The sequence below is a fragment of the Prionailurus viverrinus genome, chromosome D2 (genome assembly GCF_022837055.1).
Source record: "Prionailurus viverrinus isolate Anna chromosome D2, UM_Priviv_1.0, whole genome shotgun sequence".
NCBI lineage: Eukaryota > Metazoa > Chordata > Mammalia > Carnivora > Felidae > Prionailurus > Prionailurus viverrinus.
Window position 1 is genome coordinate 71,399,937 of NC_062571.1, and position 103,864 is coordinate 71,503,800.

Genomic DNA, 103,864 nt, shown 5'->3' on the forward strand with positions numbered 1-103,864 from the left:
GCTGAGGCTGCCCTTAAATAACATGCCTGGATTTTCAAGGTAAAGCCTTCAAAATCATGAAAAGTCTTTTTACCAAGGGGAAAAAAAATCACAATTCTAAGGAAAAAACCTCATTACTCAAATAATAAATTAAAATGACCATAAGCAACGTGACCATCTCCCTATAATAAAAAGGCCTGTATTTGTGGGCTAGACTAAGTTTTTCTAACTCTTAATAACTAATGAAAAGTTTCAAACATCAAGCCCAAACAAGCTAAAATATTTTAAATGTGTAATTGAAGTCAACTGAGAACATTAAACTGGATTTATTACCACTGTGCCCCTAAAAGCTTTTCCTCCCTTAAATGTGATCTGTATAATCCTTACCTCCAAAGCAATGTAAAACCCAAGCTTGTGAAAATAAAGTTCATGGAGAACACTATCCTTCTGGTGACTGAAATCATTACTGGAAATAATTTTCCATGAAAACCTTTATTAAGAAATCCCCCGGGGCGCCTGGGTGGCTCAGTTGGTTAAGCATCCCGACTTCAGCTCAGGTCATGATCTCATGGTTCGTGGGTTTGAGCCTCGCGTCGGGCTCTGTGCTGACAGCTGGGAGGCTGGAGCCTGCTTCAGTTTCTGTGTCCCTCTCTTTCTCTACCCCTCCCCCACATGTGTTATGTCCCTTTCTCTCAAAAATAAATAAACGTTAAAAAAATTTTTTTTTTAAATCTCCCAAATAATTTCACTGCTAGAGGTAATGCAAGAATACACATACACACACATGCATGTGTTCATTATACTTGCCGTTTTCTTATTTTTAAAACATTTTTAACCCAAAAACATTTTTAACATGAATTGGCCTGCCCCAAATTTTCATATTGGATCAACTACTTAGTCTGTGTTGGACAGATCAGGATTCATAAATAAATTATATAATGTCATTTAAAAAAAAACCAAACGCTGCAATCTGAATTTCTAGTAATCTAATGTCTTTAGTAAATAGTTCGGATAAACATCTATTCATGCATTCTTTTCGCCACCCTTTATTGGGTGACTACCTAGGCTCTTTGGATCATCTTCTTTAGTCACATGGTGAATTATTTTCATTGAAATTTTACAAAATTGTATGAATATCACAGTTACAAATCCTAAAAACCAACAGACACCATGGCAAATTTAAGATTTTTTATTTAAGTATACATACCACATAAAAGTTATCTCATAAAAATATGCTCCATATTAAATAATTTTAAAAATACAAAATGACAGGTATATAATGCTTTCGATCTCATTTATCCATTATCATCATGAATCCTTTGGTCCCTCAGGCTGCCTTTGTTGCCTCTCCTGAGGCTGGATGCAGCAGGATGTACCTGCTTCGGTGGGAGGAGCAAGAATCAAGGGTACTTGGGAGACCAGTCTCCATCATTACTGAGGATGCAGAGACACTCGGCACCATGAACGTGCTGTTCAAATGTAAATGAGGAAACAATTTATCTGAGCAGCCTTCACGAAGCCTTTCGTATAAAGTGTGTTGCATATCACTTAAGATTTAACTAGTAATGAGCTCTACGGAAGTTACCTAACTAGTTCTGAGTCCTTTCAGGTAACATCAATATCCAGCTTCCAATTTCCACTCTTTAAAATATTTCTCCATTGTGCTCCTAGACTTCAAAGTGCCAACATTCACGGTAGGTATGATTTTCTGGGGCTTCAGCCACTGAACAAAACGTTTCATTTCTAGGTAGCTGCTGTGTTCACTATAAGGGATTCCTGCAACACAAAAGAAAAGGTATCGCCTATGAAAAATCAAATTACTAAAACAAAACCCCACACAAGCTCAAAATAAAAAGGTAAAGCAATCCACAGTATTTTTGTCAGAAACTCCTTGGTGCTTTATTACTGATAAAAAAAATTGTGGTTTTTTTTTTTGTTGTTGTTGTTTTTTTTTAAATTTTTTTTTTTCAACGTTTATTTATTTTTGGGACAGAGAGAGACAGAGCATGAACGGGGGAGGAGCAGAGAGAGAGGGAGACACAGAATCGGAAACAGGCTCCAGGCTCTGAGCCATCAGCCCAGAGCCTGATGCGGGGCTCGAACTCACAGACCGCAAGATCATGACCTGGCTGAAGTCGGACGCTTAACCGACTGCGCCACCCAGGCGCCCCAAAAAAAATTGTTAATAACTTTTATGGAGAATAAAGATTAAAATGATACAGGAACTTTGAACATTAAAAAATTCTATTGCGTTTCTATGTAGACTTTTTTTCTTTTTTTTTAAAGTGGGAAGGGGAAGAAAGGGTCAGTTTTTTTAATGTTTATTTATTTATTTTTGAGAGAGACAGAGAATGCGAGCAGGGGAGGAACAGAGAGAGGGAGACATAGAATCTGAAGCAGGCTCTAAGCTCTGAGCTGTCAGCACAGAGCCCCACATGGGGCTCGAACTCACAAACCGTGAGATCGTGACCTGAACTGAAATCAGATGCTTAACCGACTGAGCCACCCAGGTGCCCCTCTATGTAGACTCTTAATATGTACCTCTCTAGATTCTTATTTTGAATTAGGTTTTCTTTTAAAATAATTCTTCTCCTTGTTTCCGATTCTGTGTCTCCCTCTCTCTCTGCCCCTCCCCCGTTCATGCTCTGTCTCTCTCTGTCCCAAAAATAAATAAACGTTGAAAAAAAAATTTTTTTTTTTTTAAAAAATAAAATAATTCTTCTCCTTAAACACTTCATTCAGCCACGTGTTTCAGGAAAATCCCGGAAAAAAATGAATAAAATTTGAAAAGTGTCAAGCAAGAAGTCTCTTGGTTTCTGGAGCAAGTAAGCAGATTCCAGCCACCCAAGCTTCTCACACATGAAAAATAAGCAACAAAATAAAAATGAAATCTTAAAAATCCTTTTATCTTTACTGAAGATGAAGAACCACAGAGAAAGGGAGGGAGAAAGGGTCCTGCCGTGAGTTAACTAGGGTCTTTAGGGCCTGAAATTAAGTCACTAGGCTAGTGACACAGCAAAAATGTTTCCATCACCCACTCTTCCAATAAGCGATTTCTGAGGACAACGGTAACGCCCCTCCAAGAAATGGGAGAAGTGAGTCAAATCTGTACCTCTTGCTGTCACGGCGTCTAATCCAGTCTTCCTGCTGACAGCCTGACGATGGCACCTGAATGTCCAGGATACAACTGACTGCCCCCCCCCCTCCTCCCAAGCAGTTCTACGGTTTCGTCCACACAGCACTGATCAGGCAAACGGAACGATGTGTGTTAGCCAATGCCCATTTAGTTACTCCTGCCACACTCCTTTCTTTCAGTTTACGACGCACTAAAGATACAGCTGTAGAGAACGCAGAGGAATTCGAAACTCGAATGTTAAAGATTCCTTGGTGTCTGTTTTTCTCGGATCTTATTTTCACAGCTCTTTTTAAAAATGTAATAACAGACGTTAAAAGTGAAAAAAAAAATGTAATAACTATACCGTATATTGAAATGTTTCCTTTGGTCTGGGGAATAATGTCTGCTATACCAGTTAACTTGTTAGAATGTGTCCATCCTGTAGGTCGAAAAGCCAAAATCTGATCATATTTTCCACCGAACTTCTTCAAATGACTCTGTAAAGCCTGTTAAATAAAAATAGGATACTTATTTAATGGTCCGTGAAGGTGGGTTATGCGGAAGAAAACAGAATGATCACGCTGGCATAATCTCAGCGAGCTGGCACCTGGTGAACATTAATTTGCAATAACCTAGAGCCATACTTCCAAAAAAAAAAAAAAGTCAAAATCACTGAAAAAAAAAAAAAAAACAAAACCCTTTTCCCCTTATCTAAAGTTAAACAAGCTTAAGTCCAGTCTGAAAATAAGATGAGGCACATTTAAACATAAGAATTATGTATTTAAAGATGACCTACCAGCTACCAAAAAAAAGAATGGAAAAAAACAAAAAACAAACTCCAAGTCCTACTACTATGAGGATACTGAATACATGGCTAGGATGTTAGGGATAATAATAGTATGTAAGAGTATCCCTGTTAGAGATACTAATACTGACACGGGTAAACAGAGAGCCAAACATATCCACGTGCATATGTCCAACGGAGGACCGATGGATGGATAGAAAGTGGAAGCAATGCTTCAGACTCAACACGCACGCTTCCAAGACACGCACTGGCACTCTTCTTGGGGGCTCACTCCTTTTCACTCTTCAAACACGAACTAGAATACTTTCAACACTTTTCATGCTGCTACCATTGGAAGTACTGGGCTTCCCTAAGAAATCTTGAGCAGAATTTTCCAAACTAAAGTCATCATAAGTGCTGACATTTGATGAAATGTGACAGTGACCCAGGTTCAATCTTTGAACGATGAGAAAAATCCAAATAAAAAGAGTCACGGGACAAGAGATACCAAAAGTCTAATACTTTTGGTCGTAAGACAAAACCCACGGTGTCAAGGGCTTAGTGTAAATTTATAATAAAATTCTAGTTTTATGTAAAATAATAAAAAATCTAAACTGCACATGGTGTCATCTTGGATTTCTGAAGCTCTTTTCTTTCTTAATCATACATGCTCTGAACTATTTAGTATTATAAAAGATGCTGGTAGAAAGTTCTGAAGAAAACAAAGACCAATCCATTCATCCATCTACTTAGTCCCTCATCTAATAAACATCTGCTCCAGTATTAGGCCATGTCATGGGGTCAGAGTGCTGGGTAAGAGACACAGCCTTCACATTCTGGAAACTTATAGCCCGGCAGGGAGATGGTCAATAAAACCCACTGTGTGGATCTTTTTTAGAAATGGAAACCATAGGCCCTGTCTTAACTTTTTCTACTTCTGATCATGTATGACACCATCAATAACTGGAAGCCTTACAGATTGATCTTTTCACAAAGGATTCATTTTAAATTTTTTTTAAAGAAACAGTTGTCTTTTCTTTTTTTAAAATTTATTATTTTAAGAGAAAGAGAGAGAAACCATGGACGGGGAAGGGCAGAGAGAGGGACACAGAATCCAAGGCAGGTTCTGCAAGCACAGAGCCCGATGCGGGGTTCGAACCCATGAGATCACGACTTGAGCCAAAACCAAGAGTTAGATGCTCAACTGAGCCACCCAGGTGCCCCTTTAAATTTTTTGTTAATGTTTATTTACTTTCCAGAGAGAGAGAGAGAGAGAGAGAGAGAGAGAGAGAGACACTAAGCACGAGTAGGGAAAGGGCAGAGAGAGAGGGAGACACAGAACCCAAAGCAGGCTCCAGGCTCTGATCTGTCAGCACAGAGCCCGACGCGGAGCTTGAACCCACAAACCGTGAGATCATGACCTGAGCCAAAGTCAAACGCTTAACTGACTGAGCCACCCAGGCGCCCCCACAAAGGACTCCTTTTTTAGAAGAAATTCCTAGAAATTGTTGAGTAAAAAGATTTACCCCACTTTCCACTACTATCCAAGTGGATAAGAGTGCTAATTTCTCTATATCATGGCATAGGAATATTACTTTCTTAAAAAGTATGCCAATTTGGTAGAAGACAAACATATCCTTGTTTTGTTTTGTTTTTTACTTTTATGTTTGATCACTAGGTAGAGGCTAAACATTTGACTGTGTTTATCAGACGTTTATATTTCACTGCTGAATTAATAACAATCTTTTGACTTCTCACTTGTATCAATGATTTCTCATTAAATCCCTACCATTAAACAGTCATATTTCTTACCAATTACTGCCTCTCCACAAAAAAGTTTAGGTTATGGACAGATAGCTAAGTTTTCATTATAATCCCTGCCTCTGCAAACTTTTGGGGGTTTTGTCTTGCTTAGTCTAGATCTAGGTAAGCGTAGTACTATTTGCTTATGTACAAACTCTCTTCCCCCTGTGCTCACAAAGAAAAGGAAATAATACAAAACAAAAGCAATTATATGTACAATATCGTAAAGTGAGAGTCCAGCTCTTAATGTAAGTCATGAAACACATCCATTCCTATTTGCTCTGCAAAAACACTCAGTAGAATTAAGTGAGAATTTCCACTTTTCATGAAACAAACCGAAGTTACCACAAAAACATCATCAACCCGCGCCACAAACAAAAACCGAGGATACTATCGTCCAAGCCAAACATACAGGAAAGACTGCCAACAGCCACTAGTCATTCATTAGCCGCAACTGAAGAACTACTACCATCTTAGGAATTTTATCAACAATGATCTGGGGCGCCTGGGTGGCTCAGTTGGTTCAAGATCCAACTCTTGATTTCGGCTCAGGTCACGGTCTCGAGATTTGTGTGTTTGAGCCCCGTGTCGGGCTCCACGCTGACGGTGTGGAGTCGACTTGGGATTCTCTCTCTCTCCCTCTTCCCTACTCACGCTCTCTCACTCTCGAAATAAAAATAAATAAACTTAAAAAAAAAAAAAAAAAGGAATGATCTAGTCAATATAAGTCTCTGATCCGTGACTTGTGTCTGTTTATTGGTAACTAGTTTGTGATAAAACTGCTTTCACTGTATGCAACCGGAATTGGTTTTCAGTGTGTAATCATCTATAACGTTACTGTTGTAATATTTGATCACAGTCAATCGGGTAACTGGAGGTGGTAATTAACTGTATACCACATATATGGACTTGGGATACTGAACTAGATAGCATGAATGGTTTTATAGGGTTTCTAGGGCTTTCAAGCCTGCCTAACAAACCCTGAAAATTGTGTATTTACCTTTTCACAATCATTAGCTCTGATGCAACAGAACTATTTTTGGCTGGCAAAAAAGTTGGCTTTACTCCCTCTTTCTGTCCCTCCCCGGCTCATACTGACTCTGTCTCTCAAAAATGAATATGAGTTAAAACAATTTTTTTAAAAATTAAAAAAACTGGCTTGAGGTACAAACTAAAATACAGCCCCATGGTAACCATCAGCTTCCACTCCACCTGTGTTTTGTAGATAAGTAATTTCCAAAAATGTCATCAATAACTTTCATGGAGGAAGGGGAAGGGCTACTGAAGGCAATACCAACAATAGATAATACAGAAAAAGACAATGATTTAAGATATTCTTTTTTTTTCTTGTCTTCAAGACAGACAACTGCTAGCATTTATTTTCCCCAAAGTGCACAGTTCAGTGGTTGTTAGCATATTCATAAAGCTTCATGACCATCATCACTATCTAATTCTAGAACATTCTCATCACCCCAAAGAGAGACACTACCCATTAGCAGTCACTCCTCATTCCCTCTCTTTCAAGCCCTGGCAACCACTAATCTAGTTACTGTGTCTAAGGTTTACCTCCTGAGAACATTTCCCATAAATGGAATCACATAATACGTAGCCTTTTGTACCTGACTTCTTTCACGTGGCATCACGTTGTCAAGGCTCATTCACACTGTAGCGTGTACTATTAATTCATTCCTTTTTATAGCTGGATAACATTCCTACTTTATAGATATGGTACATTTTGTCTATCCATTCATCATTTGATGGATATTTGAGTTGTTTCCACTTCTTTGCTATTACGAATAACGTGGCTGTGAACATTTGTGTCGACGTTTTTGTGTGGACCTATGTCTCCAATTCTCTTGGGCATACGCCTAAGATTAGCTGGTCATATAGTCACTCCATGTTTAACATTTTCAGAATTATCGAACTGTTTACCAAAGCAGCTGCGCCATTAATCATCTCACGAGCAACAAATAGGGTTCCAGTTTCTCCATATTCTCACTAACAAATGACATCGTCTGTCTCTTTATTATCACTATCCCAGTGAGTGTAAAATGGCAGCTCACTGTGGTTTTGATTTATGGTTTCCTGATGACTAACAATGTTGATCCTCTTTTTTCATGTTTTTTAGGCCATTTGTTTACCTTCTCATTCACTTGGCCATTTATACCTTCTCATTCCCTCCTCAGCCCTCTACCACTTGGCCTCCTCCAATATCGCTTCAAACAGTTCTTGTCACCCAACATGTTCTAATTGCCAAACTGCCGTTCTTTGCTTACGTGACCTCCGTGCAGCACAAGGTACCTTTAAAAACTCTTCCATGAAAAGTTCTACTCCCTCATTTCTACAAAACTCTGACTCTTCCACCCCTGTTATCCTCCTAAATGGGTCATTTGTTCAAAGGGAACAAACTAAGTTAGTAGGAAATAAAACTTTAAGATAAAAATCATAAAAACATGCCATACTGTCCTCAAGATATCAATGTTCGTTTTATGAATAATCAACATCTCATTAACCTCCACACAAATCAGATGACTCCCAAATTAAAAGTACTTTTCCAAAGATGGCTTTAGAGGGACAAAACTCTGACTTGATTATCCCTGAATTTTTTTATGAATTATATACTCAGGAAAATAGACCACAAAAATTTTGCCTTTATCTCATGAACAAAGGAATAGTTACACCAGATACAATTTCTTTATTCCAGGGGCTAGAACTAAAATAACTCATTTTCTTTTTTTTTAAAGCTATCTCAAAAAGCTCCATAAATGTTATTTCATGAACATCTTAACAAAAGTGAAAATACATTTTGTGTGTGTGTACATTATGTTCTGATCTATTCTTAATACACAGTTCTGATGTATTCCATTGCTAGGTGTTCAAATGTTAGTAAATGGAATGAATCTTAGTATAGGAGTAAACCTGACAAATAAGGGCCCCAAATCAGAGTGAGGTCATATCTTCTGTCTCTTAACCTCTGCCTCAGAACTAACACTAGAACACCCTTTTTGAAGGCACTCCCGCTGTTGCACTTAATCCTCACAGCCCGTAAATTTCCAACATGTATCAGTATTATAGGGGCTTACAATTAATACAGAATAGACCTTAACACAAGTAAGAACTCTTAGAATTCTCCATTCATTGCTCTACTCACTGGAAAGGAATGGAAGACAATCTTCAAAACATAAGGTGTGAATGATCAGATAGTTGCATACTTTGCTACTTTTGTTTCTTTTATGATAGTTCTCTAGTTCCCAGGACACGTGAATTACTCTATACAGCTGTTCACACGCACACGTGTGCGCGCACACACACACACATACACACACACACACACAAAATAAAAGCACTGTAAATTTCACTTCAAAGACCTTCTAGGGCAAAGTTTACTAAGACTCCACTCTAATTCCTCCAGGTTAAACTCAAGTAAAATGGGATTCCAGTTTATAATCATTGCATTACCTTTTCTAGTTCATGCTAAAAAGACATCTCATGAATGCTTACCTTAAAGTTAATTTGCATCATTGGGAGAAGGTGAACCAGTGAATTGCACATATCTGTAGTGATGAGGGAATCAAGTTCTGGGATGTTGAGGCACTGTAAGGTTTTATATTTTTCTTGGGACATGCCCACTTTTGAACCTAAAACGTCAGCGATGGCTATAGGCAAAGGAAAAGGTTGAAAATAGTAAAATCACAGTTTATAAAAAAAAAAATTAAGTTACAACTTAATCAAAATTTAAAATAAGAATTCCCCCCCCCAAAAAAAATTCAAAACGTTCACACTTTTAATATTTCAAAAACACTGAGTACTTTTGTTGGTTAACTATATGAAGTAAGAACTGTGAGAAATACAAAGAACTTATTTTTAAGACCTAGTATTTAAAAATCGCAAAAGATGTATAGACAGGGGTAGAGGAAAGGAAGGAACCAAAGTTGGAGGAGTTAAAACTCTGGCTTTATCACTTCATATCTTAATGTTTGCCACGATGCGACCATAATCAGGAAGAAATGCCAAGTATTCTGTAAAATAGTCTAATGCCATCTGGACAAGCTACAATTGCATATCCAGAAATCATTTATGTACAAAAATTAAAACTGTTCTCTAAAGTAATTAATTGATGGTTATCCTCAAAGAATGCGGAGACACAATTACGCATTAGTAAATTTTCCAAGTTCACCGAAATACTAACGTAGCACGGACATTTGCTCTAGAAACACTGTATAGACGCATAGGCAATGGCACACGCACTTACCAGGCATTTCCATTAAGTTAAGCCTTTCAAAGTTTAAAGGAACCCAACGCTATCAATTTTTCTTCAAAGGTAATATTGCACCATTTCAGGAAAGAAGTATCAAGTGCAAGCATCCAGACTGAAAGGGCTTTATGCAAAAGAGAATCTGATCTTTATAATATATTAATGTAAATTAGATACAGCCACCACCCACCTAGGAAGACTTTCTCTTTTCCAATAGAATAGGTGCCACAGACAACAAGAACACGTGGGTTTAGAGTTACTGCCTCAAAGGCAGTGTTGATGGCAAACTGGATAACCTCTTGCTGCGACGGGAAGGAGTATTCTGGGCTGCAGTATCTGTAATATGTTAAAAACGGTACTTATTAAATGAGCAACAAGAAAGCCATAGCAATAGGCTGGACGTTGTTCTAGAAAACAAGCTTTAGCAAGCGTACATATAGCAACAGTGTGATGTATTAACACCACTCTGGTTATGGACTGCCTACGGTTAAAGTATTTGTGACAGGCCAGGGGTAATTTCTGATGGAATTCTGCATCTTCAATGTATCTTTTTCATATTTCTTTTATCACCCTCATATAAAGAAACTGCCCCTTTTTCTTAAAGGACTGTTCTAGCCGGCCAGCTACTTTAGCTGTGAATTACAAACCTCAGCAGCTTTTTTGTTTTAACCCCAATCACTATCAAAGAAAATACTAGTGACAGGGATTATCTCTGAACTAAAGAATTCCGATTTCGTTTAAAAATTAAAATGATGTGGGGCGCCTGGGTGGCTCAGCCAGTTAAGCGTCCGACTTCAGCTCAGGTCATGATCTCGCGGTTTGTGAGTTCGAGCCCTGCGTCCGGCTCTGTGCTGACAGCTCAGAGCCTGGAGCTTGCTTCGGACTCTGTGTTTCTCCCTCTCTCCGCCCCTCCCATGCTCGTGCTTTGTTTCTCTGTCTCTCAATAATAAATAAACATTAGAAAAAAAATATTTTTAAATAAATAAATAAAAAAGTGATGAAATCAAATTTGAATGTACTGAAGTAGCTTTAAATCAAACAGTGAACATTCACATGGTTATCTGCTCTTCTGAGGAGGTACAGAAATATGGACAATATTACAGGAATACTACAGATCCAGTTGGGGTCTACCTTAATACAATAACACCAAATGGAAAATTAACCCTAAGACTACTAGCTACCTGTCTCCACTTGGGATGAAAATCAAGCATTTTTTTTTTTACTTAAAAAAACGTCACAAAGTAAAAATATCAAAGAAACATATTTTTCCCCATTTTCAAAATTGTTTTTGCTGGTCAGCCATAATAATAGAGAAGACACTTAGTTAGGTCTTTTCTCTGATAAAAAACCCACAAAGAAATTCAGAATTCTATGTTGAGCAAAACTAAGTAACAAAAAAAAGGTGTTTTGGGTTTTTTTTTTTCTTTTTACTTATTATTTTCTTCATTTACCTAGTATTTAAAGTACATATTAAAAAATGGAAAAATTAGCTATAGTGTTAGAAAACTGGATGTGGAAAGGCCATTTTTTTATTAAAATATGCCATCCAAACTCACTTCTTAAAACAGGTTGAAATAGTTGGTATAATTAAATTCTAACAAAATGATGACGTATTTTAATATATAATAAAAAATGGCTGGTGCCATTATGTTTATATAACATGTAGGAATTCAAAGTTGTCACTTAAAAATTACACTTGGAGAAACGAACAAAGAATTTTGAATATTCTGAAGCAGAATTGCATTTTGGCTTCTGTTTCTTCTCCACAATTACACTTAATAGTTACACAAGTACTTTGAAAAAATAACTTAAAAGGGTGTTTCCTAAAGTTCCGCCCCCCCCCCCCCCCCCACCGCCCCGCGTTTTTCCTTCCTTGTTTCAGTAACAGGATTCTCACAGAAACCACATTTTCAAAAGGAAATTACAAAAAAGAAAAAACTGAGTCATAGCTGGTTAGGACTATGTCCTCTCAAATTTGTTCTTAAGCAAGTAGGTAGTTTTTCAAACAGCATTTCTCTAATAGTCTTAAGATGGTAATTGGTAATCAGCCATCATTTTGATTACCTAAGCACCTGTGCACATTATTCATGATCTACGGGGCAAATATTGTCAGCGGGAAAAGGAAGCATACAAACAAAGCCTCTCTTACGTCGTATCTAAGTAAAGCGTGTGGACTTTCTGGCCTGCGAGAAGAGAACGTTCCATGGAGGGGTGTGCTCGGAAGTCTCCGGTGTGTAACAGGACTTTACCATTAGGAAGATAGAACAGGATCATGACAGCACCTGGACAGCTGAACACAAAGGAATATTCTTAACACGCGCAAGGAAGCCAAAGGAAGAGAACTTATTCAGTTTCAGGAGGTGAAGACACTCTAGGAGCTGATGGCAGGACACAGCACTGCATACAGAGAGGAAATGGAGCATTTTTACTTTAGAAAGTTTACTTACATCATAAAAAAAAAAAAAATCCAGGCGCAGGAAAGGATTAATTCAACAGGCCAGGTTTGTTCAAACTCCACACTTCCCCACCTAAAACGTGTCTTTAGGACTAGTCCTTGGCCGGCCCTTGAGAGAGGAGTTCTGAGCCCTTGGAATCTTCGGCCCCGTAAGAGTGCTTTGTGCGCCTGACGCCTGGGGCCACGTGTTACTCACTTGATGTGAGAGTTTATGCTAATGGAGTTTCCTATGGTGAATATCTGGTTTTGCTCTCTGGGCCCTGGAGTCTGAGTAGCTAAGGCAAGTCACGTGGGTGCTGCACGTGCACATGACTGACGTCCCCGCTGGACTCAAGGCTCCATGAGCTTCCCAGCTTGGCCAGGCTTTGCATGTGTGGTGACACATGGCTACTGGGAGAACTAAGTGCATCCGTGCCACTCATTAGAAGGGTACCTGGAAACCCGGGCCTGGTTTCTCCTGGACTTTGCCCCCATTTGCCTTTTCCCTTTGCTGATTTTAATCTGAATCCTTTCGCTGTCACCATGAGTAGGACAACTTTTCTGAGTCCCCTGGGTCTTCCTAGGGAACCACTGGGCCTCACGGTAGACTTGGGGACTCTCTACCATATTGGGGCTTGGAAATTACTGCCAAAACACAGGAAACTTTAATTTTGCATTTTAGGAAAAAATATGACATAATTACTCTTGTAATTAAAAATTACCCCTTAGCTTCCTGCCCCCAAACTTCAGATGAATGACTGAAGTGGGAAAGAAATAATACCAACGTTACCAATAATAATGATACCAAGACTGGGGAAGAAATACCAATATACACAACATCTTTCAGAAAATAGAGGAGGAGGGAATATTTCATGAGGCCAGCATTACCCTAATGTCAAAACCAGACAAAAGCATTATTAAAAAAACCAAAAAACTACAGACCAACATCCATTATGAAAACCAGATAACAGAAGTCTTTAACAAAATATCTGGCATATGAAATCCAGCAATATATATTTTTAAAAGGATAATCCATGAAGATTAAGTGGGGTTTATCCCAGCAATGCAAGGCTGGTTTAACATTCAGAAAACCCATCATGATTATTTACCCTGTTAACATTTATAAAGGAGAAAAGTTATATGATATTCTCAGTAGGCGAAGGAACATGTGACAAAATTCAATATCCATTCATGATTACAAACTCTGTAGACCAGGAAGAGAGGGCATCTTCCTCAACCTAATAAAAGGCATTTATGAAAAACCCATTGCCAACATCAAGCTTAATGAGAAAGGCTGAAAGCTTTCTTCTTAGGGTCAGGACCAAGGCAGTATCTCTGCTCTCACCACTGAGAGGTTGAGCCAGGACCAAAAACAAGAGGGGAAAAAAAGCACTCTGAATGGAAAGAAGTAAAACAAAACTGTCTATACTTACGGATGACATGATCATACATGTAGAAGATTTCTAAGACATCTATAAAAAACCTACTACAACTACTGTGCAAGTTTAGCAAGGTCTCAGGATATAAGGTCAATAAACAAATATCAGTTGTCCATCAAGAGGTGAATAAAGATATTGTAGTGTGCCCATACAACTGATACTATTCAGCAGTAACAAGGAACAAACCACTGATATACACATCAGCTTGGATGAATCTCAAAAACATGGACAGAAGCTGGATGCAAAAGAGTAGATACTATGCGATTTCATTTAGCTGAATCCCTAGGATTCAGGAAACGAACCACAAACCTAATCCATGGTGATAGGAAACAGATCAATGGTTCCCTGGGCCAGAGTCAGCGCGGGATTGACTGGGAAGGAGCATCGGGAAACCTTTTGGGGTGGGGAAAATTTCCGATATAATTTTTTACTATGGTGGGAATTACATGGGTGTGTATTTTTGTCAAAATTCAGCAAACACTTAAAATGGGTCGATTTTATTTATGTAAATTATGCCTAATAAAGTTGGCTTAAAAAATATCAGAACTTGAGTTGTCATCATTGGTGATTAAAAAAAGAAACAGAAGTTAGCAGACAGAAAGTTAAAGGCAACCTGAAGACAGAGCATGGGTCTGGATTTCTGGAGACCTAGTCTTAATTTTAATTCTCTACACATCTGTGATCTCTAAGGTACACAAGGCTAAAATTGTATGAAAAGTAGGAAGAAGTGCAGTTGAGAATTACACTTTGGCAATAAGATACTGACAGTGCTTTACATTTAAAAAGAAAAAAAAAGGGGCGCCTGGGTGGCGCAGTCGGTTAAGCGTCCGACTTCAGCCAGGTCACGATCTCGCGGTCCGTGAGTTCGAGCCCCGCGTCGGGCTCTGGGCTGATGGCTCAGAGCCTGGAGCCTGTTTCCGATGCTGTGTCTCCCTCTCTCTCTGCCCCTCCCCCGTTCATGCTCTGTCTCTCTCTGTCCCAAAAATAAATAAACGTTGAAAAAAAAAAATTTTAAAAGAAAAAAAAAGAGGGAAAAAGGGAAACCATTTTCAAGAAAAAAAAATTCCAAGACTTTAGTGTTAAAAGCTTGAAGAATTTCTTAAAAGGAAACAAAAATCCGCTGGTATCTGAATGGAGTACAATCTGTTAACTTATATAAGTGGTATTAAAGAAAATGGCCAAAACTAAAAAAAATAAAGAAAATGGCAGGGGCACCTCGGTGGCTCAGTCGGTTAGGTTTCTGACTTTGGGTCAGGTAGTGATCTCGTGGTTTGTGAGTTCGAGCCCCGCATCCGGCTCGGTACTGCCAGCTCGGAGCCTGGAGCCTGCTTCCGATTCTGTGTTTCCCTCTCTCTGCCCCTCCCATGCTCATGCTGTCTCTCTGTCTCTCAATAACAAACAAAATTATTGTTTTTTAATTTAACAAGAAAAAAGAAAATGGCAAAAGGTTATGTCTTCAAAACAGTGACACGTTAAAATGTTTTTTTTTTTTAAATAAGAGGGATGTCGTATGTTAAACATAGTAATTTAAACTGCATCAAAATGGGTTAGATAATATTTAAAGGATCCCATTATATTTAATCACTGATTCTGTAATCGGGCACATTTTTTTTTTCAAAAGGAGAAACACATGTGAGAGTTTTTAAAAATTTTTAAAAATTAGGAATTTTTTAAAATAGGAATTTTTTTAAATATAGGAATAATGGTTTCAATAAGACAGTTCTTAAATAGATAAACTTATTTTTGTTAATATTTTAAAAAATAGGCCAGCCTTAATACAACTTTAATACTTACTGGTTGGCATCAAGCAAAATGACTTTTACACCATTTACTATACATTCAGTGTCCATTGGTAGTGGATGGACATATTGCTTTTGCATGTGAAGTTTGCTCTTCAACAAATTGCCGGTTATCTGCAAAACAGAACGCACTTGTTGCTGATACAGCGAAACACTAAGTCTCCTATTTCAGATCTAGTTTAGAACCAAGCATCTTAGTCTACCTGTTCTCCCACTGATATTCATGGAAATCCTCTCGAATACCAGAAAAAAAAAACTTCCTAAAATGACTGTCACAATTCTGCTTAAACACTGTCGCTGGCTCTCCCTATCTATGCAAAGTCCCTCATCTCCAGATGACAACCAAAACCCCGCATGAGCCGGCCCCTGCTCATTTCTGCGGGTTTATCTTCTGTTATTCCCTATCTCTTGGTTAGCCATTCTGAATTATCCGAAGTGCCTGGGATGGGTCGATTTCTAAGGGGTGTGTGCGCTTATACAAACTCTACTCTCTACCTAGAATGTCCTCTCCTCTCTCTTCCACCTGGTTCTGGAATCGGACAGACCTGTGTTCAAATTCTGGCTCTGCCATTATTAGCTCTATGACTTGGGGCATGTTATTTAACCCCTTTCCCAGCCTCAGTTGCCTCATTAATAAAGAGGTTAGGGGCACACAGGTGGCTCAGTTGGTTTAGTGTCCGACTTTGGCTCAGGACATGACCTCACACTTCCTAAGTTTGAGCTCCATGTCGGGCTCACTGCTGTCAGCGCAGAGCCTGCTTCAGATCCTCTGTCCCTCTCTCTCTCTGCCCCACCCCCACTCACGTTCTCTCTTTCTCTCTAAAATAAATTTTTAAAAAATTAAAAAAAAAAGAGGTGAATTCAAGAATTCAAGAATGCTTGAGGATTAAATCAAATTCTAGCCAAATCCCTTAGTAGTAGGCATTAAAATAGTCATTTCTTTTCTATTTTTTTTAGAGAGAGAGAGAAAGAGAATACACAAACAGAAGGAGAGAGAATCTTAAACAGTCTCCATGCCCTGCGTGAAGCCTGACACCGGGCTCGATCTCACAACCCTGAGATCATGATTTGAACTGAAATCAGGAGTCCGATGCTTAGCCGACTGAGCCACCCAGGCACCCTTAAAATAGTCACCTTTTAATAATTAATTCAAGGTATCTCTTTCACCAGGAAACTTTCTCTGACCTTGGCCTAGGACAGTGTAAAGCACTTTCTCCTACTTGCTGGCATTCTGCTCAGTTTTCTAGCACAATACCAACCCCATCACCGTGTACTTGGAAAAGTATCACCTGAAGGCTGTGAGTGCCTTGAAGTTAGGTATTTTGCCTTGAATGTCTTTTAAGGTACTCAATAGATGTTTACTGGATGAAACTTAGGCGTTTTAGTGCACCATGAAGTGCATGAAGTAGTTTACGGTTTCCATATAATAAAGCATTAAAAAAAATCCTAGGGGCGCCTGGGTGACTCAGTTAGTTGAATGTCCGACTTCAGCTCGGGTCATGATCTCACAGTCTGTGAGTTCGAGCCCTGCGTCGGGCTCTGTGCTGACAGCTCAGAGCCTGGAGCCTGCTTCGGATTCTGTGTCTCCCTCTCTCTCTGGCCCTCCCCGACTCATGCTCTGTCTCTGTCTCAGAAATAAACAAACGTAAAAGAAAATTTTTTTTTAAATCCTATTGTAACTATTGACAATAGCTCATTTAATTTTAGAATCTTAATGTGGAATCTATTTTCTCATAGCTTTTCTAGTAGGATGACAGATCTTACAACGTTACTCTTTTTCAACCACACTGCTTAGAAATTCGCTGCATTCCATACATTTAGAGTTTAGAATACTGAAACTTACCTCACTACAATAAACTGGAAATGTGAAGTTTTTAGACAATCCAGCGTAATGATCAGAATGAAAATGTGTGAGAAAATAGGCTGTGCAACCTTCCACCAGTCCGTACTGGAAGGCATCAACTGTAAAGCCAGTCCCTGTCACGGAAAGAGCACACAGCTGCTTGAGTGATAGCTAACAGGGTGGAAGATGCTCAGTTCGAATGTAAACAGATCCTACCGTCTATACATCTCGATTCCAACTGAGCTTTATACCCTAAAACCTTATTCCACATAAATGCAGCAAAATCGGATACTAGAAATGAAAAGAAGTCTTGTGAGTTTCTAGTAAATATCCCACTATTGCCTTTGCTTTTTCAATGAATAACTGTACCAAAAGAAATTAAAATGCTAAGCTACAAACCAATTACTTCTTTGTTTTCCTGACTTAAATCCTTCACTTCTACAAAACAGCAAAAGGAAAATGCTATATTTCTTCTTATTTTATTCTATTTTGGCAATGCACACTGGGGGCAGACATGGTTGAAGGCCCAAGTAATCTTACAAATTACAGCGGCTGAGGGTCTCCAAAGGGTCACAGTACGATAACAGATGAACAGCATATGCAGTATTCGAATTTCACGGTGCGGGATGGGAGGAAGTAAGAAAACAAATTCTGGGGTGCCTGCTGGCTCCGTCAGCAGAGCACGCAACTCTTGATCTCGAGGTTGTGAGTTCGAGCCCCACAATCTCTAAGTAATAGAGATTACTTAAAAATAAAATCTTTTTAAAAAAATGCCCAAAAAAGGCTACCTAGAGGAGTTATAAGAAAAAAAAAAATGGTTGAGGTGTTCTGAAAAATGTTCATGAAAGAAACAGCCAAGGGTGTGGATTGTGATGAGACAGTAAACAGGCATATTTCACAATCCCACTGAGGCTTATCCACACACAGCATACCAGTCTCTGGCTCACTTAAAATACAGAAAACTCATCACAGGAATCATTAACAACAAAACTGGAGCTCTGATGTACATAAATGCTATTCCCTACATAAACATTTTGGATTCTAGATCGGGAATATCAAAGCACTTTAAAAAGTCTTTCTGAAACCGGGTATATTTTGGCAGCTTTATATTCTCTTCAGAAGAAGAGTTACTGGTTTCTTCAATAATAAAATTCATTTTACTATGCATTTTTGTAATTCACTTATGAAGGCACTGGGAATTATAAAATATGAAAAGGCTGAGAAACTAAGTTATGATGTGCATTAAAACTATTTGACATTTATTATGACCTATGCAATTTGTTAGTTTTCCTTCTTTGAAGCTATTTAGCACTCAGTATTTCTCTTAAGGGCATAGGGACTGTTTTTATTATAACTACTTACAGAGAGCCTTTCCTCCTTCCATATTAAGCTGACCTTTACTCAACTGTGTCAAATCTGTAATATCTACCTACTAGTATAGGATCTCGTACACAGAACATATTTAATAAAAGTTTGCTGCATTGAATAGGGCAAAAACATTCAAATAGGCCAAAAAAAAATCTGTTACAGGTCAATGAATTATAAAAAACAAAGGAAATACATATAAAAATTGTTTTATACAAACACAGACACATAACATGGGGAATGAACATGAAATTTTAAGTTGATTCTTTGTAGGTATATTAAACATTGGCATTTAGACTTACCAGGTATTTTCTTATAGAATGGGCATGTCTTTTTTCTTAATTGTCCTGCATTAGATGACTCTGGGATGTTTGTGTTCCCTCTCTGCAGCCTGCCACAAGCTGATTTTACGAAGACTTTGTCTTTCCTTAAATTGAGGGTTTCGGATTCTGTCCTATCAATAAGGCGATGTGACCTCTTCTGATGTGCTCCTGCCTGTAGTGAATCTGACTTTCTCAGTCGCTTTCTTTGATGCTGTGACCTCTCACTGGAAAATCCCACAGAGGGCTGAGTCTCACTTAAATTCTTTGCATCAAATTCTAAATCACTTAATGATTTTTCTGCTTTCCTCTTGCGCTGCCGGGACCTCTTTTCCTTAGGACTTACAGCTGGATTGAAGTTCAGCCCTTCTACTGCACTTCCCTCCAGCAATTTCTCTTCTTTTCTTTTGGGTGGCAAACCAAAATAAACACCTATATCCGTTTGTCTCATTACCTTGGAAGAAGACTGTGTCGCAGGACAGCTTGGACCAGATGGCGGTATTTTCAGAGACTCGGCCGCAGTAGACGCACTAGATTTCTCTGTATTTGGAATTGTAACTTTACTGCCTTGTACACCACCTAATGCCTTTCCGCAGACACATGTGGAGTTAGTACTGTTCTTAGCACTGAAGTTCCTATTTGATGCTTTCCTAATTTTACTTTGGGTTGGATGGAAAGAAAGATCCCCTTCTCCCCGGCTTCCAAAAGCTTTTGGCATTTCACGATTAAGTGATGGAAGGGAAACCTGATTGCCAACAGCTGATTCTTCAAGTACCTGTTTCTGTTTATTTGCCCGACATTCTGGCTTGCCAGGTTTTGCTGTGACAGCTTGATAACTAGAAGGAAGCCCCTCTGCGAATGCCGATGGCAACGGCACGAAATCATCACCGGTATGCGCCCCATCATCACGTGAAGTGATGCTCTTATTCTGGAAAAGAGGCCGAGACGAACCGGTTAGCGTGCTGTATTTATACAATACTTCATCGTGTTGATCCTGAGTTAAGGAGCCGTGCACGTGGGGGCCGCGCTCCTGCTGGTCCCTCAGGGAGGAGCCACGGAGTTGGTGAAACAAAGAAGAGCTGGTGTCATCTTCTCCCAGGCTGCCATCTTTAGAGCTTTCTGTAAACAGCAGTTCCTGCTGTGAATCACCTAGCTTTTCATCTATCTCGTCAGTCTCTTCATCACTTTGAAGTGGAGAGTAAGAGATTTCGTAGCTGCGAAAGTCATTTTCTGGCAGTGGCGAGAGTGCGCGTTCTGAGTTGTTTTGGCTGTCTAATTCTTCAGCGAGAGGCAAACCAACTCCTACTGGTTTGTCATTATTAACACATCCTGCAAGTCGTGGGGTGGATTGGGATGTTTGGAGATTTGTCAAAGAAGATATCTTGGTATTGGTTTGAGCAGGAGACTGAGATTTCTTTAGACACGGTGTCACTGATGAGGGCGTAGGTGAAACGGTTTTGAAGTTTTCCGTCTGTTTCTGATGCAGAGACCATCTTTCCTCAAGGCTACAGAGGAAGCCTGAATTAGTCTCACCGAAACAACCCCCTGGCCCATGTGGTGAGCTGCCGAGAGGCTGGTTGCTGGCTCTGCTCTGAGCCAGCAGGAGGTGAGTGTATCTCTTGAAATGGGAAGGAATTGTTGAGGTACACACAAGACCATCAGGACACTCTGAAAATTTTAACAAAGAAAAAAAGTAATAGAGGATCAAAACACAGACAGAGTCAACATGTAAGTGAAAAGTCACCAGTCCTACTTTGAAGCCTTAGGACTGTGGCTATCTTTATGCAATCAAAAGATCCAGCATAAAATAACAATAATCCAGTATGGTTTTGCAAGGTGCTCATTATGAGTTTTAAATCAAATACTTCTTAAAGTCTCTTTGCAGATAATCTTTTTTCAAAACAATTTTTAGGGCTAATACCTTCCCCCCCTTCCCCAAGTAACTCTCATAAATACGAGCTCCTTCAAAATGCAGTTCATGCTTACATGAAGTATTTACAGGTGCTCACTAGTCCAGATTTGCTCGGGCAATAAAGAGTGAAAAAGACTAGGGGTGCCTGGGTGGCGCAGTCGGTTAAGCGTCCGACTTCAGCCAGGTCACGATCTCGCGGTCCGTGAGTTCGAGCCCCGCGTCGGGCTCTGGGCTGATGGCTCAGAGCCTGGAGCCTGTTTCCGATTCTGTGTCTCCCTCTCTCTCTGCCCCTCCCCCGTTCATGCTCTGTCTCTCTCTGTCCCAAAAATAAATAAACGTTGAAGAAAAAAAATTTTTCAAAAGAGTGAAAAAGACTAGTGTGTCTGTCAGAGAACTAAAGTTCTACCCCAATTTTTATCTTATCAAGCAGTATGGATTTGTGACGATTAAAGTACCCAATTAGGGTCCTTTTTTTTTTTTTTAATATTCACACTGCATAGGATAACAGTAATAGTCTAATTAGTAATAGCTGTTCATACACTGAATATTTTAGATTCTAAGATTTGAAATTCAATTTGATAAACTGGTTAATAATAAGGCTTTAATAATAATCTGCAAACTACTCCCCATCACGCTATTATGATTGAGGACCATTCCGGAAACCATCTTGGCAAATCCCCTTGTACGTTAATTCCCAGGTTTATAAAAAAATAAAAATAAAAAAAATGACCCCTCTTCCTCTCCAAAAAATGTTACATTAAACTAGAAGACCTCACTGCTTAACTTAAAACCACCCCATCAAAGTATTTGTTACGGAACCGAATTCAATTCCAGAAGAGTCTGTCTGAGATTCTATTCCTAAGGTTAGGCAATGAAAAACCTAAAGAAAAACCTCTTTCAGGTGGTTTCATCCTAAGACATGTCACCCTGAGGTGCTCCCCACGGGAGTCCAACTTCCATTTCTGATTTTCGAGCCACTTAAGAGCAAAAATACTCGCATTTGATGAGGCTTTCGTTTTATAAAAGGAGCTAACGCCAATTTTTTTTAAAGTTCTTTTGCATCTTCGTGCAGTACTTTAAAATAACTAGAGGTTAATAATAAAAATGTCTTCTGAATCATACATAACATATAAGCCATACTGAGTAGTATTTTTATTTTGCTGAATTTTAATTCTTTGAGATTTAGAAATCTATATATGGTATATATGATATCTCTGAAATACACAAATCATAACAACCCATTCTTCATATACTCCAAGTAGGACTTCCTACGTTAAACATGACATTATAGATCTTAAAAGATAATAAAAGCATAGCATTACTTCATTTATCATTTGGCACATTTTAAATTAGAATCTTAAAAACCCAAGATTCCTTCCCAGTTCTTCTTTCTGTACAATACCACGACAGATCCAACACAATCACATTTAGAAGACTTGACTATAGGGACACCTGGGTGGCTCAGTCAGATGAGCATCCCAACTCTTGATTTTGGCTCAGGTCATGCTCTCATGGCTCGTGAGTTCAAGCCCCATGTGGGCTCTGCACTGACAGCCTGCTTGGGATGCTCTCCCTCTCCCTTTCTCTCTGCCTCTCCTCTGCTTGTGTGTGCGCTCTCTCAAAATAAATATATTGAAAGAAAAAAAAAAAAGACTTGACTATATGCATAATTCTTTAAATTTCTGTTTCACAAAAGAGAACAAAATGGGCAGTTTAACATTCAAGAGTGCGGCTCTATCGGTGTGCCTGGGCATGCGACTCTGATCTTGGGGTCGTGCATTCAAGCCCCACCATGGGGCATAGAGATTACTTAAAATAAGTAAAACTCTAAAAAGAATGCTCATCTATAAAAGGTCAGTACCACCTACCTTTTGGGGTCATTGTGAGAGTCAAGTAAGTAAACAGAATTAAAGTACCTAGCACAGTATGTGCTCAATTAACAGACAAAAAAAAATAATGGAGATGTTTAGGAACCTTCATCAAATAATAAAATGCATTTCGACTGTTTTCAAGTTTGCAACATTCTCTACAAACATACCATTGACTGTTATCCTTTTACCCTTAAGAAGGGTTTCTTTGTTTGCTTCTAGGGTTAAGTCATTTATACTTTGATACTTCAGCGCCTCCCCTCCCTTTCAGTTTCCTGCTTGCCTTGCTTGTTCCACTGGACTGATTCCTCTGTCTAATGCAGATCTTTTAGGCTATTTAAAAACTACTACCTTTTTTGCAGTCTTACCTGTTTCAGAGACCGGTGGCGAATCCAAACACTCGAAAACATGCCATCGAGGTGTCTGACCTAGCAATGAGGAAAAAGGCATCTGGCAGTTTGGACAGTATCCATCATAAACTGGACGTATCTTTGGAGATACGTGTTTGTTTTTGCGAGTCCTACAGTGCTTTCCTGGAGTGGCCTCCTGATCTTGGGACTGCTGAATACCATCCTCACAACTAGAATTCTGACTAGAAGCTACAGAAGTCTGACTCTCTGTTTCTCCAAGGCAAATTTCGGGGTCCTTTGTCTTTTCTTTAGCTTCTACCGTTCTTTTTTTATTTCTGTTTCGTTTTGACTGGTATTTTCCATCTGTTGCTTTTTCAACAGATTTTGGAGTATTCTCAGAGCAATTATTTGTATGTACCGGCTTTGGTTTTCTTTTAGATTTATATTCCCAGATGTCTTCTTCCAAAAAAGCATCCTCTAACATGGCAAAATGATTTTTAAGAAAATTGAGAATCTATTTGTTACAAAATTTTTAAGTGGAAAGATTTTGCTGCCCAAAAAAACAAACAAACAAACAAACAAACAAAACCCAAACCCACTAACTCAATGGGAATCTAAAGCTTTGGTAATGGATGTATTGGCAAACGACAAACCTTATACCTGAGAACATATGCTATTCCATTTATACCACAATAAAATTAAGAGAACCTACCACAGGGGTAGCATCCTGCTATTTCATTCAAGTGACTTGGCGTTTCCAAGGACTTGATTCATAAAAATAAGAATCAGTAATACTTTGAAAATTAAACACTAATGGGAAGTATACATTCAACAGCTTAATCTCAGGGTGAGCTTTGTAAAATTGTTATAAAGCTCCTGTCTGTTCCTTTCCAACTGGACAATTGTCCAAATAATTCACAAATGGAACACAGTCTCTGGGCAACAGGCTTAGCAGGTTTTCCAAACATTAAATGGCTACCTCCGCTTGCGAGTACCACCCTAATCACATCATCATCAAAGAGGTGTGTGATTCAGGGGGTAAAAATTGCCCTTATCTGTGACTCTTGGATATTCAGCCACATCAGCTTCCTGGGTCAGTTCAGTATCTTCCTCCAGCTGCAACGGACACACACTGCACAGTGAACAAACAAAATTCAAATATGTGAAATTGTGCTTGCACTGAGGCCACCCACACTCCGAACTCCAGACCGCAGAAGTGGTCTGCCCTAGGGGTGGCCAGCTTTCTCTCCCTCCACCAGCCTCAAAACCCACGTTCATCGGCCTGATGCCTCCCACCTGCTCTACCTTCTCTTTGAACTTAGGAGGCTGCAAGGCCAGTGAGTGGGGCCTATCACCTCCCAGGCAGGGAGAGGGTGAGCTGCTAGCACAGCCGGCTCTATAAAAGCCATCAGAGCCCTCCACTTCTGAAGTCGGAAGCTCGGCCCACCCGGATCCTCGCGGCAGCCCACCTGCCACCCGCACACCCTCGGGAGCAGCTCCAGCTGCGTCCGCTCCGCTAGGCGCCCCCCTCCCGCCCCTCGCTCCGCTCCGCTGACAATCTGTTCACGCTCGCACTTTCAGCACAGCAGGGCGACAAAATACTGTATTTGTGTATAAGCCAAAGCCATTGCCAGTCACTCCCAACTTTAAGAAAATCTCTCCCGCGAGGACATCCTTCCCACCCCCCACCCCCCCACCCCGTTACCTCTCGTGTCTTGGCGGGAACAGCGTCCCCTTGCCACTGCTGTGTCGAATCGGCTGACCCCGGTCTAAGGGCGGGACTTCTAAAAAGTTTGTGTCCTTTCAAGTCCTACGGATTTCTTTTATCTTATTTTTGGTCTAACCCCCTCTCATTTCCAAAGTGAAGTGTGTGTGTGCGTGGCGGGGGGAGGGAATGGTTCTCTTAGAGCTTCTGGAACGCTGACCCACAGGCTTTCTCCATGCTGAATCTGGCGCTCCGAATGTCCAGGCTCAGCTGTGCCCAGGGGCTCTGGAAGGGGCGGGGTGGCTTGGGCCGGTGGCTAGATTACGGGCCCGGGAATTGCAACACTTGGTACCTTAGCATCGGAATGCATGATTACAAAAGAAACGGTGTCGTTTGCGTGCAGTGGGGGCTAGGGGAGCGTGAAGCGAATGTGCCGTTTTGAAACCAAAGGACCGTAAGCGCTTCCTCTCTCCCTGCACGAGACCCTCCCGCGGGCCCGGCTGCCGCCTCTGGACTGTCCGGAGAGAACATGGCGGCCCCCGGCGCCCGGGGCTCCAGCCTCGCGGGCCTGCTCCCGGCTCAGACATCTCTGGAGTACGCCCTGCTCGACGCCGTCACCCAGGAGGAGAAGGACAGCTTGGTCTACCAGTATCTGCAGAAGGTGGACGGCTGGGAGCAGGACTTGTCAGTGCCCGAGTTTCCGGAAGGTGAGGGGCAGGCTTCGGGGTGGGGACCCCTCCCGGAACCTCCCCTTCCTCGGGGACTGCGCCCTCCCCTGCAGCGGGGGGCGAGGCAGGGTAGTGCGGCCGCGCGGGGGCGGTTCGCCCGCTGTGCCGCTTCTCCCGGGCCGGAAGCGGCGGCAGAGGGTGGTTTTCTGGAGCGCGGGGACGTGCACTTTCGTCACTGTGTCCCGAGCCCTTGCCCGGGCCTTGTGTTAACTTAGACATTCCACGAATGCTTCGTGGGTCCGGTTGGCGACGATTGAAATGTCCATGCCACCCTGTCGTTGCAGTCTGGTTGCCCAGCGTCGTCATTGCCATCCTCTGTGCATCATCCTGACACTTAGCACGTCTGTGCCACCCACCGTTGTGAACACTCAGGGGACTAATTAACCTTCTCTACAACCCGCCGAGGCTTCTTAACAGACTTATTTTATAGTTGAGGAAACTGAGGCACGGGAAGGCTAAGTAACTTCCTTAAGGCTTCACAGCTAATAATAATCGCCAAAGTCAGACTCTGCAGACCCCGGGTTGGCAAGTATCTTAGCTGTGCCACACTTCTCCGTTCAAAGTCGTGACATTTGTCATTCTTAAAATCTGAATCAATTATGGCCAGTCAACAGGGTGTGAATCCCAGTTCTTTGAGTGCTTGGAACACCAGGGAAATGATACCCGCAGTAGTGCTATTTGGGAAGCACATCTTGCTATGATAAACGAAACCGTACTTTCCCTTCTTTGGTTGGGACTGGCATTGTTTTGTTGGTGTTGGCGTGTCTCCTGGCATGACACTGAAACCACATGTATAGTTAATCGGTTGGATATGGCAGGGTTCAGTATCTCCTGGGAGGTATATCGGAACCTCGCCTCTGACAACAGAGTCTCACGTGTCTTTCCAAGCCTTTTGCTCCTAGCTTCAAAAATGTTTTTTTTTTTTTTTTCCTGTTGCTAATCCTAGGCTGGATTTGAAATATTGTGGAATTATTACAAGAGAATTGGGTGCGTGACTGCTTAACCCATCAAAGAAATTAAAGAGATTATATACATATGTGCATGTTTATTAAAAAAAAAAAAACTTTGTAAGAAATTACATAGTACAGTGTTACAAACTAGTCACCAGTGAGGTTTGGGGGCAATGTTTTTGTTTTCTAGTCTTGTTTATAGTTACACTGGGTGTATTTTATTACCATGAGATTTGACCTTCGTGATTCATAAATAATATAACAAAATATTCAGGCTTCGTATTTGACGTAATCAGATTTTCTGCTGGAGCTGATTATTGAGCTCAGAGTATTAGGTAAGAGTTTTTCTTTGGTTTCTTTATCAGTGAACTATAATCGAGAAGTCATAAACCTAACGCAAACAGTATGCTTTGTTCATTTCTTAAAAGACGTAAGTGTTTATGGGAAACTGTGGTGTAATGGATGGATTCAGACAGATTTGGGGTTAAGTCCTAGTTATTTCATTTGTTAGCTGCATGACTTTGAGCAAGTTACTTGATTTCTCCAAGCCTTACTTTACTACCTTATAAAATAAACCTAGTATTTACCTTTCAGGTTAATTATGTGGGTTAGAGGTAATATATCTAAAGTTCTTAGTTCATAGGAGATCTCAATAAATGTTGGCAGCTTATTTTAAAATTTGAGAGGGACAGAGACACCACGTGGATAAGGGGCAGAGAGAGAGAATCCCAAACAGTTCTGCACTGTCCCCACAGAGCCTGATGTGAGGCTCGAACTCACCAATGGTGAGATCATGACCTGAGCGAAAACAAGAGTTCAAAGCTCAACTGACTGAGCCACCCAGGTGTCCCAAATGTTGGCAGCTTTTAAAAATTATATTCATTGTTACTGTAAAATTGATTAAGCATGGTAAGAAAATAACAGATATTTAATAATAGTTTCCTTACCCCCCAATCTAAGTCACTCGACTACAGAAAATAAATTTAAAAGACAGATTCATAAATATTTTGCCATTAAGATATGAAATATACATTAGTTTGAGGTTTTATGTGATTACTTGATCTGGTATGCAATTAACACTTTAGAAAAATGCGTAATTAAGAGCTCACTCTCACCTAAAACCTCACTAAGTTGGACTATTAAAGCAGAAATACTGGTTTGATTTCAATTTTTTTTTTTTTTTTAGAATTTTGTTTAAATTGAGTAACTCTGGTTACTGCTATCAGGCGTTAGCTGTTATTATACACTTCTTCCACCTAACTTTGGCTTTCAATTTCTATAAAATATTTCCAGATACCTGCTCCGAGGTACAATTAACGGTTTTAGTGGCTGCATTTACTTATAAACCACAAACTCATTATCTTTGTTTTTCTAAATTGGTTAGCTGTGCTTTTAATATTTAACAAAATCTTTTAATTATTAACAAAATTGTAAGTCCTACTCAAGCAATTATATATTCTGATTTTAAAAAGTACAGATTAATGAGATTCCATTTTTCTTTGGAGGGAGGCAAACCCGTTCTTCATCAGTGTTAATACTGCCTCCATGAAATCTGTGATAGTGTATTTTGCTTAACTTTGCATTTGAAATATTTTGTGGTTAAGGCCTCCTTCAAATCCAGAGCATTTTAGTTCTTAGGAAATTAGACATTTTGTATGTTTATCTTTGTATTTTAACACTTTGTTCCTTTTTGAATTTAGTCCTGTCTTGCTGTTCTTAAGATTGAGCTTCTTTCTAAAAAGCTCCTTTGAACCTGATTGTGTACTTAGGTCCTCTTAATATTTGATATTGACTCTTGTTTTTACCTACATGCGTTGATCTTGTTTTCTTTCACACACAGACTATTTTATTTCTGAAAGAATTTAGTAGCTTTTTCTTACTACGTTTGCATATTGCCCCATAATAGCGTCTTTCCCATCTTGCCCCACTGCCCTATCCCCTCCTTGAAATAATAATGGTTTATGTTTTAATGGAAAGTTTTAGATAAATTATCTTTGCCTTTTCTTTTTATCGTAATTTATTTTGTAAATTTCAGGATTAGAATGGCTGAACACTGAAGAACCTATTTCTGTCTACAAGGATCTGTGTGGAAAAGTAGTCATCCTTGATTTCTTCACCTACTGCTGCATAAACTGCATTCATCTACTGCCTGATCTTCATGCATTAGAGCACACATACCCTGATAAAGGTACCTGCCCTTTAATTGGTTTCTAACAGACTGTCCCGGTGTGGGCACTGGAGTAGTGGCTGACTCATTTGCTTATAGGAGAAGGAACATTTGGCACGACTTCAACGATTGCAGAAGTAATTTCTAATCTATGATTTAAGGACTCCATGCACTTTTTCGTGAAGAGTTACGCTTAAAGATAATGGTTTGCCTTCCTCGAGAACCAGACTTAATCTATGTTTCTTCTCTGAGGTTAGGTCATGATTTACTCTTTTATGATCAAGTATTTTTAAAAGTTTGTCTTGTATATTTAGACTGAACCGAAATTTGTTCTATGAACAAATGAAACTTGTGTTTCTAATCTTACACTCTTCGCACTAAGATATAAAGATAAAAGTTCTTATTAGAAAATGTGATTCGACTTCCTTTCATTTCAAATGCATACAGTGGAATGCAAAATATTATAGCAGATACCTTTTCTTTGACCCTATTTTATTAAAAAATGACTTATAAAGGTTAATGTTTTCCAAAGCACACTAGGAAATCCTCTTTTATGGTATTATAAATTCTGAAGATGTAAGAGATTATACTTAGTATTTGCTTTAGAACTGAAATTTTTTCAGATCTTTTTCTTCTTGTTTACTTTTTTCTGAAAAAGAGAGCATATGGGGTGAATGAAACTAATTAAAGGTTCCATTTAATTAGGCTTAAATTAATGGAAGCTTCACACTTGGAGTGATTAAAAAGGAGAGAGGGTCAATGATCTTAGAGTAAAAATCAGAATAGAGTATACATGCACAGAATTGAAAGATATCTTGGTTTTAAAAAGGGAGTGATTAAAAAAAAAAAAGGGACTGATAGGTTAAAATCTTCAGTGCAAGTAAAACCTCCGATGCTTACAAATTGTAATATATTGTATCTTGAAATTGCCAGTCACTGAGATTTATCAAGAACTCCAGTATTCCTGGGAACTAATTTATGTTTTCAAAATTTCATCTGTATTGATTTAAGAAATAAGAGCGCCTCGTTATCTACTAGTTTGGGGTGCCTGTGTGTCTTGGCCAAACTCCTATAAATAAATATATTTATTGAGCATGTAGTATGTGCAGGGTACTCTGCTAACTGAGGAAATATGCAACAGAGTTGAATAAAAAGCATTATGGAACCTGAGGAAAGGCGTAACTCACTTTGCCTAGAAGCATTGGAAAAGATTTCTCAGGAGGAGACAGGCTGGAACTTGAAAAATGAGCAGGCAGGCGTACAGCTGCAAATGAAAAAGGAGCAGGAGGAAGCAACAGATAGACAAGCAGGGAGACATGGAAAAGTAGGTTTCTTGGGGAGAGGTAAATGATAGTTCAGTGGGGCAAGATTGTAGGGGCTCCTGGGAAAGACAAAAGGAGAGGAAGGTACATTAGGTGCAGACAGTTGTGAAGGGTCTTGTTATTAAGAATGAATAGCTTGGACTTTGTCTTCCAGTGAAGATACTGAGGTGTTTCAGGTTGCTTTTGGTTTGTTGGTTTGTTGGTTTGTTGGTTTAATAAGAGGATGACAGTAAGATTTGTGTTTTAGAAAGGCGCTGCAGATCTGGGTTAAGAATCCCAGTGAACTGTTTCCATCCTTAAGACCATCCCTAAAAGACTGTATTTGGTAACTTAATTGGTTAATTCCACACCCGAAGCAAATTCAAACTTCTTGGAATGGATCCTTGTAACCTTTTTACCAGTTTACTGGAAGCATCATTCTTATAGCACATCGTGACAAAAAATAAAAACTAGTTTTGCATCCACATATACTTGTGAAAAGTAAAATACTTGAAGTGGTCCCAACAATGTAATTTCAAGGACGTGTTCAATAATATGCTACTTTATGAAAATGCTAGTAACTTAGAAATGTTTTTATATTGCTGAAAAGATATATTCAATTCATATTCACAAAAGCAGGCATACCCAGAGATTATCACCTGAAAGTTCAATAAGCTGTCACTAAATTAATATGCTTTCTTACAGCGATGTGTCTTGTCTCGTTACTATCTGCTCTGTTTCTGAACATGTTTGCAGCAATGCTAATAGTTCTTGAAGTGACATTCAGCAGCCTATTTTAAATTCCATGGAGTATTCAGTTCATTTTATCAGTAAGCAAGAAATGCTCAGCTAAGTGAGGGAAGTGCTTATTAATTCAAAAACAGCCTGAAAGGGGTCCAAATTAGGACCCAGTTCCTTCTGCTCTAAAACAGCTTTTAAAATCAAGTTTGTAACGGTGACCAGCATCATTTTCCTAATAGCATGAGACATTATAAATGCCAGAGTCTAAAGTAAAAAGATATTTAATAGTAATGAATGGCTCTTATCTTCAAAGATTTAAGAATGTAACTGCCCTAAGCTTGTAATTAATGCATAGTAATTCAGCACATGTTTACATTAGACTGACAGGTACCTTAGGTGGTTTTTGTTTCTGTTTTTTTTCTGTTTCTACTTGAGAGTTTATAAACATGTTTTTGCCTTTTATGCTGGGTACCTTAATGGCATGTTATTATATAATATCCACATGTAGCCCAATGGCTATTGAGGACAAGTACTCTTGTTTTATAAGAAAACATTTATTAGAGAAACTATTTTCCCTATAGGGAAACTATATTCCCTAATATTTGACATATTTTAAAATGTGACTCCTAGGTGTATGCTAATGTATAATTAAATCAGAATTAACGTAAACACCAGAGTACCACCAGGTAAATGCTTGCATTCTCACTATGGGGGAGATGCTATTTTTCTGTTTTATACTTTATTAAAAATTAGAAGAATGCAGTTCTAATTTCATAATGAAACTAAACCTTTCTATGAGTCAGTATGTAATTTGATTGTGCATCAGAGTTCCCCAGACCTTCCCTGGGTTCGGTAATTCTTTAGGAGAACTCACTGTTGTAATTTATTAACAGCTAAAGGATACAGAGTGGAGGCAGCAAAGGAAAAGGTGCTCATGAGAGAAGTCCAGGGGAGACCAAACACAAGACCTCCACTCCTAGTGGAGTCCTACAAGACCACTTAATTCCCAGCAAAGAGTTGTTAGAGCACATTTGAGATGTTACCAGGGACTCTTATTAAAGACTCAGCAATCGGGGTTTTTACTGGGGGCTGGCCAAATAGGCAGCTTCTGCCTGGTGGCATGTATGAAGATTCTAGAGTCCCAGAAGGAAAGCAAGGGTTCAGCATAAACCATATTATTTGTACCAACAGTTTAGGCATAGTGAGACACTCTTCTCCATCCTGAGAATCTCAGGAACCCTCCTGAAATCCAGGCAAGGGCCAGCCTTATAAGCAGACCTTGGAAGAATACCAGGCAGGCATGCCATGTTAACTCGTGTCTGCACACTCTATTTTCGTTTTGCAGCAGTACCTATATTATTCTGTTTTTAAAATAGTTAAAGTAAGGGGCGCCTGGGTGGCTCAGTCGGTTAAGCGTCCGGCTTCGGCTCAGGTCATGATCTCACAGTTCCTGGGTTCGAGCCCCACCTCGGGCTCTGTGCTGACGGCTCAGAACCTGGAGCCTGTTTCAGATTCTGTGTCTCCCTCTGTCTCTGGCCCTCCCCTGTTCATGCTCTGTCTCTGTCTCAAAAATAAAATAAAAACATTAAAATAGTTAAAATATGAAAATATTGGTCAGTTTAGGATGTTTCAGGAGAGATGCAGGGTAATGCAGGGTCAGTTTTTGAAATTCTAAAAAAAAATTTCAAATGCTTTGGCTTTGTGCTTTAGTGTTCAGTGATTTTGATCTTTTCACATCATGGTTGCATCTCTCAGTATGAGACCTAAAATCCTGCTTCTCCACACCCTTCTCTCCCCTCAGGGTGTTCTGGCCTCCCGGGTTCCTCAGTGTCCCTGTTTCTCTTGCCTTAAGGCCCTGACACTTAGCATTCATTCTGCTTGGAATAATGTTATCCTTTCTTGCCCAGTAAAGTGTCATGCTTGTCTTTTAGATCTCAAAATGTCTCCATCTACAATTTTGTAACCTGTAAAACTCAACCGTTTTCAATCTTCCATTTAAGTAGGTTATTACAATGTTTATGATTAACTATACACTCTAGTATATAGTGTATAAAATACAATGTTGTACATATTACTGTATATAATTATAATCTAGTACAATTCTGTATATCTATATCTCTGAAAAACAAGACCTTTGAAGATTTCAAAGTGAGTTTTTGAAGTTATTTTATTACTGATATTTTAGAAGCAGTTATTCTTTTTATACAGCTTGTCTTTCCCTCCCTTCCTCCCTCTCTTCTCTCCTCCTTCCTTCTCCGTCTCTTCCTTTCCTTCTATAATTTATTTTAAATGGAGTGTTTTGATCCCTGTGCTCTCAAAATATTCATAAAGTGAAGAATCTTTGACATTCTATTTTTATTGTGTACAATTAACATAAAAAGCAAAATAGCTTGAGAAAAATCTCCATACTTTAAGGTTATTGACACTGAAAAAATGGGAGGCATTGTTACTTGGCAATTGTCTTTGTAGATTAATATAGATATTCTATTTAGACAATATAATATGGTTTATATATTGTATAGATATATAAATTTCTTCAGTATTTATGCCCTGTCTATTCATCATTTTATTTTCTACTAAGTACTGTGCTAGTGAATAATAAAACATGCATGGTCCCTAAATAATTAATAGGAATTACAGTCTAACAAGGGCAAGACTTATAATCAGATACTCACAAATATTTTTATAATTTCTGATTAGTACTAAGAAGAAAAATGACAGGTGCTATGAAAACAAATAATGGAGTTTAATCTGGAGGAATTAAAGAAAGCTTTCTTAAGAGTGAAAATTAAGCTTGAGATGTAAAAGGAAAGTATGGCTTTACTAGGTGAGAAAGGGTGAAGAACATTCCAGGCCAAAGGAGGATTGTGTGTTAAGGCATTAAAGCAAGAGGAATAATGATATTCTGGAGGAACTGAAGGAAGGCCAGGTTGCTCTAACACCCTGAGGGGAGGGGAAGAAAGGCGTGGAGAACATGCTGGGGAGATGAGATTTAGTTTTTACACAAAGAACAATGGCAGATTTTCTGGAAGAGGGTGACAGGATGAGATTTGTGATTGTTTCAAGATCTGTCCCACTCTTGCGGCACCTGAGGGGCTCAGTCGGTTAAGCTTCTGACTTCAGCTCGGGTCATAGGATCTCAGTTTTTGGGTTCGAGCCCCATGTCAGGCTCTGTGCTGACAGCTCAGAGCCTGGAGCCTGCTTTGGATTCTGTCTCCCTCTCTCTGCCCCTTCCCCACTCGTGCTCTGTCTCTGTCTCTCTCTTTCTCAAAAATAAACAAACATTTAAAAAAAAAACAGTCCCACTCCTGGGTAGGTAACTAATTAGTGGACAAGACTGGATGTGAGAGATTTGTGACAAGGCTGTTGTGCTTCCTATGAGACATGACAATAGCTTGAAACTAGTTATAGAGGGATAAGGTTAATAAGATTTGGTCATGGATTAAATATGGGTGATGAGAGAGGGCTCTTTGGTATAACAGAGATATCCTAGGTAGGTTTTTGGCTTGTATAATTGGACAGATGACGGTGCCATTTGGTGAAAGGAAACACTATAGAAAGGACAGGTTTGGAGGGGAAAGTCATGTGTTTGGTGTAAATTATCTCTGAGACTTGCACTTCATTATCCATATGCCTTCCATCACTCCTCGGGCTAACAACCTAGATCCTTTAAATCCTTTGCTCCCCTTCATTCCCTGTCCTAGTCACTTCTTCAGTCTCCTCCATCGTTCATACACTCTGGCTTCCATGTTTTGTCGCCATGGAATCTCCTTCATTGCTCTCTTCACTTAGTTAACACCTTCTAAAGGCAAACATCTCCCATTAACCTTCACTTCTTCGAACAAGTGTTGGCTATGTTGATCAGAGGGAATAGATGGATGGATGTATATTTTGGTACATAGTGTGTATGTATGTATATCACACATGTAAAATATAGAGAGACATGACTTGGATTCTTAATTCATTGGGCTGTAAGTCATTATTTAGATATTCATATTGCCCCTGTTGGATGAATGGGATCCTCTTCAAGCTGTCACCTGTGTCCTTTTGATCCATGCTTCTCATTCTCCGAACACTTCCTTGTCACAACAAAATATTTAAAGATTCCTCTTATACTTTCCCAGCCCCTTCCGTGAATCAGCCATTTCTCCAAAGAGCTCTGATTCTGTTTAGTATTGAATATTGGGAATGGGTTTGAGAAACCCAAGATCTGGGTACATCCTGCACTCATTGCTACTGGGGTGTCTTTGCTTCTAGTCCCTCCCAACTAGTTAAAAATTACTTAGACTAATCCTCCCCACTCCCCATGAGGTTATGTTGTTCGTTTGAAGTACAGCTAGATTCATTTGTTTCTGTTTGTATTTTTAGTTGATTATATTTGTTTTTGAGTATGTGAAATCTTAGCATGGTCCTGAAAGTCAGAACTATACAGAAAGTATAGCTCCATCTACCCATCTCTCTACCTGTTTCTTTTCTTTTCTTTTTTTAAACATTTATTTATTATTGAGAGACAGAGACAGACAGAGCATGAGCATCGGAGGGGCAGAGAGAGAGGGAGACACATAATCTGAAGCAGGCTCCAGGCTCTGAGCTGTCAGCACAGAGCCCGAAGCAGGGCTCGAACTCACAAACCGCGAGATCATGACCTGAGCCTAAGTCGGACACTTAACCGACTGAGCCAGCCAGGCACCCCTCTACCTGTTTCTAGTTTCCCATTCTTTCCATCCCTTTCCAACATGATTTCTATTTTTTTATTTCTCTTTAAAAAAAAAAAATACTGGGGCACCTGTGGTTAAGACTGTTCAGCATCTGACTTCGGCTCAGATCATGATCTCACTGCTTTTGAGTCTGAGCCCCATGTTGGGCTTCTGGGCTGAGCGCTCAGAGCCTGGAGTCTGCTTTGGATTCTGTGTCTCCCTTTTTCTCTGCCCCTCCCCTGCTCCTGCTCTGTTTCCCTCTCTCAAAAAGAAATTAACATTAAGAAACAATTTTAAAAAATACTAACAGTGACCTACTGTAGATGTTTTTAAGTGTTTTGCTTTTTTAATATAACAATTTATCCTGGAGGCCACTTCATATAGAGAATTTCCTGATTATTTTTATAGAACTCCATTTTGTGTGTGTGTGTGTGTGTGTGTGTGTGTGTGTGTGTGTGTGTATGTCTGTGTACACCAGAATTTATTCACTCACTGTCCTGTCCTATGTATTGGCCCTTAGGTTGTTTCCAATATTTAGCAGTTACAGTGAATAACCTCATGGTATGTTTTTGTATTGCTGGTGGCATATCTTGGGGGTAGATTCCTAGTGGTGGGATTTCTGGGTCAAAGTTAAATGCGTATAATATAGTTTTGTTGAGTATTGCCACATTGTGAGCCAGGAGGGTTGTACTAGTTTGTGTTCCTAGACTGTGCCTCTTTTCCCACTGCTGCTCCAGTAAAATGTATTGACATGTTTTTTGTGTTTTTTTTTAATATAATTTATTGTCAAGTTGGCTAACATACCGTGTATACAGTGTGCTCTTGGCTTTGGGAGTAGATTCCCATGATTCATCGCTTACATACAACACCCAGCAGTCATCCCAACAAGTGCCCTCCTCAGTGCCCATGACCCCGTTTCTTTGCCCCCTGGCCCCCTACCCCCACCAACCCTCAGTTTGTTCTCGGTATTTAAGAGTCTCTTATGGTTTGCCTCCCTCTCTGTTTGAAACTATTTTTCCCCTTCCCTTCCCCCATGGTCTTCTGTTAAGTTTTTCAACTTCCACATATGAGTGAAAACTTGGTATCTTTTTCTGACTGACATTTCATATCACTTATTTCATAACACTTATCATAATACCCTTCAGTTCCATCCACGTTGTTGCAAATAGCAAGATTTCATTCTCATTGCTGGGTAGTATTCCCTTGTATATATAAACCACATCTTTATTCATCAGTTGATGGACAGTTGGGTTCTTTCCATAATTTGGCTATTGTTAATAGTGCTGCTGTAAACACTGGGGTGCATGTGCCCCTATACATCAGCACTCCTGTATACTTTGGATAAATTCCTAGTAATGCTATTGCTGGGTTGTAGGGTAGTTCTATTTTTAACTTTTTGAGGAACCTCCACACTGTTTTCCAGAGCGTCTGCACCAGTTTGCATTCCCACCAACAATGCAAGAGGGTTCCCGTTTCTCCACATCCTCTCCGGCATCTATAGTCTCCTGATTTGTTCATTTTACCCACTCTGACTGGCGTGAGGTGGTATCTCAGTGTGGCTTTGATTTGTATTTCCCTGATGATAAGCAATGTTGAGCATCTTTTCATATGTTGGCCATCTGGTGTCTTCTTTGAAAAAGTGTCTATTCATGTCTTCTGCCCATTTTCTCAGTGGATTATTTATTTTGCTGGTGTTGAGTTGGTAAGTTTTTTATAGATTTTGGATACTAACCGTTTATCCGATAGGTCATTAGCAAATATCTTCTCCCATTCCATCAGTTGCCTTTTAGGTTTGTTGATTGTTTCCTTTGCTTTGCAGAAGTTTTTTTATCTTGATGAGGTCTCAGTAGTTGATTTTTTGCTTTTATTTCCCTTGCCTATGGAGATGTGTCAAGTAAGAAGTTGCTGCGGCCAAGGTCAAAGAGGTTGTTGCCTGTTTTCCCCCCTAGGGTTTTGATGGTTTCCTGTTTCACATTTAGTTCTTTCATCCATTTTGAGTTTATTTTTGTGTATGGTTGACACACTTTTTTAATTTGTACTGATCTAATAGGTTAAAAAAAAATGGTATCTTTGTGTGGTTTTATTTATTTTTTAAGTAAACTCTACGCCCAACATGGGACTCAGACTTATGATCCTAAGATCAAGAGTTGCATACTGTACTGAGCCAGCCAGGTACCCTTTGGTGTAGTTTTAAATTACAGTTTAGAATGTGTTTGAAAATCTTTTCTTGTCTTTGTGGCTATTTATTGTAAGTGGGGTTTTGTCTACCATTCTATACTCCCAACTGGCTATTGTATAGGTATATAAAAGCTGTTGATTTTTATCTGTTAATTTTGTATTCTTTTTTGTTGTTATTTTATGTTCTGCTTCCTAAATCTTTTACTATTTTGTTTAGTTTTGTAATTGATTCTCTGAGGTTCCCCTAACATGCTATGTTATTTGCAAAGAAATTTTCCAAATCTTATCTCTATAATCGATTTGTCTAATTTTGTTGGCTAATAGCGCCCCCCCCCATTCATTATTTAATAGTAGTAGACAGTGGGCATCTTTGCCTTGTTCTTTATCTCATTTGGAAATACTTACTATTTTTCTCCATTAAGTAACAGGCTGGTTTTAGGATTTAGTTATATTTTATTTAACCAATTAACAAAGTATTGAGGGACAAAATTCAAGTAAATTATATCTCAATATACCTGATGTTGAAAACCGAAATCTCTCTCTCCCATTTCTGGTTTTGGAGGAGAATGGAGGCCACCTAATTTTGAATCTCCCCACTTATCTTTTCCTCTCCCTCAAACATAAAAACAAGGAGAATAAACAAAACCACACTTGATCGTGCCTTCAGCAATACTAGGAGGCCGAGAATATCATGCTTCCAAACTACCTGTAATTTGAGAAATAAACTGAATTCCATTAAAGGTCCTCTTGCTGGAAGCCTGCAGGTGCTAGAACAGGGATGGGGGGAATTTGAAAAGACCCCATGGGGAAAAAAAGGAGAGTGGTTTAGAGGTCTTGGGCTAAGCCCAGAGTAACCCCCTTACCAGTAGAAAGAGAAACTCCACCACTAAGTGCAAAATACTGAACACATGTTTGGATCATAGCACCAGCTCTTGAAAGAGTTTGGGCCTAAGAACAGAAGCCTCAGAGCAGCATTGCCTCTTGGAGGGAATGAGACCTAGAGATGGGGTTTCCCCTGGAAGATCCTCTACTTAAACAAACAAAGAAACAACAACAACAAAAAAAAACCCAAAAAACAAAACCAAAATGTTGAGGATCTTGCAGGGGAAAAAAAAAATAAGAAAATACACATCAACCCCTTCTTGCAACAATGCTATCCAAAAATGAAACTGCACAGAGAAAGAGAACTGTCAGAAAAGTGTACTCTCAATCTAGGAGCCCTGTCCACAAAATGGGTGGGAATATTAAAAAAATCACATCCATATAAAATTGTAAAAAGCTGAAAATGTTAAGTCAGAGTTGAAGTGCTGATGAACATTCCTAATGATCACAAAAAAACTGTAACACAATCCTCCATATTGAGTTACACATCCTCAAACAGCGTTTAAGAATAATTTAAAAAGATCTTGAACCAGAAATTCACAAACGAAGGGGTGCCTGGGTGGCTCAGTAGGTTAAGCCTCCGACTTCAGCTCAAGTCATGATCTCGTGGTTTGTGCGTTTGAGCCCTGCGTTGGGCTCTGTGCTGACAGCTTAAATCCTGGAGCCTGCTTTGGATTCTGTGTCTCCCTCTTTCTCTGCCCCTCCTCTGCTCGCAACCTGTCTCTCAAAAATAAAAAATGCTTTTAAAAATTCAGAAACTAAGAATGGAGATGCACACCCCCCCCCCCATGCAAGAGGTAAGGAGTGTTGATTGAATTCAGAAAAGAAATAGAAGGAAAAAGTCCAAGTTATTTTAGAAACGAAGACTAAATTACAAGGTGCCTAAGGGGCAGTAAATTCAAATAAAAATGTAATAAGGGGCATTTAAATCAGGGGAGAAGAACAAACCTAAAGAATGAAAATAAGCTAAAGAAGTAAAAATAGAGGAAATGATTGAAATGAAAGACAAGCAGAAGAGATCCAACATAAGGCTACTTGGAGACTGAAGAAAAATCAATCAAAACAACTGACCAAAACTAATACATAAAATTAGAATCCAAGAAAATGCTCTGGCAATAAAAGAAACCTTGAATCTACATATTGAAAGGTACTATCAGATAGCAGAGAAAATTGACACGGAACAGCCCAAGAAGTATCTTACTTTAAACTATTACATTTTAAAGATGTTTAAAAAATATCTTCAGGGCCTCCAGGAAAAACAGTGACTTTCAAAAACATGGAAATTAGGACAGACTTTATATGAATAACACACAAAGCAAGGCAACAGTACATTTTCTTTTTTTTTTTCTTTTTAAAAAAAATTTATTTTTTTTTTAATTTTTTTTTTCAACGTTTATTTATTTTTGGGACAGAGAGAGACAGAGCATGAACGGGGGAGGGGCAGAGAGAGAGGGAGACACAGAATCAGAAACAGGCTCCAGGCTCTGAGCCATCAGCCCAGAGCCTGACGCGGGGCTCGAACTCACGGACCGCAAGATCGTGACCTGGCTGAAGTCGGACGCTTAACCGACTGCGCCACCCAGGCGCCCCCAAAAAAAATTTTTTTTTGAGAGAGTGTGTGAATAGGAGAGAGGCAGAAAGGGAGACATACAATCTGTAGCAGGCTCCAGGTTCCGAGCTGTCAGCACAGAGCCCAGCGTGGGCTCGGGCTCATGGACCACGAGATCATGACCTGAGCCGAAGTTGCAAACTTAACCAACTGAGCCATCCATGAACCCCCCCGAATTTTTTTTTTTTTGAGTTAAGCCCATTCATATTTACTTATTATTGTGCATAATCATTATATGTATTAGGTTTTCTTTGTTTTTCTTAACATGATGTATTTTCTTTGCTATTTTACTAATTGCTCTGGTTAGAAAAAGTTGTTTCATTGGTTATCTTTGTACTTAACAACTTTATTTTTTTTTTCATGTTTTTATTTTTGAGAGAGACAGAGCAAGTATGGGGGTGGGGCGCAGAGAGAGGGGACAGAGGATCTGGAGCAGGCTCTTTGTTGACAGCAGAGAGCCCAATGCGGGGCTTTAAGTCCCGAACCTTGAGATCAGGACCTGAGCCGAAGTTGGGCACTCAACCAACCCGACTGAGCCGCCTGGGTGTCCTTGTATTTACAACTTTAAATAAATAATAGCAAACATTCTTTGAGCTTTTATAATGTATAAAAGGTATTATGCTAAATGCCTTAATTGGATTAAGTAATTCAGCAAGTGGTAAAGCCAGAATTTGATTATAGGGAGCCTGACTCCAGAGCTCATGCTATTTTTTTTTTCAGAACTTTATTGTGGCATAATTGACACATAGTAAACTGCACATTTAAGTGTATAATTTTAAGTGTATAATTTTTCCCACTCCTCCCTACCCCCCTTCTTCCCGTCTCTAACCACCAATCATTGGGTTGGTTTTGTGTATCTTCTTTTAAGATGTTTGTGAGGTTATTTTTTAATCTTTGGTTTTCAGAGATTATGTCTTAACATGATTTTCTTTTAATTTATCCTATTTAGAGTGAATTTCTTGGATTCTGTACATTTATTTTTTTAATTTAACTTTTATTTAGTTAACATACAGTGCAAAAACTTTCAGGAGTAGAATTTAGTGGTTCATCACTTGTATTTAACAACTAGTGCCCTCCTTAATACCCATCCCCCATCTAGCCCATCTCCCACTCACTTCCCTCCAACAACCCTCAGTTTGTTCCCTATCATTAAGAGTCTCTTGTGGTTTGTTCCCCTCTTTTCTTTTATTCTACCCTTCCCGTATGTTCATCTGTTTTGTTTCCACATATGAGTGAAATCATATAGTATTTCTTTCTCTGATTGACTTATTTCACTTAATACTTTCTAGCTCCATCCACATTGTTATAAATGGCAAGATTTTATTCTTTTTGATGGCTGAGTAATATTCCATTGTATATAAATACCACATCTTCTTTATTCATCAGTTGAGGGGCATTTGGACTCCCTCCATAGTTTGGCTATTGTTGATAATGCTGCTGTCAACATTGGGGTGCATGTACCCTTTTGAATCTGTGTTTATGTATCCTTTGGGTAGATACCTAATAGTGCAATTGCTGGATGGTAGGGTAGTTCTATTTTTAGTTTTTTGAGGAACCTCTACATTGTTCTCCAGAGCGATTGCACCAGTTTGCATTCCAACCAACAGTGCAAGAGGGCTCCCCTTTCTCCGTCCACATCCTTGCCAGTACCTGTTGTTTCTTGTGTTGTTAATTTTAGCCATTTGGGCAGTGCTGAGGTAGTGTCTCATTGTGGTTTGGATTCGTATTTCTCTGATGACGAGTGATGTTGAGCATCTTTTCGTATGTCTGTTAGCCATCTGAATGTCTTCTTTGGAAAAGTATCTATTCATGACTTTTGCCCATTTCTTAACTCAGTTGTTTGTTTTTGGGATTTGATAAGTTCTCTATAGATTTTGGATACTAACCATTTATCAGATGTGTTGTTTGTAAATATCTTCTCCCATTCTTTAGGCTGCCTTTTAATTTTGTTGGTTGTTTACTTCACTATGCAGAAGCTTTTGATGAAGTTGTAATAGTTCATGTTTGTTTTTCTTTCCCTTGCCTTTAGGGACATGTCTAGTAAGAAGTTGCCCTGGCTGAGGTCAGAGAGGTTTCTGCCTGTGTTCTCTAAGATTTTGATGGTTTCCTATCTGACATTTCGGTCTTTCATCCATTTTGAATTTATTTTTGGGTATGGTGTAAGAAAGTGGTCCTGTTTCATTTTTCTACATGTCGCTGTCCAGTTTTCTCAACACCATTTGTTGAAGAGACTCTTTTTTTCCTTTGGGTATTCTTTCCTGCTTTGTCAAAGAGTAGTTGGCCATATAGCTGGGTTTTCTGTAAATTTATATCTTCAGATGAATTTTGGAAGTTTTGGCATTTTTCAAATATTTTTTCTGCCCCAATCTTTTTGTCTTCTCCTCCTGTGAGTCCAAGTCCACATACATTAGATCATTTAAAACTGTTTCACAGGTTCCTGAGGTTCTGTTCATTTTTGTTCTTCAGTCTTCTTTCTTTGTGCTCCTTAGATTGGATAATTTCCCGTTGAGCTATTTTTAGGTTTACTGACTCTTTTCTCTGTCATCTCTTTTTTGCCATTGAGCTCATCCAGTGAATTTATTTTAAATATGGTATTTTTGAGTTCTGAAATTTTCATTTAGTTCTTTTTTCTATTTTTATTTCCTATTTTTTCATTCATGTCAAGTGTGTTTTTCTTTTTTCTTTTTTTTTTTTGGAGATAGCAAGTGAGAATGGGGGAGACTGGCAGAGGGGGGAAAGAGAGAATATCTTAAGCAGACTCCACACTCAGCTCAGAGCCCAACTTGGAACTCAGTCTTATGACCCTGGGGATCATGACCTGAGCTGAGATCAAGAGTTGGACGCCCAACCAACAGAGCCACCCAGGTGCCCCTCAAGTGTGCTTTTCTTTCCCTCAAGGAGCATAGTTAGAGTTCCTTTATGGTGTTTTGTCTACTAATTGAAACTTCTGCTTCGTTTTGGAGCTGGTATCTGTCAGTTGTTTTTGTAGGCATTCAACTTTGTTGGTGCAAACTCAAAGTTCCGTCTCTTCTTCCATCAGCTCTGTGTCTCCTTTCATCAGCCCAGCAATCCACTTCTTGGTTCTTTAAGCCTTTGCTGTACTGTTGTAGGGCTGCCTCACATGTGTATAGTTGAGGAGTCAGGCTGAGACTTGTGAGTGTTCATTCTCAGAAATGGGGAGTCACCTTCTCCAGCTCTCTTCCCCTTGGGGTTTCCCCCACCCTCTCCAGTTTCCCTGGCTCCTTGGGCCAGAAAGGGGTTTCCATGGTCTTAGCCACCTGCGTTGCTCCCAAACCGGGGTCCACCTTCAATGCCAAGCCATGAAGGGGAAAATAAAACTGGAAACTCCCCTTAATGGTTTGGTTTTCCAAGTTTTGAAATGCCCCCACCCCCCAACAATCTGCCTGCTTTTGTTTACTTTTTTCTGTCCTCAAGCGGGGATGAGGGTATGTGTACCTGTGTGATGTCTGTGTTTTTGTTGGGATTTAATAGTTGCAAATGGAAGGATGGTCTGTTAGGAAATTACACCTGCCAGTTTGTGTGTGTTTATTTCTTCTTCATGCTGATGTGCATAGGTTTTGAGGAGTGTGTTGGGAGATTGTATTACCTCTGTAGTCAGTGCTGAGTTTTTTCTCTGAATCCAGCTGAACACTTTTTCCTTTTTTTTTTTTTTTTTCTTCTGCTATCTTCAATTAAGGCTTGTTCTAGGAACCACATAATGGGAATTTTAAATAAATCAAAGACCTTAATATTATAGAAACATCTTGCTTATAGTTGTTCTGTTAATTTGTAATGTGGGTAGGCCAGAAAAACCTAAGAGGATAATGTGACAATAAATATTAACAAAAAGCAGTCATAGTCACTATGAATTTCAAAGGGGCTTATAATAGTTGGAGAAAAAATAACAGTATTTCAGTATCTTCATAAGAAATTAATGTGTTTTTTAAAACTTTGTCTAGATAAAAGACACAAAGAGGTGTAATCCTGAAATAGCCATGTGATTTTGATCATACTCATTTTTATGTAGTTATCAAGATTGTCATGATATTTGAGTGTTCATTTTTTTATACGTGTGTTTAAATGCAGTTGAAGAAGACACTTTTAGTTCTGCCTTTTTTTTTTTTTAATCTCTGGACTGTTTATTAATGACCCATAATCTAATGTGCAGATGGTGACTTTCAGAGTTGATTACTTCATAATGTTTAACTTACATTTTTTCCCATTTAGACGGTCTTCTGATTGTTGGTGTTCACTCGGCTAAGTTCCCAAATGAAAAAGTCCTGGATAACATTAAGAGCGCCGTTCTTCGATACAACATCACCCACCCTGTGGTTAATGATGCAGATGCCAGCCTTTGGCAAGAACTAGAAGTCTCCTGCTGGCCAACTTTGGTCATACTTGGACCTCGTGGAAATATGTTATTTTCTTTAACTGGAGAGGGACACAAAGATAAATTATTTTTATATACTTCAATAGCTTTAAAATATTATAAAGACAGGGGACAGATCAGAAATCATAAAATTGAAATAAAACTCTATAAAGATTCTTTGCCACCTTCACCATTGCTGTTTCCTGGCAAAGTAACGGTAGACCATGTTTCTAATAGATTGGTAATAGCAGACACTGGACATCATAGAATTTTGGTCGTCCTGAAGAATGGGCAAATTCAGTACAGCATTGGAGGTAAAGTTTGCTTCTAATTATGATATGTAATATATTTTATAGTAAAAAAAAAAAAAAACAGCTCAAGGAAATGTATTGAAATATATGTCCCTGGTTTTAGATCTAAAATGGGCTCAGTACATCTACATAGTTAATAAAATCTGTTAAGTACATTCTTATTGATCATATTTATCTAGACTAAATTGACATCTAATAATGTAATAGTCAAAGAGAAAAATAATTCATCTTTTTGCAATTCTGCTTTAGTAGCATATACAGCATTAGTCCATAAAGTAGGGGTTCATGCATTCCTAATGCAAATAAACTAGCCTTACTCTAAGCCCTGGTGCTATTCTTAGTATGCTTAGATATTGTTCCCTTAGCTCCTTAAGTTTTCACATTTCTTCTTTTTCATTTTTGCTAGAGTTCTTTATTTTGTGTTTGTTTGGGCAACTTGATGTTTGGGTTTAAGACAGGCACTTATGAGAACTGTTGCTCAAAAATTATTAGTTACAGTAGGTGTAATTTAAATGGTTAAAAGGTTTTTAATTCTATAATAATTTTCAAAATAGTGTAAATGAGTATTCTGCTTTGTTAAACGGAGAAACCAGCAGCAAGCTACCGTTCCCAAACATGTTTTTAGGAATAATGTTATCTTGTGATAAATTAATAATTATTCTACAATACTTCTTCAAAAGAATTCTGTGGCCAGATACACTTAGGAAATACTGGTTAGTTGTGGTTTAACAGATTTTTTTTAACTTTATTTATTTTGACAGAAAAATATTTATTTATTGGGGGGGGGGGGTTGGAGGGGAGAGAGAGAGAAAGAGAGAAAGAGAATAAGAGAATGAGAATTCCAAGCAGACTCTGTGCTGTCAGTGGAGAGCCTGATGCAGGGCTTGAACTCACAAACCACAAGATCATGATCTCAGCCAAAGTCGGAGGCTCAACTGACTGAGCCACCCAGGCACCCCAAACTTCTTATTTTTTTTAAATGTTTATTTTAGAAAGAGGGCATGTGTGAGCAGGTGAGGGTTAGAGAGAGAGGGAGACAGAGGATCCAAAGAGACTCTGAGCTATAAGCTCCAAGCCCTACACGGAGCTCAAACCCACAAACCGTGAGATCATGACCTGGGCCAAAATTGGACACTTAACCAACTGAGCCACTCAGGCGCCTAATAAATAAATAAACTTAAAAAAATAATAAAAAATAGAAATATTCCCTTCTGATATATGCTACTAATGTGCACTAGTGACCATTGTTCAGTAAGCCCTGTCATTAGCAAAACTTACTCCTAAGAAAAATAGATCTTGGGAAACACTAGACTTTAGGTAAAAGTATCGTGCTATTTATATTAAAATCCCAGTTCTAAATACTGTTTTTCTTTCTTCATTGAGGTTTGATTTACATATGTTATGAAAAATGATTACCATGAGGGGCGCCTGGGTGGCTCAGTCGGTAAGCGTCTGACTTCAGCTCGGGTCATGATCTCACGGTTCCTGAGTTCAAGCCCCACATTGGGCTCTATGCTGACAGCTCAGAGCCTGGAGCCTGCTTCAGATTCTGTGTCTTCCTCTCTCTCTGCTCCTCCCCCACTCACACTCTGTCTGTCTCTCAAAAATAAATAAACATAAAAAAAATTTTTTTTAATGATTACCACGATAGGTCTAGTTTATATCCATCTTCCTACTATAGGTGCAAGAAAAAGAAAGGAAACAAAGAAAAACAAATGGGGGTGGGGGGTTAATTTGAGATAACTTTTTAAGAGGAAAAAATTCGTCCTGTGGCTATCTTGTCTTTTAGGACCCAACCCTGGAAGAAAAGATGGAGTATTTTCAGAGTCAACTTTTAATTCACCACAGGGGGTAGCCATAAGGAATAATATCATATATGTGGCAGATACTGAAAACCACCTTATAAGAAAGGTAAGTTTCAATCTTAAATACAGTTTTAATACTTCTAATTAGAAAAACTGGTACTTACTTCCTACATTAAATATTTGAAATGAGAGGATAATGCTTAAACACCTCAAGTCCTCTTTATTCAGCTTTTTTCAGAGGTACTTGCTTTAGTGTTTTTCTTGGGCGTCTTGTTTTTCTGTGTCTTAGCCTGTAGCTGTCACGGATTAACCTGCCAATCGAGTCCTTTTGTTGTTGTTGTTTATCCTTTTGTTTCAAAGTAGCTAATCACCTAAAAGCTCCTCATTTTGAAGTATTTTCCTAACCACTGTTGACAGAGCAGTGCTTTCTCCTTTTTTCAGTTAAATTTTCTCAAACCTAGAAGAAAAATCATACCACTCCCACCTCCCTTCACCTTTTATGCTTTGCCCAGAAATACATGTAAGTCAATCTTAAAATTTGTATTATTTCGTTATAAAAGTTATATATGGTCTTTTAAAAAATGAATACACTTAAAAATGTATTTAAAAAATACATAGAAAGGCTCATACCATCTATCTTAGTTTCCCCATTGTTAAAATTTTTGTCTTTTCAGTGATTTTTTTCTGTCCTATACAAATAAATTTGTATTTAAAAGACTGCCTCTAAGGATGCCTGGGTGGTTCAGTTGCTTGAGTGTCCCAACTCTTGATTTCTGTTCAGGGCATGATCCCAATGTCGTGAGATCGAGCCTCATGTTGGGCTGGCTGAGTGCTGAGCAAGGAGACTGCTTAAGATTCTCCCCCAGCCCGCTCCCCGCCATCTCACTCCCTGCCCCTCCCCCACCATGCTCCTTCTCTAAAATAAAAATTAAGAAAATAAAAATAAATGACTGTCTCTAGAGAATCCTTTTTTAAACAAATGAGGCATATTGTATGTACATAATGTTCTGTGGTTTTTTAAATTACTATTTTAGAGAGCATGAGTCGGGGAGAGGGAGAGAGGCAGGGAGAGAGAGGGAATTTTAAGCAGTCTCCATGCTCAGCATGTAGCCCAACGCAGGGCTCGGTCCCACAACCCTGAGATCATGACCCGAACTGAAATCAAGAGTCTGACACGCAACCGACTGAGCCACCCAGGCGCCCCTCTTCTGCAGTTTCCTTAAATTTGTTTTCCGTATTAGTCATATGAATGATATGACTGCATAGTATCCCATTGTAGAAGTGCCTAGTTATTTTAAACATTTCATATGAGTGAATATTTTGGCTATAATCCATTGGTCTTTAAGTTGCTGTCTATTTAGAAAATAAGTAACTAAGTTCATCTCACCCATCCTGTGTAAACACATTGTTTCAGATACTTCCTTGCTTTTCTCACTTTTTCTCCCTTTTGATATTTGTGTCCATTTGACAATATTATCACTTCATATGATAGGAAAACAACATGGATAGAACCTGTAATACCATTACAAGGTAAATTTCCATGAAAGCATGAAAGTTTTTACTGCTGAAATTTTAAGCACCTAGAACAAGGTCTGGCCCATAGTAGGTGTTCAATAGGTAGTTGTTGAATGCATTTTTGAGCAAATAACGTATTTAATGAAGCATTTTCTAATGTATCTTCCTCTTAATATGAAAACATGTTATATGAGGCAAGGATTTTGTGGATTTGCAAATTAAAGCAGATTTATTCTGTTAAAGTCTTGGAGACTTTGTTCTTAGAGACTTTAATATGTTAATATATTGTGAATACGTTAGTAGGGGGATATCTGTGAATTGGTTCTAAATTTATTTGTCCAAGAAGCCTATTTTAGGCAGACCTTTTCGTAGGATTCATGATTTCATGGTCTGTCATGATTTCCCACCTTAGGAAAAAGTGGTTTTCTGTTGTTACTAAGTCCATAAAGGTCAGTGTTTCTTTATCATTGTCTTTTCAGGGTTGTATGTTTGTATAACTCCGTAGTGTCCCAGATAGCTAACCAAGGTGTTGAAGCAGTAAGATACTTAGCCCACAGCATTCAGGGTGTACTTGTCTTTTTTAAATTCTGTTCTATCTCTTGCCTTAGAACTTAATGAGTTTGGGAGTATTCACTGCATTTCAAATATTTTTTAAGTAGCATAATCACAATAAATTTAGGTTACATAAAGTTATTTGTAAATTATGATTTAGTTTAGTGTCTGCCAAAAAAAATGAGGTGGAATTATTATTTCTTCCTTTATTTTTATAAGTATATAAAAATATTTATTATACTTTTAAGACCTCATTTACAGAGGATTGATCATACATTCATATATCTCAAACATCATTGTTTCATGCAGATCTGACACTTGTTTAGAATAATTCATTTAGTAATTTATAAATTCCTTTTTAGCCCAGTCTCATTGTCCTGTTATTCCCCTATATAAAAACACCTGTAGCCAGACATTCTGGTATGTTCAATTCATACCTTTCTATTTGTGTATGACCTTGTAAAACATGTAATGTTTGTGTGTGTTGTCTAACTGTATTGTGATATATTTTACATAGCACTTATTTCAAGTATATAATTGAAGAACTTTTAGGAGATTTAACAAATTGTACAACCATAACCATAAATTGTTTTTAGAACATTTTCATCCCCCCCCCCCAAGAACCCTCATGCCCAATTACAGTTCATCCCTGTTTTTACGCCCAGCTTAATCTACTTTCTATCTATAAATTTGCCTCTTTCGAACATTTCATAGAAATAGAATCATATAATATATGGTCTCTTGTGCCTGCTTTTTTTTTTTTTTTTTTTTTTTTTTTTTTTTAAAGTATTTTTTTTAATTTTTTTTTTCAACGTTTATTTATTTTTGGGACAGAGAGAGACAGAGCATGAACGGGGGAGGGGCAGAGAGAGAGGGAGACACAGAATCGGAAACAGGCTCCAGGCTCTGAGCCATCAGCCCAGAGCCCGACGCGGGGCTCGAACTCACGGACTGTGAGATCATGACCTGGCCGAAGTCGGACGCTTAACCGACTGCGCCACCCAGGCGCCCCTGTGCCTGCTTTTTAAATTGAGTAGTGTTCTAAATTCATCTCTGGTGCAGCGGGTCATTAGTTTCTTCCTTTGTATTGCTGAATAGCATTCCATTGTATAGCTATGTGCCACATTTTGTCTGTCCAACAGTTTATTGACATTTAGTGTGTTTCCAATATTTGGCTGTTATGAATTTATGTAAAAATTCTGTGTGGACATACATTTTCATTTCTCTTGGGTAGATATCTAAGTAACGGAATTATTGTGTCATATGTTTTATATTTCATGCTTAACTTCTTAAGAAACTGCTACATTTTTCCATAGTTGCAGTACCATTTTACATGTGGGTTCTAATTTTTCCATATCTTCACCATTATTCCACTTTTTAAATTCTAGCCTTCCTACTAGGTGTAATGTGGCCTCTCAAAACCACAACGATAATTATTTCCCTAATGAGTAAAGATGTCAAGCATCTGTTCCCATCTTTATGGACTGGTTTTATATCTTCCTTTGAGAAGTGTCTATTCAGATTCTTTACCAGTTTTTTTAATTGGGTTGTGTTTTTTCTTACTGAGTTGTAAGAGTTCTTTATATATTCTGTTACAGATCCCTTATTGGATATGTGATTTTTCAAATACTTCTCAAATTCTCTGGGTTGTCTTTTCACTTTCTTAATCACATCTTTTGATGTACAGAAGTTTTAAATTTGAGGATTCCCAATTTTTTTAATTGCTTAGGCTTTTGGTGTCATATGTAAGATTACATTTCCAAATCCAAGATCATGAAGATTTACTCCTGTTTTCTTCTGAGAGTTTTATAGTTACAGCTCTTACAGTTCAGTCTTTGCTGCATTTTGAATTTATTTTTTGTATGTGGAGTGAAGTAGAGGTCCAACTTCATTCTTCTGAGTATGAATATCCTGTTATCCCAGAATCATGTATTGAAGAGGCTGTTCTTTCTCCATTGAATAGTTTTGGCAACCTTGTAGAAAATAATTATTCATACATACATGGGTTTATTTCTGAACTTTCAAGTCTGTTCCATTGACCTATATATCATTTCTTGTGCCTATACCACACTGTTTTGATTGCTATAACTTCTAATAAGTTTTGAAATCAGGAAGTAGGACTTCTCCCACTTCCTTCTTTTTTCAACATTGGTGTAGCTGTTCTGAGTCCCTTGCAATTCCGTATGAATTTTAGGATCAGCTCATCCATTTCTGTAAAACCTTATTTGTTTCTCATATAAATGATGATGTTGCCTGCAAAAACAGATGCACTTTTATCTTTTCCCTTCTTGTTTATACATATCTTGTTTTCTTTTATTAAATTGCTGGCAAAGGGTACCTGGGTGCCTCAGCGTCCAACGTCGGCTCAGGTCATGATCTCACAGCTCGTGGGTTCGAGCCCCGCGTCGGGCTCTGGGCCGACAGCTCGGAGCCTGGAGCCTGCTTCGGATTCTGTGTCTCCCTCCCTCTCTGCCCCTACCCCACTCATGCTCTGTCTTTCTCTCTCTCTCCCTCTCAAAAATAAGTAAACATTTAAAAAAAATTTTAATTGCTGGCAAGAACCTCAGTTGCCTTTAAACATTAGCAGTGATAGTGGGTCTCTTGTCATGCTCATACCTTAAAGGGAGGACATTTTCTCCAGAAATTTAATATTTTCAATAACTTTGGGAAATAAAATTGTTAATGAAGTTAAACTTTCTATTCCTAGTTACTAAGAATTATTTTATTATATGATTTTATCGAATGCATTTTCTACATTTATTGAAGTAATTATATAGTTTTTGCCCTTTGTGTCTTGATGTGATGAATTAAGAGATTTTTGACATTTGATCATCTTTTTATTTCTGGAATAAATCTTACCTAATCATGAATTTTTTTTTAAAAAGTCAATTTGGATTTGATTATCCCAAGTTAAATTTTAATATTTTAAAATTCATGTTCATAAATTAAACGGCTCTGTTTTCTTACACTGTTCTCACCTGATTTTAGAACCAGAGTCACACTAACTTCATCAAATGAGCCAATTAGTTTTTACTCTTTTTCTATTTTTTGGAATCATTTGTCTAACATAGGAATTAACAGTTTTTGAATATTCATTAAAACGCCTCTGTAACAAGATTTTTATAAGAGGAATTCTTTGAATATCACGTCAGTTTTTGGTACATTTCTTATATCAAGATGTATTTTCAGGGCCTATCCCTAACTGCCTATTGTATTTTTGCAGATTGGGTTCAGTAAAAATATGGATAAGGTTACAGTGGTGAATATTCCTTACAACTTCAAGAGATTATAGAACAGCCACTAAAAATAATGCGAGAGGCTACCACCTAATTAAATCAGTGTAATTTGCTATTAATAACAGAATAAAAGATATTAACCATACTGTTGTTTTGCTAGGTTAGATGTTAAATGTTTTAATGTTTTTCTATTGCTGATAAAATTGCAATAAACTTGAAATGGAAGTGAATGTCCTTAATATGATCAAGAGCATCTACAAAAAGCTTATAGCTATACTCCATGCAAAATATAGAATGCTTTCCTTCCAAGATTGGGAATGAGGCAAGGATCCCCATTCTCACTACACCTGTTAAAAATTATACTGGAAGTACTAGTCACTGTAATAAAGCAAGAAAGAGAAAAAGCATACTGGCCAAAAAGGAAGAACAACAACTGACTTTATGTGCCAATGACGTGATAGAAAATTTAAGAAATCTCTGAAAATACTACTCGGACAAATAGAAATTAGGAATGCTGTGGAATACAATCTCAGTATAAAAAGATCAATATTTTTGTATTCTAGTAATAGTCAATTGGATTGGAATTTTTTAATTCTATTTATAGTACTAAACAAAAAACAAAATACATAGAATAAATTTAACAAAAACATGAGACCTCGATATTTTAAATTATAACATTGCTGAGAAAAATTAATCCAATATTGGATTAGAAGGCTCAATAGTAAGATGTCCATTCTCTCCAAATTGATCTGTGAGTTCAATGTAATCTCAATCAAAACTCATCAGGTGCTTCTATTTGTTTATTTAAGATATTGACAAGTGGATTCCAATACTTATATGGAGGTGCAAAACAAAGTATTTATTATATCTAAAACAGTCTTGGATAAACAAAGTTAAAAATACACTTCTCTGATTTAAAGACTTACTGTAATGCTACACTAATCAGGACAGTGTGATACTTCTAAAAGGATAGATGTGTAGATCAGTAAAGAAGAATGGAGCTTTTGGAAGCTCATACATACACAGTTATTTGATTTTTCAAAAAGCATCAAAGCAGTCAAGGGAGAAAGGAAAGTCATTTCAGCATATTATACTTGAACAACTAGATACTCATATGGGGGAAAAGAGAAATGTGACCCCTACCTTACACATCATATACAAGCATCAGTTCAGGATGCACCACAGACATAAATGTAAATGGTAAAATTATAAAGCTTTTAGAAGAAAACATGAAAATGTCTTCATGACTTACAGGTAGGCAAAAGTTTCTCAAATACAGGACACAGAAAAAATAAAAAAAAATGATAAATTTAAAACTTCTCATTATAATTTACATTAGAGGAGATAAGAATGGCCACAAACACATAAAGTGATCAACATCATGGGTTAAAAAGGAAATGTAAACTGAAACCACAATGCAATGCTATAATGGCTAAAATTAAAAAAGACAACAGGCAAGGATATGGAGCATTTGGAACTTTCATATGTTGTTGGTGGGAATACAAAGGAATAGACCACTGGAAAAAAAATCCTTCTGGAAGTTTTTTGTTTGTTTTTTATACTTATCCTGTACCTGCCCTATAACAGCAATTTTAGTCCTGTGTATGTACATAAGAGAAGTGAAAACACAAGTTCACCAAAAGGCTCATATGAGAATATTGAGAGCAACTCTATTTGAAGGCCCCAAACTAGAAAAAACCCAGGTGTCCATCAGTAGGAAAATAAATAAATGAACTGTGGTATATTCCTATGATGGAATACTGTTCAACGATAAAAAGCAACAAACTACTTATATATGACTAAATCTCAGAAACCTGTTAAGTGAAAGAAGCCTCACACAATAGAGTCCATATAGTTTGATTCTGTTTAGCTGAGATCTTAGAAGAGATACAACTCATCTATGATGAAAAAACAATACTGTTTGTCTCTGGGGGCAGGATTAACTGGATGGAGGCATAAGGGGACTTATTGGGGTGAAGATAACATTCTGCATCTTTATGTAAATTAAGGTACACAGTTTTATGCATTTATGAGAAGTCATTGAATGATACATTTAAGATCTTTGCATTTCATTGTAAGTTTTGCCTCAAAAAAGAAAAGGGAACTGAAAAAATATGGACCTCTTACCAATGATAAACAAGCCGGGATATTTAGAGCCTGTGTACTGTTGTTTACAGTTTACTTTGAAATGTGTCAAAAAGTATAAATGGGTTGAAGGATTGATAGCTCCATAAACTATGTGATAAAGCAAGTAAGTGACATGTTGATAGTAGGTGGTGGGTGTACAGATGTTTGCAATAAAATTCTTTCAACTTTTATGTTTGTTTGACAATTTTCGTGGTGAGATGTTGGGGGAAGGATCTCAGGAGATGAAACCAAACGGTTTTTGTGGTTTTTTTTTTGTTTTTTTTTTTTTTTTTTTTTTTTCAGAAATCATTAGTTTTTCAGTTTATAAAGTAGAGGCAGTATAGTAGAGCTAGAACTGCCTGGGTTCAAATCCGAGATCCTCGATTTACTAGCTGTGTGATCTTGGGAAACCTGCTTTATGATCTATGCCTCAGTATCCTCAATATTAATCAAAATCACAAATCATAGGATTATTATGAGGATGGACAAATGGATGACTCTTGGACTAGTGCCTGGCACATGTTAAACTCTATTTTTGTCAATTACTAGCCAAGCATAACTGAAATACATATATTTAACTTTAAGAAACATGCATTTTTTAGGGCTCCTGGGTGGCTTAGTCATTTTAGTGTCCAACTCTGATTTTTGGCTCAGGTCATGATCTCATGGTCACAATCATGACCTATCATGGTCACGATCTCTGTACTGGGTGTGGAGCCTACTTGGGATTCATATTCTCTCTCTCTCTCTCTCTCTCTCTCTCTCTCTGTCTCTCTCCCCCCCTCCTGCCCCTCCCCCACTTGCACACACATGTTCTCTTTCAAAAAGAAAAAGAGAGAAACATGTATTTTTCCAGATTTTGCTTTGAAATTTGGAATTACACTTTATTCTAGCATACTTTAGAGTTAAGGTGAGATCAGTAGCAGTTAAGATGAGGTCAATACCAGGAGAGGCTATGATGAGGATGGGGAGGGGAAAGGGGGGTGGGGAATGAAAAGGACAGAGTTTTGTACATTTGAATAACAAGCTCACCCTATACTGTACTTGATTAGCCTTTTTTTTTTTTTTAAAGACTTTGTGTTGCAAAACCTTTCTGTATGTTCTACTGGAAGTCCTCATGTACCAAAAGGAAAACAAAACAAAAGTAACATGCACTGCATAAAACGTGTGTCAATTTCTGTAGATTGACCTAGAAGCTGAGATGGTGAGCACTGTAGCTGGCATTGGGATTCAAGGTACAGACAAAGAAGGTGGAGCTAAAGGAGAAGAACAGCCCATTAGTTCCCCCTGGGATGTGGTTTTTGGGACATCAGGTATGTAAATTTTTAATATTAAATCTAAGTAAACTTTGCTTAATAAATGTAACACTTTTAAGATATTCTGGGGACATTCATTGGGATTAATTCTAATTGCTAGTTATTTTAGACTTTTATTACCTGTGGTGGTGTTTGTTAATTTAAAAATAAGGCCAGCAGTATATATTGTTATATATAACATTACATGCTTACATGTTGTATTTTATACATACGAGAGACGATATATTATTCTAATGTTAAGAAATTTCAGCTTAGCTGCAGTTTCCAGTTAATACAGTTCTGAATATTCTAAAATTTGAAAGATTGTACTTTCAGAACTTCAAATGATTATTCATGAACTATGCTGTTTAACAATGCCCTTTTTATTTACTCTTCATTCGGAAAGAAATCAAGAAGTGAGAGCTGCTTTTTTTAGAGTATTAAAATTTGTATTGAAACGTGATAGCTCCTTTTGGGCGATTAAAACAATTACTGAATTATGTTGGTATTGAATGAATGAGATTTATATTATCTTTCTAATTTTTATTACCTGTATTAATTGGCTAAAAAGTAATCTAGAAGCATTCATACCCTGATTTTTCATTGACCCTCAGTGATACTGAGGTAGTTATCTACACATCTAAAACCAGAGTAATGAATAAAGAAAGTTAGTAGGATCCATTGAAGATGGTATTAGGAACTAAATGGTTTGTATGATCCGAATATATTTATGGAGTGAATAAGCACCAGTTTAGTTTAATGGCTTTACATTTGAGGTAATTTCCTATTATGTTAATTTGTTTATAATTCAAAGACCTTAATTTTTTCCATTGTGATTAACTTTATAAAGCTTTTGCTATTCACAAAATAGTTGAATGAACTGGTACTGCTGCACTTAATAATTACTTAGGTATTTCATGTAAGTTACTTTTGAGAATTTTATTTTTGGAACTCTGTGCCCCAGTAATCATGAGGGTTTTAGAGGCTCAAAGGGAGAAGGAAGGGGTTGGGAAGGGAGAGGGAAGAGTGTGTCCCAGGTGCAATCAATGAGGGGTCATATTATATGCAGAGAATTTTAAAACCGTAGTGAAACCAGCTACAGTCTTCTTTGTGTCACCACACACCCCCAATTCTAAATAATTTCAAGGTTAAAAATATTCATCCCTAACAGGACTTCTCTGTTGCTCCTGCCTCTTTGCCTTGGATACACTACTGAGCTCTTTGAACATAAATCTTAGAGATAGAAAACCGGTCGGGAAACATCTCTCTCAGTAAACTAGTCAAAGTGGGTGAGAATTGCTACTTTGGTGTGCTGTCACCTCCCTCACGGCAAAAAAGGAAATTTTCTCCCCTTAGTGTGTAAGTCCCGAGTGATTTAAAGCTGTAGTCTGTATAGCAGTTCAGTTACTGATGTTGCTATTTTGCAACTTACAACTTGTATTTACTGTGTCTGTTAGTAATTGCCACAGTAACACTTCATAAGAAATCATCCCCAAACTCCTACAAACCTAAATTAAACCTTTATTTCTCACTCACATATAGGTTTGGGGTTCAGCCCATCAAGGCTCAGCCTGGGCTTGGTTCCAGGCTGTTTCTTGGGTATAGATCTGCTCCATTTGTTTCTCGTCCTCCTTGGGCCAGTAGCTGTCTGAGGCATATTCTTTTGGCAAAAGGCAGAAGCACAAGAGTGTAAGCCCAGTACATACATTTTAAGCCCTTGCTCATGTCATATCTGCCTACCTACTGTTATTAAGCAAATCACATAACTGAGCTCAAAGTCATGGGATGGGAATTGCATTTTGCCTACAGCGAGGCCATGGTAAGGGTGTGGATGAACCAAGATGAGTAATTCAGTCTGTCACATAAATTAGAACTTACATTGCTTAAAAACAGGATATACTTTACCAGATACTATATTTAAGTAGCCAAGGAGTACTTAAATCTAGGCTAAAAGTTTTTCACACATTATGGCATGGAATCTCTGGTTGTTTATTTCCTACTGAGAATGCATCCAAACTGCTTTCTAAAGAAAATCTTGGCTGTAGAGACAAGTACCCTCTTGGCTTCCACCTGGACTGATGTGCTGAGATGTATGTCTTTATTAAGCTCAGTTCTCAGTAAAGGAAGTGAGTCCTACCTTAGCTCAACGGATCATTAAGAGCATATGGCTCTGCGTTTCACTTACAGCTTAAAATAGCTTCACTCCAGGTACTTGGCAAGAGGAGTAATCTTAAATGCACTTAAGCTTAACACCCTTCAAAATGCTAAGAGAAAATGGTTTTCAAGCATTATTTGAAGGACCTATAATCACAATGACTACTCTAGTCCAAGAGTTTTTAACCTTGGGTCATATACTCCAGGCATTCCTGGTTAGGCTTTTTGAGGTACTTAAACTTCCCAGAAACTCTATAAAATTTGGAGGAATTGGTCAGAATTTCATCAGAATTTCAAAGTTGTATGTTCCCCAGGAAACATTTTAAGAGCCACTGCTTTAAGTTACTCTAAAATCTAATCTCCTGGATTGATGCATATTGTCAGAGTATGGGGAAATTGGATCATAGGATATTTGTTCTTACAATTGTTTTTACTAAACTGTATTTTGGGATTGTGTCATTCATTAAAAAATATATTGACGCATAAACATGTCACATTCATTTATATCTATATGTGTGCATATGTGTTTCACACTGTGTATTCATCAAAACACGGCCCTATGGGACTTGTACTGTTTTTACTATAGAGATTTGCTGTAATTCAATCATTACCTTATAAATTTCTCTACTAGAGAATTTTTTTCTGATCCCTATATTATTTTTTTCCTAAGTATGAAGTTTAAGCTCCTTGATAATTTGAATATTGTAACTGATTGTATTTGCTTTGTTGTATTGATTACCAGAAAACTTAGAGACAAATTATCGAGCAAAATATAATGGAAACATGACATTCATTTTTCGATATCAGTACAGTTGCATTTTTTTCTACCCTATTTACCTATTGCTTCAATTTCCTTATTTCAAATTTATTTATTAGTGTTTATTTCTTTGTAAGCTACCTGAATCCTTTGTGGAAATAAAAGCAGAAGTAAATGAGTAGAATCCACTACTGAAGTGATTCACTATGATAATTGATCCATATAGGAAAAAATCTTTTTAATTTTTTTTTAAACAGTTATTATTTTTAAAAAAATTTTTTAAATGTTTTTATTTATTTATTTTTTTGAGACAGAGACAGACAGAGCATGGGCAGGGGAGAGGCAGAGAGAGAGAGAGAGGGAGACACAGAATCCAAAGCAGGCTCCAAGTTCTGAGTTGTCGGCACAGAGCCTGACATGGGGCTCAAACCCGCGAACTGTGAGATCATGACCTGAGCTGAAGTCGGACGCCTAACCAACTGAGCCACCCAGGCGCCCTGTACACTTATTTATTTTTGAGAGACAGAGCATGAGCGGGGGAGGGTCAGAGAGAGAGAAGGAGATACAGAATCTAAAGCAGGCTTCAGGCTCTGAGCAAGCTGTGAGCACAGAGCCCAATGCGGGGCTTGAACTCACAAACTATAGATCATGACCTGAGCTGAAGTCAGGTGCTCAACCGACTCAGCCACCCAGGTGCCCCGGAAAAAAAAAAAAAAAAAACCAAAAAACTTCTAAATCTGGGAATCATAAAAGTAAAAATGCTTTCTTTTAAGAACTATAAATGTACATTTTTAGCCAATCTTTTGATGTAGGACTACAGCCTTTTCTTTACGTAGCCCCTGATAGTCTTGAACCACTCTAAATATATTGTTTTGGTTTCTTTAAAGTATGATGAGAATTTTGAAACCCCTGCAAGGAAGTCTGAGGGCTGAAATTTTTTTAACCTATTCTTTTCAGTAGTCTTTCTACACTTAGTTCAACAACAGTTTGGCTTAGCTACTTTCATTAAGTCTTCCCAAAGTATTCAACTTTGCTTTCATAAAAATAACTTTCCATTTGCATTCGTATTTAATTGGATCGTATATAAATTATGTAATTGTACAACTGGTTTAAACAGATGTGTAATTAAATGCAACTTGAAAGGGACTGACTGAGAAAAATTGTTCTTGTAAACACATAAATTTTTTTAATATTTTAAAAGGATATATCTGAAATTCTACCATAGTTAGGAATTTGAAAGAGGATGGAATTATCAGAAGGGAAACATGAAATGTAGATTAGGTGTTGTAATATCTTCATATATCAGGCTGCTCCATAGTGCAAAAATGGACCACAGCACAGCTATGCCTAGCAGCATGGGCAAGTATCTGGCATCTACTGAGTAAAAAAATCAAGTTACAGAAAAGACCCACATTAGATTTCTTTTATAGAAAGTTGAATAGGAAGCAAGACTATACAATTGACCTTTGAACAGTGCAGGGGGTAGGGGCACTGACCCCCTTGCAGTAAAAAAAAATCTGCATGTAACTCTGCCTCCCCAAAACCTTAACTACTAATAGCATACTCTTGATCAGAAGCCTTACCGACAACATAAAGTTGATTAACGTGTATTTTGTATATTATATGTGTAATATACTGTTATTTTTTTTAATGTTTATTTAGTTTTGAGAGAGCATGAGTAGGGGAGGGGCAGAGAGTGAGGAAGACAGAGAATCCAAGCAGGCTCCACAGAACCGGATCTGGGGCTCTAAATGAACCATGAGATAAAGACCTGAGCCAAAATCAAGAGTCAGGCTGAACCACCCAGGAGTCCCCTATATACTGTATTCTTACAATAAAGTAAGCTAGAGAAAAGAAAATGTCAAGAAAATCATAAGAGAAAATACAACTACAGTACTATACTGTACTGATAAAAAAATCTGCGTACAGGTATACTCATGTACTTCAGACCTGTTTTCAAGGGTCATCTGTAAAATCAAGAGATCCATCCAGACATGGAAAAATTAAAAAGTAAAAGAAGAGAATGAAAAACACAAAATTTTAGACTAGTGGTTCTTTGTGGGAGGAGGAGGGGTTATGATTATAGAAGGATGCATGAGGTTTTCAAATAATATTCTTTTTCTTGAACTTGGTGGTGTGCTCATGGATTTTTAGATATTAAACTTTGTATATAACATGTATCCATTTGAATGTATAACCTGTATCCATGTGAATGTATACTTAATTAAAAATTGAACTTAAAAGAAAACAAAATAGATTAGGTTAAGAGAATGTAAAATACTGAGGACAATACACAATTGAATATATGTCTGACCAAGAGACCCAGTTAATAATACTTCAAGAGATTAGGGAGGTACTTGAAATACCTCTGATCGTTTTAAATATACATGTAATGTGTATATGTACGTACATATGTATTTTAAATAGTGACTGAATATTTAGCCTAATCATGCCATTACAGTAATAAAAACATAAAAATAACATAAAATTATTTTTACTAAAGAGATTGTTTCATCTTTGTTCATTTTTTATCACTCTAAATATAGTCAGAGTTTCATAATGCACTAAAAATAATTACAACAAATTCATATTTTTTCAGAATCTGTGCCATGTTTCTAAGAGATTTTTTTTTTTTTTTTATCATAAAGGTCAAAACCCCTGCTGCTCTCTAAGTACTTTGACTTTACCTGATTTAGAATAATTTATGGAAAGGACAGTGTGCCCGAATCCCATTAACCTTCCTTGGCCCTTTAATCAGCATTTTCCTTAGATATAATTTAGCTGTTCTTAATGATTGAAATCCAACTGTTTAGTATGCTAGTCTAAAAATCTACAGTGTTGGTACTTATGTGCGTAGATAATATGCTTCCCTGACTTCCATTAATATGCTATGAAATACCGTAAAAAACATCCTCTAAGATAATCAGTTGAGAGTTTTTTTTTTTTTTTTGAGGAGTAAATTTTATACAGTGGGACTAATGTGTTTTTATTTTGGTAAAATAAAAACAGTTGTTTTTAAAATTTGAGAGAAGAGTGTTTATTATCACATTGACTTTGTATTTATAAGATTTTTTTTAAGTCAGGTTAATGAGATACAATTTATAAAAGTGACATTCACCCTTATTAGGTTTCAGCTCTGTGATTTTTGACAAACATACAGTCTTTAACCATTACTACAATCAAGACAGAGAATATTTCCATCATCCCAGAAAGTTCTTGTGACCCTTTGCTCAGTATCCTTCCCACTACTGTACCACCTACTCCAGCGACCAACAGTGTTCTATTTCTTGTTCCTTCGTCTATTTAGCATAAAGCTTTTGACACTCATCCCTGTTGTTGCTTGTGTCAGCAGTTCGTTCTTCTTTATTTTTAAGTAGTATTCCATTGTATGGCCATACCACAAACTGTTTATTCGCTAGTTGATGGACACTTCGGATGGCTCTCGTTTGTGGCAATTATGATTAAAGCCTCTGTAAACATTTGTGTACAGGTTTTTATGTGGACATTTGTACTTAGTTCTCTTGGGCAGATGCTTAGTAATTGAAATTGCTAGGTCATATGGAAGTGTATGTGTCATTTTATAAGAAACTGCCAAACTGTTCTCAAAACTTTTTCTTAGAATCCCAAGTGTCCTTCTGGAATAATACTGCTTTAGTCTGGAGAACTTCTGTAACATTTCTAGAGACACATGTCTGCTGACATTGATTTCTCTTGGCTGTTTTTTTAAGGGGGGGGGATGTTGGGAGTGAGATATCGGAAAAAGTATTTAGCTTTTATTTTTGAAAGATATTTTTTACTCCATGTATAAGTCTGGACTTAGTTTTTTTAGGTACCTTGAAGATGCATTCCATTGTCTTATAACTTACATAGTTTTGAACAAGAGGTCTAATTATTTTCCTAGTTCTTTTACATATAAAGTGCCCCCCCCCCTTTGGCTGCCTTCAAGATTTCCTTTGATTTTTAGCAGTTTGATAAGTGTAGGAGTTATCCTTAGAATTCTTGAGTCTGTGGTTTTGTGTCCATCACTATTGGTGGAAAAATTCTCACCTATCATCTCTTCATGTATGTTTTCTGCTCTTTTCTCTTCTTTCTGGGATTTCAGCTACTTATATGTGAGACTCTGATGTTCTACCCAACAGTTCTTATGTATCATGTTTTTTATTTCACCCTTTTTTCTGTGGTGTTTCAATTCAGATCATTTATATTGGTTTATCTTTAGGGTCATTGTTTCCTCAGCTGTGTCTAATCAACTGATGAGCCTATTGAAGGAATTTTTATTATTGGGATTCTTTTGTGTATAGCATCTCCATTTTACTATTTCCTATAGATTCCATCTATCTGCTTAAATTCTTCACCTATTTAGGTATGTTGGCCACCTTTTTCTCTAGATTCTTTAACATAGAAAGTATAGCTCTCTCAAAGTCCATATCCTACAGTTCCAGATTTCAGGTCATCCCTGAGTCTGTTCTGTTGATTGTTTTGTCTCTTTTTTTTTTTTTTCAACGTTTATTTATTTTTGGGACAGAGAGAGACAGAGCATGAACGGGGGAGGGGCAGAGAGAGAGGGAGACACAGAATCGGAAACAGGCTCCAGGCTCTGAGCCATCAGCCCAGAGCCCGACGCGGGGCTCGAACTCACGGACCGCGAGATCGTGACCTGGCTGAAGTCGGATGCTTAACCGACTGCGCCACCCAGGCGCCCCATGTTTTGTCTCTTAAAAGTGGAGTTTTGGTTTGGGAGGGGGGTGTTGTTTTGTTCTGGCCTTGCTTTTATGTGTGTCTTCTCATTTATTATTATTATTATTATTTTTATTCCAGTCATCTTGAATAGAACTATAGAGGCTGAGGAGATCAGTAGTGTTTATGCCATTATAATGGGAGGTTCAGTCAATTTAGTCAGAACCTAGGCTGGGCCTTGGTTTTATGACGGCTGTGGTTACTCTCCGTTGATCATAGCTTTCGAATTCCTCTAGCAGGGGGCTGCCGCGGCCTTAGTGTGGGGAGCCTGCGTGCCGGAGGGTTTCTCTCAGTGTTAGCACACTGTCCGCTTTTGCTCATCCTGCACAGCCGAGCCACAGGGCTGGTTCCCTGTCTTGCAGTAGCTCCACGAGAGATAGGCCGCTGCGGTTCGTTACTGGTCGACCTCAGTCCTGGGGAGGCCCTGTAGGCCTGGGCCTCCGTGAAAGGAGGTGGGAAGCTTCTTGGCTGTTCCTGCTCCTTCTCTCTGGGGCAGCTAAATTCTGAGTGGTTTTGAGACGTTTTCTTTCTGCTTCTCCCCCAGCCGTGGGAAACCTATAGTGGTGTCGGTATGGGGTCTTTGGCCAAAGATGCCTCCCCCAGAGGTGGAGAGGTGTTGTCTTCTGCCCTTCCTCCAGCTGTAATTGGTTGTTTCCTGTACCATGGGATGCTGGGCTTGGTTGCTTTCTCCTAGTGGTGTGAAGTTTTGCTTCATAGGAGGTTGAGAGATTGTATAGAAAAACCTATTTACACTAATGGGCAATTTCGCAGATGAAATTATTTAGAGGGTTCTAATCATTGGCTTCTATTTTTGATCCTAGTTGCTTAAAATAACATGGAATTTTTAAAAGCTGGATGGCAGGTAATTTTCTTTTCATTTTCATATTTCATTTGCTGATTTTATTCCTGTCTTATATAATTATTTCACTAATTCTTACAGTTACGAGAGGTTTTGCCTTTTAAAATACTCCCAAAACCTTTTCAGCTCTTGGCATTGTCTTTTTTATTTTTTTACTTATTTACTAATTTATTTACTTTTTTTTATTACTTTTTAAAATTTTTTTTTAAATTTTTATTACTTTTATTTATTTACTTATTTATTTACTTTTTTATTTATTTACTTATTTACTGATTATTAGTGACTGTTGGAAGTGATACTAAATGAACTCTTAATTTAAAATTGAAATGTTCATGATCACCATATTCTTGTTAGAAGGAACAAAGCCAATACCTATACTTGGTGATACAACTATGTGCTTTAGATTTCAAAATCCAGGGTGGATAGTATAAATTATTAATGATTCTTGTTGGCTCAATAGACTTTATAAATGCCCGACTACCTTTTTCTCCCTTCTCTTCCCTTTCATTCTTTCTGATTTTATCTGCAAGAACAAACTCTTCAGCCCTCAGTGAAATGATCAGGCCAGGGTAAAAACTTCCTGAGAGGCAGTGTAGTATGGACTGAAGCCAGACTGCTTGGGTTCTAATTAGTTTACATCTTAGTAGTTATGTGACTTTGGACAAGGTACCTGGCCTCTTTATGCCTCAATTTCCTCATCTAAATTAAAGATACTAATAGTTATCTATTTATATACTAATAGTATTTATATACTAATATATTTATATACTAATAGTATTTATATACTAATAGTATATAGGTCAAAAGTTTATTGCACGAATTACTAGGAGCGTTAATATGTGATGCATTTCGAACAGTGCTTGGCACATAGAAAGTGGTGCCTAACAAATACTGTAGAAGGATTTGTTATAATATGGGGTTTCATCCTAAAAGTCACAAAGAGCTGCTGGTAAGCTGAAACAAACCAAAAATGGAAAGGCAAGGGATTGGAAAAAACACTGGTAAGGGATTATTCAGCCATAGGTTATCTCATAGGCTACAGGAAAGGAAGGACAGAAAGAGTGAATGTAGACACACATCCTGGCATAGAGAGCCATGCTTACATTTGATCTGATCTCTCTCCCGATCACACAGAAAATGTTCTTGGGTCCTTGAAGCCAGGGCTAAGTTCATGGGGCAGAGGCAGAAAGGAGGGAGAAAACTTGGCTGCAAGAGCCCAGGCTCACTTCTGTAGTTCCTCTGTTCTGGTTAGAACACTAATAATCTGGAGTCAGACTTACTAATAGATTATTATTCCAGGTTTAGCTGTGTGAATTGTAACAAATTATTTAACCCTTCTCAATTTCAGTTTCTTTATAAAATGGAGAACAACTTACTAAAGTTGTTAAATTAAAGGAAATACTCCCTGAAACATGCTTACTTAGCTCAGTCCCTTAGTCATAGAAGTGTTCTGGATGGTCATCATTTTTACCACCTCCCTCCCCCCTCCCCCCAGCTGTCCTCATCAGTTGTTATGGGGAATTCCAGGACACTGAAATCCTGACCTGACACAGCCTTTGCTTCTATACTTTTTCTTGTTTCTCATGCTTCAAAGGAAATACGTACACAGAGAGCAAAACCAAACCGATTGTTCACACTTTAATACTGTAAGTTTGGCCTTCATACAGTAAGCCTCTGGTTGAACTAGGCCGGTCAATTTGGAGAACCGATTAGGTCTTTGACTCAGCTATGTACCAACGCAGCTCTCTCTTGGCAGAGGGTAGAGGCTTTAACAGCGTGCCATCTTCTACTGACTACAGTTTTGTTTCTAATCTGTATGCTTTGTGCTTCTCTTTTCTTACTGCACAAATTAGGACCTTCGTATGATGCTAAATAAAAGTGTTGATAGCAGATATCCTTGTCTCATTTCTGTTCTCAGGGGGAATGTCTTAGTCACCTCGGGCTGCCATAACAAAATACCACAGATGGGGTGGCTTAAACAACAGAAATTTATTTTCTCACAGCTCTGGAGGCTAGAAGTCCAAGGTCAAGGTGCCAGCATGATTGGTTTCTGGTGAGAGCTCTCTTCTGGCTTATAGATGGTCGCCTTTGCACTTTGTCCTGACATGGCAGGAGCAAAATAAAATAATTATGAAAAGCTTTTGATCTACTTTTAAAGTGATTAAGCAGAGACAGAGTCCCCAGAATAAATGGGTGCCCTTGTCACTTTTAATATAATTTATGTTCATAAAAATATTTGACTATGAAAAATTAAAATACTTTCCTTTAGATTTCATAGGATAGTAATTAAGAACACAGAAAAAGAGGCAACATGTGATCTAGATTTTTCTGTTGGTCCACCTGGTGTCAGATGCCAGTTCATTTACCAGCACTGTGATCCTGGCAAGTTACCTAACCTCTCTAAGCCTCCGTTTCTTCATCTGTAAAAAGAGCCTAATAATACTACGTGTCTCTTGGGGCATTTCAGAAAATGTAAGTGATAATCTCTATAAAGTGCTTGGCGCATAGCAACCACAATTTTTTGAGAACCATCATTATTTTTGTTGTTGTTAAATTGAAAGACACTTGAAAGTAATATAAGTTAAGGAAGAAAAATTTGGACACAGACTACTTGAAGTTAAAGAAGATACAAAAAAACAAAACAGCCTTACCAAGATATTTCTTTTAGCATAAGGTAGATCTGACCAAATTGTTTTACTTAAAAATTCTCAATTATATGTAAAAGTTGCCTCAGAATACAGTTTGAATATATATATATATATATATATATATATATATATATATATTTTAGAGTAGGCTCCACACCCAACAACATGGGGCTCAAACTCACGACTGTGATAAGGAGTCACATGCTCTACCAACTGAACCAGCCAAGCACCCCTAAATTGAAATAAATATGGTAAGGGGCACCTGGGTGGCTCAGTCGGTTAAGCTTCTGACTTCGGCTCAGGTCATGATCTCGCAGTTCGTGAATCCGAGCCCCACATCGGGCTCTGTGCTGACAGCTCAGAGCCTGGAGCCCGCTTTGGATGCTGTGTCTCCCTCTCTGTCTGCCCCTCCCCTGCTCACACTCTGTCTCTCTCAAAACTAAACGTTAAAAAAATTAAAATAAAATAAAAAATGTTAACAAAAGAATTTGAGAAATAGAGCCTTGTCGTGTTGTAGTTAGTTGTAACATCATCTAAGAAAGTGGAAAAGTATTTCTGATATTTAGTAAACAAGGTTATATTCGAATATGTTATATACCCTTAGCTTTTTTACAGGTGAACTATGTTTTTTTGGAAAACTCTCATAGCCAACTAAACAGTGGATTTTTTTTTAATTTTTTTTTTTTAACGTTTATTTATTTTTTGAGACAGAGCATGAACAGGGAAGGGGCAGAGAGAGAGGGAGACACAGAATCCGAAACAGGCTCCAGGCTCCGAGCTGTCAGCACAGAGCCCGACGCGGGGCTCGAACTCACGGACCGTGAGATCACGACCTGAGCTGAAGTCGGACGCCTAACCGACCAAGCCACCCAGGCGCCCCTAAACAGTGGATTTTTAAATAGCGGCTGTGATGTGTATCTAAGTCTAGCTAATCCAGTGGTGGAAATATTTAAGTAGGCTCGATGGCCAACTGGGGCTTGAACTCATGACCCCGAGACGAAGAGTCGCATGCTCCACCGATTGAGCCAGCCAGCCAGGTGCCCCAAAGGAAATACCTATTTTTTTTACAGTATTAAAAGATGGGGTCTTTTCATGATAATTGTACAAAAACCCTGTTATTAAAGCATATAATTTCAGTGGTTAATGCTCGGTATTTGACTGGCAGAGTTTCTCTGGAGAGTATATGTCAACTTGTTTTAGCAGATAAAATAAGAACTTAAATATTTACAAACATTGTGTCCAGAGAGGCAGAGGGACAGACCGCTATTAAGAATGCTTTGGATTTCTATGAATTTACAGGTAAATTTATAAATAGTAAGTAACATTTCACAAGGAAAATGGAAAAATTTCAAAAACAACTTAAAACGTGCAAATTATTTTTTTCTTCAGATGATTTGTAAACATAACCGCTGTCATCTTTTAAACTTCTAAAACACGTGGAGTGTTTGTATTAACGAGATATGTATATGATAATTACTGTTTATTTTTGTAAAGGTTCAGAGGTCCAAAGAGATGACATTCTCTGGATAGCCATGGCAGGGACTCATCAGATATGGGCACTGCTCCTGGACAGCGGCAGACTACCAAAGAAAAAGTAAGTGACAGTTTCTGTCTCGTGTGAACTACACGAGTTCACAGAATTCTCTCTCCCCGAGTCTCCACGCTCACAGCTCTGCTGTGTGCTAGTCACTAGCGTGTGCTAGGCTGGAGCTCCGTAACTGCCTCTCCGATTGTCGGGAGCGTAAGACAAGGTTTGTTTCTGGCTGACTCAGTAGGTTCACTGGGGAGCGTTCCTCTGCCACCAGGCCGATGAAGCGGCCACCGTCTGGAGCTTTGCCAGTCATCCTGGCAGAGAGAGAGGTGGTGAGTCGCTCAGTGGCTCTTAAAGCTTCTACTTGGGAGTGACGTACGTCACTTCCATCTCACGAGCCCAAGTCTTGTGACTGCCATTGCTAACTCCTGGGAACCTGGGAAGAGCAGCCCTATGGAGCATCTAGAGACAGAACTGGAGCTGTGGGCACATCTCTAACATGCAGTCCAGACATCCCCGCTCATTAACACAAACACTGGAGGACTGGGTGACAGAGCGGTTAATGGCTTGGGTTTTGTAGTCATGCCTCAGGTTGAATCCCGACTCTGCCACTTATCTCTCTGAGCTTAGGAGAGCCCACTTAACCTTCTATCCTTCCGTTTCCTTATTTATATCTACTTCCTTGGCTTGTTTTGAGGATTAATAATATATATGAAGAGCTCAGCCTAGTGCCTGGTTTATATACAGTAAATGTAGGAGTTTTGCTGCCACTGTTGGGGATATAAAGATGAAAAACTAGTGTCTCTGCACACTTTTTTTATATCCTTTCTGTAGAGCCTTGTTTCTTCTTCCTAACACTCCAGGTAGAACTACGCATATTCTTTGCTATGACCTCACTGCACCCCCTGTGTAGTTACATTACTGTGCTGATAAGTTCCTTCTCTCTCCCCCTCCCCCTCCCCGTTCCTGGTTGTACTTGCTTACATAACTGTTTCCTTCTAGTACACTGTCCCTTAAGGCACCCTTTCTCATTCATTTCTATGTCCCCTGTGCATAGCATAGTATGTGGTATATAATAGGAGTTCGGTAAGGGCTTATAGAATAAATGAATGAATGGAAGTCCTAGACCACAAAGACCATTTAATCACCATAGAAAGTAAATGCTAATCATCTCAGATATACTTATCAGTAGGAAGGAGTAGTTCTATAGATGATCGAACATACCAGATGCTCCAAATCGTGTGTGTGTGTGTGCGCATGTGTTGCTGTGTGTGCTGTTTGGCGACATTTAGTCATTCATCTTACGTACTTATTAAACATGCTGGATGTTAGGCCTGTGCTAATCTGAAGGGATAAAATATATTCACTGTATTAAGAATAAAGCTTTTTAAATGTTGCTCTCTTCAGTGGACTAACGGAGGAAGAATGAGATCACCAAACAGAAAATAGCTGGGAAATGCCAGTGCTGTGTGTAAAAGGGATCACTGCAGCAGTCCTTTAAAGTGAATAAGAACACCCGATAGCAATAAGATAGGAGCTATCCAGAAAGGCTTCCGGGAAGAAGCTGCTAAACTGAAACCTGAGAGGGGGGTAGGAGTTAGGGAAAGGGGAGGTTTTCTAGGCAGGAAATGGCACCAGTGATGTGAGTAAATGCCGAATTGTGAAGTGCCTTGTGTGTCCTTTTAAGACACGTGAATGTTGTTCTGCATGCCTAAATGGAAAGTTCTAAGCTGGGAAGTGACCTGATTAGATCTGTGATTTTGAAAGAACATTGGCAGCATCTGGAGTGGGACACAACTAGGGACAGAGATAGCAGCGATGGGGCTGTGATGATCTCTGGGCATGAGATGATAGTGGCCCAAACAGTGAGGTGACCAGAAACATTAATATGAGGCATCATTATAAACAGGAGAAAGAAGTAGCAAAACTGGCCAGAATATACTGTTGTAAGTGATGGCTGTTTTCGACCTAGATGGTCAAGAGTGAACTAAATTTCCAAATAAGTAGAGTTGTCACTGTCGTTCGTAATAGGAAAATGGCCAGTCAGATCACATGGACCCGTATCATAATTTTAAGGATGCTTTATCTTTATTACTCATCTTCAGTGGGCAAGACTCCTAACATTTTAGAAGGTACTTTTTCTCCCCACTCTTTTATTTAATTAAGGAAACTCCTATTTGAAATTAAGACTCATATTAATTACCTCTTAATTTGGTGTAGTAGTTATCCCATGTATTTCTATGACTCTATTTTTTTTAGAAGTTTCTTGAATAAGTGCCCATATTTTATATATTCTATAACCCTTTGCTTGTACCCCTGTTCTCTAACTTAGCATGGGTGACATATCAACTACTAAGTGATTGGTGGTCATTTTGGACTTGTGCCTGCTGCACCGTATCTGGAGATGATGGGCACATAGTCTGATTATTTTGCATCCTGAGCGAGCTTCTTCCCTTCCTTCAACACGCCACGTCTTCCTTACTGTTCCTCCAGCATAAACTTAGAAGCCAAAGTGTAAAACTTTCTCCATGTTACAAAAAGAATCCTTGCAGAGTGCTTTAAATAGAAATTTCTTATTGTATGTTAAGAAATGCGTTTTACATTTGATTAAAGCAGCATTATCATCCTGTAGGAAGTGAAGGTGGGATCCAGCTATACCTCTCTCTGGCCATTTTGTAGGGAAAAAAAAAAAACCCAAAATTATCTAGTCAGTGATATGATCCTTATTCTTGTCAGGGACTTCCTATCTAGCCATTCAGAATAGTTTCAATTTTGTGTGTGTCCTTACACAGTGAGTAAGTTAATGATTTAGAAAAAGTACAGTGAAAGGGGCACCTGGCTGGCTTAGTCGGTTGAGTATCTGACTCGGTTTCTGCCCAGGTCATGATCGCATGGTTTGGGAGTTCGAGCCCACATCGATTTCTGCTCAAGCCTGCTTGAGTCCTCGGTCTCCCCCTCTCTCTGCCCTTTGCCCTCTCGTGCGCTCGCTTTCTCTCTCTCTCTCTAAAAAAACTACAGTGAAAGCAAAGCTGGCTTGCACTCTTTAGGCCAAGATCATAGTTTGCTTTTAACAATGCTTATGCCACTGATTTCATTGTTCACATTCATTTGCTAACTAAATTGGATACAACGTAACCATGTTGATTCCACCTATGAACTTGTCTTTTTTTAGTGAGCTACAAAAAGGAACCTGCCTTCGGTTCGCCGGAAGTGGAAATGAAGAGAACCGAAATAATGCGTATCCTCACAAGGCCGGCTTTGCCCAGCCTTCAGGTCTTTCTCTGGCCTCTGAAGAGCCCTGGCGCTGCCTGTTTGTAGCAGACAGCGAGAGCAGCACCGTGAGAGCTGTGTCACTGAGGGACGGGGCGGTGAGGCACCTTGTAGGAGGAGAACGAGACCCCACGGTAATGCCCGAAAGTCACTGTTGCATGCTGCGCCCAGACCCTGCCAGGCTTGCGGTTCTTGAATTGCGAAGAGTTAATAAATTTTAGGAGACAGAGTTCTTGGCCTCGCCGTAAGTTAAAGTGGAAGTGAGACCAAAGGAAATGCGACTATAAGGGAACACAAGTAGCAAAACCATCCAAGAGAAGTTGGATGTTGACTCTGCTTGATTACACACATGTCAAGGCTTCAGGAGGAAAGGAAGGCTAGAATATTGATTACCGAAAGAAGAGGAGAATGTAGATTAGGTATCAGGCAGTAGGGTGGAAAGAGCGTCAGATTAGTAGACTTGACCTGTTCCTGGCTAGGGGTGTGATTACTGTGGATAAAACTATCAAGCACCACAAATTAAGAGGTTCAGAATTCTGTCATTTTGTTTTTCTGGTCTAAATCAAACACCCAGGCCTATTTATGTGAAATTAGACCCATTTCCGGAACACCTGGGTGGCTCAGTCAGTTAAGCATCCTGCTTCAGCTCAGGTCATGATTTCACGACTCGTGAGTTCCAGCCCCGCGTCGGGCTCTGTGCTGACAGCTCAGAGCCTGCAGCCTGCTTTGGATTCTGTGTCTCCCTCTCTCTGCCCCTCCCCATTCATGCTCTGTCTCTTTATCTCTCAAAAATAAGTAAACATTAAAAAAAAAAAGCAGACCCATTTCCTCTTTAACTTAACTAGCATATATAGTCATCTTTTTACTTTATACCATATACTGTAGCACTGTAAAATTTTTAATATGTGCTGTTTCTTTCTTTCTTTAAAAAAAAAAAAAGAATTTATTTGCTTATGGTGATGTTGATGGAGTAGGAATCGATGCCAAGCTTCAGCACCCACTTGGAGTAACCTGGGACAAGAAAAGGAATTTACTTTACGTGGCAGATTCTTATAATCACAAGGTGAGTCCTTACTGAATTGTAGAATACCCTGCTTTGCATCTGTGGCATTTAAAATGCTGAAAGCTCTGTGAGCCTCCTCCAACTGCCACTTTAAAATAGAGAGGAGTAACAGTCTTTGACAACTGTGTATAAGCCTTTGCTGTTCTTTTCTTGGTCCTTTCTTTGCAGAGAGCATATGATGGCACTATGAGCTGGGGAAGGGACTAAACACGTTCCCAATGACTACAGCAAAAAATTGTGAATTGCAATCCATCAAAGCTGCTTAGTAACACAGTAAAGAAGGCAGGTGACAGGGAAATTCATATGTCAACTAACAAAGGAACGTTTCTGAGCTGTTGCATAGTTGCAGTGCCTGTTAGCAAATAATTCCATTTTCAGCATTTCCATTTTTGTCTCTATTGCACAGATTATTCAACTGTTTCCATTTTTATTGCATTTTTCTTTTCTATAAAAACTAGTGGAAAATAAATGTTACTACCTTGTGATGATACCATAAATTAACATAATTGAGGCACAATTGGGAATCATTAGGTTTAACATAAGCAGCCAATTCTCAGCCAGGGTTAGATCTAGCTCATGAGAAAGAAGAAAGTCAGTTCAACTGTGCCCCATTGTCAGGAAAAAAATTTTACTTTATTTTTTTAATTCCAGAAATATTTCATCAAAGATTGCTGCTGGAAGATAAGATGTAACTGGGAGTTTTACGTAGCTTTTAGCTCTCAGAATGGAGTGTCTCCCCTGAGACTGTAATTTGAATGTTTGGCTTTTCAAGAAAATACGGAAATGCCTATTTTTTTCCTGACATTTAGCAAGGATGCTAATGGCAATCGGATTCTCTGGTTTGCTTGATACTACGCTTTACTACGAACATGAGATTGGCCTTCAGACGTGTACTTCTTTGTTCTTTGTTTTTAGATTAAAGTTGTGGATCCCAAAACAAAAAACTGCACAACATTAGCAGGAACCGGAGACGCAAGTAACGTTATCACTTCCAGCTTTACCGAGTCAACTTTTAATGAACCAGGAGGCTTGTGTATTGGAGAGAATGGCCAGTTATTATATGTAGCAGACACCAATAATCATCAAATTAAAGTGATGGATTTAGAAACAAAAACGATTTCTGTGGTAAGCAATCTGAAAGTAGAAGTTGAAGAGTATCATTTCAAGAATCCTACTAAAGTCCTCACAGCACAGACAGAGACACTTGTGGTTAAACCATCTCCAGTGTTGGAGGCAAAACAGGTAGATAGAGTAGCGAGCGAATGCCTAGTTCAAGAATGCCCTGTTCTTGTTAAAATAAAACTTCCATTTGTGCCGAGAGTGTTTAAGATACTGGAAATTGGAGAGAATTTGAACTTTCAGAAGAGGAAAAAAGAGGACTCCGATCTGTGTTTAAATGTCTAAAAACAAAATGTATAGAGATACATCATACCACACATATCATGTGGGGTGGGTTGTCAAGGTGTTTTGTTTTGTTTTTTTTTAACGATTCTTAAATTAATGTGTAGTCGTTTCCTGTGGTGAGTCATTACCAAGTAACCTCCCAAAGGAAACTCCAGCAGCCACATTTCTCAACACATTGAAAATAAGATTGATTAGAACTCATTTAAGTTTTTTCCAGTTTTTTAAAGATAAGGATAAAGTCTCCAAAATTTTTCAAGCTGCCTCCTGATATATCACATTTGCCTGAAAAAAAAAGTAAGAGTTTTTTTTTTTCTAAAATTCTAGGATTTTAGATTCCTAAGATTTAAAGTGAAAATACAGACTGCCATCATAAGTGTCATTTCTCCTGACATAGATCATCTTATAGTTGGCAGTGAAAATTGGAATTGGAATTGGAATTATACCCCCTACATTTAAATTGATAACGTATTATTTTAATTTCCTACCATCTGTAAACATATCAGACAATGAACTTAGGTCTGTTTCATTCGTTAGTATTGGTAACTTTTTTTGCCAGGATGAAATATGTTTCTCAGCCTATAAAATAATCATAAGGACGTCTAAGTAAGCACGTTTCTAATTCAGACTAGAATGGCAATTAAGTTTCATTGATACAGAACCTCATTTTTCTACTGAAGTCCAAAATTAAGCCCTTTACAATTACTATAAAGCAGTTGTGCTTTAATTAACAGATTTCCTTATTTCCTAGCTCCCAGTCTTCAGACCTGAAAACGCTGTTGTAGATGGCCCATTCCTAGGAGAAAAACAGAAGACATTACCCAAACTACCTAAATCTGCTCCAAACATTCGACTTCCCCTAGTGGCTGCATCTCCAGGACAGACTCTGCAGTTCAAGCTAAGATTAGACCTCCCATCGGGAACAAAGTTAACCGAAGGAGTACCCAGTTGTTGGTTTCTAACAGCTGAAGGTATGAGAGTAATCTTGGAAATATTCCAGTATGAAATCATGTTTACCATTCTACCTTCCAGTAATACGGTGATATAAATCTCAGAATCGATTCTAAAGAATGAAATTGATTTCCCCCCTGGTGGAGTATGATATGTTTAAAAACATACTTTTTTAACTGAAGTAACTTGACTCGGGCTTTTTCCAGTTCCATTCTTTGTTTCACTATTATCTTTTACTTTTCCAGATAGCATCTATTAGGTGCTTTAGAGCTTTTCAGTTGCTGTTCATTTTATTTCAAAAGATTCATCAGGACTTGATTTACCAGTTACTAAGCCTGAAGCTACATTTTCTTCTTCGGAGATGCCAGAGGTAGAACTTGAGCCCAAGTACTTGCTTGCTATAAGAAAATGGATGCCAAAATCGTGTCTTCAAAGTATGCCATTCAAGTAGAAGACTAAAACATTGTTGGAGGATATGTAACTGAATACAAATGAATTACTGTGATCAGCATCCAGGCGGAGCCTTTGTCCTTACTAATTTGTAGTTGTTCAAGAGCACTTCCTGCTCACGTCTATTCTCAAAGTATCCCCAGTGACTGTAAATTGTGTAAAGATTTGAATGTGTATTTGAATCGCGGTGTGCTCCTTATTAATTTTTAAGAAGGAATCAGCCTGCTGCTTGCCTTACAGCAGTGCCTTCCAGCCCCACTAACCGTGGACAACAACTTGAAAGTAAAACATTAGTGGTCCAGAACGAAGTGCTGACTTCTGGTCTCTACTGACCTTCCTCTGCCCTGCTCTCCCACGCTCTTTCGCATGTTCTCAGTCTCCCATTTCCTCCCGCCTCCTCCCTCATGCCCTCTCACACACTTCTTGTGTGCCTGACCCAGACCCAGGCTCTCCGCCTCCTTACCTGGCTGCTTTCCCAGGGCAGCAACCACCCGCTGGGCATCTGAATCCAGAGAGCACAGATCTCGGTGGGCCAGCCGGGAGGAGCTGCTGGGTCAGAGTCGGGGAAGCTGGCCCTGGGGTGACTGACTGAGCCTTGGGAGACCAACCACCCTGCCCCCCGCAAGGAGAGGGCTGAGCTCTGCAGGCAAGGAGGAAGATGTCCGGAGTCAGCTTTGTGGGCAGGAGGCACTCAAACTCTGGCCATCTTCGGCTGTCCGTGGATCCAGAGCAGGTCCTCCACTGTGGGCTTCACTGTCGTGCCTGCGTCTGTCGGTCTGAAAGCACTGCATCAATTGGAGATCACTGTTAATTTCATCTCTGTGTGTAATGAAAGAGCAGTGGATTGAGTTTTAAAATATGTTATTGACAAATTAACATTTTCAAGTCTCCGTGGTCAAACACAGATTAATAATAAGCCACTGGAATATAAAATACAGGTAGTATTAAAGTGAAGTAGTCTATAGGGAAAATTCCTGTTTTATCACTTGTCCAAAATAGTGGCTCTGTTTTTATTGTACAGGGGCAAATAAGCTTTCAGACAAGAGTCCTGATAATTTAAGGTTTTTGAAAATTATTTATAGAGTATATTAATACACCTATGAATAAAGGAAGGTTTTTCTTCTTGGCCGGTTAGAGACTTAAAATGCCCATTTTTCACTATGGTCTATATAAAGTTGTCAGCATATATGAAGGTTTTAAGTACCCCCCCCCCCAAAAAAAGTCCGTATAAAAGCGCCATTAGCATATTATAACTTTATAATTCCCACATGTAATGTATCTGAAAAATAATAAAGAAACCTTGTGTTTTATTTCTAGAATTGGATATTAAAATAGCACAGTTTGTTTTGATTTAAAATATAAGAAGTTCCCCACAAATCTGCCATCTAGCAAAGCCAAACCTTAAATAAAACATATTCCCCAATCCAGAAGTAAACAAAGAAGGCTGAAGCGTTTTAAAGAGAATTTTTAAATAATGACTTAAAAATTCTTCACCTAACTCTTTAGATTTTCACCTTTCACCTTCTCCTTCCTCTTACTTGACCTGTTTTTCTCAACTATGATTTTTCAGTCAACAGAGAACTAGAGGCAATACACTAGAAGGGAGACTGAGCAGCTTGATATAGGCAGATGCCCAGAGTCCATTGGCTCATCTTGAAGTGAAAAGAAAGAAAGAAAGAAGAAAGAAAGAAAGAAAAGCTAAAAAGTAGACATAGAATTTCATCACCACTCAGCAGGTGGTCTGGCTTTTGTACAAATGGCCCAAGTCATTGAGAAGTCATGAGGTTGTGTTCAGTGTCTTCTGTGTGACTCGGCAGGAAAGCATGTCCTGTGTTTTCCAAATGCTGGCTCTTGGTGCTGAGCCCTCTGAGCTGAACGTCCACGTCCACGTGCGCTTCCTGAGTAGGAACATATGTTCCTTCTGAGAGGAGGCGCTCACGAATGAAGAGATCTTAACAATTCTGATACTAGAAGCTTGAAGGTTGTTAGTGGCTTATTAGACTTGTGTTATAATCTATGTAGTGAAGCCTAACAAGAGTTATGTGTGAAAATGAGCTCAATAGAATCTCTTAGTATTCACATTGTTGAGTCCATCTGAATAACACACGCAGTATTTGTTTCTAAAAATTACTTGGTTTTTACCTTTGGATATTTAATAACTCATCATTACTTAAAGGACTTGAGCATCACCACAGAGTTATACACACATTTGTGTGCCCTCATTTATTTTGTAGTTTTCATGACGTTCCTGAACACTCTTATCTGGTAAAAATGACCTGTTTAGTTAATTTCTAGAACTTAATAGGTTTCATTTTTAATTTCAAGGATTAAGGCTCTATAGTCATATTTTCATTATTGGGTCTGATTTCAGCAGAAATTTGTAAATTACAGTGTTCAAAGGAAGAATTTTAACAATTTGATATCAAGATCATTAGACTGGGAACATCTCATGGGTGACCATTATGTCCTTCACACAGAGCATAATGCCTCACACTTAGAGGCTTTCAGTAAATGTCTGTTGATTGAATCTAGTCTTCGTGAGGTTTGTCTGATTTCCTCCTTGATGTCTTATACAGTCTTTGTAATTTACATGTTTATTTTCTAGGCAATGAATGGCTTCTTCAAGGACAGATACCCTCTGGAGTAATCGAGAGCATTTCCAGTCAACCAGCCATCTCACTGCAGATCCCTGGAGATTGCCTATCACTTGAAGCCATTCTATCTATCAGCGTGTTTCTTTATTACTGTAGCACAGACAGCAACGCCTGTATGATGAAGGGAATTATGTTCAGTCAGCCTTTACAAATAACCAGTGCACAACCAGGGTGCATAGCTCCAGTAGAGCTCAAGTATGTATTTTAGCAAGCCAGCCAGCTACCCAGTCACCAGAGCCCCTGGCCTCCACCCTCACAGTCACTGTACCTTACGAAAAGCAGCTTTATTTCTGCCTCTGGGTACCAGGAGACCCATTGCTCAGTTCTAGAAACTGATACTAAGATAAAGCTATGCTTCATATTTACTTATCTATTATAAACAAATTCCTTCATTCTGGCTGTGTACCAGCTAAATCACTGACCATCATTTGAACCGTGATTTTGTACTTTGTGCTATTTGGCACAAAACTTAAATCCACACTGTAGTCTAGACTATTATCATGAAGATAATTTGCAATGAATACTGATAACAATAACGAAACCAAATATTTTAACTTTTTCTATATTAGTAGCGAGTAGCACATTTAAATATATAAATTTCACAATAACTTTAAACAGAACCTAAGATCCAGTCCACATGTTGGTATAAGGACACCTGCCATTCAGGGCCTAAGGTCTGTTTTAAGCCAAAAAAAAAAAAAATCACATTACAGAAGCTTAAAGAGTATCTGGGTGGTAAATATGTTCTCTGTTCTCTATGATTCTCTCATCTGAGAACAATTTAAAAGAGAATTTCTATTTTTATTATAAATTATTTGCTATTTTAACATGCCATTATTAATGCCTTATAACTATATACAGAAAAAGAGGCCTAAGGATGTACAGACTCAATTCCTGAACTTTTTCTAATTGAATACAGTCTTATCGGGTAATAAGTGAGGCCCCAGAAATACTACAACTTTCAAGGAGAAAGGGACTTCGGGACATATTACTATCTGTGATGCTATTTATGATAAAGAATAAATTGTGACAGCTGAATCTGAGTAAATGGGTATATACGTTGTCTTAGAGGTTTAAATTTCACCTGTAAACATTAAAGTATGCAGATTCATTGGATTTGGGGTTTTTTGGCTCCCATATACAGAACTTAAATTATGATCATTTATTGTGATGTTTTTTAAAAAATCACTTTTAAGCCTTCAAGGAAAGTTTTAGTGTGAAGCACTTTCATTCTATTAATATGTATATATATTTATTACTCTTTAAAATATTAGGGCTGAAACATACAGTGATCAAATGACACTGGGGAGGTTTTTAACCCCAAAAGAAATTGCCAGTAGAAGATAATGGAAAGTTTTTTTCTTACCATAATTTCCCTTTATAACTATTTAAAAGCCTATTCTTGTTTTTACTACAACTGATTCAATATGTTTGTGATTTAATCAGCTTACAGGATTTTGAAAATGTCAGGTATAAACTATATTTCCCCAATAAATATTTATAGGCAAGATGACATAATATGCCTTTCCCCCCTTCAGAAACAAATTTGAACTATAATCTTTGGACTACCATCATCTGCCCATTTTTCTTTTTGAAATACAATTTTGAACATATTAATAGCTTCATTTACTCAGGTTCTCTAAATCTCTGAAGTAAGGAAATGCATAGTCATGATTTGGATTTAATTTGTAATCTGCTAAAGCTATTTTTAAAGAGAAGCATAATGTAAAGTTAAAAGGAATCTTGTTTAAAGTTATTATATAATTACCTCATAAACCTTTTCTTTCCATAAAAAGCATTCAGTAATAAAGGAATGAATAACATTAATATTCTTTTATGGAAAATAGGCTGAAGTCCTGTTTTAATCTAATTTGAAATATTCTACTTCTCATTTCCATTTGGACATGATGAGAATATTTTGGGTTAATCTTTTCCTATTTAAAAAGACATAAACAATTTCGCTTCCTGGGAAAGAAGTATATATGGTTTTAACCCAATTCAGAAATACCTGGTAATTAATTTTTCAATATAATATACAAACACATATGTATTATGTATCTCTATTCCTTTAGACAGTTTTCAGTTAGTATTAAGCTTATATTTTCTTTCAAAATAGTTTTATTGAACATTCTTAGTCACCAATATGCACTATTTCTTACATTAATATTATTTATGTGGATTTAGTATGATTTTTTATGAATCCTACTAAAGCAGTAGAAGTAGGTTCCTAGAATTTATGACTAACATAAACCTCTTACATAAGAGGAAGCACTAGAAAGTTTATTTTTAAAAACTTCTTGATCCTTGTCTGCCTTCTGTTTTCTATAAGGACTTGCATTTTTTTTTTTTTTAGCTTTAGCTTTTCTTGTATCAATCATGTCCAGTGATAGTTTAAAAAGAGTCAGATTTTAGTATAAGTCATCTTAATCAAAGTGCCAGTAATGTGGCATCACACACACTTTGACACGATACCTGGCATCTTTGCCCTGAATTGTGCTGTTTTTGTCACTATTTTTCCCATCACTCTCTGGGATATGATTTCACAAGCAGTAGGACTTTTTTTTTTTTTTCCTGAATTTATACTCTGGATTAATAGGATTCCTGAAAAGAACTTTGCTTATCTTAAATATGCTGCCTCAAGCAAATATTTAACCTACTCACAAGGAAAAACTTTACAGTTGAATCACCCATAAGTGTAATTCTGGCAAAGTTCAATGACTACAAAACAGTTTTCCCCCTGACTGTTTTAATTAAAACTATAGTTATAGTATTATTAGGTCTGCAGAAAGCTATAAATCTTAACACAGCCAAAAATATTTCACACATGCTGATGAATATATATATATGTGTGTGTGTGTGTGTGTGTACGCGCATGCACGTGTATAGACATACACAGATACAAAGATCAAGTCAAGAACTTCTCATCTAAGTTTCTCTTATGGGCAGAATACTTTTGGTTAGTATCACCAAAATAAGTTACTCTCTGCTTGTTTGTCCATGGTTGGAAATTTTAGGAAAAAACTGAAAATAGATATCTGTAATAATTTTCTGCCTGCACAAAATTTATTATATCTGCCAATTAAAAAGACTTCAATCTGGCCCTTGTATTTGGTATCGTGTTTAAGAACAATCATCAAAAACTAAATTCCATAGTTCACAATTGCATAAAAATATCTGGGAGGAACTATGTCAACGGTGGTTCTCTTCAATGATAAAATTATAAATATTTTAATTCACCTTGCCTATAGTTTGTTTTCAGTGAACAATGTGTTATTTTCAGGGGGAAAAAAGTTTTTTTTTAAAGATTTAAAGTGAAACTGAATTTAAAGGAAAACTGAATTGGAAGCACTGATGTAACTTCTAAAATCACCTTTATTGCAAGGATCAGAACATAATTTGGAATGCTTTGATCTACTGGTTCTCTTAAGTATGTGATTTGGTAAAGACAGAAATGATTAGGACTTTTTATTCTGGTGTTTTTTTTATTGTGTAATGTGTAGAGGTTAAGAGCACGTGCTCTGCAGGCTCTTGGACTCTAACCCTATAAAATGGGGCCACTCTACCTGTTTTATGGGGTCGCTATAAGGATTCAATGAAATAGTGTTTGTAAAGCTTTTAGTAATTAATGGAGCTGCTACTTATTAGCTAATGATGATAATTTATGACCATAAATAGCTTGACATTTTCTTTGCAATTGCAATTCTAAAGGAAAATATTTCTCAACCATCTATTTGATATGTTAATACTCCCCATAGAGTTGGGACCCAATTAGAGAAACACAGTTTTATAATAAAGTATATTACTATTTATAAATGATGTTAGAGTTAGAAGCCTACAGTTTTATGAAAATTTTCTTAAACCCAGAACTACGACTAATTACCTTCCTTGGAGAGGGTCCACACGTACTCACCCTGCACCCATGCCTGTAATACAGTCTGATGGTGCTCCACAAAATCTTCAAAGTGCCTTCATGCAATTTGCCTCCTTTGAGCTTCCAAGTAACCTACGAATCAGACAAATAGATGTTACCTCCATTTTAAAGATGAGAAAATGGCTCCAGAACGTCGGTGACCATATCTCAAGCTCTCAGAGTAATACGTCAGACACTGGAGCAGTGCCTGGCACAGGCTGTTGTTGGACCAGTTTCGTGGAATGGTTAAAAAGGTGAATCGTGAGTGATCTTTTATTTGAATACCGGTCTCCTGACTCCTGCCTACTTCCAGATGTAGAGTGAAGACAGCCCTCGGAATTAAGAGCACTTGCTTCTGTGAATGCTTTCTCAAGCCTGTGTGGTATTATATTGAGTGCTCAGTACGTGCCTGGCACTTTTCTAAGTGCTTTTCACATATTAGCTCATTTAATCTTCACAATAGCCTTCTGAGAGAGGTTCTATTTTTCCTTATTTCCCTGACGAGGAAACCGAAACAAAAGAGTTACAAGCCTTTCCACCAGTATATTCAAGATCACGAATTTAGGAAGTGGCCAGGCCTGGATGCGTCTGCTGAACTACCATGTTATACTGCCTCTCAAAAGTAATTTGTTTTAAACCTACATCTTTTGAAGCTATATATAGTAAATAATAATCTAAAGAATCCAAAAAGTCCTAGTGATGATTGTTTTTGAAATTTAACTTATATCCATTTAACCGTATTAGCTCTTTGACTTTTCATTATACGCTCTTATCCTTCATGGCTTGGAACAGACTGTATACTTTTGTTTCCCAAAAGATTTTATGTACTATTCTCTCAAATTCAGATGTCATCCAGGATTTTTCTTGGCAGACGGATGTATTAAGGAATTAAGTAGATTTTTCAGTGTTAGCTCCAACAATGCTATTTTAATTGGTCTTCAAAAGGTAATTATAAGACCTTGTCATAAAGGATAACTTAATCCTTAGGACTGTCTCACAACCTAAAAATGTTGGTCATATTTAAGAACATTTTAATAACCAAAGTGAGTTCCAGAAGCATAGTATTTGGCCAGTCTTGGTAACACACAAAGTTCTCTGCTTACTCGTGTCATAAATGGCACTGGTAGGTAAGACCTTCGCCCCCCCCCCCCCCCTCCAGTGACTCAAATATATGCAATTCAATTACAGTAAACCTATTCTAGCGTTAGGTACTGAAAGTGTGAAGTAAAATGTTACCACTGTGACTCCGTGATCATCTAGGAACAAGATTATAAACATCTTTTCATTAAATAGTTGGCTAATTTAAATCATTAGAACTTGTTAATTGCTATAAAATCTCATTCCTGAAACCCATAAGGAAATGTAAAACTCAGAAAGTAATTACTGTGTCATACTTTAGAAGTAGAATTCACTGTTAATTGCCAAGATTTCCTCCTCTTTCTCCTGTGGCAGGTACATAGTTGATTTAAATGAAGAATTCACACTAACCATAAATCTCCATTTTGTCCCGAATAATTGTTTTCCCCATGTTCTTGCAGTAGGGTAACAGAGTAGTATTAGAAGTTAGGGTCTTACTGATCTGTCTACATGTGTTCCCTGACCAGCAAACCTTGGCCCTTTCGCACAGCAGACCTACAGGTTCCACTGACTACTTCTGGCTTCCGGGCAGCTGGTCTGACCACCCAGGACCTGGGCACAGTGGGCCAGGAGGCAGCACTAGGCAGCTTTTCTGATTGCTACCCCTCCATTTCCTAGTGTGATTGGGTTTCATTATTTTCCAAGGTTCGAGTTGAACGGTGAAATTCTAGATCCTGGTTGTGGGATGTTTGCCTAGTTCGAGTTCTCCGTTGTCTGGGGTGTCCCTTCTTCAAGGCATGGCGCTCTCGAGTACACCCTAGGGCGTTACGTTCTGTTGAAAGCCCCAACCAAAAGGAAAGAGCCACGAGTATTTCCAACTATGCCTCCCTGCCTCTGCCGGCAACCATACGCTAAAAAACACTCAACAAGCACAAAGGGTTGCTAAACGACCATATACTCAGGCCTTTTTGTGACTGCCAGGGCATGGTGTGAATTCCTTCCTCTTCTAGCAGCAACTTACAGACCTGATGTTTTTCAGTGATACAGAGTTCAGCAAACTTTGTCAATTTTTGAAAACCTGAGCCTGAGTTACATGGACAAACATAATTTATTGCCTTTGTTTTTAATACACGCGGTTACATACTTCTATTTGAAATAAAGTGAAATGAGCCCTCATAATGCTGAGAAATCGGGGGAAAAAAAACACCCTTCAGATTTAAATATGCCCAGTTTGAAGAGTATTTTCATGACTCTGGTGTGCTGTGCTCATAAATATCTGCTCAAACACAGAGGGCAAAACAGTAGTTGATAAACTATGGTAATGAAGGGTAAAAATAGACCTGTTCCTTTCTCAAAATGTAGAAGGACTCTGCCATGTAACAATCTTCTATTGTTAGAATCTGTGGTCATTATTCTTGATGCCACCAGAATTACAATCATTCTGTGGGTATGTACAGGACGGGCTGCCTGCCCTGCTCATTATGCTGTTCAAAACCAACAAGTTTTTGCTCGTATAGAGTTGAAATGCGTTGTTCACGCACGCCTCAGATACTCGTCATCCCCGATTTACCTGTAGAATACATCCTACCATTCCCTCTCCACACCTTAGGCTTCCCTCTCTTTAAAAACAATGGTAGTTTCTATAGAGGTTTCAGCGAGGAGCGATGGCTCTACGGCAGAAAGGTTTTGGTGTGGCAAATTCTTTTTTTCTAGAATTCCTAATAGTATCTCAGTTTCCAGAGCAGAACCATACCCCCATGTGCTTTTAAGATTAATTTCTCTCTAGTCTGCCATATACCTTCCTAATTATATTCTACATAGGTTAATTTGTTTTTTTTTTAAGTTTGAAATTCTCACTGTCAGGGGTACATTGAGAACCAGTTTCGAAATACTTGCATTGCTTTAATTACTTTACATGTGGTTTGTGGACAGAGTTTGCTGTGTGCTTGAGATATGTATGTATAAAACAGATTTCCAAATTGTAACATCTCATAACTTTGTCATATTTTAGAGACTCAGACTCTCGCATCTTTTTTGTGGATAAAGTTGTGTTTTTATTTTTGAAAATACAGTTGGTCTGCTGTGCTGACTTCATATCTGTCATTCCAAAGGTTTATTTTTTTCTCCAAAGATTAAAAAATGCAATGAAAATCTAATTTAGAACATCACATATTGATATTTCCATCCATACTCTAACTCTAAAAATGTTTGTGGTCTGCTTTTTTAAGTGTTTCATGTAGACAGAGTAATATATTTTTATATAACATTGTATTTCTACATCGATCTCGACTATTTTCAGTGATGTGATGCTTTCCGGTGCACGTGTTAACAGAAGATCATTTGGAACAACTGTGCGCACCGGCCCTCATTACCAACTCAAAAGATGTGTAATACGTGTGGTTATAAAAGCAAGAATGTATTTATACTCTATACTGAAACCTAATGCCTCTTTTCTAAAACTTTGCACATTTTGTTCATGAAATAGATTAAATATTTTCTCTCTAAAGCCACGTTTCTGTTTTTAATATGCTTTCTGTTTTAAGTATATCATGAGATAATTTTACTGCCTAAAAACCTATAAATCATGGTTTATTATTTGAACTTTTGGGGAAATGAGCATAGGACTTAATTTAAAAAAAAAACTGCAAGCAAATAAAATAAAATCATGAAATCATAACTCCATTAATTAAAAATTGTAAATTCAGGGGCGCCTGGGTGGCTCGGTCGGTTAGGCGTCCGACTTCGGCTCAGGTCATGATCTCACGGTTCGTGGGTTCGAGCCCCGCGTCGGGCTCTGTGCTGACCGCTCAGAGCCTGGAGCCTGTTTCGGATTCTGTGTCTCCCTCTCTCTGTGACCCTCCCCCGTTCATGCTCTGTCTGTCTCAAAAATAAATAAACGTTAAAAAAAAATTTTTTTTAAAAACCGTAAATTCAAAAATACATTTAGGGAAGGTGATCAATTTAGTAAATGGTCTTGGGAACATTTGAAAAGAAAAAAATCTCTACTTAACACTATATACAGAATTTTAAAGGAATTAGTGGCAACATAAAAATTGAAAATACAAAATGCCAGAAAAAATGAAACAATATAGTGTCAGGGGTAGGGATGGCATTTCTAAGTAGGACCTAAAACCCAAAAGCAATAATGGGAAAGATTGATACGTAGGACTACACAAAAATTTTAAGCATCTGTATAATAAATGAGAACAGAAATGAAAAGTTACAATGAAAAACAAAGTATTGCAAAACAAAATTGGACATAAGATTAATTATTATAATATGTGAGGAGCTCCTATGAACTAATAAGAGAAAGTTACCCCGGTTAGGAAACAGGCAAAGAATGCGAGCACACGGTTCATAAAGAGCACCAGAAGGATGCCGACTCCCCTAAATCAAATGCAAATCCATCCATTGGACCATTTACTGAGCACCTCTGATCCTGTACTCCAGGCCCAGTGATGAACAAATTAGACAAGATCCTTGCTCTAGAACTTGCATTGTAGTTGAAAAGAGAGAAGAATGAATAAAAAACCCAAAAGGGTAATTTCTAAAACAAGGTAAATAAGAGTAAAGGCCTCACACTGAACTTGAAAGTAGCCAATCACACATCCACCTGCAGAAAGTGCAGAAGCCACGGAGGCCACTTTTTCCCAAAGTGGTTCTCATGGCAGAGTTTGTGAGAGCCACTGATCCCACACTCCCTCCCACACTGAATTGACAGACTTGAACTTTGTCCACACAAACGTCAGATGATATTTCAATGCCTGTTTGTATCTCTTGCCCATTTTTCTGTTTCCTATTCATGTAAACATTCTTTCTCCAGTCTTGATAGTGCATGATTGCAAATACTTTCCCCAAGTAACTTACCTTTTCATTTTCACTAAGGTGTCTTTTGCTGGGGGGGAAAAAAAGTTTATAAATTTAACATAGTCGATATTTTTTGTGTCTCATTAAAAACATTTTCCTATTCTAAGCAATAAATGATAATGTGCTTACTTACTTTCTACTAAGACTTGTAAAGTTTTTAGGTCTTGAGTTTTGTGCATCTTTTTTAAGTTTATTTATTTTGAGAGAGGGAGAGGGAGGGGCAGAGAGAAAGGGAGAGAGAATCCCAAGCAAGCTCCATGCTGTCAGCACAGAGCCCAACATGGGGCTCGAACCCACCAACCCGTAAGATCATGACCTGAGCCAAAATCAAAAGTCAGACGCTCAGCCAACTAAGCCACCCAGGTGCCCCAAGTTTTGTGCATTTTTTAACATTTAAGTCTTTAATTCCTCTGGAGTTTATCTTTGTGTGTGTATGGAATAGGAACCCAGTAGTGGTGATTTATGTATGAATAAACATGTTTTCTACTTTTATTGCAAAACATTCCCTCACTGACATGACATGCCTCCTATGCCATGTGTCAAAGCTCCGTACATGCACGAATCTGTTTCTGGGTGTTAGCACCCCTAGGTATTTACACAAGAGTGCTGTAGGCCAGGCAGGATGCGTGTGCTGGAGAGTTCATAGCACCTGTGTTCAGCCAAACTTAGAAACAACCATCGTCAGAAGAGTCCATCAAAGTCAGGTAGGGGGTGGGGGAGAGAGTCCCCAAAGATTCCACTCAACATGATGACTTTCCTAGAAAATTTTAAACAGCGAAACATACTTTAGATATATACATATAGAGAAGATAAAATTATTTTAAAAAGAAAAACTCGGAAATGATAGCTACCAGATTAAGAATGGTGGTTAACCTTGGACACAAGGAAGCAGAGAGGGGAGATGAAGGTGACCGTGAGACATGAGTCCAGCTTGTGGGTTGGACAGCGGTTTCAGGACTTCTTAGGGGGAGTGTTAAGAACCAAGGATTGTAGTGAATATATGCAATTTTATGCACCTGCGTTTCATGATAAACACAGGGCGATGAGGCACAAACTTGCTGCCCCGAACCGGGGCCAGAAGGATGGGCGTCAAGTCAGAGGCTACGCAGCAGGCACATTTTGAACGTGAGTTGCAATTATTTAGAGTTCGAATGGAAGCCATTATGAGCCTTTAAATAGGGAAATCCTGAATCTATTTTAAAAGATCCCTGTGGCTACTAAGTGAAAGATGGATTATGAGGAATGGGGCAGGGAGAGGGGAAGCAGTTAGGAAGCTATTCTTTTACTGGTCCCAGCAGGAAAAAGCTGATTATGAATTGGGCGAGTATGGGAGAAGTAGATAAATCGGAGACGTTCTGGAGGTGAAACCAAGAGGATTTGCCGATACATTTGACTCTGCCTAGTAATGCAAGACCACAGAGATGACCAGGCAGTCTGGAACCACGCAAAGAAATCCTAACAGTCAATGGGAGAAGACAGGACTGTTTCATGAGCTTTAAAAATGTTGGTTAAAATATTAAAAACTCTTCGTGCCAATTATGAAAGTATGAGGAAAATGAAAAAAAAATAATAAAGCTAAAATTTAGCACACTGTCGTTTAAAACATTACAAATGTTGATGATACACAGCAAGTATTCTTCTTGAAGGCAGATTGTCCTACGACTTTCCAAGTTTGAATCAGCCACCGACATTTTTATCCATAGCTTTCAATGCTGTGCTCTATCCTACAGTTTCTTTAATGCGAAGCTTTTTTCCATCAGCGCTGCCTCTGGGACACCATCATCCCTCTCATCAAAGCCACTTTCCTCATGTAGGTCAAGGTCACCCTCACTCAGTTTCCCTGGATGCTGGTCAAGTCTATCGAACAGCGACAGCGTTCCCAAGGCCAGCTGTTGCCTGCGTGGCTCCATCTACATTCAGCTCAAATGTCACTTTGGTGTGTTCACGTTTTTTTTTCTTTGCTGTACTTTCTGTCTTTCCCTCTTTGGCTTATCCATTTTTCTCAAATGTCACGTGGCTTTACCACCAGGAAACGAGAAGTCACCACAGTTACGCGCTCTGCTGTCCGTGCATGAACGGAATACCACGCACACGTGACCAGTCACCAGACTTTGGAAGAAGTGACATTGTTGGTCACGGGTCGTGGGACACATCTGTCATTATGCAGTGATTTATGGACTGAGGGGCTAACAGTGAAGTTTATACGTAGGTCGTTACAGTCAATATTCTGTACAACTGAAATGAGAACCGTGTCCTCGAGGGAGTGGTTGTTGCTTACAGTGTTGTAACAAACTGGGCACGTCACGATTGTTTGGAGCAAGAACTTCTGCGGAATAGAGAAATGGAAGGATATAACAAAGCCTAATAACCACACAGAGCTGAATATAGGGGATAGGGAGGGACTAGCGTTTACTTACCCTATAGAGGTTTGTATTGTCTGAAATGTTACGAATTCACGTTACAACTGTTGAGAGCAAACTAAAGTGGGGAAAAGATGACTTCTGTTCCCTCCAATCACACTGCTTGTCTTGTGTCATCCCTGGAAGAGGTAACCAGAAGGGTAATAGGAGAGGCAGGAATGGATATATAAACGTTTGTGCAGGGGAAAGAAAGCCTACACTGGTTATCTTAGAATATGCGCAGAGAAATCCCGTAAATGAGAGTCAGTCTGTCACACGCTACACTATCGTGTCTAAAACACACCGCCTTTGTGCCAGCTGACCTGACGCTATCACTTGGTCACGGAACGAACACGAGCCAAGTTACTTCTTCTCCACTGACACTCAGTTTCCTCATCTGTTAAACTAGGTATCATTACCCCACAGAATTATTTTACAACATTAGAAGAGCACTTAGCCCAGTGACTGACAACTAGGAAATACTCCAAACCCTGAGTCATTCGTGCTAACGGAGAGCACGGCTTCTCTGCCCGTGAATGTCTTCAAATAGAGATGAGAAGGCAGTGGACGTGTCTATCCCAAGTATTTATCCTAGCAGGTGGGCAATGCAAGCCAATGACCTCAGGTTCGGAGCTATTCTCAGAGTCTGCACTTTACAATATATTTGGAAAAGCCTCCTTGTTTAGCTTTACTTCAAAATAACAACAATTTCTTATTTACACCCTGGGACTTCGTATTAATTTTTTAGAGTGAAATGCATACCTATAAGCCAACTCAGTTTCAGTACATTTGAAGATACACAGATTTTTTAATAGGACTGAGAGAAGCGTTTAAAACATTTTCACCTAACCAAAGGCAACCTTGTTCGTGTACATAATGTTCTGGTAACTCCATTCTCTAGCTAATTCCATTGTTTTTTTGAACTCCTAACTGGGTTAGAAACTTGGGACTTAAAAGAATCCCGAGGGGGGGGGGGGGAAATTGGCTATTCGCCCCCCTCCCTTTGTTTTTAATGAATATACCACAAAAATATTTGAAATATTCTTTATGTACATAAAACCTTATTTAGGATATAAAAAAAATGTTTTTAATGTTTATTTTTGAGAGAGAGAGTGAGAGAGCACAAGCGGGGGAGGGGCAGAGAGAAGAAGGAGACACAGAATCGGAAGCAGGCTCCAGGCTCTGAGCTGTCAGGACAGAGCCCAATGTGGGGCCTGAACCCACGAACCGTGAGATCATGACCCGAGCTGAAGTCGGACACCTAACCAACTGAGCCACCCAGGTGCCCCTCAACTCAGTTTTTAAACCATCAGGTTTTAGTGAAACTAAGATGAGAAGCCATTTTTTTCACAGGAATGCACACTGTGCTTCATTTTCCTATTCGCGGAAAGCACTTGAAGTGACCTCCTTCATGTTCCGAAAGGGTTCAGCTTCAAGACATCTCTATAACCTTTACACCTCGCTTGTGCCTTAGGACTCCATAACGCTCGTTAATGGGGGAAAAACATTTCTCATCCTAGTCTCGCTAAAACCTGATGATTTAAAAACCGATTTGAAGCAATCCTGTTGATTTATTTTGAGGGGCGTATACCCCCTCTCGAAAAACAACCAGCAGCACTGACTCACCACTGGATGCTCAAAAAGCAATTTTCACATTGCGAAAGCTGGAAAATGTATTTGCCTGTCATCTAAGTTATTCACATTCCTTGACATGGATCTATCTAGATCTAGATATAGTTTAGCTATAATCACTATGAATATGTCACAATCTACATATATATATACATATATACACAGATACATACATATACACACATATATATACACATATACGTGTGTGTGTGTGTGTGTGTGTGTGTATAATTGTGGCTTACATATGTATCATTTGTGGTTTCCCCTGTTTGACCCAACACTCAAGTTCTGGTCAAGCTTAGAGCACAACTTTAGTAAGTTTAATTAAACTTTGCCAATCACAATTTCAGTCTATACCCAGCATATTTTAATTTCGTTTCATTGCCAAGAGAAACCTATAGACATCATCACTGTGTCTGTTGTTTCTTCTTCCTCTTATCGAAGAAAACACTGAACTACCCTTAGTGGGGCAGTTCAGTGGGGAGTTCAGTGAACTGCCCTTAGTGGGAAGGCCAAGTTCTGCAATCCTGCCAACACAAGAGAGTACTCACTTCCCCTAATATTGTTAAGGTTTTAATTTGAAAATCCTCCTCTCGTTAAATAACAGTTACCTCTTTAAACTGACTTTGTTCTATATTAGGCATTTCTTTGGAAATGGCCCCACAACCAAGTCCCTTATTAGAACAAGAAAGATAAGGAGGGTAAATATTTGAAGTGTAGTTTTTATCTCCCCATCCCGGAGAGGGAAAAAACAATAGGTCACCCATGTTCAGGAAGCTGGCATGACCTAAGCACCCAAGCATTGCCAGGGATCTAATGAGACTGTTTACCCTGTGCCGCGGTCTTCAGGCAGCAACACAGCTAAGTTAGCCTCGCAGGAAAGCAACTAGGAAAGACAGCTGCTTTTATTTGTTTAACTTTCTGGCGGAAGAACAAAATAATTATCGGTGTGGCCCAGAACCTAATGAGGTTCTGGCTCACTTGCGCTTCGCTATTACAAATGCTAAGATATTCTTGGGTGCTTTGCCGCGGTTCCGAGTGGTAGGCGAGAGGTACCGCGCTGACCTTAGTTTGATAATTTGTGTTAATAAAATGCCTCTGTCAGATTTTATCATCATGAAGGAGGTGATAGAGAAGCTGCATTTGTAGTCACTCATGAGATCCAAAAATAAGGGTCTAGGCCGGTTTTAACATACAATTCTGCAACCTTCGTGGGTAGTACATTCTATTATTTAAGAACCTTGCGAAGAGACGGGTCCTTGTGTCTAAGTACCTTGCCCTGCATTATAAGCCTTCCACTTGTTTGGTGCTCCGTGAACATACATCCTAGTTCTTCATAACCTGAACCTTCTCTTTCCAAAGTTAATCATGTCATATTTTAACGCTGTCTTCAATTCAATCCTAATTCCCCACGTGTATGTCTCCTAGGTTCTCTTCCTCAGCCTTCCGTTTTCTGTCAGCCCTGCCTGAGCTGTTCCACAAACCACCTGAAGCTATAAAGCCAGGAATTAAGCAATGCCTTCTGTGAAAAGGATAGCGAGTAGGGGAGATAAGACACGCTTCCAGAATGTCCCACAAGGAGTTCTGCGGACCCTCTCTCCATTGAACAGCTGGTGAAAATTCTTTATAAAGATCCTAAAATCTAAAATCTAAACCGTCTAAAATCTCTGTAAACTGTTCCAAGGGCATACAGCAAATGAAGAAACATTTATTCAAAAAAGTCTACCAAATTTAGGTTAAAAGCTGGAGAATCTGTGGCATTGGAGCCATGACCCACTCTCTCACTCCCCCGACCCCAGATCGGTATGACAGAAGCTCCACTCCAGTGAGTGTGGCCAAGAAGGTCAGACTCATCGTCCCCTGGTCCATAGGAGAGGGCTGCCACTGTTCCCCAGGAAGGCAGGCTGCCAACATTCTCATCCCCCCAACCCGGGTGCTGAAAACGCTGACTTCCAGGTGCATACAGCCAAGAGGTCAGGGTCTGCTTTCCTTCACCCATGCTCACTCATACAGTGGAGGCTCAGCCCCAGGCATGGCAAGCCAAGAATACTGGGACCGGAGACGCCCTCACAGGGCAGAGGTTCCACACCAGATACAAATCAAGAAGACCAGAGGCTACCACCCCAGCCGGTGCCCTCCTCACAAAGCGTGAGTCCACTATCCCCACTCCCATCGTCAGAACAGTGATACAGAGAAGCAGAAATGAAACGGGGGACATTACTACCAACCTTACAGAAGTGAAAATGATGAACGAATGGGAAATGAACGAAAAATATCAGTAACTTTCTATAAAGACAAAAGTGACTGAAACTGACTCAAGAAGAAATAGAAAATATTCAAAGATCTGCACAAGTTAATAGACGGAACTCGTAATTTAAAAACTTCTCACAAAAATATTCCCAAGAACAGATGGCTTCACTGGTAAACTCTACTAAGTATTTTAAGAGGAATTAATACCAATTCTTCACGAAAGTCTTCCAAAAAGCAGCAAAACACTTCCCAACTCATTCTATGAGGCTGGTACCAAAACAAGATAAACGTGTCACAAGAAAACTACAAACCCATATCCCTTAAGAATATAGGTGTAAAAATCCTCAGTAAAAATGTAACAAGCTGCAAAAAAAATCTAACAAACTGCATCTTGCAACCTACAAAAAGAATGGCATGCCATGAATGTTGTATAATAAAGAATTTGTCTGGTCTTTGCCTAAGGCTCCTGGCGTGGGGCTTCTGAAAGCCTTGGAATCTCCTGAGTGATGAAGTGTTTTTGTTATTTATAAGCCTCTTGGATCGTATCTAAGTTTATGCTAATGCGGTAGCTCCTGGTGAGCCCCTGGGTGGCTTCAGGATGGGGGCTGATCCTGGTTGGAAAGCCCAACTTTGTGATTAGAGTGTTGAAGCTTTGAGCCACATGTTATCAACCTGATTTCCTGAGCCCCAAAGAGGATAAGGAAGGCTAGAGACGGAGTTCAATCACAGGGTTGACATTCAGTAAATCATGCCTATGTAATGCACTCCTAATAAAAACTCTGGACGCAATTGGTGGGGGCTCCTGGCTGGTGAACACATCAGTGTGATTCCATGCTGATTCCATGGGGAGAAGGCACAGAAGCCCCATGTTTGGGATCCCCCCCCCCCCACCCCAGACCTTACCCTACATGTCTCTTCATTTAGGTATCTTCCTGAATTTTGTAAATTATTCTTGTGAGCTCAAGGAGGTCATGGGAACCTCCCAGGCTTATAGCAAGTTGATCTAACATGAAATCAGTCTTGTTGTGGACACTGTCGTTTTACTTGCGGGGTCTATACTAACTCTGGTTGACAGTTGTTATCTTTGAGCACTTTGAATATGTTATTCTACTGCCTCTGGCCTCCATTGTTTCTGCTAACCTTATTGGGATTCTCTTGTATGTAACATGTAATTTTTCTCTTACTGCTTTCAAGATTTTTCTCTCATCTTTGACTTTCATAATTTCTATCATGATGTATCTATTCATAGATCTCTGGTTTTTTATCCTATTTAGAGTTTATTTCATTTCTTGGACGTGCAGGATATTGTTTTTCGACAAATTTGGTGAGTTTTTTCTTTCTTTATTTTTCTACTCCTTTCTCTCTCTTCTCTTTCCAGTATTCCTGTTGATGTGCAGCTTACACTAGGGTTCGCTCTTGGTGTTATAGACCCTATGGGTTAACAAATGTATAATGATATGTAGCCGCCATTATAGTATCATACAGAATAGTTTCACCCCCCCCCCCCAAAACGCCTCTGCCTCTTCAGCCTTCCATCCTACCTAACCCTTGGCAACTGCTAATCTTTTCACTATCACCATGGCTTTCTCTTTTCCAGAATGTGATATGATTGGAATCATGTAATATATAGCCTTTTCAGATTGGTTTATTTCTCTTAGTAGTGTGCATTTCAGATTCCTCCATATCTTTTCATGGCTTGATACCTTATTTCTTTGAGTGCTGAATACTATTCCACTCTCTGGATGGATCACAGTTCATTTACCCATTCATCTACTGAAGGACCTCCCGGTTGCCTCCACGTTCTGGCAACTATGACTAAAGCTGCAATAAATACCTGTGTACAGATCTTTGTGTGGACATAAGGTTTGAGCTCATTTGGTAAAAACCAACGAGTGCCACTGCTCGATACGATAAAAGTAGATTTCATTTTCTAACAAATTGCCAAACTGTCTTCCAGAGTGGCTGTACCATTTTGCATTCGCCTCAGCAATGAATGAGAGTTCCGGTAGTCCCACCTCTCCATCAACGTTTGGTGTTGTTGGCATGCTAGATTTTGGCCCATTTAATAAGCGTGCGGTGGCATCTCAGTTTCTTTAATTTGCCTTTCCCTGATGACATGTGATGATGAGCATCTCTCCATTTGCTTATTTGCTATCGGTGTCTCTTCTTCAGTGAGGTGCCTGTTCACATCGTTTGCCCTTTTAAATATCAGGTTGCCCATTTTCCTTATTGCTGACTTTTTAGATAACAGTCCTTTATCAGAATGTCATTTGCAAATATCTTCTCCCAGTCTGTGGCTTGTCTTCCCATTCTGTTCAACTAGCGAATTTCTAATTTCAGTTGTTATATTTTTAAACCCCAGGGCTTCCATTTGCTTCCTTTTTACGATTTTTCTCTCTTCACTGATGTTCTCTACGTAACGCAACATTGTCGTCATACCTTCCTCTACTTCTGTGATCACGCTTTCCTTCGGTTGCGTGGACACATCTATAGTGGCTATTTTGAAGTCTTTTTCGGTTAAATCCAACATCTTGTTGCTCTCACAGACAGCTTCGGTTGCCTGCTTTTTTTCTGGCGTGTGGGTCATACTTTCCTGTTTCATGCATGCCTCATAATTTTTTTGTTGGAAACTGAACGTTTTAGATAACATATTGTAGCCGCTCTGGCTACCGGCACCCCAATTGTTATTGTTGCTTGTCTGTTTAATTTTAGTGGCTGGCTGGATTACGGTCACCCTGGGGTGACTGTGGTATTCGCAGGGATCCCTTCCTCTCTTCGAGCAACCACACCCAGCTGTTAAACTCTCATCATTTCCAGCTGCCTGCTCTATTGTTTGCGACAGTGCTTGCTCTACAAATGAACTCACTCGAATTGGGGCTCCTTTGAAGGAACAGTTTCTGAGGTCAGTGTCAGGAGGGCGCCTCCCCAGCCTCTTATTCCTCTGTTCCGTCCTGCAAACCGGCCAGCCTATAGTCTAGGCTGTTCATAAAACCTATGAATCACCTCTCAACTGCCTTTAACCACAACCTCCACTGCTCTTAAAAGTGCCTTCGTATTTGAACTCTTTTACTCTCTGTTGTAAATGCAATCAGTTCCTTCAGGAAGAGATGAGTTGCCTTTACAACGGCTTCTCCCCCTCACCCCCAGGCAAAATCTCTGAGCCAGGGCCCGGGAACTGGGAATGCCACCATGGCCAGCTGCTCTCTGAGTGACATTTTTGCTCTAGGAGCTGAGCACTGCCTGCAAGGTGAGGAAGCAGCAGCCCGAGGTCCTCCTGGCTTGCATCTCCCGGCAGGGGCAAGGACAGTCTGGGTTCCAGTGTTCTCATCGCACCTTACCCAAGGTCAAGTCTCGATTCCAGGAGCAGGGGCTGGGACAAAGAAGGAAGCCCCCGCCTCTTGACCACGTTTGCTGGGACTGAGACACCGCACTTGGGGGGCTGGGAACACTGAACTCCTGCTCCTCCCAGGAAGAAAGCCCTCCACCTGGGGGCTGGGGGCAAGGCAGCCTGTGCTGGTGGCCACAGTCATCTGGAGTCTTCACTTTCCTGAGCCAGCAGGACGGGGGAGGAGGCAGTCTCATTTCAGATATTACAGACTCTCAACTTTTTTTTTACCAAATTTGCATAGATTTCCTCAAACAGAGGTTTCTTCATTTACTGTCGTACCATAGGACCATTTCCAGAGGCTTTAAATGCTTGCTGTTTTAAATCTTTTCTACCAGTTTCACCAGAGAGATCAGCAGAGTCCCGTACACTGGTGTTCCAGAAATTGATCTCCTCTTCTACATCGTCCTGTGCTGTACTCTGCACAAGGACCATCATTCCCTGCCTTGCGTTCATGAGACTCTTCTTTCCTTTACGACTGTTAACATGAGACTCTTCTTTCCTTTACGACTGTTAACAATAGCCATCTCCAAAATCTCCAAAGCCATCGTGCATCTTTTAATATCATCAAGGCAACAAGGCTTTCATCCAGTCACTAAGGAAAATGTTAAGCTGCACTAGTAGAAATTCCAAAACAGCCTTCCTGCAGCCAAGATCTCACCTGGAATTCAATGGTTCGAAGAGGTGTGGGTGTGGGTGTGTGTATGAAGGACTAAGACTTGAAGACAAGAGTTTTGCTTAACTGTCTTGGTCTTTTTAAGCTGCTATTACAAAATTCCACAGACTCAGTGGCTTATAAACAATACAAAATTTATTTCTCTCAGTTCTGGAGGCCAGAAGTTCAAGGTCAGGGCACCAGCCAGGCTTGGGTCCGGTGAGAGCCCTCCTCTGGACTGCTGACTCCCAGTTTCACCACGCTCATGACCCAAGCACCTTCCGAAGGTCCCCCACCCCCCTTATTATTTCTACTTGACGTAGAGGCCACATTATTAAACTGATGTTTCCCAAGGTATTTTCTGGGAAAATTCTAGTCTGAAGAGATTACATGAAAAAAAAATTTCCTTGCTTAGTAATTTTCAAGTTATATAAAAATAATTCCAGAAGAAGTCTGGCTTCTGATCTCACTAGATCTCAGGAGTAAGAGTCACAGAATGAGCCTTATATTCATTACACTAAAACCAAATATGAATAAGCAATATTATTCCCATTTTATGGATAGAGAAGCTGATCTAATGAGATGGTAACTGTCCTGGTTTACGCAGTGTCCGTCCCAAATTCACGTCCACTTAGAACCTCAGAAATTAACCTTACTTAGAAATGGCATCTTTGCAATACAATTAGTTAAGATGAGGTCATAATGTGTTAAGGTGGTGTTCTTGTAAAAAGAAGGAAATTTGGGCACAGACACATGAGAGAGGGGAGGCCATGTGAAGACAGGTATTCAGAGATGCACAAGTTCAAGGCTATTGAATGACAGAGTCAGAGATGCAGTCATGCATCTAGAAGCTAAGGAATATCAAGGATTTCCAGAGGCTAGGGAGAGAGGAATCGAACAGATCCTCTCTGGACCCTCAGAGGGATCATGGCCCTGTCAACACCTTGAACTTGGACTTACATCCTCCAGATCTGCGAGAGAAAAAAACTTCTGGTGTGTTAAGCCCCCCAGTTTATGGTACTGGGCTACAACAGCCTTAGAAAACTGAGTAGCTATGTAAATAAATTCTATACAAAGATTTACTATTGCTTTAAAAATCTAACAGCAAAGCAGCATTGAATTCTAACTGGGTAGTATGCACTTACTGTTTAAACTTTTACTTAAAAAGTACAGTTGATTTAGAGGTGCCCGAATCATAGGCACTGACTTCATTATCACCAGTGGATCTTTAAGTACGATATTTGAAAGGATTATGAGTATTCATTTCTTGTGAGTTAAATGCTCATGGATTTGGAGTGAAGCCGATATTCTCTTTCTACTCCGGGTTAATTTTTTAAGCGTTTTATCAAAAATTTATTAAGCATTTTTTGAGACATTTCTGCGGTTGACCAATTAATTTTTTTCTTATTTTCTGGCATATTGCTAACGCCAGTCCAACTTGTTCTAAAAATAGGTCTTTTAATTAGCTAATCCTTCAGAAAAAACATATGGTAACCAGATTAAAGATTAAAACATGGACAGAAAATTCATCTTTGTCCAAGGACTGTCAGCTTGCCTCCTATCCTCACGCTTTCTCACAAATGAATATAATCTCATAACTCACAGCAGGCTGACCCACAGGGAAGTTTAGTGAGAATTTATTCAACCTACCTCCTTTAAAAAAAAAAAAATACCTTTGAAGATTGTGATTCTGTTGTGGGAGGTGGGGTATGGTGGGCAGGGGACAGAAAGTGAAGGAATCTTTTAAAGACAACCTGAGGCCCCAGAGGAAAAGATTTTCTTTACAACTGTGGATTGTCCCAAAGGCATAGGCATATCTCTGTTGTTCTTGTTTTTGGTAGAAGTGGTGGCTGTTTGTTTTTTTGGAGGGAAACTCTGCAATGGTCTCTGCTTAAGGAAGCATTTAGATTTTATTTACTTTAGGGAAAGGAATGGGTGCAGACAATGGTAAACACGGGCAGGGCCTAAGTAAATGCAGTCGCCCGGTGAAAACTCTCTTTACTCACTTCAAAGCACTCTGGGATTTTCTGTCTTCTACTGTAGACACAGCCCCCCCTCCCTGAACTCTTACCTAAAAGACTCAGAATCTTGCCTACCTGTGAGGAGCTAAATTCCACAAGAAAAAAGCTTTTCCCTTTTGTCTCCTGGGGGCCTTACGATCTGCCAAATATAATAGACCATCTCTTATATGTCTGTTTGTTTACACATATCTCTGTGTATCACTGATAAGTTGAGGTAATGTTCTGGCAAAATGCACAGTGAGCTGTGTGGTTTGGGGAGGAAGAACTCTGAATGCTAGGTTTGGTTTAAATCCATCCCAAAGGCTGTGGACTCCCGGCTTACTCAGAAAGCTGATCAAGTCTGACGTGAGCAATCACTATGCTATCCCCCCGCCACACACACACACACACAGAGACGCTCCGTGAATCTGCTTGTGTGGTATCCCAAAGATGTCCACATCCTAAGCCCCGGAACCTGTGAATAGGTCACCAAGGAACGCAGGCGGCCTCCAGCAGCTGGAAAAGGCAAGGAAACAGTCTTCCCTGGAGCCTCCGGAAGGAAAGCAGTCGTGTTTTTGGCTCACTAACACATTTTGGACTTCTGGCCTCCAGAACTGTTGGACAATAAATGTGTGCTGTTTTAAGCCACTGGGTACGGGGTCATTTGTCCCAACACCGCACAGAAAACTAATACCGGGGGTTGGGGGGAGTTCTGGTATTAAAAGAGAGGAGGAGGAGGAACAGAAGGAGGATAGAGAGGAAAAGCAGGCCCTGGCGCCTCTCCTGTCTCAGCCCAGCAAAGGTGTTGGTGTCTTAAATCAACCTGCTTTATAAAATTGCTCTCCTTAGAAAGGCCGGCCAGGAGTCTGAAGGCCGGGCTGTGTGCTCCACACATCGGCACCGGGCCTGGCAGAAGGCACTCGCTGGTTGATGGATGGCTTATCGCTGTTTCCCAAGCTCATTGGTTTCTTTCTTTCTTTTTTTTTAATCACCCTCCTAGATTCACCCTCTCCCGGTATCCCAGGATGTAAGGCACCACTTCGCACCACGCATTCAACTCTTTGTCTCAACACCAGCCTTTGCTTTTTAAAAAAATGGTGGAGTAAATAAGATCTTCTTCATTTAAACCCGAGTCTCATGTTAGAGTAAAAATAAGAATAGTTAAGAGAAAGGGGCGCCTGGGGGGCTCAGTCGGTTAAGCGTCCGACTTCAGCTCAGGTCACGATCTCTCAGTCCGTGGGTTCGAGCCCCGCGTCGGGCTCTGCACGGACAGCTCAGAGTCTGGAGCTCGCTTCGGATTCTGTGTCTCCCGCTCTCTCTGCCCCTCCCCTGCTCACACTCTGTCTCTATCTCTGTCTCTCTCTCAAAAATAAACATTTAAAGAAAGAGAGAATAATTAAGAGAAGAGCCAGAGCGTCAGCCATTTGGTGGGAGGCAGGTGCACCACAGCAACGAATCCTGGGACTTCAGGGCATCCTCGACACAGATGTCACGGCAGCTGGCGAGCTGCGGACAGGCAAACGGCGTAGTCGGGGTGCGAATTATGGGTAAATGAAGCATTCTCCACGTTCATTCTCATGGTTTGCCACCAAGCTTTTACTCTGCCTCCGGAGCACTACGAAAGGGTAACTATACTGTGACAAATTCAAGACCCACCGCGAAACCGGTGACCCATCTTCCAGCGGGACGCACCTTCGTCACCTTGAAAGCAACAGAGGTCCGCGTTTGATCTCTAAGTGCTTCTGGCCACAGCCAGTGGACTCGGCTTTCAAATGGAGCAAGCACGACAGTCTCAAGTCAGCCCACGTCAGGAAGAGACAGCAGCCCGCACTCCCACTGAGAGACAGCTGGCCTGCTGACAAACTGGAGGCAAGGACGTGCAGTTTGGAACTAAATATGGAAGGTTCTAAAACTCCCTGCAAAGACCTCCCGTCACTCTGATGGAGCACTGGGAAGGTTTTCTTGGCCGCCTGGAGAATCACCATCGGCTCTGGTTAAACCTGTTTCTACTCCAGAGGAGCCCCCCGGGGGGAGCGTGGTGCCCCTCAGCCACAGCAGGTGGTGGCCCTGAAGAGAACATCCCCCAAATGGATCCCTGTGGCGGGTGGTGGCTGGCCGGCCTGGAGTCACCCCCCCGAGACAGCTGGGTGTGGTCTTTCCCCTGAACGTGAGAATCTGGGAGGAAAAACACATCCTGCCTCGGGCCTTTTTTCAGCTAGGTTTTACCGGATGGGCCCACCCCTGTCATAACACACCCCCAAAATGGGTCACAACGGCCTGTAAGAGCCGGTCACAGAATCGTGGGGACACACGAGTAGAACCATCACATTCTCGGTGGGGATTCGGGCCCACAGAGCTCATGCCTCATCCACAGGGGCAGAACTGGCTTCAGAACCCAGGCATCCAGAAATGCCCGTGCAGGCCTCATGCTTCTATCTATCTATCTGTCTATCTATCTATCTAGCTATCTATCTATCTAAGTTTATTTATTTTGAGAAAGAGCGTGCACGAGAGCGGGAGGGGCAGAGAAACAGAGGGAGAGAGAGAAAATCCCAAGCAGGCCCCGAGCTGCTAGCGCCTCTAGAGCCCGATGCAGGGCTCGAACTCACAAACCATGAGATCGTGACCTGAGCAGAAATCAGGCGTCGGACGCTTAACAGACAGAGCCACCCAGGTGCCTATTTCTTGTACTACCGGTGCCTCTAAGGCTGCAGAGACGCTCGCCCTGCCATTTTCCCGCCCTACACTTGAGAAAAACTGGAAGGAGGACGTTCTTTTGTCTCCTGTTGACTTTGTGTGAAGACCGATAAAATGTCTCCGTGCCCATAACAGAATGCACTTGCTTCCCCTGAGATTAAATCCGTTATTTACTTAAGGCTTAAGCCTGGGCACGGGAGGAGGCTGTCTGGCTTCCTCCTGGGAAGGCTGGTGGGGAGCAGAGACGTGGGCCCCACAAGTCTGAAATCACCAGGTACCAGCTAATGTTGCTCACGTTCTGTGCCCAGCCCTGGTATAAGCAGCTATGCTCACCGGGTCAGCTCACTTCCACAACGCCACAAGGAAGTGGGGGTTGTCATCACCCTCTGAGGCTGATGACGTGCCCAGAGTCACAAAAAGAGTGCCGCCCGCCGAGGACTCAAACCCTGGTCCGCACGGCTCTACGGCCACCAATGCCACTTCCTCGCGGGCACCAAAACCCTCTCTATAAAAACGGTGTCAGTGTGGAATCTGACACATTTCAGAGATAAAGTATAAAAAAAAAATCTCAGGCGGTAGTGTTAAAATTGCGCGCAAAAATAAATTCGAAACACGTCAAAGTCCATTAAAAAAAGACAAATGACATTAAGAATTTGTTGTTTTTCCCTCTACGCAAATCCACAAAAGGCCTCCCTCTCCCAAGCAATGATCCGTTTCTCTAGGTTGAAACCAGAAAAGCTGTGTTTCCTTTACAGCAGCCTAAACCTGACTCTGCATGAATTCAGGGTGACAGTGACTTACTTCAGAGATCACTTTTCTTTATGGAAATGCACGGACGGGCACCTGCGTGGCTCAGTTGGTTGAGCGTCTGACTTTGGCTCAGGTCATGGTGTCACGTGAGTTCGAGCCCCATATCGGGCTCTGCACTGACAATGCAGAGCCGGCTTGGGATTCTCTTTCCCTTCCTCTCTCTCTGCCCCTTCACCACTTGTGCTCTTTCTCCCTCTCTCTCTCTCTCTCTCTCTCTCTCAAAATAATAAATAAATAAACTGAAAAAAATTAAAAATAAAATAAAAGGAAAAGTTTTGAAGAATAACAAATAAGACAATCAATCCACCCTTTCGGCCTGGAAATAAGAAGTCTTCAGAAACAGACAGTAAAGTTTGAGGACACAACAAAGCCACGCCCAGCTCTCCTGCCGGTCGCTAATTGTCCTTGCCTAGGAAACAAACAGCAGGTTCCGGGAAAGCCAGATGTCTTCATGTCTGTGCCCAGCATTTCTTTCTGTTTGCCATCCCCACTGATTCTTTCTTTGATGTCCCTTCCTTTTGCATATGCAGGTGCAGCGTAACTTAATTTGAGGCATGGGCAAGGTGGTTTTCAAAACCAGCTCCAGTAACACTGAAAGCGCCTACAATTAGGGTGAGGCACTTGAAAGGGTTCTTACATTTCATTTGGAAATTGATCTCTGCAGGGCTTGTTCGTAATCCCCATTACAATTACTGGGGATCAAGAAGGCTGGGAGTGCTTTCTCATTTGGAGGAAAGGCTAAGCAGATTTGCACAAGGCTCTGTTTCCAGGCAGGGCACCATAGCTGTGTCTGGATGTCATGCTCTCGTTCAGCCTGGGGGTGTGAAGAAGGGCAAGGAGATGCTCATAGGAGAGATGAAAGACAGAAATGTGCCACTGGGCAGTTTAGGGGCTTGTGAATCTTTCTGCGGATGCACTTCTAATTCAGGGCAAGGCCGGGGGAGGGAAGTGGGCTGGTGAGAAAATGGAAAGCACATTTTAAGCCAGGGAGAGCTCTGAAATCTTATTATGCTGAGTAATTGCAGAAGGCTTAGAAACCCCTGGACCGCTTGGGAGGTCTGGCATCAGATGAGGACACAGTGATGTGATCATGCCTGCGTGGAAGTTGGAGAGCCCCAGAGGAGCCACGGCACCGGATTTCCTTATTGCCTGTCCTTGAACTTGTTCCTCCAGGGCCACGCAACGTGGGGATGTGTCTGTGCTGGCCCTTGAAGCAACTGGATGCTTAGGCCCCGCGTCGGGCTCTGTGCAGACAGCTCAGAGCCTGGAGCCT

At 39.3% G+C, this 103,864-nt stretch overlaps 2 protein-coding genes and 1 long non-coding RNA gene across 5 annotated transcripts; 1 reads left to right on the forward strand and 2 right to left on the reverse strand.

Moving 5' to 3' along the window:
• Window positions 1-1,150: 1,150 nt before the first annotated feature.
• On the reverse strand, window positions 1,151-25,170 carry DCLRE1A (DNA cross-link repair 1A). Of its 3 annotated transcripts, none has more exons than XM_047824622.1 (10): window positions 24,972-25,170; window positions 23,285-24,398; window positions 19,119-20,804; window positions 17,452-17,585; window positions 15,604-15,722; window positions 12,086-12,226; window positions 10,127-10,272; window positions 9,183-9,337; window positions 3,459-3,600; window positions 1,151-1,755 (listed from the first exon to the last, which is right to left on the reverse strand). In XM_047824622.1, exons 2-10 carry the CDS (start codon window positions 23,748-23,750, stop codon window positions 1,595-1,597), a joined length of 3,150 nt encoding a protein of 1,049 aa, XP_047680578.1. In that variant the 5' UTR covers window positions 23,751-24,398; window positions 24,972-25,170; the 3' UTR covers window positions 1,151-1,594. The 3 variants fall into 3 exon arrangements, with proteins under 3 accessions (XP_047680578.1, XP_047680579.1, XP_047680580.1); XM_047824623.1 differs by lacking the exon at window positions 24,972-25,170 and adding an exon at window positions 24,736-24,800; XM_047824624.1 differs by lacking the exon at window positions 24,972-25,170 and adding an exon at window positions 24,563-24,725.
• Window positions 25,171-25,289: 119 nt separating this feature from the next.
• Window positions 25,290-85,402, forward strand: NHLRC2 (NHL repeat containing 2). The gene is made up of 11 exons (XM_047824625.1): window positions 25,290-25,678; window positions 28,685-28,837; window positions 44,452-44,907; window positions 46,694-46,815; window positions 55,323-55,452; window positions 68,084-68,183; window positions 71,293-71,524; window positions 72,331-72,453; window positions 73,369-73,578; window positions 74,606-74,825; window positions 77,861-85,402. Exons 1-11 carry the CDS (start codon window positions 25,501-25,503, stop codon window positions 78,115-78,117), a joined length of 2,181 nt encoding a protein of 726 aa, XP_047680581.1. The 5' UTR covers window positions 25,290-25,500; the 3' UTR covers window positions 78,118-85,402.
• On the reverse strand, window positions 73,450-81,960 carry LOC125147540 (uncharacterized). The gene is made up of 3 exons (XR_007145232.1): window positions 81,820-81,960; window positions 75,719-76,074; window positions 73,450-74,650 (listed from the first exon to the last, which is right to left on the reverse strand). It is a non-coding gene; the product is annotated as an uncharacterized LOC125147540 (long non-coding RNA).
• Window positions 85,403-103,864: the final 18,462 nt, after the last annotated feature.

Bases quoted from the DNA above. Each gene is read 5' to 3' on its own strand.
- DCLRE1A (XM_047824622.1), bottom strand. From the start codon at position 23,750: ATGTTAGAGGATGCTTTTTTGGAAGAAGACATCTGGGAATATAAATCT. The intron at 12,227-15,603 runs GTAAGTATTAAA...CTTTGTGTTCAG, and splicing joins ATTTTGCTTGATGCCAACCA to CTGTCCAGGTGCTGTCATGA. The intron at 9,338-10,126 runs GTGGGTGGTGGC...CTTTGCCTATAG, and splicing joins AAAAGAGAAAGTCTTCCTAG to CCATCGCTGACGTTTTAGGT.
- NHLRC2 (XM_047824625.1), top strand. From the start codon at position 25,501: ATGGCGGCCCCCGGCGCCCGGGGCTCCAGCCTCGCGGGCCTGCTCCCG. The intron at 55,453-68,083 runs GTATGTAAATTT...ATTTTTGTAAAG, and splicing joins TGTGGTTTTTGGGACATCAG to GTTCAGAGGTCCAAAGAGAT. The intron at 73,579-74,605 runs GTAAGCAATCTG...CTTATTTCCTAG, and splicing joins AAACAAAAACGATTTCTGTG to CTCCCAGTCTTCAGACCTGA.